The 130,000-nt window shown below is 46.1% G+C and overlaps 6 protein-coding genes across 7 annotated transcripts; 4 read left to right on the top strand and 2 right to left on the bottom strand.

The window, feature by feature from the left end:
- The first annotated feature begins 20,395 nt into the window (after nt 1–20,395).
- Nucleotides 20,396–86,582, top strand: LOC306738490 (nuclear factor 1 X-type-like). The gene is made up of 12 exons (XM_079220348.1): nt 20,396–20,828; nt 68,253–68,315; nt 68,646–68,720; nt 68,813–68,936; nt 69,385–69,420; nt 69,796–69,923; nt 70,919–70,993; nt 75,293–75,421; nt 79,369–79,538; nt 81,126–81,273; nt 83,489–83,577; nt 86,456–86,582. Exons 1-12 carry the CDS (start codon nt 20,411–20,413, stop codon nt 86,468–86,470), a joined length of 1,470 nt encoding a protein of 489 aa, XP_079076474.1. The 5' UTR covers nt 20,396–20,410; the 3' UTR covers nt 86,471–86,582.
- A 7,693-nt stretch (nt 86,583–94,275) lies between these two features.
- rnf11a (ring finger protein 11a) lies at nt 94,276–98,762 on the top strand. Its single transcript, XM_079219062.1, has 3 exons — nt 94,276–94,533; nt 96,684–96,856; nt 97,084–98,762. The coding sequence occupies exons 1-3, from the start codon at nt 94,417–94,419 to the stop codon at nt 97,253–97,255; spliced, it is 462 nt and encodes a 153-aa protein (XP_079075188.1). The 5' UTR covers nt 94,276–94,416; the 3' UTR covers nt 97,256–98,762.
- A 257-nt stretch (nt 98,763–99,019) lies between these two features.
- hmox1b (heme oxygenase 1b) lies at nt 99,020–102,208 on the bottom strand. Its single transcript, XM_079219748.1, has 6 exons — nt 102,092–102,208; nt 101,929–101,985; nt 100,185–100,296; nt 99,872–100,087; nt 99,507–99,779; nt 99,020–99,411 (listed from the first exon to the last, which is right to left on the bottom strand). The coding sequence occupies exons 2-6, from the start codon at nt 101,976–101,978 to the stop codon at nt 99,220–99,222; spliced, it is 843 nt and encodes a 280-aa protein (XP_079075874.1). The 5' UTR covers nt 101,979–101,985; nt 102,092–102,208; the 3' UTR covers nt 99,020–99,219.
- Nucleotides 102,209–105,331: 3,123 nt separating this feature from the next.
- hmgxb4b (HMG box domain containing 4b) lies at nt 105,332–108,393 on the top strand. The gene is made up of 4 exons (XM_079219435.1): nt 105,332–105,425; nt 105,503–105,841; nt 107,744–107,866; nt 107,980–108,393. The coding sequence occupies exons 2-4, from the start codon at nt 105,518–105,520 to the stop codon at nt 108,022–108,024; spliced, it is 492 nt and encodes a 163-aa protein (XP_079075561.1). The 5' UTR covers nt 105,332–105,425; nt 105,503–105,517; the 3' UTR covers nt 108,025–108,393.
- A 2,107-nt stretch (nt 108,394–110,500) lies between these two features.
- Nucleotides 110,501–115,805, top strand: LOC306738203 (uncharacterized protein). 2 transcript variants are annotated; one of them, XM_079220030.1, is made up of 8 exons: nt 110,501–110,625; nt 111,409–111,743; nt 111,954–112,064; nt 112,368–112,490; nt 112,842–113,184; nt 113,284–113,343; nt 113,461–113,783; nt 113,866–115,805. In XM_079220030.1, the coding sequence occupies exons 2-8, from the start codon at nt 111,411–111,413 to the stop codon at nt 115,429–115,431; spliced, it is 2,859 nt and encodes a 952-aa protein (XP_079076156.1). In that variant the 5' UTR covers nt 110,501–110,625; nt 111,409–111,410; the 3' UTR covers nt 115,432–115,805. The 2 variants fall into 2 exon arrangements, with proteins under 2 accessions (XP_079076156.1, XP_079076157.1); XM_079220031.1 differs by lacking the exon at nt 113,284–113,343.
- Nucleotides 115,806–118,307: 2,502 nt separating this feature from the next.
- lyl1 (LYL1 basic helix-loop-helix family member) lies at nt 118,308–122,650 on the bottom strand. Its single transcript, XM_079219142.1, has 3 exons — nt 122,066–122,650; nt 120,423–120,520; nt 118,308–119,754 (listed from the first exon to the last, which is right to left on the bottom strand). Exons 1-3 carry the CDS (start codon nt 122,515–122,517, stop codon nt 119,228–119,230), a joined length of 1,077 nt encoding a protein of 358 aa, XP_079075268.1. The 5' UTR covers nt 122,518–122,650; the 3' UTR covers nt 118,308–119,227.
- Nucleotides 122,651–130,000: the final 7,350 nt, after the last annotated feature.

Genomic DNA, 130,000 nt, shown 5'->3' with positions numbered 1-130,000 from the left:
CTAAAACAGACTCGAGGAGAGGTGTTGTTTCAGGACATCTGACCTCTCTGGTTTTATACAAATACAAGAGCAGCAGTGCTCAAATGCACAATTATATTTCATCACACGTATGCATTTATTTTATTATTATTTTCTTAAATAGACTATACATCAACAACATCATTTACATCACTTAAAAACACGCTCCTCTCTCTCTCTCTCTCTCTCTCTCTCCTTCCCGCTTCTCGCTCTGTGTTTCCTCGTGTGTGTGTGTGTGTGTGTGTGTGTGTGAGCGTGCGTGAGTGTGAGCGTGCGTGAGTGTGTAACAGCGACTTCCTCTAATCAACAGTCTATTTGATTTGCTGCGTGAAATAGGTCCAACAGCCCTGCTGCATATTTAGCACAGATACTTTTCCAAGCCGGGCGGTCTGAGGCAGAGAGAGGTCCGCATCGAGTTTCCTCTTTCTTTCCATTAATTAAAATTAATTGGCAGCAGATCCTCGCACGCGGGATGCGCGCGCTGTCCATATGCGCGATACATATTGATCCGCGCGCTGCTTGTCTGCCTGTTTGCGCGCATCACATGTACTTGTACCCATATTAAAGCCTCCGTCGTCCATTAAGACTCTTCTCGTGTAGCCTAAATAATTCACAAATCACAGAAAACATGCAAAACTGGTGTAAACAATCTGCAATGTATTATTAATGCTGGTAAAAGCTTTGCTGGAAGGTGACGGACCCGATCAGCCAACAACCCAAAAAAAAAAAAAAAAAGTGGTTGCCAAACAGCACCGAGACTTTGTATTTATTCATTTTAAATGTGTATCTGCGTGGCAGCGTTTCAGGTCCCCGCGCTCCGCGTGCGCAGTAAAGTTTTAGCGCGTTGGGGAGGTCGCGGATGCGTCGTCAATCCAAAATTTTATGCGCTGCGTTTTTTACGCAATCAATTATTTCAGCGAGTTCAACTCCAGAGACGCTTTAACTCTGCATGCGCGCGAGACTTGTCCAACTATTTCCCCGCACAGATCATCACACACGCAAGAAATAAGAAATAACAAAAAATAAAAAAAACACTTTTATTCGCCTGCTGGATTCCTGCTCATACGAGCGCTTCATGTCCAATTATTTACAGTTCTGAAGTGTTGGGTTTCTATCTCCAAGATTTGGAGATCACATAAGTCCTTGAAATTCACTCAGCCATGCAGATTGGCAAAGCTCTTGAAAGCACGCAGTGAAATCTATACATACTGTAGCCATGCCATATCGCCATAGCAACAGAACCTCCCCCCCAAAAAACAGATTTTTTCCCGTATAGTCGGTATCTTTGGTGATGGAGATGAAGGCACAAAGCTGTACATACGGAGGATGCATGAAGTCTGTGTGGCAATATGTGTGGAGCCCACGCAAGCACTTTCAGTCTATTCAAGGCCTTCAGCTATCTGTGTGTGTGTGAGTGTGTGTGTGAGTGTGTGTGTGTGTGTGTACAGTAGGTGCGCGTTTCTTGCCGGTGGCTCTCCTGCGTCAGCCCTCGGTTCTGGTTTCACCGGGACCGGACGGCAACGGCCGTGGCGCTGGTGTAAGCCGAGGTGGGCCTGCCCGATCTGGTAACATACAAAAGCCTGGCTGGCATCCCTTTTGCACCACACACACACACACACACACACACACACACATTAATCCTGCTCACACAGAGCTCGTCGGTCGGCGCAGCACAGGCGGCGGAGAAGAGGTCTGCCGTACAGCGGACCGCAGTAGGCAGGGGTTAAAAGTGGCCCCGCCGACGGTGCCAGGACGACAGGCGGGCCGGCAGTGGGTTGCAGGCAGAACCCGAGGGTACATTGTGTTCTTTTGACTTATTCATCCCTCCTGCTGGAGGCGGACCAGGTCCACCTTACTCTGCTCGGCCCGCGAGGGAGAGCTGGTGCAGGGAAGTGGCACGACATGTCTGTCCACGTCAGTTTTGATTACGTGGAGAGAGACAAAAAGAACAACAACTTGTATTTGTGGGAGGTTTTAAATAAGCTATAAATCAAGTTGATCTCTAACTCAAATATTCAAAATCATGTTCGTCAAGAGTGCAAAAACAACAATATTAGTTTAGCTTTTTTAGCATTTTGAAAATGTCTCCATGGCTCCTCTGCCTGTGAGTGTGTGTGTGTGTGTGTGTGTGTGTGTGTGTGTGTGTGTGTGTCTTGGAGGTGTCCAGCACCGTGGTGCTCGGCTCATCCCTTATCAGCGCAGTCTTCCTGACTGCCCAGAGAAAATGGATTTATCATGCTTAACCAAGGCACTTGGCACAATGGGGTAATAGGTGGTTGTCCCCTAGATGGATGGGCGCGTGTCGATGTGTGTGTGTCCGATACGTGTGTGTCCATGTGAATTTGTGTACCCCCCCCCCCTCCAGTGTGGATTAGGTTTAAGCTGATCTGTGGCCGGTGGAGGCAGGCGGCGCCTATAGCGCTCTTATGTTGCTCTGTGATATAGTTTGTGTTACCGAGCCACGCGGCTTACGCATGTCCACACACACACACACACACACACACACACACACACACGCCTGCACGCTTACTGCACTCACGTATGTTATAGCCAGACAGACAGACGTGTGGTGGAGGAGGAGCAGCCGAATCACAACATCTCTCATGAGAAGAGAAAGTTCTCCTGGAAAATAATAATAAAAAAACAAAATCACGCCGCGCTTTTGTTGTTGCAATGCTCTTTGCCGAATATAATTGAACATTTTTGGCAGGGGCTGAGAATCAGGTGCGATTGACTGATAATTGCACATCACACCCGTTTCCTCAGGCCTGAGAGTCAAAGGTGCAGCAGCTATCAGTCGCTCGCAGCAAAGGGACTCCGGTCTGCCAGCGAGCGGCGAGGCGCTGGAAAGGCGTTGGAATCGAAGGGGCGCGAGAACGCCGCGCAGAGCCAAAGCGCCGCGCCGCTCCTCCCGCAGCTGCCGGGCACAGCCCCCCCTTCACCTTCGTCCCGCTCCTCTTCCTCCACCTCCTCAATTAGCTCCCTTTAAAAGAGAAGTAACGGTTAGCGAGGGAGCCGCATTGTTCCAGGATGAGCCGTGGTTGTTGTTGTTGTTGTTGTTGTTTGTCTCCCTCTCTCTCCCTCTCTCTGTGCTTCTCCATCCCCCTCCTCCGTCGCCCGTTGGTGTGTTTTTCACTCTTTTCAGGCTTTTTTTTTATTTGTCTTTTCTGTGGGGGTAACCCCGCTGAATGGGACAATGCAGCCTAGCGTGAAATTAAAGCTCTTAGTTAGTTTGGAGTTGCTCAAAAGAGGATTTTGCACATGCACGCATTCATACACCCTCCCATACGCTATAGATATAGCTAATTAGAGGAAGTACACCCTATGTCGAGCATCAAGGGCCCAATTAAAAGAGTAGAGGGAAACCTCGGCGTGCGAGAGAGATCTAGGCCAAACCGGCTCGGTGAATGCCTCGCCTTCTTAATCTAGGCGGGAGAAATATGGACATGACTGATATGAGAAGCCCAAGTTTCATTAACATATGCGCGTCACGTACTCGGTGAGTAAATCAAGAAGGAAGAAAAAAAGCAGTCGGATTGATCGTCCCCGACAGGCGAGCGTCTGATTGCAAACAGATTGAGCCGCTCCTCGCCGACTCATCCAAGTCTCGTTTTTGGAAGTAGCCTCCGAACGAAATGTCTGTCATGCACGCACATCACAGTTTTTTTTGTTGTTCGCGTCAAAGGCGTTTATTTGTGCAATTTCACAGTGCAACGTCGGACGCTGACGGCGGTTTAGCGTCGTCAAACGTGTTTCCGTGCTGCGTCAGAATATTTACGATTTAAAAAAAGCAGGAACTTCCTGGTGTGGGAGCTTCGCTGATGCGTTCGCTGTGCCTTTAAAGGGACAGTTCACCCCAAAATACAAAGAATACGCGTCGTCCCTCTTACCTGTAGAGCTATTTACCGATCTAGATTGGAGATGATTTCTAGAAAAGGTCATTGATATGGAGTTTTATTCATTTACTTAGCTGAGCGCCATATAGTCCCATGATATTGGAGAGAAGGCCGATTTATTTGAGATTTTAAGGTGAACTGTCCCTTTAAAGTGGAGGTGATGGAAACACAAAGGGGGGACTGTATAGCCGCGACACCCCGCTGTGTTGAACGGACTATAAGGTCATTTATTTTTTGCTTGCCCTGTGTGTGTGTGTGTGTGTGTGTGTGTGTGTGTGTGTGAGAGAGAAAGAGACAGAGGCACACCAATATAGAGCAGCAGCAGTCCACATCGCCTGAGTGGTACGAGTGACAGCTGAAATACCCACCAGACCAAACAGATGTATCTGATACCTGACGTACGAGCACCAACAATCTCTACTCCCACTACGATCGAGTAACACGCGCTCACACACGCTGCTGTTCAGCCCTGTTTCCTCACGGTAAACTACTGGTCATGGAGGCCCGCGGTCGCCAGAGAAGGTAGCCAGAGAATCCAGTTAGTGAGTCAGACTTTGTGGAACAAAGTGTGCTGCTCTCTGATCCCCTCTCTCTCTCTCTCTCCCTCTCTCCCTCTCTCCCACTCCCTCCAGTTGAGAGCGCTGGCAGACCGCCAGGGGTGGAAAAATCTATAAGCCATTGCGTAATATACCATATCTTTACCTTGGTTGAACCCTGTGCAAGATCCACAGCTGTGTGAGAGCACAAACACAGACATGAGTGTGTGTGACAGGGACAGACAGACATAGAGAGAGACACAGAGTGGCTTCTTTGTGGCTAGTTTTCAGTGCGCACCCTCGTATAAACAGTATCACACCACTTTGATCAAACGCTGCCGGCAAAATATTCCCCCGGAGCAGACGGAGCGCGGCGTTCCGATCACTTTTTTGTAAAAAGATTTTTCTCTCGCGCCGAGAGGAAAGAAAGCCGAGGCCGTATAAAATGTGTCTGTTTTTAGAAGCGGCGGAGGTATAAAAATAGGAATCAAATGAACTTCATGTTTTTCTGAATGATATACTGTATAAGCTCCATGGCGACGCCGCAGTGCTTCCACAGCCGGTGGCCCCAGCAACATTGTTTCCTCCGGGCGCGTCCCCGAGAACGGAAGCAAACGTTTTCTATTTCCACCAGAAGTTCGCGCCGGTGTCCGTGCACCTGAAGCTGTTTGAGGTCTCGGGGGAGGGAGTGTAATGTTGTTATTGGAGGCCGACCGTGTCTTCAAACCAGTGTTTTGGATCTCTGTAATGAAACTTATCTCACGCCGAGGAAAGAAAGGGAGTTGTGTGTGGATCTGCGCGTAATAATCCAAAGGACACTTGTGGAATCAGTTCCCATCTCTTTTAATAATACGATCCACTCAGCCGGTCGGACTCGTTTTGGAAGGCGGTGATTATTATTAAATGGTCTGTAATGACGGCTGATAATCCCCACATGCAGTGTTGGATTCGCCGGAAGGCATTTGTTTGGTAATGCATCAGCGCAACCTAAAAATACATTCAGATGTGTGTGGGACAAAACCGAAAACCTCACTGAGATCCCTGCCATTGTTTAAGCTCATGCTCCATCTTCTTTCCTTTTTTCATCGGCTTGCTTGTGGACATTTTCTCAACGAACGCCCCCCACGCCCCACACCACACACACACCCTGTGTGCAGTTCATTTACTTTCCTCCCCCCTGCAGCTACACAGGGTCGAGGGTCAAACTGTGTTAGTGTGGTGCTGGTGGTTTGGAATGGGGGGGATAAGGGGGTGCAGCTGCATGAGGTGAAGCTCCAGTAAAAAGTTGGGTGGCAGAGCGATACAGCATAATTTTTCACCTCATGCACTGCATATGTGTGTGTGTGTGTGTGTGAACGTGTGCGAGGCGGACCGCTGATATGTTTGTGTTTATTGACTCAGAGAGACGGGCCGTGGCTGCGCACACAGCGGTGTACGGGTGGCAGGGGTCCAGGCTTTGGGGGAAACGTGTGTGTTTAAAGTACACACAGGCCTAATTATGCTGATTTAAGCATTCTTGCGGTCCTCCCTCTAGCTTGCGGTGAGTTAACTGGCACAGGGGCGTCCAGCAGAGAGAAGGAGGGTGGGGGTGTAAATACAGAAGACAGACAGTGAGGCTCAATAAAGAGATTTGTTTGTTTATTAAAAGAAGAGTATAGGAAAAGATGTTCGCAGGACGCAACACAGCGAGAGCGACGAGGCAGAGCAGCGAGTCGTCCCAGGACGCCCGGTGGAGCGGAGGAAAAACACACAGTGCCGCCAAAACTTCCCGGCAGGTTTTTTCCCTCCTCACTTCGGGGTCGAGAGAGCGCGCCCGCGCTCCGTATTTATTTTTATATTCAGATGTTATGGATTGCTCCGGGAAAAGGCCGTCCCTTTTCCCAGCAAGAGGAATGAATACTGTTTGAACGCTGCAGACTCTAAAAGGAGGGATTTTCTTCTTCTTTTTTTTTGCAATGGTGTCTGGGAGGTTTATAAGTTTAAAAAAGCCGACCATCGCTAAACAAACAAACTGGGGCATGATTAAAAGCTGACCCTTGTTTGTTGACTCTCGGCTCTCCTGCGGGCCTGTGGGTGCGCACCTGTCTGCCGGCGCTTCACGCGCGTGCACGTAGCGGGCGTGCACGTAGCGGGCGTGCACGTAGCGGGCGGCTGCACTGTGGATTGTGTGCAGAAGGCGGACGACGTTAGAGAAAGAGCTAAATATCATAGAGGCATAACTAAGACGAATGCAACAGGTCTGAGTATACCTTCTCATATGCTACTGACAGCACTGTTAGCGCTGCTAGTACCGTTAGCTTCCAGCCGCGGGCTCAGCCGTCGCCATTTTTAAAAAAGCCGCTGAGAAGCACCTTTTAAAATAAGTTAAATGTAAATAACTTTTTGGACTGAGAATGGAGAAGAAATGAAATAAATAACAGCAGCTTTCCCCGTGTGAGTCTGAGGAGTCCGGCCGCTCTGCACAGGTTCCCCTCTCACGACGAGGCAGCGGAGCAGAGATTGATGAGGCTGGCTGCCGCGCGTTCTTTCAGGCAGGTGATAAAATCCGGCTGCTCGGTGTCTCCGGGTTCATCCGCTAGACCGCAGGAGACGGATCAACCAACACCAGAGCTCACATGTTGCTCCCATCTGACAATATGCTCTCACTTTCCCTCTCTCTTTTATTCTATATATCTTATCCCCGCCTGCTTTTCTTTTCTCTGTCTCTCTCCCCATCCCTCAGCTCTCCTTCAAAACGTCTTTCTACTTTTCAACCGTCTCGTTCTCCGTTTCTACCCCCCCTCCTCCTCTGCTTCTCTCTTTCCGCTCCCTTAGGAAGAGCCACAGTCTTATCTGGGATATGTTGGATTTGGTGAGCTTAAAAGCCACTTTACTAACTCCCTGTCTGCCTCTCCTGAGAACAGCGCACTATCTAAAACAGTTTCACCGCTCGCTCGGCTTTGTCCAGGCGACTTCCCTCTCGGCCTCTTAATGCTAATCCTTCACCTGACTCTCCATCTTCTGGACCGCCACCCTCGCCTCCCTCCTCCCTTTCCTCCCTCCGCTTCTCCTCAGACAAAAATGTGCCTGATACACACGTATCGGGTTGCTTCGGCGATGTGAAGGAATGCTAATGCATCATAACCACGTTACTGTACTTAAAGGAGGCCAATGGTGCCAAGCGCTATCTGGAGAATCCAATCTCTGCAGAGAGAGCTTTTCTCCCCCCTTCAGATTGAGCGTTCCCGTTTAGATTTTTCCTCTTCTGGAAACACAGAAAGCCCGGAACAATGGCGTTGTTGTATTCAATAATGCAATTTCTCCAGGAATTGGAAAGCCAGCCTAAATAAAGACGCGGCCAAATCCAATTTCGCATCTGATTTATTTTAGTTTTCTCTCTCTGGGCAGCCGAAGAGTATTGCTCGCAACATTTCCCCGTATGTGGCTCTTCTTTGTGCGCGTGAATCAATTCACGGCCGTTCGGTTGTCACGGTTTAGAAAAGGATTGTTTGTAAGCGCTCAAACGCTTACAAACAAACACGATATTCAAGAGACAAAATATTTATTCAAATGCTTTCAGAGTGTAACCAAATGATGAGTGTAAATCCAGGAGCAGGCCGGACAGGAAATGATCAGGCCGGGGGGGGCAGAGAGGGATTTGCTGGTTTTATTATTAGGGCTTGTGCGTGTGTGTGTGTGTGTGTGTGTGTGTGTGTGTGTGTGTGTGTGTGTGTGTGTGTTGTTAATGGAGCGGCTCCATCCATGTTGACTCACAGAGAGACAGCGGTGACGGCTACACAGAGCCTGGGTGTCAGGCTTGGCGGATGACTCCTACTCCCTGAACAGCAATGCAACTGCAAACCCTTTTGTGTGTGTGTGTGTGTGCTTGGAGTGGATGGGTGCGTGTGCAGGCCACACTGCACGTGCGTGCGTGAGCGTGTGTGTGTGAGTGAGTGTGTGTGTGTGTGTGCTTCAGTCCTGACAGCCAAGAAGCCTCAGCAGCATCTGACGTGGCAGCTCTCGCTGCTTTCCGTCCCGCTCGCTCTCCTTCTGGCTCACTTTTCCGTGATACTATCTTTTCGTATACAATCACATGTTTATAAATGGAGGCCGACCGGTATTTCGTACCGCGCGCCGAGAGTTGATGAGCGCTGCTGCGAAAATGACACGGCACGAGGAGATTTAGTGGCGTTAGGAAAAACATTTTTGAACCTTCATCCCCGAGACGACAGTGAAGCTGAGCGAAGCCGTTTGCTGCGTCTTTTACAATATATATTTTTTTTATTGTTGCTAGGCAACCACCGAACGACTGCTAGCCGTAGCGTAACACGACATGAACCGTATGCTTCCTAATAGTTAACGGTACAGTTTAAATCAGTGAAAACTAACTTTCCATAGAGATGTTTTCTCTTCAGATCACTGTAACTTGAGGGGAAAAAATGTTTTTTTTCAACTGGGCGCTCCTGCAAAAACACATGTGCATAGAGCGGAAAACCACGAGGCGCTTCACGTAAATATATATATACTTAAAAAAAATATATCCTGCAAGGGCACATTGCACGGACAATATTGCACTTTCATTTTATTCCATTTCTCAGCACAATTTCGAGGGGTTGTAAGGTAACTCCACTCTAAAATACGACTATAAATTCACCAAATAAAAGCTATGAAGTCGTCACTCATAAACATATGTTGTTATTGTTTCAATTGGGTCGTAGCTGTCCTGAATCCAGCACTAATCTGCAGCTTGGACCAGCACACTGGTTCTCTCCCATGCTTTGTTTGTGAGGGGCCTTCTTTCTTTAATGGAGGTGGGCTCCCTCCGTTTGATGCCCCCTCTGAGGACCCGTACTTATGGCTGTCTGCCTGCGGCGCTGCGGCGCTGCTGAGGTCTGTGCGAGGTGGTAGTTTAGGCCGGGGGAAGGCAGAAGAGATAACTGCACAGAGAGAGAGTGTGTGTGTGTCTGTCCTCCCTTTGCTTTGTTTGAGGACACATCTTAAAAAAACAAAAGGGAAAATATGTTTTTTGGAGGATAAAACTTCCAGAAATGATTTAGTGTGTGTGTGTGTGTGTGTGTGTGTGTGTGTGTGTGTGTGTGTGTGTGTGTGTGTGTGTGTGTGGTTGTTAGGGCTCATTGTTTCTCGCCTCGCATGTGTTTTGTTTCTTTCTGCGTGTGGCCTCTGTGTCTTTTCCGGCCTGGCATGCCGCTCGCCCTACAGGGAACGCCACTCAAAACGGGACGCAGCGACCTTTAACCCTCTCAGAGCCGGGGCGTCGCTCGCTGCCACGCTTTAACCCAAACCCTGTCGAGCGTGGCAGAGATTAAGACCCGGCTCCGAGGACGCCATTTGGAACGGAGGACCTTTTAACCCCGCCGGGATCAGAGGGGCAAAGGAAGCCACTCGGAGCCGCCGCCCACTGTTAACCCCCGACGCTACGACTCGCAGAGCCCACAGGCAGAGGCCCAGCTCATATCATGCCACAGGGAGCGGGCACCGCTTAACCCTCGCGGCGCCAAAGGGCCAAACTCCAGCTCACGCGATAAGCAGAATTAAATCCACAAGCTTCAGTGTTCCTGATAGGGCGCTCGTGGTGCGGAAATATGATGCCAATGCAAAAGGGCCGACAAAGTAGCGCAGCCATTTGCAGCGTTGTAATTCTAAAAGATTTTTTTTTTTATCAAGCTGTTCACTTTTCTTCGTTTGAGGTTTTTGTGAGGTCACAGATTAAGCCTCAACGCACTTTGACTTTTCTTTCAAGGAACTGTATGGAGGTTAAATGACTAAAACGTAATTTGGTAAATTAAACTCCCAGCAATATTTCTGTTGTCCCCTTTTTAGGGGAACTAAGAAGACAGCCATGTTTGCATCCTGAAAACCACAGATTTATGAGGTGGAGCGGTAGGTTTTAAAGGGTGTCATAAAGCCATGTGTCACAGAATCTCATCTGGTGGTTAATAATCCTTCAATCGGCAAGATTGCCATCAGAGGCGCTTCGCCTGCAGCCTGTGAATTAGCTCCTGAATTGTGCCCCGAAACAATAGATATCCCGCCATACTCAAAAAAATAAATAACCGTGACCGCAGCTCTGGTATTTTTTACTGTTATAAGCCTGCGTGAAAGAAGAGTGTCGGTGCGCTTCACTGACTCCCTGCTCAACAATAAAGGAAGCAATCAATCACGCAGAAATAGGGAATAAACTTGCAGTGAAGGCAGGGATAAACGTGCCAACTGGCTTCTTTCAAATTATACATTTAACACTAAACATCAACATCACAGATGACATAGTGATTATAAAAACTGCAGCTGATAAATAAAAAGGGTAATTAGACAACTTGCCTCTAAGGGAAGCACCAGGGAATGTGTGTGTGTGTGTGTGTGTGTGTGTGTGTGTGTGTGTGTGTGTGTGTGTGTGTGTGTGTGTGTGTGTGTGAGAGAGAGAGAGAAAAAGACAAGAAAAGGAGAGAGAGGGTGGAGGGAGTTTCTGCACTTGTCTGTCTGGCAAAGGCCGAGGAACGAGTGCACAAGTTTGAGTCTGGGTGAGTCAAGCTGTGTGTGTGTGTGTGTGAGAGAGAGAGAGAGAGCGAGAGAGAGAGGAGGGGAGCTCCTACGTGAAAGGAGTGAGGGGGAGCGGAGTGAGAGATGCCGGGAGATGGATAGAGATAGAGAGAAATGCTACGACAATATGGAGCACGGGAAAAGGGAGGAGAAAAAAAGTGTTTGAGAGAGAGAGAAGGGCTGCAGAGTAAGAGGTAAGGGAAATAAAAGAAGGAATGGAGGAGTAGGTGACGGCGGTAGTGAGGGCGTGGGGGGATGAATTGTGAGTCGGGCAAGTGGTGAAGCATTTGCATAAAGGGTGAGGGCACTCTGCCCGGCTTTTGGGGAGAGAGAGGTTGGCATCTCGCCTCGCCGACTGGCAGAACGAGGACCGGGGAGGAATAAAAGAATGAAGGGTCGGGTGAGGGGGACTCGTAAGGGGGAGGGGGGGAGTGAAGCGAAAGAGTGCGCGAGAGAAAGTCTCTCAATAGTGCATCTCTTGTGCTGCGAGGAGAAGCGGGGCTCTGGCCGCCGCCGGAGCGAGGGCACCGGGAGGGAGGCGAGTATCGGGTTTCACTATCTGCTCGGTTCCTGCTGTATTTGCTCACCGCGACGCTCAAAGCCCTCTCTGCAGCCGGAGGCCGGGCCTTCTGCCGGGAGGTGTGTGTGAGTCTGGGTTTTGGGGTGGGGGGGGTGAGATGGAACGTGCGAGAAGGACGCTCTCTGTGTGTTATCACCCTGAACACACACACACACACACACGCACACACACACACACACACACACACTCCAAGTATCACACTGCCTACTTGACCTTATCAGGAATGGCCGCCCTTGTCGAGGGGAAACGCTGTACTCTCAGTTTTGCTTCGACGTCCAGTCGGAAAATGCCGCACTCCAAGTTATGTGTGTGCGTGTGTGTGTGTGTGTGTTTGCCATGGCGACGCTGCAGAACCCTCGGCAGTGTAAACACACGTGCAGTCGTCTACATGCATTCACTTAGCATCGTGTAATCCTACACGGCCCCATCTAGCTGCAGCCACATGTTGAAGTGGTTGTGTTCGATCATTGTTTGCCAGAATCTCCTAATTTAGTTTGAAATCCATAATCTTGCCCAGTTTTATTTATACCACGATAACATCATCCCCCCCGAAGGGAACATTCTTTCTAATTGACGGCACTGCTATCAAGATGAGCATCCAGTTTAGCATTGAGAGGAGTAAATGCGCAGTGTTTCGCCCCCGCCGTACGTTTTGGCGGACGCTGTGTTTAAAGTTTGGAGTTCCGCTCAACAAATCGAAGCCAAAAAAAAAACGCAAATATTTAACCGTTTAATCATCGCGAAATGTAGTTTGAAGTCGTCCAAAATTGAATTCAGCTCATATATTCTCAGAATATAAAAGTGGGGCTATAACTCAAAGTTATGTTTATTATGAACTGTATAAGGTGAAATTCATGCAGTCGGGCCAGAGTCGTAGAAAAACCACACGAACCTCAAGTAAACCCGGGCTGAATACACTCTGGATACCGAAAAAAAAAGACTCATAAAGAGCCCTTGATTTAATCTTTGATGTGCTCACATTTGAGGCAGAAGCAGAAATCCCTCGCACAAACGTGAAAGCATATTTGAGTATAATATTACCCCGGTCTGCAGTCATGTCAGCAGCCCCAGCTTGCTATCAGTCCTCGTGTCTCTGTTTAAAGCTCGCTCACTCTGTCTTTCCCCTCGCGAGCCTCATGCCACAAATGGCTTCCAGACTTTCACACATAGTAATGCTTCAGTGTGTAAACAGGCGTAATTACAAACGATGCGCAGACACACTTTACACATCAATCTGTGCCGATTGGGAGGAAAGAGAGCAGAGAGGGAAAGTTTGTGTTTTTTTTTTTCCTCTTCCAGGGGGTGTAGATGAATGGATGAAAAGGTTTTTGAGATGGGTGGAAATAGGAAGACTGGCAGTGATGAGGACTTTTTTTTTTTAAGTATAATGTGGCTCTGTGTGTGTGAATGCGTGTGTGTGGGCTCGGGAAAGTGAATGAAAGGGGAAGGAGAAAAAAAAAAGACACTTTTTTTTTGCCATGAGAGTTTCCAAGGAAATGGCAGTTTATGTCAACTTGTCCATAATTATTTCATATCCTTGAGGATTGCGGGGTGACTAACCCGTCACCCTTAATGGCAGGGTGTTTCTCTCAGGCCTGAGCACCTTACTGCACGCCTGTGAGAAATATATGGAAACTTCGCTCAAGCCAAAGCAACTTGGTTTTTCTCTTCTACTTTCTTTTTTGTTTCTTTTAACATAATTAACAGAAATGGCATCATGCCTGTACTGCATAAAATATGGTCCAGTATATTATACAGTTTGGAATGAGGCAAAAAACGTTTAATTAACGTTTTTTTATATAAAAAGTGCAAACTGTTTAATGCTAATTGTTACAGACCACCAAGAGTAGTCAGAGCACACACACACACACACACACACACACACACACACACACACACACACACACACACACACACACACACACACACACACACACATACACACACACACACACACACACACACACACACACACACAAAGGGAAAATAACTTAGATCCCTCACAGTCTTTCCTTTACATCACCACTTGTCAATATGTGATTTCACACAGCAGATGTCAAAGAGAAATTCCAGTCGTGACACGTCGTGACATGCTGTAACCCTCATCAGCTTTCTGTGTGTGTGTGTGTGTGTGTGTGTGTGTGTGTGTGTGTGTGTGTGTGTGTGTGTGTGTGTGTGTGTGTGTGTGTGTATTTCCTCACCTCATTTTACAGGATCATCCTGTAACAAGAGTGTCAGACAAATATAATCTTCTTCTTTCCTTGTCGCCTTTTTTCAAAATTAAAATTAAGTGTACATTTTCTTTTTATAATTAGATTTCACGTACAAATTTTACTTAATTAAAATGTTGAAAAGGCAGACACTGTTTGTGTCCCAGTGTTTCTTATTCTTTCAGTAAATACGTGTTCAAATCAATTGATTACTAGTGTTATTTAATATAGAATATTTGATTATATATGTTTATAAATATATATATGGATAAATGGATATATATATATATATATATATATATATATAAGTTATGAAGATGTATTTATTTACAATGGAACAGCAATTTAAATTGTGTTATTTGCAAAAATGAAACACGTCCATGATTCAACATTTTAATTAAATACCCTCACTTTGTATAAAAACACATTTCAAATATTATATTTTCAGGATATTACAGTGATGTTTATTCACTGTTATAATGAACAATTTGACCAATTATAACAGTTAAGTAACAGTTAAGTTCTGTTTGTCAGACATTTCAGCTATTTTAAATTTCAAACAACAATTTGTATGGAATTTAAATTATTTATATCATGTTTGTAATAAGAATACAATAATATTCTATATTATTAATATTAATAATATTATAATATGAATATAATATAAAATTATTCTGATTCAAATTAGACCTGTTGTGAGGCTCATGACTTAATTTAGTTTGATTTAGTGTTGGTGTTTTACTTACATTCATTTTTTTTCATTTCCATTTTGTCTTTTGTTGCAATGCCACTTGAACACTTGAAAGGAATAAAATAAAAGAGCACGCTCCCATGGTTAGATGCTCAGTGGGAACACTGGTCTGCTGTTGACTCGAGCCTCACCCTGCAGGACGTGGCGTCACGAACATGCATGACCTGCTCTCTTTTTCCTCGTGTCTCGTGCAATGTGAGCCCTGTGGCATTTTTTGCATACCTCCGATTAATACCACACAATCTTCTCAGGTAATTTGCTTACTTAATAGAGCCGTTTACAACAGTGCAGGAAACAGGGCCGGGTCACGGTTATTAAAAATGTTGTATGCAAATATTTCGCGGAGACAGGAACGAATAGTCTTCGCACAAAGGTGTTAACAGCTTCTCCAAAAACAAAAATAATAAGCTGCATTAATGCATCTGCACTGACTTATGGGGGGAAAGCTGCATAATGTAACATATTTGTTTACTCTGGCGAGTGTTTGCCTTCACCGAGGTCATACTTTCACACTGTTTTTATTCATTGGCTCTCCTACGACACATCCGCCTCATTTTAATTCTTTTTCGACTTTTCCTATTTATTTTGACCCTTTTTGTTTATCGTAGGCCGCACGAGCGCGAGGAGGCTGAAGCCGGACGAGCTCAAGTTCAGTTTTCTCTCCGTGGGGGGGTGGAGGGCCGTTAGATGAGGACATATGAGGACATGTCAGGTGTTTAGAGAAGTTTTACTGTCACAACGAGACGTTTTGGCTTTTTTAACGAACGTGAAATACAAGAGTTACTTACAAACAGACGGACGGGGGTTAACAACGAGGTCCGTACAGGTTAACAGACACAAACACACCCGTTATTAGACTAAACTGACGTTGCGCCGGTGTTGGGAAGATTATAATTTCCGTTGAACACGGTGACCGAGGTATGTTTCTCTCTCTTCAAGGTGGGAGCGTTACGTTTATGTAGTTTCTATATGCACGTAGAGACGCGGGGTGCAGGCCGGTTGAAGCTAAAGGCCACGCGGGTAAATTAACTCCTTTGGCCAAACACCTTTATATCATATATGTATCTGTGATGAGATAATTATTAAATTAACAAAACACCCACGTTTCAACGATGTGACCTGCCCTGTGCTTAAAACCAGGATTTTGGTGACATATTCTTTTTTCTTTCCTTTCCTTTTTTTAAACCGTTTTTAGGCCTCATTTAGCCACAGCAGGGTTTTTAGTTGCAGGACATTTAGGATGCTTAACAGGCAGCCCAGCACACATGACTCAATGGTGTGTGTAGTGGGTAAAATTGCACAAAGAACTCCTTTTTTTTTGTCTCTCTGTTTTGTTATTTAATACCCATCAACATCTTGAATACAACACTTAGTTTTTCCTTGTTTTTTCCCTTTTGTCGTTGTGTTTTTGGCAGTTGCTGCTGCTCAAAGCTTGGCCTTGTTAACGAAACCTGAGGGTTTTTTTTTTCGTTCCTCTGCTGCTCTCTGAGTTTTGCCCTGTCGGGGCAGGAGGGGAGATTGTCTTTGCCCAGCCTGGCGAACAAAGGTCGCCGTCTTTCTGAAAAGACAGAGCATGGCACGCAGAGATAAGATGAGCCCTCGCTCAAATTATTGCCGAGCAGATACCCAAAGAGTCCGGCGGCCAAGGCCCCAACGAACCGCCACCCTTCGTTCTGCCCCGAAGAGCTCTGGGCAAACAGGAGACACCCTCTCTAATGAGCTGAAGGAAAAGTGGGTTTGAAAATGTCAAAAAAAAGAAAGAAAAACAAATGCACGCGTTAAATAGTAGGGTGCCACACAGACTCATTTCTCGGCCAAAATCATAAAAGATCTTGCCTTGACTGCAAATTGTGCACAGACCTCAATGCCTGTGTTCTGCTGTTGTGTATCATTTTGTATTTGGTCCGGTTTATGATCATAATAGGCCTGGCTGTGGATTCAACTAAGTGATTTAGAAAAAGGGATTTTATTTAAGGATTACACATTTTACACAGATAGCAATAATATGGATTATTTTGCAGTTTCATGATAGGTTTCTGTCGGTTTTCCATCCTCTGTTATATAAAGAGTCAAGAGTTATGTTACTGAAAATATGTTGCAGGGCAGGAACTACAAAAGCAAATGTGTTGCTAGTTTCAATAGACAAAGGATGGGGCTTGGATTTCCCCGATAGTGATCTTGGTTATTATCATTTTGCCTGTCAGTAATGGCATGATGATATTACAGGAAGTGACTGTAATACTTGGCACATGTCACTCCTTTTCTTTGTCTGCGGCCCATTTATCAAAAAGTCCAGATCCCCTCAGTCTTTTCAAATAAGCGACAATCGCACCTCCGTCATTGTTCTTCAAAAACAAACACGCGCAGCCTCTTTAATTCCATCTCCTCATGTTCCTTTTGCCCATCATTTTTTTCTTCTCCCTTCTAGCCACCGCCATCTTCTCTCTCATTCCCGCATTTTTCACGTGTTCAGTGCGGCTGTGTGAGGCAGGCGTATGTTAGCATGAACAATCGGCACCCGGCCCGGCTTGGCCCGGTCCAGATGGGGCTGCGCGCCCCCCCCCCCCCCCCCCCCTTCCCTCCCCAGTCAGGCAGCCAGCTAACCGGCTAGCTACCCACCCGGTTAGCCAACCAGTCATTCACCCAGCCAGTCACGTAGCCTCCCAGCCAACCGAACAGCCAGCTTGCCAGCCAGTCAGTGGACCAGCCAGTCATCCAGGCTGCGGCTCCTCTGTCAGACACTGACAGAGGGAGCAGGCCAGGCTAAATCTGATGGTCCTGGGAGCCAACCAGAGGACTCTGGTCTTTGTAGGGTGTTCACACAGACAGCCCGTCCCGTTGCACAGCAGGGGGCTTCCACCCACAATCAAATGTCCGGGCCCTCAACTTTGCCACGTGACAAGTTAGCTTTTTGCGGCTGCCCATTGCCGAGATTCCAGTTTTGACAATGTCTCTATAATTCCCATGAGCTCTGTGGACTAATTTGGACAGCACTGATGAGAAATATTTTTCTTTTTTGTGTCGGATGTATGACATTTAAATGCACTTCTAATGATAAGTGCGGTTCATACGTATTTCATACATGCATCAAATTATATTGAATTGATCCCGGGAGCGCCTTTGTCCCTCAGATATTTCTCCCATGGTGCAATGGGCACAGCTTGTCCCTCTGAGGTCATGTGGGTCAGCCAATGAGGATGAGACAATGCGCCTGCCAGGGCAGCTATACAGCCCTTTGCTCCCTCACTTTCCGCTGCTCAATCCCAATCATGTGCCATTGTGTACTTTATAATGCAACGCGACCAAAATATGGGCAATTTACCGCCTGCAGGAGGAAACTATAATTCTTTTTTTCGCTATTACAAAGACCAGTGTATCTGAATTGGAAAGCATTAGGCAAAGCTTTGTGAATTACAGGGAAGCAGTATAGCCTGTTTTAGACGGTTTTAATATCCGCTTGCCTCGCCTTGTTAAACAGCTTAACATGTATAGGCTTCTTACATGAAGCTGTCCACCACAGCATTTTCAGCCGTCATTGTCCACTGAATCACCCACAAATGGGATTGCTCTCTAATTTGGTAACAGAAACTTTTAATGTGTTTCTGTGTCTGTGCTGTCGGGGCTTTTAAAGTGGAGTAACAAAACAAAAACACGAGAGAGAGGGAGAGAAGGGGCCAGTTTGGATGTGAGAGTGCATTTTGAAACAGGAGAGCATGTTTTTGGATGGTATTTTTTTTTGGTGGAGCGGGTGGTGGGGGGGGCATTTTCTTCCCCCTCCTCTCTTTGTTTGTGTGGTAAATCCAGGAGCAGCTGCTGGTCTCAGGGTCTAGTGGGATTTTGGGCCTGTGTTTTCTCATGCCATCCCATGCCAAGGTGGTGTAACGCGAGCAGAGAGAGAGAGAGAGAGAGGGAGGGAGAAGGGGGGTGTTTGTGGGGGGGTGCAGTTGGAGAGTGAGCTGGTTTGTTGGGATGGCTGTGACCACGCTAGTGACGAAGGTGATGATGAAGGGGAGTGTGGGGGCTTTAGGAGGCAGGCGCTGTCTGGATTGGACGCATGTAAAATTAATATCCTCTGGACTTTGCCTTTGCACTAGATTGGAACTTGTCTGTTTGGCTAATGACGTGCCTTCTGCCCGCACCACACACAGCCGCCTCTCCCCCTCCCTCTCTTCTCTTTCTCTCTCGCTCTCCTCTACCAGCCACCAACCAACCCCCCCACCGCTTTGCTTCTCCCTCTGCCATCCCTCTCTTCCCTCCCTTTCAGCGCTGGGAGCGTGCGTATTGGCTGGGCTGTTTGAGCCTCGGTGCCAAATAGGTGGGCCCTCTGCATGTTGGCACCGACTCAGTCAATGGTTAGAGAAGGAAAGTGGAGAGGAAGAGAGAGACAGAGTTGGAGAGAAAGAGGGGGGAAAAAGACGCTGCACTCGGGTTTGCCAGCGGTCGTGCACACTCTTCCAACATTGATTCGGTCCTCTTGTTTTGTTTTGTTTTTTTCTCCTTCTTCTTCTTCTTCTTCTTCTCCTCCTCCGTCCGCACCCCCCTTGTCCAGCTCTCTCTCTTTCCCTCTCTCCGCGAGTCTCATGCAGATCCCACAGAATTGAACCAATAGCACGCGCCACTTTGCCAAGCATTTTTCTGTTGTTGTTGTTTTTTTCGTCAAGATCTTCTTTTGCAAACCAAGAGGCTTGTTTTAAGTTTTCGACAATTTTATCCTTTTTTTTTTTTTGCTGCAATATCTTGTTTTGTTAGTTTTTCCTTCTATTTTTTCTAGCTCTTTTTAGATATAGAGCGATTGCAGAACTTCTCTATACTCTCCTTCTGTTGTGCTTTTGAACAGCAGCTCTCCCGCTACAGTACCTCCTGTGTTCCTGTGCTGCTATTGCACTGCGCCCCCTTGGCCTGCCTCCTCTTTTCCCCCCCGCTGCTTCTATTGGAGCATTTCTCTTTTTGCTTCATTTTTTTTTCACTCTTTTTTAATATACGCAGCATTTGCTTTTGATTCAACAATCCAGTTGATTGTCCTCCCATTTTAAGTTTCTTTGCAATCGGCGGGTGAATTTATGATGCGAGAGCAAAATGGTAACTACCATGTTATTCTTGTTTTATTCACATATGTGTTTTGATAGCGACTGTTATGAAATTATTCTGAGATGCAGTTATGTTTAATTCTAGTGATTAGAATATATTTATTTTTTTATAAATTATATTTTATCTAGTCAGTCAGCATTGTTTTATGAAGGTAGATATTTAGATATATAACATCATTTTTTTAGAAATCATATTTTCTAGATAAATTCAAGTTTGCAAGTATGCAATATTTGATTATACGTATTTATTTAGGCAGGCACATAAATGTTTAAACAAATACTATTCAAAGTAAACAGTAGAAACCTAATTTCCAGTTCTCGTCTTTTACCTCTCAGTCTTTCAGTGTTGCGTTGCTCAGTGTTCTGTAGTAGTGTGTCCTTCAGTGTGATGCGTCTGTTAGGTAGAGAGTGTAAAGCGTCTCTCTCTCTCTCTCTCCCTCTCTCTCTCTCTCTCTCTCTCTCTCGGCACCACTCGCTCATTCTCTCCCTCCGCTCACACAGAGCAGGCGCCGCTCCTCCATGCTGCGTGCCGGTGCTAACTGCCTCTCTTCTCTCTTCCCTTCCTCACCCCCACTCCCTCTCTCCCCATCCTTCTCTCCCCCATTCTCCACCGCCTCCTCCTGCTTCCCCCCCTCCTCCCTCTCCTCCTCCACCCTCCCCCCTTCCTCCTCCCTCATCCAGGATGAATTCCACCCCTTCATCGAGGCCCTGCTGCCCCACGTCCGCGCCTTCGCCTACACCTGGTTCAACCTGCAGGCCCGCAAACGCAAATACTTCAAGAAGCACGAGAAGCGCATGTCCAAGGAGGAAGAGCGCGCGGTGAAGGACGAGCTGTTGGGGGAGAAGCCGGAGATCAAGCAGAAGTGGGCCTCGCGCCTGCTGGCCAAGCTCCGCAAGGACATCCGGCCCGAGTTCCGCGAGGACTTTGTGCTCTCCATCACGGGGAAGAAGGCGCCCTGCTGCGTGCTGTCCAACCCCGACCAGAAGGGCAAGATCCGCCGCATCGACTGCCTGCGCCAGGCCGACAAGGTGTGGCGGCTGGACCTGGTGATGGTCATCCTGTTCAAGGGCAGCCCCCTGGAGAGCACGGACGGGGAGCGGCTGGTCAAGTCGCCACAGTGCACCAACCCCGGCCTGTGCGTGCAGCCGCACCACATCGGAGTGTCCGTCAAGGAGCTGGACCTCTACCTGGCCTACTTCGTCCACACGCCAGGTACGTGGCCAACTGGAGACCAGACAGCGATGCCAACGCATGCCCGTGTGCATATAGATGCACACACACATTTGAATAATCACACACACAGAAACATACTTAACACAGAAACACTGTGACACGTTGTTGAATAGAGAGGGAATGACTTAAATACACATGAATGAGCCTCAGTGGAAAGATGCACGTATTAAGTTTCAGAAACGCACGGAAAAGGTGTTTATAAATTAGGAAATAATTAATATTATAATTAAGTTATCTAATATTATTTTAGGGAATTTTAGAGTTTTTATTTTAAATACATTAATAATAAATACATGTACCTTTTGGGAAACAAAATAAATATCCCTCCTTGCTTCTGTTTTCTTTGGAAATGGCAAGTAGTTTAGCTTTTTGTCTATTACGTATTTTTCCTTCTTTTCTTCTGTTTCTTGGTGTTTGTTTACATGACAACATCGTATCAGCAATAATAAAAAGAATATGCAAGTGTGTGTGAAGGGCGTTCAGCCAGCGTGCTCTGGCAAGTACGAGTTCATTTTTCTGAGCAGGCATTTGCGGCTTCATGTGAGGATGTATTTGGTGTTGTTTTATAGGAAGGAATTTGCATGCCTGTCTGTGTGTGTGTGAGAGACAGAGAGAGAGAGATAGTGTTTTTAATGAGAGGATCACCACTGTCAAATTGTGTGTTTTTTTTGCGATGAGTGAGAGTCGCTGTTTATAAGATTGTACTCAGTCTGTCGAAGTGTATGTGCCACGATAAGGCCATTGTAGCCAGGGATCGTCATTTGGCCACAGCCCAGGGTGTGTGTGTGTGTGTGTGTGTGTGTGTGTGTGTGTGTGTGTGTGTGTGAGAGAGAGAGCAGAGCCGCGAGTCTCCTGCTTTCAGGCCGCAGGCTGCTGCCGCCTTTACCGTCTGCCTGGACGCAAGCACCACGCTGGACCTGGCTGCCAAACACACACACACACACACACACACACACACACAAAACACCAGTGCTCACAGACAGCCAGTACTATTGCAGCCACCTTCACACTCATACACCCATACAAACACAGCTAAATAAAGACACACACATTTGATAAAAAAAAAAAAAAGATGCAAAAAACAACTTCTCTTTGTAGCGCACTTTCACACGTAATGCCAAAACACGGTTTTAGTCACGATTGCGTACACACACCCACGCGGCGCGCTCACCAGGCCAAGGACTACCATAGATCCAGTGTGATACAGCCAAACATTGTTGTATCTCAGCCACCATCGTGGATACACACACTCGCACTCGGCCAAACATCGCTGTAGCCTCCAGTGCGCGTACTCTACACACGGCCAAAACACTGGCTGTGTTATTTTTCCCCCCCACATCGCACAAAAACACTGTCACAGCCGACACACACACACACACACATACGAAACACATTTCACAGCCAAATCCTCCAAATACACACTACTTCACCATTTGCTGGCTACGTATACATACAAACACACGCTCATGACCTAATATTATCTCAGCTGGAATTTTCTGGAAATTTCAAACAGTGACTCAACCAGCCACACACACACACACACACACATATAAATAAAGATATATATATATATGTATACAGCATATCCCAGTCACTGCCCAAATACACACACACTCGCTCTGCCCAGGCACAACTGGTAGCCGCTAATATGAGAGTAGCCAAATGCTATCTCTCTCTCTCTCTCGCTCTCGACACAACCCAAAATCTCGGCTCAGGCCAAACGCCTCCCGCCCGAGTCAAACGCTGGCAGCGGCTCCAGCTCGCCGGTCTGTGGCGGTGATAAACCGGAGTCCTGATGTTGACTGATGAAATCTGTGTCTGTGTTTTAGTTGCATTTTTTATTTTCTTCTGAAAAATATTCTTTCAAATAATATTGTTGGATTTTATTTATTTTTTCACTGGCTTAGTTATTGCACTATGACTGAGAGAGCGCTGCAAAAAAGCTTGTAGACTCTGGGTCAGTGGTGTTTTGAGATTTAGTAACATATCTGCTTTGGATCAGCTATTATGAAATGTGCATCACTCTAAATCATACTCAATAAATTATAGTTTGTTTGATCTTAGCTTGGGAAAAATGTATTAAATGATTGGCATACACCTAATCTTTAAAGTTTGCCTTACCGTTGCACTTTTTGTTTTGGAAGGGAAATTACTATGAAAGTGGTTTTATATATTTTTCATATATAATTAAAACAAATGTAGATTTAAGTTTCTTTCGGTCTACAACATTTTGGAAATGTATTGAGAGCTTAAATGATCTCCCATTACGCTGGACGCAGAAACAAAACACACACGTTTGTGTTATTATACTACATATATTTAGCACTACAATTACTTTTTCTCTTCTGAATAAAAACTAGTGAGTGACGGTGGCTGCAAATGATTAAAGGGAAGATATTAATCATATCATATTTAAATTCTTTACACACACTGAGTGTCTCATGACTCATCTTCTTTCCCTCTTCCGACACCGTCGGCTGTCCAGTCGTCAGTTTTCCGCTGTGCACTCGGCGCTGCTGTACTTTGGTTTACAGCCGTACAGTCAGACACATGGCTGCTGGGAGGGGCCTCCCAGTGCGCTGCCCATTCATAATATGGACTTAATGTGTGCTCTCTCTTATCTTATCTGGCTAACACAGAGTGCCTCTGTCCTTGTATCTGCCTCTAAGAGCTCCTGCTCAGTTTAAGTCCTGGTTGGAGGGAGACTTCTGGGACAAACCACACTTGGCTCTCATTCACTTATTAGTTGTAAAAACGTTATTTGTGAACATACAGGCGTTAAGGCCTTTAAAAAAAATATATATATCCGTTCCATTTATCTGTTACAGTGATGAGCGGTTGCATATTTTTAATTTTCTTTTGCCTCAGCCGCGCAGTGAATGACAAGATGGGCTCTTTGTTTGTTTTTGTTTGGTTTGCGTTTTGTCGGTCTTTAGCATCTCTGTCTTCCGCGCTCCTCTTTGATCCCGTGCACACTTTTGTTTTGTCTCCTTAAACATCGCCCTCATTGTTGCTCTCACAGAGGTAAAGCCTCCGCTGATCTCTTTTGTTTATATTGTAGGAGACACAGGGAGAGGGAGAGAGAGAGGGAGTCGCGTTGGAAAGCAGAAGAGGCTGCGATAGTGATTGTTCTGTTTGGCAGCGCCCGGGCGCCGTTGGTGTGGGAAGAAGAGAAAGACGTCTTGTGTTTTGTTTATGACAGAGTGGCAAAAGCTGCCACAGGGAATCTCTGGGCTTGCCGTCAGGCGTTCTCAGGCTGTTCTGCAGCCAGCCAGCCTTTTGAGATCCTCTCTGTTACGGCGCGTAACGCGCTGCAGCCGTAACGGAGAGAACCACGCCGCCGCGCAGCACACAACCACGTCCCCCTGTGTTTCAGCCACCTCAGATAAAGGGCAACAAACCAGACACAGCAACGTGTCTTTGAACACCGCCAGAGAGGAGGGGAGGGGTTGTGGTGCAGCACAGTGAGCAGTGCATTCTTTTTAGTGCTTTATTCCAGTGATTGACTGGTATCGTAATAGAGATAGTGGTCTGGAAGAGCCAAAGGTCTGGCAAGGGCGCTTTGATTACCCATGAATGGAGTGCGTTGGATAGGCTTAGTTCACAGAACTAGTTTATGTCCGATTGTCCTAATCGGTGGGTCCACTTTGTTCTCATCCGAGGAGAAATCATCCAGCTGCTTCTCATAGTGTTGATTCATAACCTCTGTGCTGTTTTAGCTTCAACTCAGCACAATTTCTGATTTATTCAGGGTTGGAAAAATAGAAGATTAAAATAATAAAAAAGCCTATTGGTGAGGTCCAAAGTTAGCTCAGTGCACTTAGTCATATTTTGGACCTCATTCTTGTTGCGTTCTGTTTTTCCTTTTTTCCCCCCCACTTTTCTTTCTTTTGTAAGCGCTAAGTGTGATCATGAAAAGATGTTTCAAATGTGTTTCCAATCAAAAGTGCAGTACAGGAAATTTGCAGTCACTCCGAGGGAGGTGTGAAATGTGCTCGCCGTGCCATTTCTGCCATGACCGCTCCACACTGTACGCTTAGCGGTGCCAGATCCCGCCTCCCTCGCGCTATAGCAATAGTCATGCCTTGGACGTCTCTGTGAGAAAACCCAGAGAAAGACCTAGTGCTACGGCCGGTCCCTCGATAGCCAACTCCCTGACCACAGGAAGGATTCACTAATAAAAAAAAACACTTTTGTTCATCACGGAGTAAAACTCCTGACGCTTTCTGGAGGGAAAGAACAGACGTGTGGGTGAAAGAAGGAGAAGATGAAGAGAGGCATCCTGACATGATGAATGGCTCGCTGCGTGTTAAAAGTTGACAGGATCCTCTGATGGCTTCCACAGGTTCCCACTGCTCTGTGGCTCAGTGTTTCTTTCTTTTTCCCCCCTGTGAAAATAATCTGTTCTTAATTACTTCCTGGATCTCTTCTCCAGCTCCCATGACATCACAAGGGCTGAGTGGACTGTCGTTGTGCATAAGTGTTTTTGTTTGTGTCTGTATGTGTGTGCGCACATCTTAAGATGACCCTCAGCAGTGAAGTAAGCACCCAGTTTTGATTAAATGAAATCCCAACACCGAGGGAGCCGGTCGGGTCCGAGGCTTTTGTATTGTGTGCGGTGGGAACGGGAGCCGGCTAAGAAAAGCTCTCCACATGCAGAGCGGCTTTGGCATCGGTAGACGTTTCGCCGATGGCTCTCGTTTAGCCAGGGCGCGCATCTTCTTCTTTCTTTTTTTGCCGCGCCTCCGTCTTTCTGTCTGGCGTCAGGGGCCCGTCGATGTGGCGGCACATCAAATCGGAAGAGTTAAGATAGAGGGAGAGCCCCGTCGCATCACAGAGGCAGAGCGAGAGGGAGAGGGAGGCTTCTCACACTATTCTTGGCTTCGGGGGAAAAAGTCTGTGTATTTGGATAGCTAACGGTATCGGGCTAGCCAAAGCCCTGTTGTGTGTGTGCTCACACACACACGCGCACACACACAAAGACGCGAGGCTAACGTCGGGGTGTCACAGACGTACATAGATTGGTCCAAAACCGCAGGGCCTGCATTTATCTCATGAGACCACGATGACACGAGCAGACTCGAGGGAAAATAGAAGAAGAAAAAAGTCAAAGACAATGCTGTTATGTTTGGTCTCCCATTAAATTGACCATTGAAAACTGGCATGCTCCGTGATACGGTGCCTTTGTCCTAGAAACAGCTCCCCGCTTTTCTTTTACATAACGATCATAAGCCTCGGTTTCTTTGGCTGTGTCTGACTCGGGAGAGAGTAAAACCCCAGAACATTTCTGGTCTACTCCGCATCTGTTTCCTTTTGTGTGAGGAGTTTTAGCGCTGGGAGATTGGAGGTAAAGTGATTATTCCAGTGAAATCGGGAGGCCATCACCGTGGTGGAACAGACAAATGAGACAGTTTGTGCTATTTGGCTCTTTTCATCAGTTGTTCTCTGATCCCTTCTTTCCTTTTTTACTCAGCTGTCAGATTCTCTCCCTCTCTGCATCCAGCTAAAAGCAGAGGAGTTGACATGGATGTTCTTCAGCTTTGTATTCTGCGGACCTTCATGATGAAAGGATGAATATTATCTCAGTGTCTTTTTTAATTTTTTACTTTATCTGCCTTTATATTTGCAATTTTTTTTTACATGTATCGGTGTCAGATATAAAGTTCCCAAGGGCTTTGTCTTCATTTATAATTGTGGCCACAGATAATGTGTTCAATTAATTAGTCAAAATGTTAGGGAAATACTTACATCTTTATTATTAATTAATTATTACAATGATAATTCAATACATAATTACATGATCTGCGGAAGTATTTATAAATGTACTTAGCAATTTTTTATTTTGTCTAAAGGAAAAAGGGGTGTTTTCACACGGCCTAATACCTACTGTTGACATTTAATTACACATTAAAACACATTAACGAACATCCCATAAAAATAGGTGTGGGCTACGCTAAACACGCAGTGATAAAAACAACATTCTTTACTCAAGCTGACTGGGCTTTTTTTAAATGTTTTTTTATTTGGAAAAAAAACCCTAGAGAGCAAAAAAAAAAAAAAGGGATGGGGGCTGTGGAGAAAGAAGGGAAGAGAAAGGAGGAGAAGAAAAGAAAGAGGTTATTGAGAAAAGAGAGTCAGAAGCAGCGAGGGGGAGGTATTGTCTGTATTAATTCTGTGTCTTCCCAGTGCCGGGTCTCTTTTCAGGCTTTTGTAGCGGCGCCAACCATGAAATGTGTCTGTCCCCAAAAACCATATACCCACTCAGGAGGGTTTCCCGACCTCAGAGAGACAGAGAGGAGGAGGAGGAGGAGGAGGAGGAGTGCAGTGGCCAGCGCTCCCTGTCAGGCGGGCCAGAGAGCAGGAGAGCCAGGGTCCATGCCTTATTCACCGGGCGGCACTCACAGCGAGGCCCTGGCACCGGCCGCTAAGTCTGGCTAACAACGCTATTCAGAGCCACGCAGCCAGTCATGTTGGAACGAGAGCCACAATACTGCGTTTCAAATCCAAAGCACCATTACGGTTCTTTTTTTTTATGGTGTGTGTGTGTGTGTGGGGGGTTCTCGTTTTTATTCAGTGTCTTTCTTACAAGAGGTGGCTTTTGCTTTGAGTGTTTTTTTTGTCGCTTAATTAAAAAGTTGGGTCAATACCGATTTTTTTTCTTTTTCTTTTTTAAATAAAAGACAACAACCTCCATTTAATTTTTGCACATGTGGGATGGAGAATAAAGAAATGATTATGTGGGCGAGTTTAACGCTGATGTTCAGAAAGTGAGAGGAGTTTGTGTCGTCGGCCGTTTTTTGGCACGATGCTATCTTTCTGTACGGAAGACGCCAAATTTTCATACACAGTCGCTGCCAACCTCCTCCCTCTGATCCTCGCTTTCTTCTCTTTTCTTTTCTTTCCCTCACTTGTTCCCCTTTTTCTTTTATTCCTCTTTAGGGTTCAAATGAATGCCCTCCCCTAGCCTCATTAGCACCCTGGACTCCTGTTTGCTGCTACAGAAAAATGTATAATAACTTGTAAGCACAAACATTTTGCTGCTCAATAGGACCATTATCCCAGTTGTTCATGAAAGCCATCATGGGCTGTGAGCCTTGACTGAGTTTTCTTATTCTTTTTTTAAATCTCTGTTTCTTTCATTTGGTACGCAAAGTGTGTTTCGCCAACAGGCAGTCGGTTGATATGTCTTCACACGGACTGGAATCCCGCCTTTTTTAACGATATCTTTACACTTTACACGTTTGATCACAGGCTACGTTTGAATTCTTTTAAGATTAACATTTTTAAAAGCTGTATTACATGGGCCTTCTTCACTTTATTGGATTTTCAGAGCATTTCATTCGACCACTGATTCAATTTGGTCACTCATCTAAAACATTCCACATTATATTTTACATCCTATTCAATTCTCTTTTTAAATTTGAACTAGATTTTGCGAGGCATTTTCTATTTTCTATTTTTACAGTCAAAACCGTCCGGGCCCCCTCGCTCCCCGTGAGAGACAACCTTCATGAGGGGCATCGTTTGGTGTTCGTTACACCGTGAGAAGGAGAGCCGTCTAGAGGAGGCAGAAAGTGGGGGAGCTCACAGCAGAATGCAGAGAATCACATTTGGCATGCGTCTGCGTAAGCGAGTAAGCTTCAAATCAGTTTGGACACAGATCTAGGACACTAGACGGAAAGAAGAAAGCAGGATGAAACGGGATAGGGAACGACATGGGATTGAGGGGGAGGGAGGGTGTAGTGTGTGCATGTGTGTGTGTGTGTGTGTTTAGGGGATGGGGGGGGTGTAGTTACGCAGAGGATGAGATGGAGGGGGTTGCTGGGTGAGGTTGAGCGCGTGAGGAGGGGTGCTTTTTTTGGTGGAGTGTCCCTCAATGACAACTTGAAAAACAGGCCGGTAAATAAATGGAGTGGCAGTAAACAAGGCTCGGCGCTTCATCAAAAGACTCCATTCATCCGCGAACAGGAGAGTCTCTCTTTTCTCCGAGGAGACAGAGAAAGGGACCCGCCGACGAGAGGACGGCGCTTGTTTTGATAACGGGACGAGTCTGGAGTGGAGTGGCGTTCGTGGGGTTTGCAGGTGGGAGGTGGTGGAGGGGAGCAGATAGCGTGTTGTTGTGCGTTCTCCATTACTAGCGTGGATTCAGGGTAGGACTGGGTTTCTTTTAGGGGAGGGGGAGCTGCAACCTCGGGACGGGCCCACGACAGTGTGCGTTTGTGCGTCGAGTACAAAGCGGCGTGGGGGGTGTGTGTGTGTGTGTGTGTGTGTGTGTGGTGCGCTTTTTGGCAAGGATTTGCGTGCGTGCACCGTGCGCGTCCGCGAGAGTGCATATGTGCATATGTCTCCGTCTGCTCATTATACATGGTTATTTTTTCCAGACCGAGTGCTATGCTCTATTTTGCATGATTTACAGTCTCATGAGCCAAGCAGCAGGTCTTTTTTTATGAGAGAGAGAGAGAGAGAGAGTTTGGAAGGAGCACAGTCCTGGGATCTCAGGGACGCCGCGGTGAACCGGCCACAGCAAGGTGCCGCCGCGCATCGCTCTCTGCTTCAGCCCGTCGGCCAAAAGGGAGCCAGGTGTACACTAAGTGCTACCGAGTCCTTTTGTGCATTTCCGTCATGCAAACTTTTCAATTAAGAGGCGATGAATGAATTTATGAATATAAAAAAAGATCAGGGTCGAGTCACCTCCAACCACTTAGTGGATTCTGAGAAGAAGCCGCTGAAGAAGACGAGGCGACGCGGCGGCGTCTTTCAAAAGCTTTAATTCAGCTCATGTTTGATTGCGCCACACTTTAGTTTGAGTGTTAACACTTCTTCCCTTTTTAACTCGACGATAATCGTTGAAGAGCTCGTCTTGTTTATCGCGGCCGGCCTTGAGCATTAATATACGAGATGTGCATCTGTCATCTCGGCTCGACTGATCTGACGGCTGAGCTTTCTACTTTTCAATTCCAAACTTCAGAGTGGTAGAAGTACATTCATCCTGTCGTTCACGTTGCCAGGGGACTCTTTAAAAAGCCCTTTGTGTAGGTTATCAGCAGCATCCAGCACGGCTCTCAATCTCTACTGCTGCCTGTCTTTTATGGGTCATCAATGATGTTATTTTAATGTCCTTATATTGATGTATCTGTATCTCAACCAGGTTTATTTTTTATTATTCGACTCCTTTAAGAACCACAGGATTGATGTTAAGGTTGCCATAGCACTCAGGACCCCCCCCCTCCTCCTTTCCTTCTCTCTTTCCTCTGTCACCGCCTGTTCCCCTCACGTTTATTGGACCCAAATTTGGCTGGCACCATGGCAACCGAGGCTCCCAGGGAACCTTGGCTGGGTAGAATCCAAGGTGCCTCCAGGGTGGCACTAGGCTTTGGCTTTGCGTGCGTCCACGGGCTGTCGCCACGGCAAAGGCCGGCCCGGCGTTCGTGTTGCGCGCTCAGCTCGCTAACCTCCCTCAAATAACTACCGGCTAACGCGACCTGCCATATCCGGTGACATTAGCCGCCGCTTCCACGGCTGCAGCCCTCGGGAAGCAAGGGGAAGCGTTTCACCAGCGCGCATATTGATGTGGCATGGCTGGGTGCCCAGTGCTGCCTCCCACATGAGAGAACACAGGAGAGGGAGGGAGGGGGAGGGAGAGGGAGAGAAAGATGCATTTTCAATGTATAATATATGAGCGTATATGTTTTTTGAACAATGCCTTTCTCCTGTGGTGTGTAAATATTCATCTGCGCGCGTTCTTGGCTCTGCATGTCTTGCCAAAAACGCGAATGATATTTAAATGCGTGATTATGATGTGTGCAGCTCCGTGCATCTGTTGAGGCAATACGTTTTTTATGGCTGACGCCGAAGAGCGCCAGTAGAGCGGCGATGCGAACGAGAGATGACATTCACTCATGAGCAGTTAGTGTTTTATTGCTTTTACACAATGTCTCCGTTCCAGTCGGCGGTGCTATGTGAACGTGGACGTGTGGTCATCTGATTTCGCCCCCTGCCCTCCGATTGGTTGCAAACAAAACAAGCAGGTGACGCGCAGAGGACTCGTACTTATTCGTGATTATTATGGCAGCGCCATCCAGATTGTCTGCGGAATAGAAAGGACACTTGTGCATGTTTGTATTTATTTGCGCTCTCTCCGGATTCCATAGAAACCCGGCAACATTTTGGGCACATTATCTCATCGCACGGACTGGCACCTGGAGCCCCAGCATCCACACACACACACACACTCACACACACACCAAGCTAAAGCCTGGGTCGTGGGGAACCGCGCGGTGCTCCTCTTCTCCAGCGGTGGCACCGTGGGCTGCAGGGTACTGCCTGCCTTTCGAGCTTCGCCACACTTACGTCTTTCCAATTTTTAACCGAACCCCGGCAATTGACAGTTTGCCAAAATCAGCACTCGGGGCGGAAGCTGTACATAGCGTCTATATATAGGCTTCTGATTCTCCTCAGAGCAGAGGATCTGGAGCCCGGCTCTTTTGCTGGAGGCGCCAGCAGAGAGTAGAGTTCTAGTCATAGCGAGGTAGCAGGCAGTAAGTAAGTAAATCCAGCCCACCGTCACAAGTTAAATGCGATGCTTCATTGTGAATGAAAGTGAAGTCTTTTTCATTTTGTCAGCACGGTTTTGGCAGCGCTCCTTCTCTCAAACCGACAGAGAGTCTGAGTAAAAAGTCTGCTGCTCTCTGTTTGATGCGTTCCAGATCTCGACTGCACAGAGGGCGGGCAGGGCAACACGTTGACTCTGCAGGGAAGGAATGGATATCTCATCACCGCGCTTTCTTAAAGTATGAGTCAGTATCAGTAATTGGTCGCGGGCCCAATCACTGCTGCACTCGCTCTCCACTCCATGACAGTAGCAGTGCACAATTTGCCCGAGCCTTTGTTCAGATTAAGAAAGTTTGCAGAGGGATTCGTGGACAGTTATAGTCGCATCTTTGTATCGCGAGTGTCTCCATTCATTTTTTTATTTATTTTACCACACTCCCCCCCCCCCCCCCCCCCCCAGTCTTTGTGAGGACAAAGTCAGTGTTTCTTCCTCGCTCCTCAGCGAGCTCAGCCTGTGGCGGGGAGACGGTGGATTCGTCATGCGAGGTGTGTAGGGAGATACGGTGTGTGATCCATGACGGCGCTGGCGGCGGTGTGCGCGCTCGGCGCTGCCAGCCAGCGTAAAGAGGCCAGAGGTAGAAAGTTGAGCAGGAGGGAGAAAAGTTTGAGACGACGTAAACGGGAGACGGAGTATTATCCAGTCGCTCCATCTTTGTTTCTCTCTCTCTTGTCTCTCTCTCTCTGTGTTCCTGCTGACCTGAAATTGAGGGTTAGATTGAGGATAGTGACGGACTAATGAGCCCCCTTTCCTGCAATTACCCTCCTCTCTCCTATTCTCTCTGCTCCCCCTCTCAGATTCTCCCTTTTAGCTTTGTCTCTTCATCTTGTCCATGTTCTCTTTCGGTCTAATCCTTCTGCTTCTCTCTCTCTCCCTCTCTCTCCCTCTCTCACTCTCCTGCCTTCTTTTTCTGTCACCTCCTTAGAAAGCAGTGGTAAATCAAGGTGGCACTTCATCTTTAAAAGCAACATGATGGTCAATTAGAGAAATCTGGTCCTAATTTGTGGTAGATGGCTATCAGAGATTTTGGATGGAAGTGCTACTTGTTAATAAAGAAAGAAAAAGCAGAGCTGCGCTTCGTTTCTCTTTGTTCCCTCCTTTTGTTTTCGTTTGATTTTTTTGATTTTGATTTTGGCCTTCTGTCCGCTTGCGTTTAAAATAGTTTTCTTTTCCCTTCATTTCTTCTCTGGTCAATGCAAGATCTCAGTTTCAGAGAAGAATCTTTATTATATGTCATGAGGTTGGGAGAGGGTGTTTCTTCATACTGTTCATGTATGAGTCTTGCTTTCTGGCATATTGGCAGCGGATCCTGGTGTATAGGATAATTCGTTCTCTCCACACACCCATTTTGTGGTCTAAACTGCCTCCTCACCACAGGAGGACTGTTGTATATGTGTTTAACTGGAGGTGTGCGTGAAAAAGAACATGATTTCTTTCCCTTTCGCGGTGCCTGGCTGTGGTTTTTGTTTAGTTTGGTTGCTAGCCTACTGTGTCTTTCTCCCCAGCGCGCGCTGGCCATGAAATGGAGCAGAATTGTCAAGGGTTTGGTTGCCCTCGCCTCGCTTTTTATTTCTTTGGCACGACGTATCCATACAGACTGAACACCCCCACCCTTCACTGGGACGAGCTCCTCGGGACAACAGAAGGCTGTAGATATCTCCGTGTGGTCAAACGGTATAGCAAAGTTAAATGATCATCACCAGTACACGTCAACCTACATTTTTATAGGAAGACTTCACCCTTAAAATGACCACTCGTACATCACATGCTAATCCTTGAAGACTTATCCTTGGAGAAATCTGAAATATTTAGATTTTGGTGAAAATGCATGTGTTTGGGAAGTACTTGTCATACGACTAGATAAACAAGACTTGGAGTATACTGAAGACGTTGTGTGAGAGGTTTTTGCAGTGGCCTCCATTTAATTCATCAATGATTTGCTCCGTTGTTTGATTGGAGTCGTGCAAGAAAAACAAAGTTTTCTTCACGAATTCAAGGCAACACTCACTGAGTAACTGATATACAGATGGTCGCTTTCAGGGTGAAGTATTTAAGCAGCATTGTTTTTCTGTGTGTTTAACTTTCTTTTACATAAAAACTGATTAACTGTCAAGGTTTGCCCCCGGCTTTCTGCTGCATCGGCCCCAGGGATTTGAATAAAAGCAGGCTGGCTCACTGAGCGAGGTCAAAGCCCCGGTGGTCGGCAACCGCCCAACCTGTTTAAGTGGCCTAGAACAAGACACAAGACACCTAATCCCCACCGCCTCCAGAGGTGCTACTCTGTAACCCACCCTGACCTTTGACCCTCCTGAGCATGGCAACTACAGTAAAGTATTTTTACAGGGGATAAATGAGGTATCACATCACGAGTAGCTCCCATGCTCCGCGGATGGTAAATGCCTTGCACAGGTGCTAATGGGATGCTACCTCCTAGCCTAGCGCCAACTGCTTCACATCCTATCTCCTCGCCTCGTGCCAAGTAAAAGTAAATCTGGATGCTAAATCCTTGCCCAGTGCGCCGCGCTAACAAGTCCCAATCTCAGCTGATCCCTATTAATACAGCGGGTCATCATCAGCCTAAAAACTATCATCCAGCTGCCCTCTGCGCGGCGCGGTGTTACCGCGGGGTCAGCGCGACGACGGCCCGAGGGAGAGGGAGGAGGAGGAGGAGGAGGAGGAGGAGGAGGAGGATGAGCGAGTTGCTGTGTTCTAACTGTATGTGACACATGTGTGGCTGTTGTTGATTAAAAGTTGTTGTTGTAATTGCGGGGCTTAAAATGCCAGGTGGCGGATGTGTCCTGCTAATCCCCTATCTAATTTCGAGATCCAGGGGTGAAGCCCTTAATCCGAAACACACACACATACGCTCACTCATAGTCTTGCGAACACATATGCGCATATGTACACACACACACACACACACACACACACACCCCTCCCGCTGAGACGCATAATGCACATACACATGTTCTTATTCCTCTCTGTTTATTGTTCCCATACAAAGTTTTGGAATTCCCTTTTTTTTTTTCACAATGTGTTTAAGTATGGGAACACACGTGCGTCACAAGTTTGACCCTCTGATGCACTTTTATCTGTTTGTTTTTCTTGATGAACTGAGCATCTGCGTGCGTCCTTATGGCCGTGTTTACGTAGGACAGCATTATCTGATGACGACGCACGCTGTCGTCATCAACACACAGACACACACACACACGCCCCATATACTTTCATGAAATTCAGTATCTTTCTCTCCTCTCTGTTCTTGCTTTCTGTTTGTCTTTGTTTATTTTTACGACTGTAGCGTTTTTTTTACGGCGTTGTTGCTGCTCTCGGGCCGTATAAAGGTCCACTTGAGCGAGGCGAAAGTGTGACAGTGACAGGGAGATAAGAGGGTTGACTGGCGGCTCCACCCTTTACCTCGCCTCACCCCGGCTCCGCTCTACTGTATGTGGGTCAACCGCACAGTGCACACAGTGGATAGACGTTACAACACGAGGAGGCCTCACTGGGGGTGTTACTGTCCGATGGTTATCTTCCCTTTCTGCTTCTGGCTCACTCTGCATAATTTTTTTCTCAGTTTCATTGAGCTTTTATGTTACTTGTGTCTCAGTTAATCACTTAATAATAGCATACAAGTTATACTTTTGGGTATTATTGTGTTATACCTTTCTTGTCTGAAGGTCTGTATATATAAATAATGTATTTCCACCGTACAGTAGTAGGTTTAATTGTGCCTCCAAAACCTGTTGAGGTTTTTTTCTTTTTCTGACTTTATTTAGCACATCAGACCGTTCCTCTTTCTCTTTTCTTTGTCTTTTCTCTCAGCCCTTCTGCCTCCCAGCGGCAGGTGTGGCGGCCATGTGTTGAAGTACGTGTAGTGGTTTACAGCCCAAGCTAAGAGGGGGAGGAAAGGGAGGAAAGCAGAGAGGGGAGGGGGGGGAGGGAGGAGGAACCGCCTTGCCCCGGGCGCAGGGTCATCTCAGGTGAAATGCCTCTCTGTGCAAGTGGGCGTGGCCTCAAAGAGAAGAGGGAGGAGCCAGAGGAGGAGTCTGTCGACACAACAAGTAGATTTAACGGAGGAGAGATCAGGAAGCCTGTCAATAATCACACTACATTCTTAGCACACAAGAATTGTGTCCTAACATGTATGTAGTTGTATTGTTTATTTAATGTCTGTTAGGATTACAGTGGGAGTAAAGTAAAGTTGCGAGAAAGAAAGAAAGAAGAAAAGAAAGAGGGTGGAAGACGAGGGAGTAACTCCTCCTGGCCTCTGGCTGGATGCAGAAAGAGTTCCTAATAAAGGAGAAATATGCATGCGAGTGATCCATGGAGTGACCGGGACAGCGTGAAGTGTTATGGAGTCCTGGTGACAGCGAGATGTGTGTTCAGACTTCGAGCGCTGAGAAAGGTGCCTCGTCAGGGGACCTCTGTCAGGGGGGGGGAGGGCGTTGAGGAGAAGGTTTCAGAGAGAAGGGAGGAGGGGAAATAAACCGATGGGGTGGGGGTGTTGTGGTGGTTGACGGATGATTTCCCAAGTTCAGATATGAAAAGAGGGCGGAGTAAATGATCGAGAGAGAGAGAGAGAGAGAGAGAAGTGGGGAGGCGGCAAGAGAGGGAAAGAAAGGGAGGCTGCAGAGAGCGAGAGAGAGGAGGGACGTAAGAGAAAGAGCGAGAGCTTCTTTGCAGGGCGGGTTTCCTGAGGTCACAGAACTGAATATCACAGAGGAATGTGGAATGCTGAATCGCTGCCAAGGCAAACACACCGTCCGCGCCGCCGCCGCCGCCCCCAATGGCTGTCAAGGGCTGCTTTATATACACACAAAGACACACAAACAGTCATATATGTGCATGAGCATAGTGCAATCACACAGAATGGCCAATGCACACTGAGATTGTGCACAAACTTGCATGCTCTCAGCACCTGCAGAAGATGTACTTTCTGTAATTGTAGCTGACGGCACAGAACCATGGTGATCAGAGACCAAGTTTAGGTGTCTCTTCACTGCAGTTCCCCTCAGCCAAGATTACTCGACGGGGATATTCTTGCTCTCAAACGTGCGTTGTACTGAGATGTTTTCATTAGTTTGTGTGTGTGTGTAGAAGGAACATTATAATGGACCGTGACAGCATAGCTGAGATGCAGGGAGCTGTAAGTTATTACAGCTGTGACACATGCGCGTGCACACACACACACACACACACATGCTTATAGACGTGTGCGTGTGCAGTTACACGCAGAGAAAATTAGTCATTTACTGCAGGTTGGACAGACGTGTTAAAACACACTCGCACATGCGCTGATCCAGTGACTCATGCGCCGTGCACGCACATGCTAAACCTGCATTTGATGTTTTGTCAAGGACTTAGGTTATATCCGCCGACGGCTAAAAATACATGCAAGCGAAGATGTGGAGGAGAGATCACCTTTTGAAGAATTCCAAAGTATAAATGATGAAAAGAGAGGGAGAGAAAGCGCTCATCCGAGGGCCAAGAAACGCTTCCCACTTGTCCTCCACGTTCATAGCAAAGTCAAAACGAGAACCATTTTGGACACGTGCGTTCGATTGAACCACGAGACAGTCGGGACAGGTTCAACAGGATGGAGGCTGCAACGCAGAAGAAGATGCACAGCGAGCCGAGAGGGAGGAGACAGGAATGTGCTAAATGTGTCCGAGAGATGTACTTGTGTGCGCCTGCTCACAAAAGCGAACAAGACAAATTGCTACCTCTCTATCCGTGGTTGTTTTTCTAGCTGTTGTAAATTTAGAGACTCCAGCGTGTATCCCACCCTTTTCCGTGTGTGTGTGTGTGTGTGTGTGTGTGTGTGTGTGTCTGTGCAGGGATACGTGTCTCTTTCTCCTCCTCCGCCACCCTCCCTCTGTCTCGGAGCATGCCAGGGTCAGAGGTCAAAACAACTGAGCCACTCCGTCGGTCTTTGATGCGGTTCGCCACACAGATGCACACACACACACACACACACACACACACACAAACCAAGGTCAAGTCAAGACAAACAGCACTCACACTTGAGGCCTTGTGCCTCCGTTTGCTCTCTCTCAAGGCGCTGACAGCCAAGGCGAAAAACAAGGCCGGGGCTTTTTTGGCTGGACGGGTCTCTGCACTTTGATGTCTCTCCTGTTTGCCACGTTGCACGTTAGTGGGCTTTGACAACAGTCCTCAGGCGCAGGGGGGGCATGTGTGTGACATGGGACAATGTGTTGTATCTACATGTAAAGAAGGACACAGCGTGTGGGGGAAAAAACATTGACTTCATTGGCTTCATTGGCAAGAGAGCACACATTGGAACAGCCTAGCGTGGACATTTTTGTATTTTTTTATCTATATGTTTTTTTACTTTATTTAGAATAATAAAGTGTGTTATAATTTCTTGTAAGAATGTTTGTTTTGCATTTAAAAAATACAATGTTGGCCTAATAGAAAAATAAACAAAATCGACAAAGATTATTAGGATTAATATAATGAATTAATGTAATAAATATGCAATGAATTCATACTGTATAGGGTTTATTAAATAAACCCTTAATCCACCACTTTAGGTGTAAAAAGAAAAGAAACCCCCCTTATGCTCATTAAACCTACCAGACTTTTATCTCGCTGCTTGTAAAACACATTTCATTCAAACTTTTAAATCATCTCTTGTATCTAATATGGTGAAGATTCAGCAACTGGATTTGCAAACACCCGCCTCAAATGTGTTTCTGCTGAGATGAAATACCTCAAAGTTGACTCGCATTTTTCCCCCGGTTTGGAAACCATTTGCCACATTATTTAAATATTTCTTTTGATTTATAAATGATACCGGAAATGCGCAATGCACATAGTATCATGGTTGTTTTAGTGAGCGTGAGGAAGCGTGCTCTTGTATCTGAACACGATGTGTCTCACTAAATAGAAACGTCAAAGTGTTTGATCGGTAGAGCGGTTATATAGACTCAGATGTTCGAGCAGACCACATCCCGGGGATCTGTCACTCGAGATCTGCAACCAGACTACTGTACAAAATGTTATCACTATAATTATTCGAAAAATGTAAAATGTCGAAGATTCAATTTGTAAATTGGCAACATTTTGCTCTACAAGCGAACCTTCCTGCCAGAATGAATGCTCAGTCGTTCTCCTGGAAGTCGGCAGGTCCTGTGTGCTTTTGTTCACACCGCAGCCGTTTAAATGAGCTCATTCAGTTTGCCCGAGTGTTTGTATGCACACACATGTATTTGTTTATGCGGTCGCTCGCACATGCACAGTGTGTGTTTTTCATTCGGCCCGCACACTGTCATCTCCCTCCTCCTCCTCCTCTCTCCGTCCCTCTGTTCTCTCCCTTCCTCCCTCGCTCCCTCTCTCCTAGTTGTGCAGTGGGGAGAGGCGGGCCTGGAGTCAAAAGTGCAAGTGTGCCGCTTGGCCGATGAGTCACAGAGAGAGCTCCCCCCACTGTTTGTAAATATGTGGTTGCCCTAATTGAACGCAGCTCCAGTTCCCAACAACTTTAATTTCTTCTTTTCCGTGTGTGTGTGTGTGTGTGTGTGAGCAACGGCCACAGCTGGAGCAGCAGGAGACACATGGCACTGATACACAAGGCTGTGCAAAAGAAAGCAGAGGTCCACTGGCACACGCACACACCTGGGATCCAATGGTTATTGTGGGGAGAAGGATGTCGCATATCTTTCTGCTTCTTTGTTTCTCACACTTTCTCCCACACACACACACACACACACCGTGATTTTAACATCTCTCCATAATTACAGGCTGTTAGATCCCAGTCTAAAGGCTGTGGTTTGGCTGGCCCTCCTTTCCCTCCATTAAGACACTAAGCAGCGTGTGTCACTCGGCACTTGGACGGCTCCTCTCCAGAGGTGGCAGCAGGGGCCCAATAAATGTTGCCTCTCACACACACACACACACACATAGAGGTGTTAGTGAGGGACAAGTACATGTTTCCCCCAGGGCTCTGACTGAAGGGCAATGGCATCGCTACTGCTACTCGCAACTTATCTCCGTCCCATGCATTCAGAAAGCGTCAAAGAAGTTGAGCTCATTTAATGCAGATTTCACTAAAATCTGCATTAAATGCCCTAAGATATGGATTCCATACCATCCTAATTCATTTCCCTCATTAAAAGTGGAAAATCCTCGCTGTTTGTGGAGATAAACCTTTAAAACGTCTGGTGACTTCTAAATGTGACTCTTCCATAAACCCTATTTACAGATAAGCAGCACCACATCTGCAAGCTATTTTGACCTTTTTCACCTCAAACATGCCCTCAATTAATCTGCCTATTTTCTCTCCCCTTACCATCCCAACACAGACTTTTCAATTTCACGTCTAGGTCCTTAAATAGTTGTACTAATTAGATTATGTCCTCCTTCACAAGCCCAGAAGCACCTTCTACAGAATTAGACTTTATTTTAACCTATTTTTACTTTGCTACCTGTTTTTTTTAATGACTTTAATGATCCGTGAGCCTCTCGGTAAACAAGCAAGATTCTCCCCAGATTTAAGCTCATTGACGTCAGCCCGTGGAAATCTAGAAGGTGGATCCTATATAATTTCTACCAAGGCACCCTGATATTTAAACTTTGGCTCCGGTGGCAACCGAGTGCTTATGGAAATGTAGTAGCTTTACCTTTCCCGAGTGAACTGTGAAATCATGGTTGTGCTTTCCCTGTTACCCGCATTTTTAAGCGAGAGGGAATTCAAGTTCCATCCCTCTTGAACGGACTATATCTCGCCGAAACAACCACATGAAACACTCTGGAAGATGTCTTTCAGAACAATGACATGTTCAGCTCATCCACACATACTGCGTACGCACATTCTGACTTCCTGACCCCACATGACCGTCACCTGCGGCTCCATGACACGTTCAGCTCCGGCAGTGGTCTGATCTCCCTTGACCTACCAGCGTCTACGTGGCAGAGCCATATTAGCGTTAGACCCTCTGGCCCGGCCCGGCGCTGGTAATGGCTGATTAATCGAGTGGTGACAGCATCACAGCTCCCCTCGGTCCCAAAGCAGCTTAGCCTCTCCGGGGCACAGCCAGAACACCCTGTGTGTGTGTGTGTGTGTGTGTGTTGCACATGTGTTTGTGTACGGGAGAGAGTGAGCTGTACTTGCTGTACGTCACTGATCGGGGGGCGGGCCTTGTGCTTCAGCCTGCGATATGATTAGCGGCACGTGATGGAAAAGGCAATATGGTCAAAAGTGTTGGTGACTTGGGGAGACAGATGCAGCTGTGCAGACGACAAACACAGTTCAAATCCACTCGGGGATTACAAATCCACTTATGGCGGGTCAACTGGACTGGTCAGCTGCAGATCCACGCTCTGATCCCGCTGCCCTTCCACACGGCTTCACTTTGCACGTTTGAAAGACCTCATCTGAGCGCGATGCATTCCCTGTTGCAGTCGCAGCGCAGGAGGCGTGTGTGTACAGTATATGAAGGGTAACACACACACACACACATGTTGACATGCATGATGGCCGTCCTGGTTTGATGCCAAGGCCTTGCTGTCTGTTGAGTCTCAGAACTGCTTAAAGGGGCAGTTCAGCCCCAAAACTAAAATACTCGTACGTGCCGTGCTATTTATCCGACTTAATCGTGTTGGTGTGGGTTCGCTGGTTTGGGAGAAATCGGCCTTCTCTCCAATGTAATGGGGTTACACTTCACTCGGCTCGTGGCGCTCAAAGCGCCCCAAAACAACAACGTGTTAAATAGTCAACATCAATGTCTCTCTCCAGAAGCCATGACCCATGAAACCAAAAGCTCTGTCAGGAAACTGCTCACGACCAGGTTTTTCGGTTTAAAGTTGTGAGGCTGAACAGTTGTGAGGCTGAATAGAAGCGGCGAGGAGCGAAAGGAGTACGTCGTCTGAATGAGTAATGACACATATGATATTGACTTTAATCACATCTGTTTATGTGATTTCATCTCCCTCCGTTCCCATTGGACCTCCCCTAGTTCTTGGAATGGGCCGCAGCCTGGCCTGCCAAAAATAATCTCTTGTTTGCTGCTATTTACTTAAATCTGTCAAAGAGGCACTGTCGGAGCTCCATGCTGTTATGGCTCTCTGCTTTCCTTTTTTTTGTTGCTCTGTGTGTGTGTGTGTGTGTGTCTGCAAAGCACACAAGGACACACCAATGTGTGTAATGTTCTATACTGTTCTCTCAGTTGTGTGTGAGAGTCAGATGTATCCAGGCATCCCTCGCCAGAGGATACTCTCACTCTCTCTCTCTTTCTCTCTCTCTCTCTCTCTCTCTCTCTCTCTCTAACACACACACACACACAGGCTCAGACACACTTGTTGCCAGAGCCAGCCAGTTAGAGAGTGTGAGACGCCTCAATATCTCTCAGTGAGTAGAAAACCTGGCAGAGGCGCCGGGTTCATCTCAACGTCTCTCTGTGTGAGACCAGAGGCCTGTGAAAAAAAAAAAAAGTGAAGAAGTGTCAGACAGGGGTGTTGGGGGAGGAGGGCGGGGGGGTTTGTGTGGTTTGGATGTTTGCCTTTGTCAGATGAGCGATGTCATTTCCCCTCCTTCTTTATGAAAGACGAGGGAGGGGGAAGAGTGAATGGTCAAAGAGCAAGGGAGGTGAGAGGATGCCAGGCAGACGTCAGCTCACACCTTGCCTCCCTTTTTCCTTGCATCTCGTACACTTTCTTCATTCTCTGTCCCTCTTCATCATTTCTCCTTCTTCTTCTTCTTCTTCTTCTTCTTCTTCTCTCTCTCCGACTCTCAATCGTCTTTTCTCTTCCACTTTGAGGTCTGGAGGCATCACAGACCTCTCCCAGCTGGAGCGGGGTCTGAAAGCATCCAGGGATATATCAGTTATTATTAAACCTGCTCTCCAATTGCCAAATACCTCATCACTCATGTGCACACACACACACACACACACACACACACACACACACACACACAGACGCCACCTGGCAGAGTGAAGCAACCGCTTTTCTCACAGAATAGACATAAAAAAAAAGAGAAGAAGAACCAAAAAAATGAAAATACCCTTCTGATTAGAAGTTGAGAGGATTGTCGTAAATCTTCCCCCCGTGTGAAGGCAAAATGGTAAACACATGTCGGAGCTGTCCGCTCGCAGTGCAAAGCTCGCAGAGCGCCGCTTTGACAGTTGTCTGCGTTACAATAACGATTCCACCGCACCCAGCGGCCCGCAATCCTTATCCAAACTCGTTAAACGCCAATTCTCGCTGCTCTTTGATGATGGTGTTGTACAACACTTGTAGCGCTGTAGTAACTGACATCTCACGCCGCTGTCAGAAACAGCATCGAAATTCACGGAACTGCACGTGGAGCGCTTGATTTACGAGAAAGTGCCCTTTCGAATTGTTATGCCGTTGAGGGAAGATTAATAAAACCACAGATGTTCTTATATGAAACAATAACTCAAATACATCATTTTGAAATGTTTTAATTCAACCCAGATCGGTGTGTCATAACCCTTCTTGGTTACAGACGGCTTCCACCTCGTCCCTCCACCTTCTGTGGTTGTGTCTCTGAACACACGAGACAGGAGCGCTTATTTTCCTCTCCTTAGAAGAACACATCCGCCATGTTTTTTTCCTTCTCTCTCTCTCGGACAGGATGAAAAACAACTTCCACGGAACAAGATAACACGTCCGTCGCACCGGACTTGAAGCCAAAGTGTATTTTCTCGCCGTTATTTCATGGTGTCCGTCACCTGTTTATCACTCGACACCTGCAGGAAGTAACGGAGCGTGTCTTCTTTAACTAATTAGGTCTTTGTGTGTCAGTTTATCACTACATTTGAAGCTCTGTTCCACACCGTAAAAACTTCACTTGAAACACACTCCACAAAATAAAAACGGGCTAAAAGGGCTGAGTTTGAACAAATAAGAACTAACTTGTGAATCCTTCAAGTGTGACCAATGGAGCCTTGGAGTTGCATTTTTAAAACCGTTATCCATGTTTTTTTCTGATCCAAAATGCTTCCACACATCTCTGGTGTTTCGGTATTCGGATTGGGCCACTTGACTACTACCAACGGTTGAACTTGAACTTAAGCCTGAACCTGAACCAGAGCTTGAACTGGTCAAAGCCGGCCGGCAATCTCCCCCTCCCCCCCATTACTTGTCGTCCTCCTTCTTCTCTTTCTCTCACACACCCTGTCCCCCTCTCTCAGTGTTGGGATTAAGGAGCGGTGGTGGCATCAAAGGCCTGTCACCACAAGACTTAATGGAGCATCACACGTGGGCATTCACACACTCACACACACACACTGACAGACAGACATGAGAGCCAGGCCCTGCAACTGGAGATGGGGGCATTTGGAGATTTGGGATGGGGGTCTTAACAGCATAGAAAGCAAAGAGAGAATGTTACAGAACGGGTTAAAGGGCAGGCTAAGGAAAGCATGTGTGAAAACGAAATGTTACAGTGCGATTTTGAATAAATCCATGTGTGTGAGCATGCATTGGGGGGAAAACAATAAGCTGGAGCTGAGAGAGGTTGTGTTCCGAGGTCAAACCCTTCAAGAGGACATGGGGGAAGTGTGTAGCCGTGAGAGAGGCACTTGTTCAACATACAGTAAAGCCTAATGTCATGCTTACTCCTGCTTCAAACAGAAAGCCAGCGTTCTCACTGGAGGGAAAATGTAAACTCTTATCAGACACACACACACACACACACACACACACAGCCGCAGCAGGCAGCCATGCGTTATACACATACAATACACACACAATGACATGCACCTTCCTGAAATACACGCACGCATACCGAGCGCTGGGTTAACAGGGTACAGTTCCTGTTGCTTCCCCGATCAAACAATGGCAGCTCTATTACAGGTCTGACGAGTCAGACTGTGCCAAGAGAGAGAGAGAGAGAGGGAGACGTTAAAAAAGGAGAAGGAAAGCGAGCAGACAGAGAGATAGAAGGGGCAGCAGGCTGAAGAAAAGCAGTCAACAAAACAGGCTTGGCAGTAAAGAGAGAGAGAGAGAGAGAGAGAGGGATCCTCTTACATACAGGACATGCGGTAGAGTCCTCCAGGGTTTTGTCTCCACACAAAACACAAACTGTGTTTCATTACCTGAATCCAAACCGCCACCTGCGAGGAGGACTGAAGATGTGCGTGTCGTTTTTTAATTGCGCGTCTGTTGCGTGCATGAGCACGTGCGGGTTTGTGTGCTCGTCTCACGGACGAGTCCACGAGTCGGTGTGTGTTTCGGTGTTGCTGCTCTACAGCGAGCCGTACATCAGGAAGTGGCCGTGTTTCACACCAGCGTGTACAGAGTCCCCTGTAAGGACGCAACCTCTGCTTCGGGAACAAGCCGCCCCAGTGTTTCTCCTCCTCCTTCTCCTTCTGCACATCCTGTCGAGCACGTCTCTCCAGGAAACGCTTCTCCTCCCTTCCTTCCTCCCTCCCTCCCTCCTTCACTGCTGTCTGGGCCCTTTATCGCTCCTCTGCCTCCTTCCTCTTTCTATCTATCTGCGAGGATGAAAGAGTCTGCGAGGGAGTGTGTGTGTGTGAGGGAGCATTCCCTACTATCTGCATGACTGTCTGTGTGTGTCTGTGTGTGTGCACCTATATATCTCTGGGTGTACATGGGTCTTTGTCTGTGCAAGTGTTGTCTTTGTGTATGTGATTAAAATTCAGTTGACTCTAGCGAGCTCGCTGTGTGAGGGCTCCTATTGAGTCAGAGCAGGTGGGCTCCTGCTACTACAGTCCTGCTAATCACTCCTTCCTCTGGGTGACTGACTGGGTCAGGCAAAGGGCAGCCGGCATACAGACAGCCCACTGTTAATGCTAGATAGAGTGAGGAGAAGTCAATGGATGATGAGGCACCTTGTGTACTTGTTATTGAAAGGCTCGGGCCGGGGACTTTGTTCAGTGGGGCTTTGGCTGATTTAAAAAAGAAGCACAGAGGGGAGTTTTAATTTACAATATACTTTACAATAACTCACATTCACCCATGAAAAGAGACAGATAGCTGCAGAGCTGTCAGGTGAACAGACCAGCGAAGCCTCCATCACTGAATAAGACTAAAAGACCAGAGGACGGAAAGCCAGAGCCGACCGGACACCGCTATGGTAACGTTTATGGTCTGTTTGACTCTAAATGGAGCGTACTTTACGAAATAACATCACGCTGTATTGAAGAAGACTTGAAACCAGAGATTGAGACATAAACTCATGTTTACAATGTTTACTGAGGTAATAAATCAAGTGAGAAGTCGAGTCATGTTCTCATAGTCTTCTATACAACCTGACTTCTTTTTGCAACCAGAGGAGTCGCCATTAGAGAGAATGCAAGTTTAAGGACACTTTTCAGACCCGTCTTGAGGAACAAAAGAGCTCTGACAATCCCATTGGATGAGAAGGGTAGCGGTAGCTTAGCTAGCATGGAGCCCATCATGTCAGGAGGATGCCGTGTGCGTTACTCATCACTACCAAGGAACATTAACAAGGTGTGTTTTCTCATCACAATCTTGTCTTGTGCCAGTCGGTGTCACTTTCAATGCCAGTTTGCCAGCCAAACTGTTTTTCAGACTTAATTAAAGCTCAAGAGCTGCCGGTCTTGATAAAGTCCCGACATTTTCAAGATGGGGATTCAGTGAACAGTATGACTACTGTACTGGCCACAGGTCAGATAAGCGGGTCGGGTCGCTGATAGTCGGCAGACTGACTACATCAGATTGCTGGTCTCTCAGTCGGGAGTTCTGCGGTTTTCTCAGATATCAGGATAGTTTTTTTTAGGCTGCAGTGTTTTATGAAGGCACCGTCACAGTCAGGTATTTATGGTTTATGTCTCTTCTGCTGATCCCAAAGAGGAGAGACATGTACTTTAAACATGCTGTTAAAACATAATCTGGGTTATCACAGCTGGATTTCTGTGAGGGAAACCTGATGTGTTTGGCCATTACGTTGTGAAAGTCTAACTCTAACAGCAGCGTGGAGGAATGAAAGGAGAGAAGATCACTCCTAATGGTGTGTCTACGTATCTAAATGACTAAATTCAAAGACTGAATGCAACTGAAAGGGACACTAAAATAAATCTCAATAAGTGGCCTTCCACAACCAAACAGTTGCCTACGTGGTGAATAAAACACATTTTCACAGGAAGGGAACCCGTACCGTATGTATATTATATTCCATTTCTGCCACTAGATCCCCCTCAAAGCTACACACTGTTCCGCTTAACCTGAGACGAGTCCACCAGACGTGACATCAAGGCGCAGAGCAGACAGAGACGCAGCAGCGGCCCACGAGGCTTTTGATGGGAAGAGGGGGGAGAACGAGTGAGAACGGGAGAGAAGCTGCATTTACTTTTGTCCTTGATCAGTCAGAGGTCTGAATACGTGTGTAGGAGTTCTGAGGCTGCTGAATAGCGCGTGTGGTTGCGAGCACTTATGTGGGTTTTTTTGTGGGCAAGTGCTTCTTTGTGTCTCTTTCTGTCATCTCTCAACCTTTCGTGTGTCTTTCCTCATTCCCTTTTATCGGTGAAGGTAAACGGTGAAAAAGCCTGCGTACTGATGCCCCCAGAACTTGTTTTATTTCCTCTCAAGTCAGTCTACAAGTGCGTGCATGTATTCTAGACAGACCTACTGAAAAAGCACCTAGTGTTTGGAGAAATATTTTAGAATTTGAGTTAAAAACAACTCAAATCACCTCCTGTGTGACTTATAACGCATCTTTAGATAATGGAGTATGAAAACAGTGCTCAAGTGGAGGCTTGAGGTACGATGTTGGTGCATCCAGGACTGAAGTATCCAGCTATATATGTTCATCCTGGACTGCTGCCCATGGCTCATTTCCTGGCCTGTATCCAGTCCAAACTCCAGATACACCAATCAGACTGGTTGGAGCATTAGCAGTGAAAGGAGATCACCTCTAATCTCATGGTTTGAAAAAAAAGTTACATTAAGTATTGAGAGCAGCGGCGTATTATTACAGATTCCTTGGCTAGCAACCAAGACTTTCTTTAATCTGGCAGGGATTGCAGTGCTTTTTCTTTTCTTTTTTTGTGCATGTCCCACTGGTGCAGAAAGTACATAGCGTTCATTGTGTCTTTTTCTGTCTGGGTGAGGAGGGGAGCATTGGTGTGTGCACAAACCAGAGAGCGAGTACCTTTCCTCAAAAAAAAAAAAAAAGCCTGCCTAAGTATGTTGTAAAGCGGAGATGAAAGTCAGTGTGTTAAATAGAAATCCACCTCCTGTTTCTTCCCCCCCCTACTTCCCTCCATCCATCTCCTCCTCCTTTTCTCCAGCAGTGGTATTTTTTATATATTTTTCCCTTTCTCCCCGTCAGGCTTAATGCCTGCTTACAGCTCCATTTAGGCTGCATGCGTGGAAATTGGGTAGGGGATCTTGTGGGTTTTGTGTCCTTGGAGATAACCAGTGTGTGGGAGGTGACAAAGGTAGCGTAAGCCGTTTGAGTGTGTGTGTGTGTGTGTGTGTGTGTGTGTGTGTGTGTGTGTGTGTGAGTGTGAGAGAGTCTGCTTTAAGTGCAGGAATAGATCTCTGACAAACGGGAGTGCGGAGGGGTACGCGTCTGTCAGTGTTGTTTGAAAAGCCAGAGGAGCGTTAATCTGAGCCAGTCACTCCACCTCGTGTTTGATCAGCTCGCCGTCTCCGCTGCGCTCCACTTGGGAGTAGTCGGTCCGCTCCTTAGCGGAGCGTACGAGCGCGGTGGCTTTCACCGTGCTGCACACGAGCAGAATGACAATCAAAGCTGCAGAGTTGAAAAAAAGGATAATCCATGATGCAATAAATTGCACCATGGGCACCAATATTGCAAAATCATTCTGCAGTGATTTTGAGGCAGAAGTGCTTTTCTTGTTACTTGCTTGAGGCATTTGGCAGTTCGGCCTTTAGACAATGTATTGCTGTTTGTAGTAAATCACCTGTTTTGTGTTCCTATCGTTCTCAAAACATCGTCATAGTATTGAACCATGGAGACCAAACGCATGAGACCCAATGTCTCTTCCTTTCCTCCCTCCTCTTCCACACTCTTTCTCTCCTCTGTTTGTCTCCATCCTGCAGCTTAAAGCTCTTACGACTTTGCTCTTTCTATCCCAGCGATGATCAGCTTGGCCCCCGTCATCAGCGCCACCGTTGTCGTCGTCATGGTCCCTATATCCCCACTACTTCAGCCAGTAATCCTCTCTAAACAATCCCTCACAGCCCCGATTCACCATTAGCTCGTCAATAAGCCTAAATAATCACTATTGGTTATTAAGGAGCCAAAGCGGGAGGATCTGCGGCCGCTAACCCAACCCGAGAGCTAATAATAAGGCCTCACTGGGCCTAGCGCCCCAGGCTGAGCGGCATGCTTTCTGGCTGAGCGTTGACCAGCAGCCGGCCAAAGCCAAAACAGTCTGACGCTTATTGATTGCGCACATTGATCGGAGCGCGTCAGGGAGTGAGCCCCATTGTCGGAGTGAACTCTAAACGCAGCATGTCACAAACTTTATGTTTTCACATTGACCCCCCCCCCCCCCTCCCCTCCCTCCCTCCTCCTCCCGGCTCTCTTTCAGCTCACTTTCTCTCAAGAGAGAGACAATCAGCGAGGGCGTCAGTAGTTTCACCGCAAGGCCCCCGAGTGGATTACATCACCGCCTCTGTTAACGACGCTGTCTGTCACGAGTCGTCAGCATGTTGTTGACTTCATACCGTGCTCTGCTAGACTTTATTGTAATATCAGAACCAGTTGTAACCAGTCACAGCGAGCCACAGGCCACCTTGTTATAGCAAGACCTTCCACTCAGTGAGGTACACTGTATTTTCATTATTTCCTTGTTTTTTCTTTCTTGCTCTGCGATATACAAAATGAGCAGTCAGTCCCATACAGGACACATCTGCAGGATTGTGTAACAGGATGTGGAGTTTAGTAACCTATCTATCTATATATATATACCATGGGACACGCATACTGGATTCTCATCCCCTCTGCTGCCAGAATCTCCTCCAAAGGCCAGAGGAGAAAGCGAGCGCTGAGCGTTGATATACACAAAGGGAAGTATACACAAAGAAGAAAGAGCATATCGATACCACAAATTAGGTGTAATCATAATTGTTTGCATATAGTGGAAAGTAAGGATAAATGAGCTTGCATGCGTAGGGAGGCTTGAGAAATGTAAATAGAGAGAATGTGAGTGAGGAGAGGAGCTGACAAAGCTGAGCAGTGATTGAGACGGAAAGAGAAGAATTGAGAGAGAGAGAGAGAGAGAGAGAGAGAGAATGATGGAGAGGAGGGAGGATAATTGCAGGAAAGGACGATTATTAGTTCGTCACCATCCCCATCCTGGAGGCTCTCAGACCAAGGCCGTGGATAAGTGAAATCATATGGTCGTCTCAGCGGAGCAGAGAGAGAGGGAGAAAGAGAAAGAGAGAGAGAGTGTTGATGAGCGCAGGTTTTCAATGTAACTTTCCTTCGTCGGCGCTCATTAAAACAGCCAACTCGTTTATGCTATGGCCCATATGGCTCTGCGGGTGTGTTCACTTCCCTCTGATGCACATCTCTTTATCTGCAGATTTTTTTTACCGCACTCGTTTGTTTTGTTATCGAGCGCAACGGAGTGGCTGCGTGTGTGAAGCAGTAATGTGCCCGTGAAATCATTGGTAATAAAGTTTGCACGGCGGCACGGAGCCAGGGCAAAGCCACAAGCTTACCGGCCTGATCAGGACGGTGAGCTTAAAAACTTCACTTAAAAAAGAAGAAAATAAACGGGGATCACTGCTTTAAACCTGCAACTGACACATGACTTCAGACCACGGGGCACTTTTAAACAGCCAGTCGTGGAGCACTGGTGATGTTTCCGTCAGGATTTGGGTGTGGAGAGAAGAAATGGAGCCATGAGCTTAAAGGACATTCATTCATTCATGTTGGCATGCATTTGTTTTCGGTTCCATTTCATCGGTTCTCTTTCATCAGGTGTCTTTTCTCGTCAAAGAAAGACCAGATGACTGGTTTGTTTTTTTAAAGTTCTTATCATAGGAAATAGTGTGTGGCGAGTGATGAACTGCAGACTTTGTCACGGTATTGACCATAAGATATTGTACTAAAATTAGATACAGTATCAAAACCAACAACATGCAGAAGTGGAAATGACTCGTCCCGCTTTTATTGAGCTTTGTGGTTTGTCACAGTTCTTTGCCGCCATAAAACATTTTGCATGATGGAAAACATACCAAACACAACAAACTACTGTTCGGGGTTAGCTGTTAGCTGTTAGCTGTTTACGAGATGGGCGGTCCATCCTGACTTGGGACAAATCTTCTCCCAGTGGGGATAACATTACATGAACAAAAAGAACAGAATAAATATCTAAGGAAGGGTTTCATCTCGGTCTCGGCGGATGAATGAAAAACGTGAAATACTGTTTGTTTGGTCTCGACCCTCCAGCCGGTTTGAAGTCTTTCCTTTATCGTGGTCTGCTCTTTGCTCACTGGGAAGCTCCTCGGTTATAAATCGCCAAGCGGAGCCCCACAACCAAAGATAACGCTAATGCACACATGTGAGCTCAAAGCAGTCACTTAGCTGGGATATTTACAGCTTTCTAGAGAAAGCCCTGTCCGAGGGAGACCCCTTGGAAAAACAGAAGAGTCGAATGGCGAAGAGTAACGACGTGTTTGTAAGAGATAGCAGGAAGAGTCCCGGTCTGACTGATCATGTGCTTTTTAATTCAAGGCAATGGCCTGGGGGAGCGTGTCACACACCTGAGAGATGTCCAGTCCAGGCGCTGTCTTGTGACCTTCATTCATGTGTGGAGCAGATTGAGCGCCTTCTGACATATTTTTTTTTAAACAAATGTGATTTCATTCCTACTCGCAAGTATTTCCTGTGCAGCCGCAGCTCCAGAATGTTCCTTATTCTGGAGAACATGGACATTGTGGTTCATTTGGACTCAATCCAACATCTGCTGCTGCCAAAAAGCACCAAATGTTTCCCCACTATTTTAGGAAAACAGTGATGGAGCTTTATATTTATAGTATATAAAAGTATATATCATGTATCAGTAGTCTGGTTGCACCAGGATAATTATGGGGGAAACACAAATAAAACAGAACTACATTGTGAAAACATCATTTCGCGATATAGTCAAAGTTTTCTTTGCTGCAACACAGAGAAAGCCCATCAAGTCCTTCTTTATTACAGAGCTCCTTACTAAGTTTACTGTAATGCTCATCTTAATTGTGGGTGAAGAACATGATTAAGTTTTATTTCCACAAATGAACTGCTGGTAAAAGTTTTAACCAGTCGCCCCGCTCGCAGCTAAAGCCTGCCACACTGCTGCTGGCATGAATCTGGCAACTTTTCCACATGAATTTCAGTCACAAGACATTCAAGGCCTGTGGTCATCTCACACCTCCCCACAGCCATCTCTCTGTCTGTCTGCCTGCCTGTCTCTCTGCCTGTCCCTGTCCTGTCCTCAGCCAACCCTAAACAGCTTTATGTGCGGGTTTGGTGGTTTTGGGAGCTGCTTTGCTCGACATCAATCCAAGCCGGACAAGTGAAAATGCCTTAAAGCGACTGAAATCCCCCCAAAAGCTGATAGCGCAGGGATAGTACAGGCTTATGTGATCCAGCGGGATCTAGAGGGAGTTAGAGAGAGAGAGAGAGAGGGGAAGGGAAGGGAGAGAGAGAGAGAGGGAGAGATATGAGTAGAACACTGTAGATGGAAATGTACATTCATATACAACATATAACAAAAAAAAGTTTCCCAGACATATAAAAATGGCGGCAGGAGTGAGGGAAAGACGGGGAACAAAAGGACAAGAAAGAGTAATAAAGGGTTCGAGACAGAGCGGGTGGCTGTAAGATATGAAGAAATGAAAAGCACATTTTCATTATTTCATCCCGTCACATTGAAGCACCACTCTTTCCCTCCCGCCCCCTCGTTTCCTTCCATCTATCTCCATGTTTATTTTCTTCCCTTCCAACTTGCCTCACTGGTCCATCCATCTCCCCTCCTTCCCTCTCCCCCCCTCCCTCCCTCTCCCCTCCCTCCCTCCCTCCCTCTGTCAGTTAGCTCATGTAAACTTTGCTTTCCCTCATTGTTTTTCCCGGGGAAAGTGCCTCTGCTTTTGATTAAGCCCAGAGCCCTGCTTCAATGCATAACGTCTCCTCCTCCTCAACACACACACACACACACACACACACACACACACACACACACACACACACACACACACACTGTACCAACATCATACATCATTTCTTGCTTTGCTGTTGAGTAGCCGAGTGGCTTAGCTTCTGCAACCAGAGACTGATTGACTGCCTGTTTGTCTCTTTAAAAAAGAAGCCCCCTTGTTTGTTTGTGCCTGTCCATACTGTGTATATACACACACACACACACACACACACACACACACACACACACATGTTGAGAGATGGAGGTATACCCAGTTATCAATGTACAATTATGCATCTAAACGCACACACACAGGTGCTGGTTTGGGCGGTGGACAGCGGCGGCACCTGTCTGCCAGCTGTTTGCCGTCCCTCGGGGTGTTTGAGACGTCTGACTGACGGGTGAGGAGCCCGGGGCCGAGAGCCACAGCGCAGCTGGCCGGGCCCAGATGTAGAGGAGGGACGGGGATCCTGGGAGAGTGTGTGTGTATTTATTATTTTTTTTGGGGTAATAAGTATTGTGAACAGGTGAAATTGACAGGCAACAGCGTGGTTCTCGTTTCCTCTGTGCTTTTGTTTCTGTCATTTCTCTTATTTCTCACTTTTTTTTTGTCATTTTCTCACTACCTCATGCACTTCTGTCCTTCCTCTTCTTCCTCCTCTCTCCCTCTTTCCTCTCACTCCTGCTGTCCTTCCTTCCCTTGTTGCACTCTCTTTCCCCGGTTCCCTCCATCTCCCCTTTTCCACATAAAGCTGTTTTTCATAGAAGCCCATGCAGCCTGGAATAGCATTCCCCCGGGCGCTGCAGGGTGAAACACTAGACTTTTCTGAGCCCCAGCCAAACAGATGCTGGCTCTTGGAGTCCCACCAGAAACAAGCCTTCATGCTCTCTCTCTCTCTCTCTTTTTCTCTCTCTCTCCCTCTCTCTCTCTCTTTTTCTCTCTCTCTCCCTCTCTCTCTCATGCTTTTTGTCTCTCCTCTTCCCTTTTCTGTCCCTGGTTCCTGGTCTTTCTTCCTGGTCTCTCATTCTCCCCACACTTTCTCACACTCTGTCCGACTCTCTGTCAAGGGCAACATCTTTTATCCACCCTACAGTCTACACTACATTTTCCTTCTTGCTGTCTTTCCTTACAATTCTCGACCCACTTCGTCTCTACTCCTTTCTTTTTTTTTATTTTGGCAGAACTTGCTAGCCTGCACCCCCCTCTTCCACCCTCCCCGTATAGCTCCTTCCTCTCCTTTTTTTTTTCTTCTTCTTTCCCCTCTTCTTTCCCCTGTGCCTTTCTTGCTTGCTCAGTCTTTAAATTCGCTTGAACCCAGGGACCCCGTCAGTTACGTAAATGGGTTAAACACAGACACACATGTGCTCACATACTGTATGTACACACACACTCATGCCTTCGCACACAAACCCCTCTTTTCACCACACACACACACACACACACACACTTTGCTATATGGCCAAACTTGGCTTTGCAGCTTTTGGCAGGCGCTCAACTCTCCCCCGGTCTCTACTATCGCTCACTAGCTGATGCAGTGTTTACACGAGCTGCCAGTCACAACCAAATCAAAAGCCTTTCCCTGTGAGCTGAGAACAGTTGGGGGCCGAGGAGGTATGCTGTGAGCGGGTATGTTAATACTGGTTCGACTGTAGCCATTTCGGGGGCTGAATGTGGGCATTTGTGTGAGTGCTGCTGCTCTGCGGCCACTCGACCTCCGTCAAGCTCGCTTTTTGATACGCGTCCTCCTCAGGCTGGAGCTGCGCGATGACTCTTCTCGCTTAAAAAAACAACTATATATACATACATGGCTATATAAGTGGATTCAGCCATGTAATTACTGATGGCTTGATGGATTTCATTATTTATTTCTCGATCATTATTCACCTGGTCCCCACAGCCTTTCATACTCAGCATGAACCCTACGAACCCCGGGGTACGTAAGCCTGTTATAAGGTTATGTAACATATTGTGGTGGCTGCACCAGGCATTACATCACTGGTTAGATTACAACAAGATCAGGTCCACTCACACACCACCCCAGCACACACACACACACACACACACACACACACACACACACACACACACACACAAACACACACGGCTTCCCATTTTATAGCTCTATATACAGTGATCATAATAAACAGTGTTTAGTAATGTTTTGTTTCTTGACTATCAGGTGTGTGTGTGTGTGTGTGTGTGTGTGTGTGTGTGTGTGTGTGTGTGTGTGTGTGTGTGTGTGTGTGTGTGTGTGTGTGTGTGTTTGGAGGCTCTACCTGTATGTGTTGGCAGGCTTTGTGTGTGTGTTTCTTTTCACTGATTTTACTTGATTAGGGTCATAGACTGAAGCTAAGCAAAGCACTATGAATAGGGATTAAAAACCATTCAAAAACCATGGTCCAGTTGTCGTGTGGCCAGTCAGATATTGTGTGTGTGTGTGTGTGTGTCAGCTGGGGTCGAGTACGGGGATGATGTGCGAGGGTGATTGTGGTAAGGAGGTGAATTAGATTTAGAATTAGTGAGGAGACGACGTTAAGCGGGATGGGCTTACAGGCTAAACGCTACGAGGTGGTGGGGGGTGATCCTTATATAAACATGCACACAAACACACACAAACACACACACACACACAGCAGGATCAATCAATAGATAAATGCTTGCTGCTGGTCTCCGCATGGAAAGACTGAGGACTAGAGAAAAAGGATGGGAAGGGGAAAAAGAAATAGGGCAGACAAACAAGGACACACACACACACATATTCAGTGTGTTGTGTGTTAGCGACTTGTGCTCTGTTGGTACACACATGCTTTGTCTGGGATCCAAACTCCAAAAAGACTGTAGGCCTCTGTTGTCTGGCAGAAGCCTCGGAGTCGCCCGCAGGTCGTCTGCCCAGACTGAGTGCTCTTTTTCTGGGGACAGAGAGCGGCGAGGCTGGCAAAAGTTTGTGAGGAGAAGATGTGTGTGTGAATACATTTACCGATCATGAACACAAACCCCGGGGATACTTAGTTTCCCTGTCTTTCTCCCAAGCACTAATTCTCTCTCTCTCACACACACACACACACACACATTGACCCTGTGTGACAGCGCTGCGGCTCCCCCAGTGAGTGCCTATACAACCAGACAGATGGCGGTCCGCTTTGCTGTACATCTACATCCTGATTGGTTTATCTGCTTGTCTGTGTCGGTGCCATCACTTGTTTGTCCGGACTCCAAGCTGTTGGGAGTTCTCCTCGCTCTGAGGGTTACCACTATCGCCATTCGCTGGATTAGCTTGTTGACGTTGTGTGTGCATTGTTATTTTCGTCTTTCCTGTAGAGTGACTCTTTCTCGCGTATGCTAGATTTTTTTTCTGGGGCCATCTGTCCCGTCCTCAAACGGTATATCTTCTCTCTTATTCTAATTACGCATGTGTCGATATGCACGTGTGTGTGTGTGTGTGTGTCATGTTTGAGCATTAGATGCATGCAAAGGCTGTATGGAAGACGTGTAGGAAGCCAGCCATTGGTTTGTGGACTGACGTTGTGAAGCCTCATTCGGCATTTTAGCCATCGCCATATTGTTTTTTGCAAACAGAAGGGTGAACGAAGTACAACCGACGCTGAATAAGACATTTTAAAAGACCAAAAATGTAACGATGAACTTTTATGAACTGAAAAGCCACTGAAAGGATTTAAGGGAGATAACATTTTTTTGTGTGGTGGGACCATCATTTAATAAATGTACATCATGCTGCATTGAAGAAGACTTGAAACCATAAACTCATGTTTACTGAGGAGTAGAATCATTTTCTCATACTTCTATACAACCTGACTTCTATACAACTAGAGGCGTCGCCCCCTGATGACCAATAGAAAGAAAGCACGTTTGAGGCACTTTTCAGACCCGGATGTTGCTGCCTGTATGATCTTGTTCATCCATGTGCGTGAAAGCCTTTTCCAGATCAAGATACTTTGTTTCTTTCTGTATTCATGAGCTCACGTGTTTTTGGGTGATGCATTTAGGAGGAATTTCCTGGTTGAATGTTTTGCTGAGAATCCTCCAGCCAGCTGTTCATGCACAGCCCTGTTTCATGAACTGAATCTCCACACACACACACAGCATTCACCTGTGCTTGTGACAGCTGAATCACAGATCACATCCACACACACGGGCGCGTCCTCGCGGGCGCGTCCGTCGGCGACTGCTGGGTTGACTTGGGGCTCGCCGCGGCGCCTGGCTCCAACTCCCTCACATGACCTCACCCGTCGCCCCTCGCCCCTCTCCCCATCTACCCTCACCCGGCCGTACAATGGACAAAGAGGGCCTCAAGAGTGTGTGTGTGTGTGTAACGATAACCAGCTCTCTTTCATCTCCTACATATATTGTGCGGTCGGAGAGTGCGCACCATGAGCCAGGCTGGTTAAGATGGCAGCTCGGCTCACGCAGGGGCACAAGTTCATCGTCTCCTCTGCCATTTCCCTGCCAACTCCTCTCCTCTCCCTCGCTTCCTCTCTTCCGCCGCCCTCCCACATTCTTCCTGCGTGGCCTTTAATCCTCAGTCTGCGTAGCAACACTCCGACACACCAGCATGCACGCCAACGCGCCGGCTTTCGAACGCACGCGGCCGCCAACACGGACGCACATTGACGAGGCACAAAACGAGCGAACGTCAAACGCTCGTCAACGCTCTGCTTTCATTGGCTCGTACGATCTGACTCCGTGGCTGTGATTGGCCAGTGTGTGTCCACACCCCTGTGTGCACACACAGACACACACATAAGCACATTCAAACACACTGTTTGCTCTACTTCCTGTGTTGAGCTGTCTGGCTGGCATCATCTCCAGTTACAGTGCCAAAGGGTCAAAGGTGACCACCGCTTGGCAGCACTAGCTCCATGTCCTTCCGCTCTTCTGTGTGTGTGTGTGTGTGTGTTGTCAACGTGACAGCGTGACCTCTTTGATCATGTTTGCTCCCCTGGAGTTTTCCTCCATGTATATATTCAATATCATATACACCGCCTTTATATCCTTCACTGTTTTCACTCTGGTTGCCAACAGCTCCTTTCCTCCTCTCCTGCTAGCATCCGTGCTCCTCCTCTTCTTTTGATTCCCCAACACACACCCGCCCACCCGCCTCCCACGGCCCTCTTACTTTCTGCCTCCCACCCTCCCTCTGTCCTCTTGGCACAAACTGACAGGATTGAGTCACTTGGATTGTTCTTACTTCCCAGTGAGACGCATATTGTGTGAGTGTCCGGCCCTGAAGGGAGCAACAGCTTACAACACCTACTGTATGTAACAGCGTGTGTGTAAATGTGTATTGGAATTACTCGTTCGCATTTTTATGTATGAATTCATTCTTATTATATTGAAAAAGTTATATTCCCAACAGAGAATAATTTAGATTATGACTTTTTATGCATTCCCAACAGAACAATTATTTTGCGATGCAGTCAAACGGAAGGATTCTGTCTCTGCTTTCATCGTTGCATTTCTCCCGAGCAAAGAACTTAAGAGATGCTCCGTAATTGGGTCTCTTGCTTTCCAGTGCAGCGCATTCACCCAGCTGACTCACTGACGTATTGTTATGTTCATAAAGGGGCACATTTGCACTGAGTTTTTCATTGAAGTGTTCCTCGGGAGAAAAAGACTTGGCTGCAGGAACAATGTTTGTTATCACTGTTATCTCAGTTGTGCTTTTGGAGGAGTTGGCAACCTTGCTCAGTATCACTTTGTGTGTGTGTGTGTGTGTGTGTGTGTGTGTGTGTGTGTGTGTGTGTGTGTGTTGAGGATGTTTTCTCACTCTTATCGACGTGTCCTTGGCTGTGCATGTGCACCAGCCTTCTATTAGTGTAATTCACTTTCTTTTATGTGACTTGAAAAGAAGTGCAAGGAGATAAATGTGAGGATAAGAGAATAGCACTCTCCACAAATACAATGTAAAGATAGGGAAGGGTGTGTGCAGAAAGCAGGGGGTCAACACGTAATTTGTTTTTTTAACTGAAATGAATAATGTGTCGTAAAGCAGGTAGATGAAAACGGATAAAGAGACACGTGAAGTGGGATACAGAAAGAAAGAGGAATAGAGACAAAGACGGTTCCAGCGTTAGAACATGGGAGAGGCTTACCTTAAAGCACCCCTCTGCTGGCCAGACAGGAAGTGTGTGTAACAGCCTCAGCACAAAGACCCACAGTGTGTATCTGGGCCAGCAGGAAGAGGGAACCCAGGGAGGAGAAATCCAAGTCTCAACACAGGCCTTCCCTCGCCTCTATATTCAGCTCTGCCCTGCACTTTCTCTGCGACATGTCCAGCTGTCTCTGTCTTAACGGGGCGCTCGGCTCCGGTTGGAAAGCGCCGGGCTTTTTGATTGGAGGCACTTTCATTTGAAGGCGACGGTGTGCACCCTCTGTGCTGGATCTGTGCTATCTAAGCAAAATGCAGCAGGGATAAGCTCCTACTCACATCTCAATAATATTCACGGCTCCATATTTCACTTTGATTTTATTCATGTCGCATCTCTCTCTCTCTCTCACTCCCTCTCCCTCTCTCTTTTCATCTCTTTGTCTCCCTTTTCTCTCCGTTTCTGGCCTGCTTCTCTCGCACAGTCTAGAGAGTGAAGTCTGAGCTAGCTGAGAAGCCTGGCCCAGGGCCTTGTTGCTTTATTTGCATTTCACCATGCTCCCAATGTGCCAGGAAAATGCCACCTGGTGGCGATAACCTCCTACTGCAGCCACGCATTCGACGTGTGCATCATGTGAGAGGCAGTGGCGAGAGCGTGCACGCCGCCTCCCCCCTTTTCCTCCTGTTCCCCTTCTCTTTCCCTTTCCGGCCTTTGTGCAGCTGTATTTATTTGGGCTACGCAGAGACACCGGTCCTTAACGCACTCGGGCCCCCACTCCGGTTGACGCCTTTAAGCTGAGTGGAGATGGAGGTTGACAGGGTAATAATGCTGGTGTCAACACCGCTTACAGGACAGTTATATCAGTATCAGCTCAGCGGGGGGGGACGTTCACACTCTGTTAGGCTGGGTCGTGAACCGTGCTGGGGGCGCCCAGCCTCACACACACACACACACACACATGCAGTGAGCTCCAGCCTCCGCTAATGAAGCAGCTTAACGCACATGAACGCAAAGTGCTCCAACTCACATGCAGCAAATGGAAATTTAGCACAAAATTCAGCGCGTGCACACGTATTCCTGACATGTTCTCTTTAATGCGTCCTCGTGATTCCATGTAAGTGTTACTTTTTAAGTCAAATTCTCCACGCGTTAAAGAGATTTATATATTCAAATGTAATCAACTAAGTCGGGCACACTTCATATCAGAGCCTTGTGTGCTTTCTCTCCCTGACACGTGTCAGCTAGAGGAGTACATTTGTACAAGCGTGTGTTTGCGTGTGTGTGTGTGTGTGTATGTGTGTGTGTGTGTGTGTGAGAGAGGCTGTGTGTCTTCTTGTGTCTGTTTAAGTAGGATTTTGTGCTCCTTGAGCCCTAGCGGTCCTTCAGGACTTTGAGCGGCTGTCCAAAAGCAAGTCTTCTCAGCACGACTCCAAAGCACAGAATCCCATTTACACTCGACTATCCATATTAATTATGAATCAGAGTTCTGTTGCAGGGCCTCCGTCACCGCATTGAATAGCAATGATCACAGCAACCAAATGGGATGCTAACAGGATTGCCTGTCTACACAAATCCTCCTATTTCACCACGAAGTGTCAAAAGGAAATTACAACATGTCAAATATATTTTGGGCTCTTGTTTAGTTTTGCAATGAGTTCCAGGCTTGCTTTTATTTGCCTCTGTGTCTTAGGGTTGACTTCAGCTCACAACATGATTAATGATCTGCTCAGGTAGACGTTACTACACTATATCTTTACATAGCAAGTAGTTCTTTGCTGCTATGCTGGCGCTCCGAACCGTAAATTGCACCTTTAAAAAACTGTATTATAAATGACATGGATATGCTTCAACCAAGAGTGTTAATCAGGTCTGACCCGGTTCATCAATATTCATCACATTACGACACTCTAGTTATTCCATACGTCCAACTTTCCCCTCTTCTGTCACGACAAAAATAATTTTTAATCTTCACTGCTTCATCTTTCAACACGCGTATCCTAAACACGCTGACGAGCTCTTAAATACTGGCAGTGCATTGTTTCACATGCTTTGATTTCAGGAAGCAAGCCATGGCACGAGTGTGGATACTAAGTCCATGACTCATGCTCGGCTCAATGCAGTAAAGTGGCAGAGGAGGGCAACATGAATGAAAATATGTTAAGCCTTGATAAACTGTGTTTTGGGGAGCACCCTTTGAATGAAAAGTAATACAATTAACTCGATCTAATGGCGGGAGTTGACGGTCAAATCTTTCCCCACGTTGCCGTCATTGGGACACACAAGCCGGAGTTAGAACCCAGTGACGAATCCAACATACAGCAGCGAGGGTTTTACACAGGCTTGTGAAACCAGGCCTGATTCACACACACACACACACACACACACACACAGTGGATTCACACATCCTGTACTTAAGTTCATAACTCTCATGGGAAGTCATTTTACACCCTCTGTGTAAGCGTTTGGCTTACTTTAAATGCCACAAGTGAATGAGTTCACCCATGATTATGCGGAATATATGTTTACTTTTAAGCCTTTTCACGAAATTCTGAATTACTTTTATTGCCCTTTTTTTTTTTACCACATACTACATAGTAACGAAGCTCTTAAAGTCGTTGTAATTGCTATACCTTGGGTTTTCATGCGCTCACTCTTGGAATTTCCCAAAATTGATTTTCATAGGCCATTGGGTCGGCTAATTTAATATAATCTGCCTCGTTTTGGGGATTCTACCTCTGGGCCTACAACCTCATAATTAGCCTAGCTTGTATTGTAGCGGCTTGGGAATACCCTGGTGACTTCACCAAGCCAATAACTTTGGAGGAAACGTGTCTGGAGAAACCGTTAAAGGAACCTTAGTTTTCGGAGGCCCCGTGTAACCCACTGTTGGGTCTCGACCCGGTGACGGAGACGCAATGTGCCGTGTGGCGGTGTCACACAGGTCCACAGTAATCTGCACTGAAGGAGCCAAGAGGTGATGGTGGGGTGAGGATAAGAGGATGAATGGAGAGAGGGAAGAACAACGGGAAGGAGTGAACAGGATAAATAAGGAGGGGGGGTGTATGGGCATCCAGCCAGCCATATGCCCTCCACTCTGCACCCCACCCTCCACTCTCACCCCCTCCGCCCATTCCCTGCGAGTTCATGCTATCTCGACCCATAACCCCCCTCCTTTTCCCTCTCTCCCACTTTCTTTTGCTCCCGTTCCCATCCTCCATGCTCCCAGTCTTGTAATCCCCTTCTGCCTCCTCCCTCCATCCTTTCCCATCCTCTCCTCCTCCTCCTCCTCCTTCCTCCCCTCCATCCATCTCTCGCTTTTCTTCCCATCCCTCCCCTCCGTCTCTCAGCATCCCTCTCTCCTGGGTCTCTCTCGCCGTGGTGTGGTGCTGTTGGCAGAGCGTGGGCGCAGGCGGCACACAGACGGGAGCACAGATGGGCAGCAAGCTGCGCAGGGCGGCCAGGCACACCTGCTCCACACACACAAACACACACACACACACACACACACACACACACACAGCCCTACTCTGCCACCTCGCCACACAGCCTGCCTGGCACAGTGGTACAGTGATGCAGGGACACAAACACAAATACACACGAGCATACATACATACTGACATACATTCATTCGTACATCTATACATACATACAAACGTTTGTGCATACAGATAGATTATAGATTATATACTATGCAAACAAGATTTTCTGTACACGCGTAATACCAAATTTCACTTTGGATTTTGTTGACAAGTTTCACTACCAAGTTTATGCTTTCATTTTAAAAAGGTCACAATTTACAGCATTACACACACACACACGCACACACACAACGATAAAGAGTTGCTAACACTGAAACAGAAATATACCCTCAAATGACACAGACTTAAATAATTAAAGTATAAAACGGGAAAAAAAAAACATATATATATATATAAATAAAAAAAATAAAAATAATGAAATAACGTCCAATAAAAGAGCTGAGTGAACATCTGTGTGGGATAGCCGGGGGGATTAGGAGGGTTTGGAACATTTTAAGCGCATTAAGGATTAAAAAAAGGTCAGAATGTTTAGCAACATACCGATAAACCTCTTAAGCGAAACCCAATTGGGAGGCTGTACCGCGTTATCCTGTGTTTTGGGGAGGAGAAGAGCAGAGGAGGAGGAGGGGGGGAGTCGAGTTGACATTTGTTCCAACAAGGAGGGAAATCTCTGTGAACCGGCAGTCTGTGCACATGCGTGTGGCTGCACACATTGCACATATGGACACACGCTGGTTTTGATGGGGCCACAGAGTACATCAGCTCACGGGGTGTGTGTTTTTGTGCATTGATGTCAGGAGTGTGCGTGCTCATACTGCACAGTCGCTCACAAATGACCAGCACTGTTTATGCATCTGTCAAACAGTGGTGTGCCACTGCAAGAACCACTCTTTCAATTCTTTTGACCTTGACTTTTGCTTTGGTGTTCGTCCCATGTTTGTGATCAGCCTTCAGCTCGTATGTTTCCACACTTGGAGAAATGCAATTTTTGGTTTTGTCTGTTACCGTATGGTGCATGTTTGAATGTGTGTTTGTTTTTTTGACAGCTGAGCTTAAGTTCAATGCTTCGCTCCGTCTGCTCGCCACGAGGAGTGACAGACAGGGAAACTCTTGTCTGACCCCTGTCACCGGTCGGTCAACAGCACCATCTTAACAGGTCTCTGAGCCAAAACCTAATCCGCAACTGGTGGATGGATGGTGGCAGGATGGTAACAGTTTGTATTTTTCTGACCCTGGAGATCAACAACAGTACAGCAGGTAATTAGAGGAAAAGAGTAGAGTAGTAAAGAGAATGAATAGAAGATATGGTTGGGCTTGAGAATGAGTAGTTGTGTTGGTTGAGACCAGGGATGGAGGTGCTTATAGAAGTCAGAATGTCACATGAAACCGCCCAAAAAATAAAACGATGAGGAGGAGAATGTGGTGCAGATTGAATTGATGCAGAGGAAAGCCACAGAAATGTGCGCCGGATGTCAGCGGGATGGTATGGGATCGTGAGAGGAAGAGAGCACCCACAGTAGGGGTGGGGGTGTACAGCCCTGTATGTCAAGGCCATGATGACTGGGGTTATGTTGATTGCGGTGAGGGTCGTGAGATTTGCCCCGGAGCCTGCAGGGAAACTCTGTAATCAGCAACCAATGACAGCATCCGTCGCGAAGCTGCAGCCACAAAGAGCCACCACAGTTAAAAGCAGACTCCCAACACAAACCCGCCACCCAGCAAGCCCGGACGTATCAACTTGCCATGTGCTGAGGGGATAACACGTGAGCAAACATTTGCTCGTATTTCTCGCTATACTTGTTAAATTTTGGTTGAGTATCAGCGCTGGTTTGGTCGGCCAACTGCCAACAAAGCGATCCCAGCCTCTTCATCTTACTGGAACTGGATCTCGCTGTCTTCACCAGCCCCTCGTTTACTTTGGCTCGGCAATACAGAGCTAGATTTAGTTGCGCAGAAGCATGACTTTTCAGATTTTCTTTATTCATATCAATAGCTGGAAATGTGCACCTCACTTACTCTTGACCTCAGAATCCTCTCCCTCACTGGAAAGGTGTTTCACGCCAATTTCCCACTGGGGAAAACGAGCGAGAAATTGAGCATGAAGCAAAAATCATAGTTATTGGTATTGTGTTTCCATCTAAACATCTGACTTGAATAATATTTGTACCCACGTTGGCTGGGGAAAGCCAAGTTTCTGCTGTGGACTGTGGCAATATCATTGCCCCAAATCGTTTCATCGAGATTGACTCTACACTGAACCACGTGGAGTCAATCTTGCCAACCCAGTGCCAGGTGGGACCCAAAGTACAAAACCCTCAGATGTGATGGTTCCAGTGGTTAATCACCATTGCCAAACAGTTGGTTATCAAAAATGAAGCACAGCCTTACATGTGCTTCTTGTTTGTATTCGTACATCATTGGGTCAAACAGTGAGCGCTGTTAATCTGTGTGTGTTTCTGTTTTAATACACTGGTGTGAGGGGGCTGCTGGGTAGGCTGAAAGGTTTGAGGTTCGAGATGGGGTGGCTGGCGGTGGAGGTGGAGGGGCATCCAGAGGGGACTGCAGGACTATGATTGGGGTTGCTGAAGGGAGGGCTTTGGGGGTCTGCGGTGGGAAGATAAGGGGTTGGATGTGTGGTTAGGAGGCTGGGGAGGGGGGAGGCTGCTGTTGGAGGCAGCAGCTGGCAAAGCGGTGATAACCAGCAACCAGACCTCCTCTGTCTTGCCACCTTCTCCCTGTCCTCTCCACTTGTCTACACAGCTATACGATGCTCTGTTGGAGTCAACGGTGACACTGATTTCCAATGAATGATGTAGTGCTGCATTGTAAGTGCAGTGTTAGTTGACTAAGCAGCCTGAGCTCAAAAAACTAGAGCCAGATCGGTTGAAAGCTCTGGTTTCTAGCAATGTCATCTTATTGTAGAGTCTTGACGACAGCGAACTCTCTTTCTCTCTCTCTCGGAGAAGATATAATCAACACCTCAAAAGAGTTTAAAATGAAGAAGAAGCCGCCGTGCTGTAAACCAACTTGTGTCCTCCCGTCGTCCGTCCTCTGAGAGCTGATGCGGTTTGGCCGGTTGAGGCCTCGGGGTGATGTTGAGGACAGCTATCCTCTATCAGTGTCACTGCCACTGCGCATGTTCTCCCTGACAGTCTCTTATCTACCGCGAGCCTCGGTTTTCACCCCTTGGTCTATCACACCTCTGCAAACGCAGAGCGTGTTGGGGTCATGGGAGGCCAACAGTACACCATTTAAGAAAACGGTAAGGGCAGGATTTCCAAGTTCAGGGTTTTTCCTAAATGTGATATGTTCACATTGAAAAAAACAATTGTTCTTTGTTATTTAGTAAGATATTAAGTATATGATTCCAAAGTAAGGGACCTCATGGAATTGTAGTCCCCAAATAGAGATAGCAATTCCATGGTGTCAATTACATGGTTCTTCATGGTGTCAATCTGCTATTGTAAGGTCTGAACTTGTTCTTTTAGTTATTGAGATCAACTTTATAGGATGTTGTAACATTTAGCTTGGCACTTAAAACGTCAACTTTTCAACCATCTTCACATAAAACATGAAACATAACTGAGCACCATGCGCCCCTAACTTAGACTGTTTCATCCTAGTGCCGTTGGTATGTTAAAAACTGATTGCGTAACAGCATTGGTAATCCTGAGAAACTAACAAGAGTACCTTAGATTTTTTTTATTATCCAACGGAGAGAAAAAAAACAGCCCAGTGTTGCCAACTTTTTTCCAATGACGGTAGCTAGCAGCAGCAGCTCCAAACGTGAGATCAATCTAGCAAGAAAGTCACACAGTCGGCAACACTGGCAGCCCGTCCCTTCGGGCTTCCCTACAAAGCCGCTGCCCCCGAAATGTCATTATGAACGTAAACAACAAAACATGGCTATTGTTAGTACTCACAGCTGTTGAGCTAGCAGCGTGTGGGAGGCTACATAATGCAGGCAGGTAGACAGACCGGCAGCCTGCCCAATCATTGCATTCGGGTTGGATATTATGTGATATTTGTACCTGGAACCTCCATCTGTGAGCGGACGCTCCCTTGAAGTCTTGTGGAGGTTTGTGGCAGCGAAACGTTCCCTGCAAGTTAGGCATTGGACTCAGATGTCTCTCCAGCATACTGCACGTACAGTATGGGCGCTGTGTGTCTACCCAGTGCATGTAAGGTGTGAGAAATGGGGTGTTTACAATATTGTAGAGCCCTGTGGTGAAATACTACATGATGGCAAAAGGTCCAGTGAAGTCAGGTTGTTTTTCTCAACAGCTTTCATTGGCCATCATATATGTTTACTCTTGAGTGTGTACCTCAGTGTTTGTCCACGTAGGAGTGTGTGTGTGAGAGAGAGAGAGAGAGAGAGAGAGAGAGAGTGTATGTGTGTGTGTGAGTGTTTGAATGTGTCTGGGTGCGTGCGCGTCGGGTGCGCAGCCTCGTATGTTTGGAGTGAGTGCCGTCAGTTAGCTGGAATGTGGCGCTACCGCCAATGCTAAGATGGCTGCCAAGCTCTAAGATGGCTGCCAGGATTACACCCAGCCAGTGAGAGAGACGGGAGAGGAGCGGGAGATTCTGCATGAAAAGAGAGGGGGAAAAAAGAAGCCCTCTTTCATTTTCTGCGCTTTCTTTCTGTCTTTCTTTCTTCCATTCTCGCTCTCGTCCGTCTCGCCCCTCTCTCTCTCTCTCTCTGTGGATAAGCAGTGCCTCGTAGGCAGCGAGACAGGTCTGTTATTGTTTCTGCTCAGTAATCTGTGGCTTAGTGTGGCTGCAAGGCAAGTGCTGCTGGCAGGAGTCTGTGTGCTCTGTTATCACCTACAGCCTGCAGATAAACACCTCCTTTCGCTAGCTTGCTAGCTAGCCGCAGCCTAGCTAGGCCTGAATGGCTGGCGAGTAGCACAACCCCCCCGCCGCCACACCGGGCCCGGAAAGGGAGCGCGCTCTTTCTCACCGACCCGTGTCACGTGGTCACAAATACAGAGGAAGCACAAACCAACCGCCCGGCCTGTGTTGCATATCCATAAACATACATGCGTACACACGTTGTGACATCTTCTTTTTCCACATCCCGGACAAGAATGCACCGTCTTCAGACCGACTTTTCTCAGCACTCGTGTTACAAAAGCCTCCTCTCGCACCCTCCTACTTCAGCCTGCAGCTCCTCCAGGTCTAATTGTGGCCCTTTGTTGCCAAGACTTGGCGTGTTTGTGTCTGCACATGTGAGTGCTTTCGTCGACCAGTCATAACAGGTGTGTGTGTGTATATGTGTGTGTGTGTGTGTGTTTGTGCAGATGCATCTGTGTGTGTGCGTGCATGTGTTTGTGTTACTCTGCTGTCATTTGATCCCAAGAGTAAGAGTTTCGCCTCAGCTCAAACAGACTCCCAGCCAGGACTGGCGTGGTCAGCCTTCACACAGGGTGTGTGTGTCTGTGTGTGTGTGTGTGTGTGTGTGTGCGGGTGCATGTGTCCTCCCCATGCAAGGATTACAACATGTATTAAAGGAAGAAACAAAAATTAAAGAAACAGCTTGAAAGAGACGGTTGTGTGGGTGTGTGTTCATGTATGTGTGCAAGGTGCTCTGTTTGCGCAGACAAAATCCCTACCAGAAAGAAGGTATTAAATAGGATTAGGGCGAGGATATGATTGCGTAGTTCGATACTAAATAGCAGCACACTGTAAAATCATTGCACCTTAAGTCAGAGGCGGCAAAGGGAGACGGGAGAGAACGCTCTTAGATACAAGACTGTCACACAAAAATGCGTGAATTCACACACAGGCACGCTCACAAGATGTATATCATACTCCAGCACATACTGCGAGTCCCTCTTATTTCCTCTCACACCTCAAATATCAGTCTTGGCAGCATGGATACATATACACAGCTATGATTCACAGAGACATTGTACACTTACCAGTATGTTTTTCATACTTTTTTTATATTTTCTTTTCGTTGCACACAAACCGGATCCTAACCATGTGGCTCTTTCTCTTCTCTCCTCTCCCCGTTTCTGTGCAGAATCCGGACAATCAGACAGCTCCAGCCAACAGGGGGACACAGACATCAAACCACCGCCCAATGGTAGGCACACACACACACACACACACACACACAGATCTATGTCCAAACATTGTCAAATCAGCATACCAGAATTGATTCCATCATGCTTATCAGTCTTAACATATTCCAATTATGGATCCAATTAGCACACACACTCTCACAGATGTTGATCCACAAACATAGTTGCAGATGGTCGCCCTCTCAAAGGGATGTGATTCTCCGGGTTTCTTCCCATTTTTATTTATTTTTTGTCTTTATTTGAAACACAATTCCATTGAATTTCTGATATTGTGTTTTTCTCCAAAGCTTTTTGTCTGTCTGTAAGTCCTGATCGCCTACTCTTCTGCACAGGGCACCTGAGTTTCCAGGACTGCTTCGTCACCTCAGGGGTGTGGAACGTGGCAGAGCTTGTCAGAGTGTCGCAGAGTAAGTGAAAAAAGAGCGGCAGCAGCAAAACAACCACAACACCCACAGTGTATACACGTCTTAACTCTTTCTTTTCTTTCTCTCCCTCTCAGCACCCGTGGCCACGGCGTCAGGCCCTAACTTCTCATTGGCTGACCTGGACAGCAGTCCCAGCTACTACAACATCAACCAGGTGGCTCTGGGCCGACGCTCCCTCACCTCCCCTCCTTCCACCAGGTACACAGCCCCGACTCAGGCAGCAGAGGCACAATGTCCGCCATTAGCCCAGTCTAGAGACCATGTGGCAGTAGCGGTGCTACCTTGGTATGTGATTCGCTGTGAAGCCAAGGGCAGGCTGGAGGGAAGTGTGAAATCACAGTAATATCTGCCAACCGTATATCGCTTCGTACCGCAAGGACGACTTTACTGGCAAGGAAAGTGCCCCGTTTCATTGAGCTTCCTCGCTATAAATGGCATCTAGTGCCACAGTCCACTCCCAGTCTTGGAATCTGTCCTGAACCTCTTCATATATATGTGTGTGTGTGTGTGTGTGTGTGTGTCTCCCTGTTAGCCGCACTCCTCGTTATGAATGTGCGATGGCTCTTTCTGCTATTTCCTCATTTGTGTCTCTTTCTTAACTTGTCTCTTTCTCTCTTCTTACCTCTGTCGTCTGCCGTCACTTTAGGTCTGAGGTGGAGTTGTACGCAAACCTTCCACGGAGGTAGTTATAAACACTTACAAACTAATGAGCCACGCACAGAAAACACACACACAGATAAAGAGATAGAGTCTTCCTGTGTGGCTGTCTCTGCTTCCTAACTTTTCTTTTAATTTCCTCCTCCTTCATTCGGAGTTTCTCATTCTGTATCTGTTCTTTACGAGAGTTGCATCATTTCCGCTAAGACGCAAAGCCTCTTGAAACGCTAAAGTGCTTGTTTGTCTGATTGCTTTTAAGTTAGCAGTTCTGCAAGGTATTTTATCCTTGATCCATACATTCCCTGCCGTGACACATTGAAAAGAAAGTCATGCCTCCTCTCCCCCCTCTCTTTCTTCCTCCCACCTCTCCTCCCCGCTCCAAACATCCTCCCTGCCTCAGCTCCAACAAGAGGAAGTCGTTAGACGACAGTGAGCTGGAGAGCCCCACGGATGATGTCTTCTACCCTGGACGCTCGCCTGCTGCCAGCTCCTCCCAGTCCAGTGCATGGCCCAACGACATGGATGCAGGTACCCCACCCACCCCCCTTTATTCCAGCCCCACAGCTACTAAGCAAGCATCATGAAACATTTTCACACTAACCACCACCAATGTCCAAACTGATGCCTCCATCTGACTTGGTCTCTTCTCCACACTCTCTACCTCATCACCTGATTAACACCCCTCTACCTCAGTCCGACTCTTCTACACCTTAAAGACGCAGCGACACCTGAGACTGCAGCTCCTAGACACCAAAGAGAGACTCACTAACTTTGTTGAGGAACACAAACATGAGGAGTGTTTTATATATTTAATATTAAAAAGGGGTGACATTGGTTGACTATTGGTCACAGCGTCTAGCACTATGAAGAACAAGCAAATTGAAGTAGTTTAAACATAGAGACTTGAACTATAATATATTTGTATTTATATTATACTCTAATATATTTCTCAGATTTGTTTCCCACTGATTGGTATAGTCTTTCTCTCCACCAACATGTTTTTAAATGATAGTGTTTTTTGGTTCCATTTTTTAACACTCTTACTATAACCTCAGAAAATGTAATTCATCATGGAAGAATAGTGCTAAACGCTTGCTGCCAACTAGCTGCAGACATCGGGGCGATGAATGCCAAGATGCATCAAGGATGAAGCAGCAGCTTACAGCAGCCTGTATTAAGGCTTTGTGTCGTGTCTCCTTTGTTTTAGCCGTAACCACTATACCTCTGTGATTCAGCTTGTTGGACATTACCATCTTTATTCTACTTCCTCAGTAATCCTACCTCACCCCAAACAACCCAATAACTCCAAGAGAAATAAAAACCCTCTATTGTTCACTTCCTTATTCCCAATTTCACATTTACTCATCCTCAAAGCCATAATCCCACATCCAGTTTACCTGATATTGTGTCAATCATCAGTCATCCACTCATCACACACAAATGCTCTTTACTCTCATTTCCTCTCAGGCTCTCTCTGTCTGTCTTTCCCCCTCATTGTTAACAATACCCTTCTCCACTTTCAGTGCAGCACCATTTGGCGAGTGTGCAGGAGAGGAAGATAAAACATGAAAACGATGGCGTGCAGTTTCCTTACCATGGTTAGAACAACATTGATTACATTCACTTGACATATTTGCTATTTATCAGCCTTTTTGTTGCTCTGTCATTCCTCTGTGTGTGTGTGTATGTATATATATATACATATATATATATATATATATATATATATATATATATATATATATATATATATATATATATGTATATATATATATATGTATATATATATATATATATATATATATATATATATATATATGTATATGTATATATATATATATATATATATATATGTATATGTATATATATATATATATATATATATATATGTTTATGTGTGAGTTGTATGATGTCTGTGGTAAGGACAATGGTTCCATCCCACAAAATGGGACTACAGTATATTTGTGTCATCATATCAGTGTGTTTCCTTGTTATCAGATGGATTTCATTGCTGCTGATCTAAAATGTCATTTCCTGTGACGTGCAGTCAAGGATTATCCCGTTCCGGCTTTACGTTCTGTGTTTCACACAAGGCTACACCTTAGGCTTCATCCCCTCCCAGCGGCGTTTGATTGACAGATGTCACCAGACCAACACCAACAGGCATATTCACACGCTGTGCCCATTCTGCACTTGCGTACCAACAGACCCCCGCCCTCACACACACACACACACTGCTACTCACACACTTCTAACCTCCCACGTGTGCAGACGTTCGCACATAGAAGCACATGCTTATCGTGCTGCCCACCCCTGCAGGTGTTCAGGTGCCTGCCTTGCCTCCTCCATCCCTCTGTCGTTCCATCCCTCCCATGCTTCAAATCCCTCATTAAGACGCTTACCGTCTGTGGATCAGAGGTGTAAAACCCTTCCTCCTGTTCCCCAGCTCTCCCTTCAACCCTCCATCCCCGTCTCCCTGCTGTCTAATTGAAAACGTGTAGAGCAGGAGGGACCCTGGGGGTGAGGAGGGGGGTAGGAAACATGTCGGGAGAGAGAAGGAGGAGAGAGAAGCAGAAAGCAGGCGAGTGGGAGGTGAGAGAAGGAAGAGAGGACGACTTTAGCGTACTCGAATAGTGATAGCTAATGAGAGAGAAGGGTTATCAGGATGTGAACTAGAGGAGCCAAAAGCCATGGTTAGGTTTTGCCCCAGTCTACTCTCACTCGAGCCTCAGCGGCTGCTCTCCTGCTCCCGCTCCACTTAGCTGTAAATGTAATTAAGAGGCTGCTCATCAGAGCCACAACAGAGGCTGCTGCACGCCTTAGCGCACCAGAGCCTCATCTTTTTTTCTCCCACTCTCTCTCTCTTCCTCGCTGTGCGTGTGCACCACCCCCTTACTCTCCAAAGTGCACCGCACACAGACGCGTGCACCTCCTAATGAGTTTGGCAAATAGAGGTGTGCAATAGCGTGCAGATCTGGACCCTTTACCCAATTAATTTACAAAAATCCAAGCGAAAAATTAGGAAGCGAAAAGCTTTTGTAATTATCAGCCGTTTCTCTTTTTTCATTTCGTGAGGGGTTGGATACATTGTTTTTTTTTTTTACAGTAGCTAGCGCAAAACACGGTCCACGCCCGAGAGAAACCAAAGAGAAAGGGGGAGATGGAGGAATGGAGCGAGTAGAGAGTGTGTGATTTTGAAACGGTGTGTATCCGATTTTTTCTCCCCAAATTATCCCACCTGCCACAGGCAACGCTCATGTGGGAATTCCCCTCCAAGTGGGGGGTATGTAAACAAGCAAGCACAAACATACACACAAGCGCACATACAAACAAACCAAGGGGCTTCGGAAAAAATAAATAATCAGACAACACACTCACACAGGTGTGCCTCGCCGTCTGTCCACAGCACTCCTCCCCTTACTCCCTCCATAAGCAACAACACACACACACACACACGCTGATGTATGAAGACGCGTCTATACGTAGGAATCACACAAAAGCAGAAATACACGTGACACATTTTTGCACACATATCTCACGGCGCACACAGCTGAAGCCCGGTCCCAGATGGTGTTTCCGTGTGTGTGTAGCCTTGGGATCCGTGAGGATGCTGGAGACATCTGCTCCACAGGGGCTGGAAGAGGGGTGGGGGAGGTTAGCCGAGGCAAAACGAAACAACCAGGATTTCATATTAGTTCCAAATGATTGTGAAATTTCCCTGAGACACCAGAGACACGCGGTGGTGGTGGGGGGGGCTTTTCTTGGTGCTTTGAGTTAAATGGTACAGGCCCGTAGAGGGATACGGCTGGACGTGCATATGTGCTTTAAATCACCGGGGAGAGGAGAATTCCCTGACTTTCCCCTACTTGTCCACTATCTCCTGTCTTTTCCAACTGTGTGTGTGTGTGTGTGTGTGTGTGTGTGTGTGTGTGTGTGTGTGTGTGTCTGCATCTGCGTCTGTGTGTGCTTCAGAGGCGCATCTGGTGGCAGGCCTGTTAGTGCAAAGAGACAGAAGGGTCATCCTGGGAGCGCTTGATTGGTTGCCAGTGAAATACTAAGGCTTGCCAGGAGAGGAAACAGTGCAGTTGTGGCACACACACACACACACACACACACACACACACACACACCAGATCAGACCATTGCAGAGTCTCTGAAGCGTCGAAATACTGTCTTCCACATTCCCCTCGGTGTTAGTGACTACAACGTCCTATATATACAGATGTCAATCTCCATCTGATCTCCTCTGTTTCTCCTGCCTCTGATTTCTATACTTCAGATCCATTTTATACTTCCAAATTAAAAGCGCATAACTGCCTCTCTGAAACCATGACTGTTTTAATCTGTACGGTTCTGGTTTCTTACACTCTCCCAGCTCGCTCCCCTCCAGTGCCTCTCGCTGCTTAAGTCTCTGCAGACTGCTCTTATTTCCAGCCTTGCTCCCACCACTGTGACAGTGTCATAGCAATCACCGCTAACTGTTGGTGTCAGAAGTGGGATCGGGGTTGTCTTCATGCTTGGAATCTGACTGACAGTACAATACGCCCCCAGACTCCCGCTACAGTGGGGAGAGAGAAAAAAAGAGAGAAATATATGTCTGCAAAAGACATAAATGGTTCACACATATTCACTCCCACCTGCTTGAGACTTAACTCTTTCACACAGGGAGGGAAGGTTTTACACGCCCCCACACTCCCATAGACTTTCACACGTCTCCAGCTGGAGAACTGAGGAGGAATCATATTTAATGCCTTGTTTGATGCGGAGGGGTCCACGGAAATAGACTACAAAACAACAGTCTAAAATAAAAATGAAAAAAAAAAAGTTCAAAAAGAGAACATTATCACATCACTCACTTAGAAGATTAGAGGACAAGTTAATGGGAAAGATGTTTTATTTTTGTTTCATCAGTGAAATGTAGTTGTGTTGTAAGGGTTTTTGTGATGGGACACGTGCTTGTGCTTTCCAGCGTGTTCAGACGTCGAGTGTGTGAGCGAGTGTGTGTGTGTGTGTGTGTGTGAGCAAGAGATAATAACCATATTTAACATCTTATGACATTCCAATTTCATACATGTCGTCAGAGCAACGCATTGAAAAACAAGACTGCTGCTGCATTTTTCACAGGTTCTGCTTTGCTCCCTCGCTCCCTCGCATATTTTCATGTCTCCCACGTCCTTCTCGCCTCTCTCTCCCTCTCCCTCTGTCTCCTCTCTCCGTCCGTCTGCTTGTCTTTCGCACTCAGCAGCTGCCGTGTCCATACTGTACAGTGTGTGCTATTTCTGAATGAAGCCTTCTTCTCGTGCAGCCAGCCCCGTGAGCTGCACTGAAGCCAGACCACAACTCGCTGACTGTGGCTGTACGGTGGCCACGCTCACACACAGGCAGCCTGCAGTTGGCACCTGACAGAGAGAAAGAGATGAGACAGAAAAAAACATACAGTGGCACAGAGAGGTTTTTATAGCGACAGATGTGCTTTGGACCAGATTCAGATTGGCTTTTGATATTTCTTCCCCCCTTTTTCTTTTGAAGACATGCAAGCTAGGATTTGATATATTGCGTATTGAGTCTAATGCTGGGAGTTGGGAGTCCTACAGTTTATCTCTGAATGACTTACGACAGCCTCGAGTCCTCTGATTGACTCATTGAAACTAATGAGAGTGAACGGCCAACAGCCGAAAGCACAGGGATTAATGCACTGCCATCAACCGATAGACAATCAGAAAATCATGATTGTTCAAGTCCCCTTCAACAAAAAAATCAAAAAGATATATATATATATATTTTAGGGAAGCCAATAAAAGAAGCAACAATTTGTTGATTAAAACCACCTCTCTCTTTTCCCTCCCTCTCCCCCCCCACCCACTTTTTTTGTTGATCCCATTTTTTTTTTTCGCCAGGACTGTCCTCGCCTGGTTCACTTAAGAAGCCGGGGAAGTTTGATTTCAACGCCCTGACTTCCCAGACGAGGTCCCCCCGCATGGCGTTCACACACCACCCGCTGCCTGTGCTGGCAGGAGTGAGACCAGGTGAGAGCCCTGCCATGAACCCAACAGCCTCGACCCCCCTTTTGTGATCTGAGAAAGAGAGAGAAGGAAAGGGAGTGTCAAACGTGATACCAGATGCCATATTTACACCCCCCAAACTCCTCTGGAAAAGCAAAGAAATTGGACAACCGCTTGCCTGAAAATAAAAGCCCTAAACATAATTGCTGAGAAAGCAAAAATACAACTTTTAAAATCCGCCATTTGCAACTGCTGAGAAGCAGTTTGCCCGCAGAGTTCCACCTGTCCAGTGTTACTGCTATCATCATGGCTTGGCATACAATTTCTCTCTCTCTCTTTCAGCCTCTCTCAATCCATCCATTTTTGTTTTACCATTATCTTTGTGCCTTTGTGTTTAATATTGTCATTGCATGGTACCATCGCTGCATCCATGCCTTTGTGACTGATTTGCCTCACGTCTTACTGCTTCATGCATCCATTGTAATGTTCTTGTTCAGTTCTTGCATTTAAACTGACAATGCTGTTTATTCTCATGTAATGCACTTGACTGGTTGTGCTCATTTACCAAATGGAGCTGTAGGCACACTATATAGCTACAATTATTCAGTAAGAAGACAAAACCTGTGTCTGTGTGTGTGTCTGTGTGTGTGTCCTTCGCATATCTCCAGAACCGTTCATCAGATCTGCTTGACACTTTGGTGTTTTGCTTGGGACCCCGTTGAGGGCCTTGTCGAGTTTGGTGCAATTTGGACTCGACATGAACACACTTTGGATGAGTGATGAGCAGCGCTGTGTGTAGCAGCATTTGGTTTGCAGCGGGGTTCACAGGTCAAGCTCCTCGCCACGTCCAGGACCGGGAGCCAAGCAATCGGTTGACCCCTCTCACCGTGACGTCGATCATTGTTTGGTTGACTTCGATTTGAAGCCTGAAGTTTGGCATCTTCACCGTCGCCATTTTGTTTTTTTTGCCGTCGCCATCTTGCAAGAAGCAGAAGTGACACAAGAGGGTGGAGCTGAGTGTAAGCAAATGCTGACTAGGCGACCAAAAATGCTCTACTTAACTTTCACAATGTGAAAGGGTTAAAGGTTGCCCCGCCCTAAAGCAAACCCTGCCTTATGGTCTATTTTACTTTAAATTCGACCATAATCTACGAAATGAACATCATGCTGTATTGAAGAAGACTTGAAACTAGAGATTGAGACATGAACTCATGTTTACTGGGGAAATGTTCAATACAATCGGACCTCTTTTTGCAACCAGAGGAGTCGCCCCCTGCTGGCTATTATAAAGCATTAGTTTAGGGCACTTCAACTTTGATATGTTGCTGCCTGGCTATAAGCAGCAATGCCGGGAGCCAAGCAGTAGATCTGCTCTGAACGGGCAATGCACCAGTGAGATCAAAAACCTTGGAGATAGCTACCCCTACTCTGTATTATATACGTAAGAAGAAGACATCAGACAACCAGTAGATCTTAATTAGGGTTCTTCGCAGTGCCTCTGTTTGTGTGTGTGTGTGTCGGTCGGATGCATCCCTTGCCGTCTTTCTTTTGTTCTTCAAAAGATGTCTTTGGTCGGTTTTCTCCAGAGACTATTTAGCAAATACAGATTTGAGAAATGAGTATGAAGAAGTGACAGAGATTGAACCCACAGTGCAGCGGTGGGTAGACGTATTTAAGTATCCTGCAGCGTTTCCAAGGTCTTGTTTCATGAGAGCCATTAAGGGCAAGTTGTCCTCATAAGAGCTTTTGGGTCCTACAGGATAACCGACATGGTTTCTCCATCTCCAGTCAGAGAATTCCCAAAGTCTCCAAGATCTCAAGTTTGCCAACAAGTCCCTGCAGGCTGGTCTCACTTTTCAAAGGAATGACGATGTCCTCCCCTCTCTATCTCTCGCTCTCATTCCATGTGTGATGGTTTGGTCCAGAGCCAAACCAGACCTACCATGTAAAGGTCATTTGGACTCATTGCCCTCCGCGTTGAAACATATTGAATTTAACTTGCGGAGCTCCCCACAGTATATTTATATAATGTAGTCCGGGCCGGATCTCGCGGCGTTAAGCTTTGTTGTTCATCTGCACGGAGCGGTCCTTTCGCCCTCTGGAGAATCCCAAAACACCAGATTGAATTTTGCACTTAAATAAATTTCTAAAATTTGAAGAAGGAAAAAAAAAAGGTGTGAGGGACCGGCTCGGGTTTCTTTGTTCCCCCGACTAACTTCTCACACTCTCCAAACTGTGCGTGTGGACTGTTGGCTGAGGGGTTTTCATGTAACAGAGAGGCTGTAATGAGACAGTGTTTAGAGAGCACGTATGGGTGCATTTGTGCACACGCACCCACAGAGATACGCGCGTACACTTACACTCTGCTGGAGGACTCTCTGTGCTAAAATGGCTGCCGTCCAAATGGAATGTCCCTCGGAGGCCTTGGTTCTATAAAGAGACTGGAGGATGATGGGAGGGAGGGAAGCGGAGAGCGATGAAAAGAGAAATGGGGGTAGACAGAGCGGGTGCGGGGGGGGTGGAAGAAGCAGTTAGCAATCACGGCGTGCCTCGGATGGAGCCGAGCTGCTTGCTGTTGTGCTGTGGGTCTGGTGAGTGTGGGTGTTCAGGAGTAAGGACTGGATGGTTTATGTCCTGTTTTTGGCTCCGGACGGACGTGGAGAGCTGCCAGATTGACTGTTGTCTGATTATACTAGTCTGGAGAGTCCGCCATTGTGACAGTGATTACACACACTCTCTCACACACACACACACTTATTTACGTGCATAGACACAGACATAGCAGCGAGTTCAGACGGACAGGCTCCCAAAAAAAATAATAAAACAAACTCAGACACAGACAGAGATGCAGAAGATTTGCACACAACAAGACGGGAACGCCAAAACAGCGAAAGTTTGAACAAACCGGCGCTCAGACACTTAGTGAGTGCAGCGGACACAAGAGATGGAAGGTGACAGACATAATCACAGATGCTTGTTCGCCAGGCTCCCCTCACCTAGCAGCTTGCCTCTTTTGGTTTGGTGTGCCAAATTGCCAAAGCCATAGAATCTCAGCAGACAAGACAGACAGTGGAGCCTAGTGTGTGTGTGTGTGTGTGTGTGTGTGTGTGTGTGTGGTTGGCTGGCTGACTAATGTCTCTGAGAGGCGTTTTGTGGTCGGTTGGGAGCAGAGGGGAGATTCTCTCTCAAGCTTCAAACTACTGGGCAGAACCGCACAGCAAGGATATGCTGCTGATTGATTACACGTCACCGACAAGCAATAAAACAAAAGTGGAAAAACCCAGTGTGTGTGTGTGTGTGTGTGTGTGTGTGTGTGTGTGTGTGTGTGTGTGTGTGTGTGTGTGTGTGTGTGTAGCTCTGTTGTACCCCAGTGGTTTGTGTGTGTGCGTTTGAGAGAGAAATGGAGAGGGAGCAGAAGGCAGAAAATACTGTAACACACTCTAGCGTGTGTGTGTGTGTGTGTGTGTGTGTGTGTGTGTGTGTGTGTGTGTGTGTGTGTGTGTGTGCCAGGCTTACCAGAGGTACAGAGAAATCTAGTGGGCTGATTTATAAAATGAATGGGACCAGATGTTGCCCAATAGCCAGGGATAATGCCTGTCATTTGTAAGCAGGAACAGCTTCAGTCAGTCAGCCACAAGAGAATGTCACAGCGATTTCCGATGTTGTGACAACAATAGGCCGAAGCGGCAACCTGGTCTTTGATGCCAGCTGCGTCGGCGCTTGGTTAAAACATATGCATGTCTTATATTCCGTCATAGGTGTGCATGTTAATCTGAGATCATAGTGTGCAGAGTGTTATGTATTCAACATCTGTTCTGTGTTTTTAGTATAGGAAAAAACAATAGGATGACCTGAGCCTCATTGTGTGTTTTTTTTTTCTTCCTCTCCTGGTTTCTTGTCTCCTCGCTCTTCCTCCTCTCTTTTACCATCACTGTTTCCTATCCCCTTTTTTTCCCACCCTTCCTCCTCAGGGAGTCCCCGGGCCTCAGCCTCAGCCCTGCACTTCCCCTCCTCCTCCATCATCCAGCAGTCCAGCCCGTACTTCACCCACCCCACCATACGCTACCACCACCACCAGGACCCGCTTAAGGAGTTTGTGCAGTTCGTGTGCACCGACGGCTCAGGGCAGCCCAGCGCACAGGTGAGTGCTCTGTGGGGTCAGCACAGGAGGGAGGGGGAGGGGAGAGCGGTGCAAAGTTAACTCTGATAAGTTAGTTTATCTGGGAGAACACGAGAAAACATCCCGACTGCTCACAGACGGAGCGCTGCGTCCTTGTTTGTAAGACATCCGTGTGCAACAAGGTCATGTGACCCTTGACCTCGGAATCGAGATATCTTTATGAAGTGAAGCAACTTCGCCAAGGAAGAGGAAAATGTTTTTTAGGGCAAATCCATCAAAAGGAGGAGGCAGCCAAATGTGCTTCAAGAAAATAAAAAAAACTCCTCTGCAGAAAACTAAGGGAGCCAAACCACATTTGACTTGGCTCCATATCACGCAGCACCGACTCCCACAGCGAGGCAGGAGAAGATGCAGTTATGTTCAGGTTGAAAATATCAAGGGGAAAGCTCTTTTTGGGCTCTGGGCAGACAGGTCATGTATGGCCTGGTGAGACTGGTGTGTAGACGGACAGCTTAAGCACTGTTTGGAGAGTTGAGTATCCGTGGAGGGAAACTCAAGCAGACATTTAAGACTCCTGGAGGGTTCCGGTAGCCGTTTAACAAGCCCTCACTGACCCGCCGCCATCGTGAGTGATGTCCCTTCACTCTAAAGACGCTCTTCTCTCCAGGGGCAGGTCTTTGCCCGGGCTCCATTGCGATCTGTAACAGTTTCCTCTGCACGACGCATGGTGGAAGTATCAGTAACAGAATCACATTTATCTGAAAGTGGCATACCATGACAGACATCCGAGTGCCGAGGGGAGTTTAATAGTGATCAAACATCCACGAGTCAAGCAGCAGACGCTTGTGATTGGCTGAGGAGGAAACTAACTGCGGAAGCGGTTCCTGGGCCTCTTTGAGGTGTTGTGAGACATCAGTGAAGGGAGGTGCCCCCATTGATGGTGACATGCCAGTGTCATCCGCTTAATGAAAGTCCAGCATTATTTCCACGCACATGCGCTCAGGTGGCAGTACTGTAAACCTCTACTGTGAACGTGGCCTTCTGAGCAACTATGAAACCACACGTCAGGCCCTTTTCATGTCCGATGATCCTCTGTTCTCATTACTTCACACACTAAAGACACCTTAGGATTTGTGAAATTGCACACTGACACTCTCTCTCACACACAGACACACACACACACACACGTTTGTCATTGCTGATGTCCCCTTCTTTTTTTTAATTCTTACATTACACTGTAATAACATTCCTTGTGGACAACTCCATTTTTCTTTCCCTTTCGTGTGTTGACAAAGTTCATAACTTTTCCGCATCTTATTTAACTCACTATTTCCAAGCAGATTGCTATATTATTTTTTAATATGCGAGTTTGCTGACCTCTCTTGTCCCCGTGTGCGAGCAGCCGCGTGTGTTTCGGCCTGTCTGAGCGTGCTTAAGAAGACTTGTGTGGACACTGTGGACATCTGTCTATATATGAGTGTACATTGAGACTGTGTGTGTGTGTGTGTGTGTGTGTGGGTGTGTGTGTGTGTGGGTGTGTGTGGCTCCCTGTGCACTGTATATTCTTGGGCTGTGTCATGCTCACCTGTCTGTATGGTCCGTCTGCAGCCTAATGGAGGTGGCCAGAGCAAAATGCCGGGCTCCTTCCTGCTGCCCCCGCCGCCCCCGGTGGCGCGCCCTGTGCCCCTCCCCATGCCCGACTCTAAAATCATCAGCACGCCTACTGACGGCGGACTCAGCTCGCCCGCATCTCCGTGTAAGTCACCCCCTCCCCACTCCTACTACCTTCCACAAAACCCCCCATTACTGCCCCGGTCTCCCCACGGACTTCAGTCCGAGCCGATTTTAGCCTCCACTAGATTGGTCAGCTCTTGGCTGGCAGCTAATTTGTCCTCCGTTCCAAGCAATAGCACATCGAGCTTGTTAGACTGGAACCAACGTACGCCATCCTAGAAGTCCCAGTATTGATGTGCAGTGCGGCTACATTTGGCCTTTTCTCTGTAATCGTGTCACTCCGGTCTGGGACTTCTAGGATGACCGCTGTAGTTTTTCATAGTCTAGCTGGCAGTCTGCGTGCAGTAAGGCTGCAGGCTGCTCGGTCAGACCCTCAGCAGCCCCAGGAGCTTCACTCCGATATCCTCCATCACCTTATGGACTTACTGTACTGTACTGTACTGTACTGTACGAGGCAGAAGCCACGCCTCTGCCAAACCAGAGATCCTCTTTCAAGCTCTTCTGCATCTCTCGCTCTGAAGTTCAGTCTTCTTTTCTCTCTTTGCAAAACCTCCTGAGCTACTTTCCTCCATCCCCCCTTCTCTCTCCTAAAAAAGTATTTTTTATTCTCTCTCTCTCTCTCTCTCTCTCTCTCTCTCTGGTGTTCGGTTTCCTGTAAGCACCACAAGAGGCAGTGTAGTCTCTCTCCCTTCTTTCTGATGTGTTGTGTAGTTTGTGTGAGCAGAGCAGGGCCCTGTAGCCGCGAGCCTTTGATCAGCGCAGACTTTGCATGTCTGTCCGTGTCAGCGGCAACACAATCTACCCCCTTCTCTCATTTCTTTTTTCTTTTTTTTTGCTTTCTTTATTTGATATATTCTCCTATCCTCCTTTCTATGTTTCTTTTTTCCCCCCTTTATTTCTCTCTTTTTTCTTTTTTTAAGGGAACAAAATTAGGGCAGTTGGCGTGGACTCCAAAAAAAAACAAAAAACCCCATCATGCCCCACTTTACCCACCCAATCCCCTCGCCACTTTCACACAAATCTCACAACAATTAAAAAATTGAGAACAACAAAAAACATGGAAATCACAGAACGACCCAATCTCTCTCAAACATGAATGATCAAATCAAACGTGTCTAATTAGCGCGATGCTGGGGGAGCGGGAGAGAGGAGTGTCACCGGGGAGCGGCGAGGCGTTGGCGGGTCCCAGACAGGTGCGGTGCGAGAGTCGGGCCGCGGGAGAGGCACACCGAGAGGGGCACTGGACGGAGCGACCGGGGGCACGTCCTCCTCCTTTTGTTTTGACTTTCTTCTCCTCTTCCTGTCCTATCAACCTTTCCTCCCCCTCCCCACACCCCCTCCTCCCCTCCCTTCCAACTCTCTCAAGATTATTATTTATTTATATGAACTTCAATATAAATAAATATCGCTCTCTCTCTCCGTCCTCTCTTCTCATTCCAGTGACTGTTATCACTGTGTTTTTTTTATTATTTCTTTTTTTTTACCCCCCCCACCCCCCACACTCTAATTTTTGTCTCTTGATTCTCAAGATAATCGTTAATTACGCTCATAAAAGGACACACATGCATTATGGCACACTCACCCTCACTCATGCATCAGCTTCCAGCCCTGTCACCCCCACACATCCCCATGCCCTCGACCTCAAGTTGAGTCACGCACAGCAAAAGTTCCACTCAGCCGCCACGTTGGAGTCCAAGTGATTACAACTGCCCTAAATTTGATCCTGCGGCATCCCTGAATGGTGTCACTTTGTAGGCACGGTGCTCCTCTCAACCCATTAAACCCAAATGGAGCATTGGTTACCACTGGTGATGAATACGGTTCCTCCATCGGACACCCTATTATTAAGCCCACTGTGAATGATTACGGAGACTTACTACTGAGGCTGCTGAGGAGCTGTGACGCGCAGCGCAGCCAGATTCTTCATGTTAGCGCTAATCATAACAGACTGAACATCCCCTTGTTGACAACAGATTAAACGGTTAAGTGAAGGATAATAACAATAAACCTGCCCACAAAATGAAACTAAACCTCCCATGTGAATAACGGGGCCTCAGTATCCCTGACCCTTTCCCAGTAGTAATCCTTTGACAGTGATTTGTAGTCCTAGTCTGAGCAGATTGATTATATTAAATACATATAGATAACGAGGATGAGAGCATCAAATTCTACTTTGAGCTCGGTGTGTATGTGTGTGGGTAAAAAGCATGTACACACTTGTCTCTCTCTGTTTATAGCATACTCCACGCCAGGCTCCACAGCTCCCAACCGGTTTGTCGGCATCGGAACACGGGACAACTTTCTGAATATCCCCCAGCAGACTCAGGTACCCCGCCAACCTCCCTCATTTAATTAACATTCTCACATCCTCCTCCTCTTGTTTTTGTGTCCTTTTTTTCTTCCCTTTTTTGTTTTCGCTCATCACCCTCTCCATTGCTGTCGGCATCTCCGGGTTCGCAGAGACAAGCATGTGATTCAGAGGCAGTACTCAGACAGCGGCTCTGCATCGGCAACCTTCTGCCCATGGTGGCGCTGTCGTTCATAACTGCATCGTTAAGCTAAATTATTATTAGTATTTTGGCAAGCAAATCCTAACTCAAAAGTCCATTTTCCAGAGCTTTCAAACCCATTACACGGTCTTCGTCGGTGGATTGAATGAACTAAGTTTTGAATGGAGATTGACGTTGACGTGCTATGAGGAGGAGATGTTGCGCTTGCAGGTCAAATGATTCATGAGATGCATGAACTGAGCAGACGCTGTGTGTCGTGGTAGAAAGCCAAAGAAAAAGCACGTGGACCTTGAGATGGGATTGTTTTGTCAAACTAATCCAAGGTGAAGAATAAACCTTGATAGCTTATAGCTTTTCATGCAAAATATCCTTTGTGAAAATGTTGTGCTTGTTTGAGTTGACATTGCACTGTACTCCACACCACCATATTTAAATATATATATAATTATACATCTTAATAATATAACGATTACAGAGGAATATGATAATAGCTCAGAGGAAACAAATATATCTCCTTGCCCATCAACTGTTTGCAAGCCTCCGCCTGCATTGACACAACGTAAAGGCCTTTAGTTTCAGTATTGGTTTACAGTGTCTGCACCACAGTGGTTTCCCCACAGTGAATGCAAGCAGTGCCAGTTAGTTTCAGCTCCAGCAGCGTTGATTTATCTCTGCTCGGCCCCACAGTGTGTATTCGTGCAGTGTGTGAGGCCGGTAGTGAACTACATTGTGGTTTGGGGCTTTGGCTGCGCTCTGCCACTGGGCTGCAGTGTCTTGGGCCTCCTCCATCACCAACACAACTTTTCTCATTAGGGGCTAACCGCACCTGCCTGCAGCCAACTCGGCTCTCCTGTCCTCCCCACACATGGAAACAATCTGCATTCCTCCTCGGAGCAGCTCCCTCCCTCCCGCTCCCCTCGTGCATCAGCAGCCCACCCGCCCTCCCTCTCGCTCTCTCCTGCTGCTCCCTCTAGTATTTTCGAGATCCCCACCTGCACCACTCTCCCACAGATGTAGACCTGGCACCAAGGGGACATCTAAACACCATCCAAATGTGCGCGAGCGCGTATGCTCACACGCACGCTCCCAACTCTGTGCCAAAGCTCTTGCCCCTCGTTTTCCCCCCTAACAGGGCTTTTTACAACGGCTTACATCTGCTCCGAACGCGCCTTATACCCTGCTATTGCTCATCAAATGTCCACTTTGAGCATTTCTGCCGGGTGTGTGGCACGCACAGCGAGAACCTGGGCGCTGGTATCGACTCGCCTTCAGTTAGCTGAGCCTAGTAGGTCAGTAACAGCACCAGCCAGAGTGAGTAACAGAGGTCTGTGCCTCTCCTGCTGCTCTCTGGCATATGGAGAGGTTCAGACGGCGGCCCTGCCAGCCCGCCTTCGCCGCCTGCTAGCCAACTAGCCAAGACGGAGGGAGAGTCTTCCCACTGCTGTCAGGAAGGACGAGACGCAGAGGAAAAGCTGGTCTGAGGAGCTCTCTGGTGGCGAGACCTCAGCCATGCAGGAAGAGAACACAAAGTAGGAGGGAAAAAAGAGTTAGTTGAAGCTCGCTGCACTCCACAGTCACGTCCCGGCTGTCTGGTTGCCCGCAGCAACCAGACATGATGTCATAGGCAGTTGAACTTGGACTTGAGGGTGGGGGGTGGAGAGGGGGGGGGGGCACTTTCCGCTGCCAAGGATTACACTGGGAGAGCCGGAGTAAGAGAGGGAGAGGAAAAGAGAAGGGGGTTAAGGGAAGTCTGAGCCAGGAGGAGGAGGACTTATCCACCAACACCAAAGAATCATGGGTAGGAAGGAGGGAGGCAGAGGTGGCGGAGGATAGACCGGAGGTCGAGGGGGGTGAGAACTCTCCCCGGCTTTGCTAGAATGGGGGACAACAGAGAGTTTGCTGTTAAAGGTGGGCTGATCCGGGGCCGAGGCCCTGTGGAATGTCAGCGGCAGCCAGAAGCACTCGGCCTGTGCCAAAGCCTCCACTCGGCCCTCTTATCAAACCGGGAAACCGGATCCCCGGAGGAGCTGCCCTCAATAGCTTTACAGTGTAGCCCGAGACCACTCGGGGCCCACGGAGCAGAGACATATTAGCGGGATCGCCTTACATGTAAACCGGCAGCGCATGACAGCAGCTCTAGTCCCCGTGTTCGCTCACTGGAAAGCCTTTCAGTCACACACACACAAAACGCTGCCCTAATGCTATTTGTAGCTCACAAACAACACAAGTGTTCTTAAAGAGTGAAACGCCAGAGTCAGCCCTCTTGAAAAACAGCACGCGGTGGAGTCCAGGTAACTTTTTTCGACACTGTTCGGGACAGCTGAGCTCAGCCAGCGCTGTAAGTGTGGGAGAGAGGAGGCGAAGATGGCCACCTAGTGGAGGAAGGACCAATTAGCAGCCTCGACTTTGCTAAACCTCGGCGCATTGCTCCTGGTTGTGAGCTGTTCAACCTGGACGGTTTTTAATGTTTTGTTTTTAGAGGTCTGAAGAGGTAAAATCACCCAGGAACGTATCAGAGATGATGGTTGTTCTGTGTAGAAGTATGACTGGAGTTCACTGTGTAAGATGCTGTTCATACCTCACACCTTTTCACGCTCTGTCTCCCTGCTTTATTCACATCAATAGCTCACATCTAAAAGACATCTGCTGATGCCGTTTGAAGTCTAATCTCTTCTTTTCTCTTCTCCTCCACAGTCCTGGTTCCTCTGACAAGGCCTCTCTGAATCAAGAGCTAAAATTGCGTCATGAAAATTGGAAATTTGAAACACAAACACGTCACCTCTGATTAAGAACTGACTGCTGACACTAAAAGGTCTTTCTCTCTAGCCAACACTATTCAAAGTACTACTACAGACCCAAGAGGACTCCCAACCCAACACGATTTGGACAGGAACGTTCGCCCTTTGTGCAGAAGGCTTCAATGAGATTGAGTGGACAGACTCAGAATGCAAGGAAGAGGAGGAACTGTCTCTCACACACACACACACACACACACACACACCACCACCAAACGTCAGAAAGGAAACACAATACGGCAACCTGACAAATGACCAATCATTCATTTGTTGTTTCTTTTTTTTTTTTATAATTTCTTTTTTTTTTCTTCATTTTGTTGTCTCCACATTGAAACTCCATGCATTGGCTGGGAGATCCAAAACAAACAAACAAACAAAAAAGTAGTGGTAAGCGGTGAAGTCGGATGTGCGCGTTGATCAAGACCATGTAAATTTGCACGCCTCCATCTCTGTGCTTTTCCCATCTGACCCACCGCCGCCCAAACCCGGAGCTCAGCGCCGCCCGGGGTTCGGACCGCCGGCCGCCAGCCGCCACGCTCTCGCCGCTTCCTCCGCTCGGCCCTGAGCCTCTTCTAATTTCCGATTGGCCAATCACGGTGACACCATCCGATGGTGTGACGTATATGCACTAAGTGGCTGGTCTTTGTTTACCTGTCAAAAGTATCAGGGCGTCCTGCTGCGGGAGAAGCGGCGGCCGCGAGGCGAGCGCCAGCGATCATAACACTAACGCCACGTGTGCTCGGTCGTCCCCCTCACCTATGCACTATTAATTTTCGATAAGGGACGAACGGTATTGCACATCGATGGTCAGACGAGCGATTAGAGAAGCGAGAAGGCCCTGAGACACACACACACACACACACACACACACATGCACGCTTGCAGACAGCACATCGACATTATCATCTTATTACTCATTAACATGGAATTTACTTTACAGTTATGCACACGCAGCATCGGCTTCATATTATCGGCTTTCATTTAGTTTGTAGGTGTTTTCTTACGAATTCGCCTTTTTTTTGCTTCTTTTTTTTGGTGGATTTGGTTTTGGTTTTCGTCTCACTTGGATTGTTTTAAGCTTCTCTTGCATGTCATAACACTTTTTGTTTTCTTCTGTAGTTTGCAGTAATACGTTAAGTATTCGGGTTTTCAGCGAATCAGTAACAGCAGTTTCTCAAATCTCTCGCGTATGGACAGCACAGTAACAACAGCTCATCACATGCAGCCCTTGCATTGCTTCACCTTGTATCCCAGAGAACTACACACACACACACACACACACACACACGCACACGCACACAGTGACAACCTGACATAAAACAATAAAGGGAAGCCTTTATATTTGGTTCTCCAGACTGCCTTTGTTAATGGTTTTTCATTCATTAAGATTTGTCTTTTTTTTCCTTTCAATTTGAGATATATGTTGTTGTTTTTCTACGTCAATGTTCACATTTGAAATTTGCGATCGGTATCATTCTCACCACGAAACAATCCACCAAAAGCCGACGTCACAAAATAACTGGACTGCCGAGCTGTTGGTTCTATTTTGCAGGGATAGCGAACAGGGCTGCTTCTCAGCCGCTCTAGTAACATTAGCTCTATGTACTAAAACCATATATCAAGACTATAACAATATATGAAAGTGCCTCTGTATTCCCTTCATGCAATTAGTAATAAACTTCAGGTTCTCTTCCCACGTATAAGCTGAAGCTACGGGGATGGTAGCGGTGCTGCTTGTGGAAACCATCGGCCGAGGACAGATCTTTATAGAGGACTGCAAACCTTTTCTTTTTTTTGTAAAGACAGAGAGAGAGAGAGAGATCTTATACATATATATTTATGATATATGCTCCTTTTTATCTTTTACTACATGAGCTGGTTGGCAGTCTAGTTATTTTCTGAACTCTCACCGCCCCCTCCTCACACACACACACACACACACATACACACACACACATCCCGATTCAGTAACATCAGCTTACTGTCGCCCGTACGAATCAAACGACACACGCCATCGCCACCTGCAGCGGAGCATCATAACGACTAGATGAACATGTCAAAAAAAATCGACAGTAGGTTTGAAGAAAAAAAAAAAGTGTTTGTTTTTTGATGGAAAGTATTATTATTGAAAAATATGTGTCGATTGAGCCACGTGCAATGCATTGGGTAGATCATTGTGTTTGTCTGTTAGAGATTTTTAAGAAAGCTAAGAGAAAAGAGAAAAAAAATGTATTTGTTTCAAAGTCCGTAAGCTCCGGGACTCTAAACCAGGGAGCCATGGAAAATCCTAGTCTTTGTAAGTTTGGGGGTATTTGTTTTTATTTCCTTTGTCTCTTTTTTATGTTTTGTGTGTAATCAATTGTTTATAAAAATGTGGGAGGGCTGAAGAAAAAAAAAATTCTACACAACTTGGGGGAAAAAAAATTCTCTATCAGATAAAATCTGGTACATTCAGAGCTATTGTACATGAATGGTAATGAACAAAAATAACAGACCATTTAGGAAACAGCATTACTCCTCTCTATTTTTATTCTTCTTCTATTTGTATAGAGTTGGGGGAGAGGTTCCTATTCCTTCAGGTTGTGACACAAAAGGCATTTTGGTTCAACCTTTAGAGAGAGAGAAAAACCAGAAACACTTCAGATGACTTTCCCGTGCACTGCCTGAAACTCACCAGCAAAAAAAACCTCCCAATTTAACTCATTTCTATCTCATGCTTTGGCATGAATAAGTCCTGACCAGACCTCTTTTATTCCCATGATCATGCTTCTGAATCTAGAGCTGGGTAGAAACCCAGCAGGTTGCATTGAGACCCACATGCCATGGAAAGAGTGATAACAAAAACATATAAAAGTAGCTTAAAAATCCGGAAGAATGCGACTGAAAGCATTTCTGAAACAAGGTGAGCCTCTCCCCTGATCCACCCCTCCTCTGTAAATGACTCTTATAGTGCTTGTGCTGTAGTGTATAGTTTCCCAGCAGTTAAAGGTTGTCCCTTAAAAGTGCCTTTTGTTCACAGACTCCATTTTGTAATCCAGATCGCTCCCCCTCCTTTTTTCTTTTTCTTTTTCGACCGGCTCCGAGGTAACCGGTCGCCCCTGAGTGCCGGAGGAGGCGAGAGGTCAGCGCTCAGGGACGACTCTTTATTTCCTCCGGCCTTCGAAATGAATCCCCTCCATTGTACCGCCCCTATATCCTCTCTTCCTTTTCAACGCCGCATACACACACACACACACACACACACATGTGTATGTGTGTATACATCTAGTACAAAAGGAAACTGGTGTGAATTAGTTCTTTACTTTTTATTGATAAATGACAAAAAAAAAACTTTTTGAAAAGGCAAAAAAACTTGTTCTTGTTCAGCTCTTGCTTTTTTCTTCCCCTCTGTCTCCGCTCTCTGTTTTCTCTTAGACACTGGAGTAGTCTGTAACTGTGTGTCCGTCACTCTCCGTCTCTCTCTCTCTCCCTCTCTCTTTCTGTCTCTCTCTCTCTCTCTCTCTCCCGCCCTCTCCGCTGTCGTGGGAGGGCCGGAGAAAAAAAAAATTATTGCCGAAAAAACTTTTGTCTGAGCAGAATGCAGTTAGCTCACATGTTATTCTTGTCTGTATGCTTCACATTGTATTACCATACCCATCTTCTTCAGCTTCTCCATTCAACAGCTAATGTAAGTGAACAAATTACGCTGACGGGCTTTTGGGGGTGTCCTTGGGTGGGTTATGAAAAAGGACGACCGGGGTTTTGGGTTGAGGAGGTTTAGACGGACTGCTTCAGGATGTTGGAAAGGGGGCTGCTTCGACTAGGATAAGAGTTCTGTTTTAGCTATTTATTTTTTGGCTTTGTTTTATCCCCCCCTCTTTTTTTTGTTTGGTTTCCTTTTAATTTGGATTTCTTTTTCATATTTGCTATCAGGGTATGCTGTCGTTTAGGCCCTCCTCGAGGACGCCTTTGGACTGTAATTGAAAGCTACAAGCACCTTATAACCGGACTTGTCCTGCAGGAGGCTGAGCGAGGGGGAGGGAGGGAGGGAGGGAGGGAGGGTGCATTTCCAGGACATATCCACATCCATTTAAACCAATCTTATAAAGTGAAGTATTATTGTTCTCGGCCCAGCAGTATTATCCACTTACAACACACCAACCAGATCGATAAAAAGGCCAGCGTGAACCTGATCCCTCGGATATTTGAGGAATCAGGGAAGTCCCTCCATTAGCCTCCTCTGACCCCCTCATGCCGGACTGCTCCGTGTCTGTTCTGTTGTTCATTTTGTTCCTTTGGTCTTCTTAAGCGTGTATGGTTATCGGTGTAATAGGCAGCACCCTAGGCCCCCTGACCCCCAGCTCTTCTACGCCTGTCTAACGCCCTCAGTGCAGCACCACTTCTTTGTGAGAACACCCCCAGAGCTCTAGGTGAAATGCATGTGTTAATTACAGTTTCTTTTCCATAAGAAGAAAAACACAGTTTGAGAAGAGCAGCACCTGATTGAATAAAAAAGGATGTTCTTGACTGTACCATCTCGCTGTGTGCCGCGTCTTCATTCACCGACCGAATAAGGAAATGTGCTCGTTGGCTGCAGATGTGACGACAAAATGCAGCTTTATTGTAAACTATTACATCATGTGGAATTGTTGACTGATAATAAGCAAATGTGCACTAAAGCGAGATAAACTGAGATGGTGAACGTTATACCACGGCGTGTCGTTGTGAGCATGTTAGCATGCATTTAGCTGAGCTAGCATAGCTGTCAGCTTATTGGGATCATAAAGCCTTCACTGCAAAGTATTCTCAAGCTTTATTAGATGAAGACATTGTGAGAGTGCAAAGCAGGCTTGAGTTTATTTCATGAAACACTTTGGAAACGGACCAGCAAACTTTGCTTCAAATGAGCATTTAAATAAACATCAAAATTATCAAAAGCAATGTAATTACAGTATACATTAAATGAAAGTACTGTTTGATAATATACTGTGAATAAAAGGGTATTCCTACAGATTAGTATTGCACATAATTCCATAGTGGGGAACTGAGGCAACATATTAAAATAGAGTTTGAAATTGAAGCCTCAGAGGTCGAGATATCCCGACTTTAGTTTGATTCTCCAGCTCCGTCAAGGTGCAACGTACGGGATCAGCCTCGCTCACGAGAACAAAGGAAGGAACATGTATAACTTTTAAAACCTAAAAGGATAAATGTTCTAAAATAAGTGTTTACCTCAACATAAAACAAATGATATGCTGAATTACAGTGCAAGTATTTTTGGGCCCCATGACGGTTGTATTTCCAGCGTTTGGTCACTTTGTAAAAGCAGCTTCAAAGCCGAGTCCTGGTGGCTTGGGTTCGAACTGTTAGCTGGGAGCCGTCGCCATGTGGAGAGGCAATAGAAATACTCCAATATTGCACCTTTAATTGAACCAAAACATATCCGTTCTGGGTTTGTAGCTCAGGCTGTAAAAAGTCTCCAACCACAGAACGAGGATATAGAAATGTTTTCCCCGCACTCCTAATGACGAGGAATCTGACCAGTTTACCTTTAGGTAAAAAATAATAGACGCAGAGTGCTTTTACCGATTCCTTATGATTTACATAGTGAGAGGGATTCTTTGCAAAAAGCTCATTTTAGATTTTTATGGTTACACAAAAATAATCTATTTTTCGGTTTTAGAGTTCCTCAAAGGCACGATGACGTACATGACTACAATGTGCATAAAAATAAAAAGCAAAGCACTGAATTATGTATTCTGCTGAAGCAACATATTCAAAAAATCTTTGGCCTGTGTGCCTGTGTGCTCACTCAGGTGCAGCACGTAGCAGCGCTTCAGTGCATGTGCATCTTTGTTTTTAAGTAGCTGAAGAGCTTCAGGTCCACCGGTCCTCCCGGCGCGTCAGATTGGCTTCATTTTGCTGCTCTGTCATCTTGAAACAGAAAGAGAATTAAAAAAAAACACATCGCTTATTTAATTCTGTGACATGGAAAGTGCCAAAGATAAATGTACTTGAAGATAATCCACCTACTGTGCGGGGTCGGTTTCCTGCACCGGGTGTTTCTTCTCCTCGCCACCAGACAGACCGTCTTCCTGCCCTTCTGAAGGCGGAGACGGGGGGCCGTGTTGGAGTGGGAGCAGTGGTGCATCCTGGACGTTGGCAGATTTCACAGTGGGATCTTTTGAAGGGGTCTCACACACACATCAGACCAGAGACAGACTGTGGAGGGAGACACTCACCTGTGCAGCACGTGTAGCCTCCGGTGGAGGACGCGTCTCCTGGACCGGAGGGCTGCAATCAGAGGAGAACGGTATTGCAGCAAACGCAGGGGTCGGTGGAGGAGGAATACTACGAGGCGGCTTCCCACGGGATTTAGGAGGAGGAGGAGGTGGTGGAGGAGCTGTGGCCTAAATGTGTGAAGAGGCTGATATTAGAGAAAGCCAAAGCCACAACGACCTCATCCTCTGTCCGCGTTTACCCTCTACAGATGTTTTGTTTTGAGGCAAAACAAACTAACCACCCGAGCATCCACCTGCAGGATGTGACCAGTCAGGAGACGCACTCCTCCCCCTCCTCTGTGCAGGACGGGGTCAGAGCCAAGATGCCAAACCAACAGGACTGGAGTGTATTTGTGTTCATGACAGGCTGGTCTGAGTGTTTGAGCAGCTCGTGTTGTCGCCCTCACAGAGGAGTACGAACCTCAGAACCATTTATTTGCTTTGTAATGTTTTCACATACAAGGAATTTGTCCTGGTGGGAGACGCATCACATTGAACATTTAACAAGAAAAAAACATGGAACAATAAACACAGTGCAATACATGGGAGCATGAACATTTACAATTGAGTCTACAGTAGAATTTAAAGTTAAAATAAAGTGCATGGAATGTAAGTGTTCTGTGAAAGAGGCAGTTTTACGAAGACCACCACGCCCACATGACACACACACCAAAACACAAGTGGGATATATCTATATGCGTTGTTATGTCGATAATCAAAGCTATGTATTGCAGTGAAATGTTACTTTTGGCCATTGTTGAGCATGTTGAGTTTTCCTCTTACCATTTTCGGTCCTTAAATCTCAACAACAGCACTGGACCGGAGTGCAGCGGGACGGACACCAAGAGGTCAGCAGAGGTCAGCGAGCTTCTCTCCACCAGCTGTGTCAGGAACTTCGTCTCGTGCACAACAGCCTCTATGCTGCGTAGCCTGCTGCCATGTATGTGTGTGTGTGTGTGTGTGTGTGTGTCGCATCATCGGTACATCCGGAAATACCCAACTTCAGAGTAAAAGCATCTGCAAGCCTGTTAACATACACAAGGAAATGTGTTCTCACCTATATGTTATATATATATATATATATATTTGTATTGTCATGTGCAGGCTTTATGGGGTTAATTCAGTTACTGTTTGATGGACAAATAGTATATTTGACATGTGACAATAAAGTTTGACTTTTGGATAACAGAGTTCCACTGAAACTGAAGTGATGCCCCACGTTGTCTTATTCCTCCGTTATTATATTACACAATCCACATCTGATAACAAAGCCCATTGCCTCATAATTCGTCCATTGGTGTGGCGATTATTTACCAAATGATAGCGTTTAATCCTCTTTTATTCTGAATGGCCCGAGGAGCACGGAGCTGAAGGCGGAAGTGCTGTAAGGTTCCCGATGACGTCATTCCGGTTTGTGTTGTGTTTTTTTTGTCAACACACAAGAAGGTGAAAACGCAAACCGGACCCGCCGAAGAAGCCCCTCTCCGTGACGTGCTTAGACTCCCCGTGACCCGCCGTCTCTCCGCGCGCAGCTCCACGCGGAGAGTGTGTTCCACGCGCAGGGTGACGTCACTGCTCCCGTGGCCGTGTGAGCCGCTTCATGGTTGCTCTCGGCCCGATGGGGAACTGCCTGTTTTCACAAGGAGCGGACGACCTGTCGCTGCTGAACGAGTCCGAGGGGGGCAGCCTGCCCGGGGAGCCGGCGCACACCTGCCAGGTGAGGCCACGGGGCGCGTGGCGGGGGCTCGCGGGCACGAGCACCTGGAGACGGCATGGCGTTTTAAAATGCTTATTTACAGGCCTGGAAAAGTCCTTGGAAAAAATAAAAATCCACAAAGTTTTGGAAAAGTTATGTTCAGTTATATTCATGTGTTCATGTCGTTCATTTACGCTGAGTTTGAATTAATGAATATGCTTTTAAAAGAAAGACGCTCAAAATATAAGCAGGCATACATACAGGCATCTATATACATGTTTATTATTTTAATCAAACTATTGTCTCATTCATTTGTGTCATTTAAGGTTTACTGTATGCTTTGTATTCTCATTGTTAGTTTAAATACTACATTTACTCACTTTTTTTCACAAGATTTCACAACATGTTTTGGTCATGGAAGTTTGGTTTAAAGCAGGGGTGTCAAACTCATTTTCACCCCGGGCCTCATCAGCATCATGGTCGTCCTCAAAGGGCCGGTTGTAACTGTAACACTGTATACATTTAACTCCTCCCGAACATAATGTTAAATGTCTTTGTATTAGATTATTGTTTATTCAAGTGTAAAAATAGTGTACATGCATTTATATAAATGTAAAAATATATGGAAGCAAATGTCTCTGTTACTATGACAGAAGTCCATTTAATTTAGGGTTAAGAAACCCACATTGCTAAATTATAATAAATATACAATTATAAAGATCAAACTTAAAACAGAAGAAAATAACAAAGACAAAGATCAAACGCATGTTATTATATTAACTTTCTTCAAAGCTTTTTTTTCACAGTTGAGAAGGACATAACTGGTCCAACAAATAATTGTGAGTAAATAAAGACATGCATGTTGTCTGGGGCAGTGGTTCAACTGGTCTGGGGCAGTGGTTCAACTGGTCTGGGGCAGTGGTTCAACTGGTCTGGGGCAGTGGTTCAACTGGTCTGGGGCAGTGGTTCAACTGGTCTGGCTGCAGGACCCACCTTGACCCCTTAATGACAAGCTGAGATCCAATGCGAGGAACATTTTTAACTTCTCAAATTAATTTAATGATATGGTGCAGTTTGAACCTGAGAAAGTACACAATAGCACAGTTTGCCAACACAAAAAAAATGTTTGAAATATTCCCTCTTACACTCAATTAAAAACCCAAAAGTGCATCTTAAGGACATGAGGTAATACAACACACATAATATTTTTATAACTTCAGCCTTTTTTAACAGACTCAGTGTTTTCATGCACAAACATGGAATAAAAAAGTCGGTAATGAAGCTTAACTATCACAGATAGTCCAACGTGTAAACTCACGCAAGTAAAGCTTGACGCAGCATTGAGGAGGGTGAATAGATGGCGCTCCGCTGCATAAAAAAATCCCCTTCAAAATAAAAGCACATTAAAAATCCCCTTCAAAATAAAAGCCCATGCAAAGGTTCGCGATTCAAAACGGGTCCGTGAAGCCGTCGCGGGCCACATAAAATGACGCGGCGGGCCGGATTCGGCCCGCGGGCCTTGAGTTTGACATATGTGGTTTAAAGTCATGGAAAAGTGATAGAAAAGTCATGGAAGTCCACTGGTCACAATGTGTATGAACCTGACTTCGGTTTGTTAAAACCTGAGCGCCTGTAGTTCGTGTGTCTCAGAGGATAATTCTGCATGTGTGATAGATACGATAATAAACTTTGATTTAAGTCAGGGTTTGGATGCTGGACTTTAACCTGCAGCTCCACCGTGAGTTCTGGCTCCTGTTGCTTCCGTAGAGTCGAGTCTGGACTTCTTCTTCCTCCACAGAGTGGCATGCTGTTCAGTGTTGTCAAAAAGCCATGTGAGGATATGAACATTTCATGTCACGATTATCCTGTCGAAATAATTCTGGAAAGCACTATAGTTTATTTATTTAGTTTGTTAAGAAATACATATTTGTATTGCATCACAGATTGGACATGAATCTGTTTATTCTGTAGTGAACATCCTTTTTAGTGAAAGGAGGTTGTCATAAATCATGAGGCCCTCTGCATAAAACATACAGCCTACATTATTAAACAAGCTATATTGTGAGTCTGTTCCTGTATCTTTTTTAAAGTCTGGCGCTATTTTTCCTCTTTCATATTAGACAAACATATTACGAGAAAAATTAATGATTTTTTTTTAAAATCCCCTGCAGGAGCGCTCCCAGGCGGTGCAGGTGTACCATCCCACCCCGGGGGAGAGTCGCCTGGCTCACCAGCTGACCGAGGAGGAGCAGGTCCGCATCGCCCAGCGCATCGGTCTCATCCACCACCTGCCCAAAGGCGCCTTCGACCTGGGCTGCGACCCCTCTGACAAGAAAGTTAAAGAGTGGGTCACAAATATATACATCTGTCTTTTAATGTATTCTTCTTTTGTTGTTGTAGTTGTTGTTCTGATCAGACACAATAAACTGGGTTAACTCTCCGGCTTTATTTGAATGTGAGATCCCAGAGACTTACACTGGTTAACATGAGGAGAAAGGAGCTTAACCTGAGCTGATTTCCCAAACGTTCTCCTCACGCATGACGGTGACCTCTGTTCCTCTCCCCCGCCAGGTGTGTGATCTGCATGATGGATTTTGAGTACGGCGCCCCCATCCGGTTCCTGCCCTGTCTGCACGTCTACCACGTGGACTGCATCGACCCCTGGCTGATGCGCTCCTTCACCTGCCCGTCCTGCATGGAGCCGGTGGACGCGGCGCTGCTGTCCTCCTACGAAACCAACTGAGCGCCCCGCCACGGCCGCTCCCGCCTAAAAGTAACCGCACCTTTTTTTTTGTAGCCGAAAACTGTCCTCGCTGTTCAAACCGGTAGCCGAGGTGATGTGGCATTATGCAGATGTTTGGAAGGGTGTTTTAGGATATCTGACGTTGCTTAAAGTTAGATATGCACCTATTTGGGCTTTGGGGACTCTTTGCCTTTAACAGTAGGACGACGTGCCAAATCAAGCTAGATGAAGAATATGTGACGCTGTACACGTAGCAAAACATGGCTGCAAAGTAATGTCACTTTTGTACCGACAGTCTATTTTAATTTGTGACTTCTTCTTTTTTTATTTTGGGTAATTAGATGCATGTCAGCATTGTGATTCACTTCCCCTTTCTAGACGTAATGTGCAATATGTAATATCAATGGAGAAAATGCAGGAAATTTGTCTCAATCCAGTGACGTTTTAGTGTTTTTTTTTTTAAAGAACATGTGGCCTTGACTGTCACAAAACAACACCGGCCTCTCTACTGATATGCAATCATCAGAACACAGAAGAAAAAACATGTTTTCCCATAAACGCTCACATCTACAGCGCCATGAGACAGAATGGTGTCCGCTAGGTGCAATCCATTTCATTTGACTAAGGTTGTCGGTACTGTTTTTCCTGTTGAAGCTGCTTTTATAAATAGGATATTTTGTTTGTTTTTTTGCCTTCCCACAATATGGATCATCTCCTTTGCTTTGCCTTGAGTTTAGTTTTAATAATCAGTCTTTAGCGAGTCCTTCTCATTGTTAACTGCCAGTGACATTAACCAAGATAAGATATGCTGTGCACCTCATCTGTAGCCTGAAGACTTGTAGATGATTGTGTGTTTTGATATGAGAGTGTGTGTGTGTGTGTGTGTGTGTGTGTTGTTTGATAAGACGGCAGGTAGAGATTGGCATGCCAGTTGTAAACCGTGTTGTAGTTCTCTCTCTTTTTCTAGTTCCAAGCTGTCGGGTTTGTTTTGTGGTGACGGCCTTCTTACAGCAAATGATGCATCTCCTGAGCTCCTGGGTCTGGGCAAACAAAAACACTTTCATCTTTTGGTATTAGACCTGAACTCTGACACTGACTGCGTAATGTATATGACAAACAAGTACAACTCTGAATGAGAAGCTACGGCAGTAGAAAGGAATGTAAAGCATCCTTTCAGCGTTTAAAGATCTGGACAGTACACGTGGCGACAAGCGGACATTTCTGATTCTCTCGGGCTGCTGTGCCTTTTTTAAGGTTGAGGAAAGCCGATTCCTGTGAAGTACAATCATTTCTGACATGACTTTTCATTGTAATGTTAGCTGTCTTCTCGGGGGAAACGGATACCAGCACTGTTCTGATTTGTGTCACTATGGATTAGGCCAGAAATGAAGCCAGAGGTTTACTCTGGCTGCTGTTAACAGTTTGTTTTAATTTATAATGTGTGCCAACGGTGCGCAGATTTGAATGAAAAAATCATGAAACCACAATAAAAGTGGCCACCAGATTATAAACATCACATGTGCGTTGTCTTTTTGTTATCGTGTCTTAAAGCCGACGGGCGTGGAAGGTGGTTTACCAGTGTTTATTAAATGTGCAATTCTGTGATGAGACAAAGGGCCAAATGAGCAGAGGCTCAACACATTAGTGCAAATGTCCCGCAGCGGCTTCCTGAACATCGCCGCCTCATTCCCACTACGAGAACACAGCATGCCTGAGCCCAGACAGACACACAACGCTGCACGGAGAAGGAGAAGGAAAGAGGTTTTTCAACAAAATATTTTTATTAAAAAAAGCAACATATTTACATTATTGAAATCACACTTTCACATGGGCAGAAAATTAACTTCAATGCAAACCTTGATAATAAAGTTTAAACATATTTTACAGTTTATATTAATTTCAAACCCTCCAAGAGTTTACAGGTAACAAACAAACGCAGAGTATTCCTTGCTGTGTATCGTCTCTTAAAAAGCATAGATTCCTAAACTGACTGTGGCCAACGCCACAAAGAGTCCCAGCAGCGTGCTGAGCAGCAGAGACGATTGGATGATGGCTCTGGGGATCTGGAGCATCTTCCCCGGTGTGGAGTGTGTTGAACGAGTCTGCAGCTTGCTGTCCGGGATACTCAGCAGCAAGTTATGCACATCATCAAAGACCTGTAAACCAAATAAAGACTTAAAAAGTGCGTAAACAGCTTTAAGAGCATCGTTTGGTCTTTCCGAGCCGACGGTGGCTCTCCGTCGCTGCGTACCTGGATGTTGAACTCGAAGGCTCTGACGGCCTCCTCCAGCACGCCGGCCCGCTCCTCCTCCGTGAGCTCCACGCTGTTCATGCGGCTGCGATACAGCTGTTTGAACCGGTTGGGGCTGGACACACCGGGGAAGGCGAAGAAGGACAGACCCTCGCTGCCGCTCAGCCCCATGGACTTCTGGGCGATTCGACCCAGGACCTGCCCTCCAGACAGGTCGCCGAGGTAACGAGTGTAAGCGTGGGCAACCAGAAACTCTGGGTTTTCTTTACCGATCTGCAGAAGAAGAGAAGCAGGGAGGGAGAGTGTTATCTCAGTGTCAAACAGAAGAGAAACGAATGTTATAAATATGCTATAATGAAACATACTTGTCTGAGTCTGTGGCAGTATCTTTTAGTGGCAGCCGGGACGACAACCTTCTGCCTCCAGTCCGGGCCGTAGAAGTATTCCAGGTCTTTCTTGAGGGTGTCCAGTCGGGCCAGTTCAGTCGGGAAGTAAATGGGAGCGACGCTGGGGTGGTGGGCGTTCCTGTCCATCTCTTCCTCCAAGGCCTTGTAGACTTCATACAGCGAGCACAGGAGGAGCTGGAGAACCGGAGGGGGAGGTGTTGTCAGGAAAAAGATCACAGTAGCCAAAACAAAAGGTGAAATCCTCCACACAAAGAGTGGAGTGTTGCGTTACCTTGTGCTGCGGCATGGTGACTTGGCCCCTCTGGAAGCTCAGCATGAGCTCTGTGTTTTCTGCCCTGACGTGACTCTCCTTTGTCACCGCTTTGATTTGTTCTGACAGATCACTGCAACAAAAGAACAAAGCGGGCGAGAGGTAAGAGAGGAAGGATGTGTGAAGAACCACGATGCACATTCATTACTCAAGTACAAGTATAGATACTAGGGTTTAAAAATACTTCTGTAAAAGTTGAAGTATCAACTCAAGCTTTTTACTTAAGTAAAAGTGTAAAAGTACTGGTTTAAAAACTACTTAAAAGTATAAAAGTAATGTAAGGGGATTTTTTTTCTTCCATTAAGGACAAACTCTTAAGCCGCGTCTCAGGGGCCTATAGTGCACTACCCCACCTCCCCCAAAACAATCATTTTTATAAAGGCCATAATGACTATAATGTTTTAAAATGTTATGTTGAAAAATGTGGGATGCACTAGGCTACCCGTTTCAGCTGCATATACTGTATGCTCATTTAAAATGATCACATTTTATTACAATGCAAATACATTACAGTACCATATATGTACTGAGCATTAACATGCGTTTCATGGAGCGAAAGACATGATAACTAGTTGCCTATAAGTATTGTAATAGTGCAAAATAGGCGGCGGCGGCGACTTCGACAAACACCTAAAGCTGTGGTTCTCAAACTTTTTCTGTAAATAACGTAATTGTGTGACTCATCTGTGCTTTTATAAATAACAGAATAAAGACAATTGCAATCACTTTCAAGTAAATCAGATTGCCCCATCAGACAATGGTTTGTGTAAGTTCTATCTGTGCAAAAAATAACTCATATTTAGTTACTACTAAATAGATCATTGTGGAAAACAATAAGCTTTTAATTTGTTTTGCCAAACAAAACAATGAGTGCAGATATGTGAACCATCAGGTTGTATCAGTATTAGTGGCTGCAGTGACCTGCTTTCCTCGACACACATGTTATAAACGGGGTTGTAGATTTGATACGGCCTCTCTCAATTCATGCTCAATATTGAGCTTAGATCTGTTTTTTTATTTTGAGAAACGCAACAGCAGGCGTCGCGTCAAATCGTGCATGCGTAAGCGTAACCTGTTAACGGCGTACCTTAACCATTTACCCAAAAGTACAGGCATTTGTCCATGTATTTATTAATGACGTAGTTGTATATCCGTGTACTTTATACTTGTGTAATATGTGAAGCCAGCAGCTCATTGTTGGTAGAAGACACGAGCACTTTGGCTCGTTTCACCTCCTGCTCCGGGTCCAGAGAGCTGCTGTTGCATCTTCACCAAAAAAAAAACTCCAGTAAAGTATAGATACCCAAAATGTCTACTTAAGTAAGGTAACAAAGTATTTGTACTTTACTTGACACCTCTGCGTACGGCTGATAAGACTTCAGTGCAAGCGCAGATAGGTTAAGTTGCTGCACTTGAACTTGAACTTAAACCACAGCTCTTTTTATCAATATATTTGCAATCATCAGTCAAGTGCAGGACTATATGATATATGTATGTATTAATATACTGAATTGTATTAATAAGAAGTCCTTATGTCAAAGTGTTGGAATAAATGTTAAATATTTAACTGCAAAGTAGTAATGCGTGATGCCTTTTTTTGCATAGCCCTACCAAAACAAATTGCCAGCAGAAGAACATGGCATTGCCCGGGGGTGAAATGTGAGACGTAAAAATAACATAATAAATGCCAGCAGCTGATGCTCACCTGCCCGTCATCTGCTCTTCCGCTGTCTGTGTTTTCTTCTCGGTCTCCATTGTGGTCCTGGACAAAAAAAGTTGAGATGTCATATTCAAGAGCTATAAACTGTCAGCAGGAGGTTGTGGAATAAAGCTAAAAAAACAGCAGCGTAGATATTGTGTTTACTCACCAGTGAGGGACAAGTTGTGCAGCTGTGGTAGTGATTCACTGTTTCTCTCTGGATGTGCAGGACAGCTCGTGCTCTGCGTGCCTTCAGTCGTCTCCCTCTTTTATACCATCCTCCTCTGTCTCCTCCCTTCAGCAGCTGAATGAAAACAGGAACTCTGCGTCACTAAACCTCAGTTCAACAAACAGCAACTTCCACGAAAACAATGGGAGGGACTGGGAGTTAACATGATGCAGCAACTTCCACGAAAATAGTGGGAGGGACTAGGAGTTAACATGAAGCAGCAACTTCCACGAAAATCGTGGGAGGGACTGGGAGTTAACGTGAAGCAGCAACTTCCACGAAAATCGTGGGAGGGACTGGGAGTTAACGTGATGCAGCAACTTTGAGAAGACTTTGGAAAAGTTCCAAGGGAGGGACTATGAGATTTAACATGTGAGGATGTTTTCATCTCTTCAGGTCGAGCGCTTAAACATGATGGTGCAGGTTTGCAGTTCTCAGTTGCTTCAGTAGAGGAGGAGCCGACTCTAAAGTACAACTGAGAGTTCAGAGAGCCAGAGAGGGGAAGTGTTGCAACAGTGACTAATGTTAGAGGGGAAAACAAACACGTGACTGTGTCAAAGACAATGCACCAACCGTTTTCAGTTCATCAGAAGCATGAACAGGTTTAACCACGTTATTAATAGGTCACTGCAGAGTTTATTACATGAAAAAAGACCAACGTCCTGTAGTGTCGAATGACCAAAATCCTTTCATACTTTCATACTATAAGCTCCTCCTTGTTGTACTACAGATGTTATGTTGATGAAATGTGCTTTTGATTCATTGTGGTGAATTTATATTGGAAAAAAAATATTCAACAACTTCACATTTATAAAGTGTAGAATGATACAAAATAAAATCCTTTCATAGATCAATGGGCTCTTCTTGGTTGATATAAATCATTTATATCAACTGAATGACAGAGTTATTATATTTATAGAGCAGTCCTAGATTTAAGTTAGTGTAGCAGTTTGGAAGAAAGTAATCTTCAGCAATACTTACATATTGCATTTTTTTGGTAATTTTTGTTAATTTTGACCAAAATATGTCGCTGGGTGCTGCAACCTAATTTGAAATAAGACTTACAGACATACTTTTGGCCATGAAGTTTACTTCAAAATGTTCAAAAAATGTTTTCTTTTAAATGAATGGATGTAAATATGTATAAAAATGTCTTATTGAGAAAATAAATTCCTGAACACAACCTACAAATATGAAATACACAGTTTAAAGCGGATAATTGCATGTAAAAGATAAATAGTAATAAAGATAAAGAACTGCAGAGGAAGGCGCTTCTGCGCATGACGCACTAATCAGTCATCTATTAAATCACGTTGCCTCCGCTCGCTCCGGCTTAACGTGAGTCAGCGCGGCGACGGACACACACTAACCGTGAGTCAGCGCTCCGCCGCCTGCGCGTTCTCTTTGTGGGTCAGACCGACACGGAGTGGACCGACTTCAAAGACGCCGACTCGTTTTGGAACTCGCGTGTTGTTCAGTCGACAGAACCCGGATGTGTCGTTCGGAAAAGTCTCTTTAGATTAACGGATACTTCTGGAAACGTCGACGACGGACTTCTACTTTGCAATATGACACGTGACTTGTTAAATGAAAGGCTGTCCTCAACTCGCAGACTTAGTTTGTCTTCATTTGTTGTCGCGTTAACGAGATAGAAACGGACTCAACCAGCTGCCTTCAATAAAGAGGCGACATTTAATGACGTTAGTTACGTGACCGGTAGCTAAACTAAAGCAGCGGCCTCTGTGCTGCTGACTAAGCACTACCTTAGTCAGGTCGGGTCGCTTTAAAATAAAGGTTCACGTTAATGATTCCTTCCCTTTGCCAAGTGCACTTCGCTGACTCCTTAGTGGTCTGGCGTTCACATTGACAACAGATTAAAATGTGCACATAACACACTTAAGGTAAACCGAGTTATTTCTGTTCAATAAACTTTATTCTTTCATGCAATCACAAACTGGGCTCATACTGCTTTTAAATGTAGAATGAAAGAAGTAGAGGTTCCCAAAAATGTAAATGTTTCAGAATCAGAATCAGCTTTAATGGCCAAGTGAGTTTACACATATAATTTAACTTTGGTTTCACTTAGCTCTAAGTACTTGTATACAATAAACAAGATAAATATATAAAAAAGACATTAAAGACAGCAGTAGTCCAAAAAAAGTGCAGGCGCAGGTGTCTGAGTAATTGTTCATCAGAGAGACGGCCTTAAGTGAACTCTGTTACGTCACTGTCTCTCAGCTTAGTTTCTTTTAACTTGTCTTGTTCTGTGTTTTGTCTGTATGTGTCTTCATGCTGCTGCCTGTCTTGCTCAGGTCTCCCTCGAAAAAGAGATTTTTTATCTCAATGGGACTCTCCTGGTTAAATATAAAATACTGTAATGTGGCTGTTGTTGCTGGAGTGTGCAGAAGCAGCCCCAGTGAGAGGAGACAGAGAGGAGGAGGCCCCAGAAGATGGATGTGGAGCAGCCGGAGCCGGGGTTTGAGGAACGTAGCACCAAGAGGTGGAACCTGGGCCCTGCACTTGGTATCGGGTGGTGGTTTAGAAAAAATATATTTTTAAAATAATCTTTACATCTGCAGCAGAGTATCGGTTGTGACACATAATGCGTGTTATTTATTCTGATCTATCTCTTGTTCGAGGTGTATCCCGAAGCTCCAGATATTTGAACTCTGAACCGAACTTCGTTGTGGCTCTGCTTCTCAAAACTGTGATTCATTCTAACTCCACGTGTGTGATGGCTTATATTCACCTTTTTTCTTCAGGAACCGGAAGGCCTGACCCACAGGGAAAGGAGCCCCTCTGGTAAGGTGCTTCTCATTCGTTCACCATGCGTCAGCTGTGTAGATATAATGCAGTCTGTCTGTGCTGAGTGTTGAGCACGTTTCAGCTTGACCGGCCATGACCGACCATATGGACACACTAAAGATGCAGGAGGGGCCCTCCGTAAGAGGAAGATATGGTAAACGGCATCTGTTATCTATGAATACATGGCATATTGCAGATAATGGTGAGGCTGAGTCCTCTGGCCTCGTCCCTGCTTACCCAGTCTGTGTGCCACGATGCCAATGGGAGGGAGGAGGAAGAGGAGGAGGAGGAGGAGGAGGAGGAGGAGGGGGGGTGAGAGAACCGACGAGATTAAATATATTTGACCCTGTCGGGTTGAATTTGTCAGTGTGTGTGTTATGATTGTAAGAATTAATTCAAACTGTCTCTGCAGGACATCCAAGACCAGTTGTTGCGTTCATGTTGCACAGCAGAGGGCAGCATTGAGCCGGTAGTTATCCTCCATGTTGTTGAGTTTATTTTTCACTTCCGCTCTTCATCATGTTCATACCTCTCTGTCTCTCTCAGGCAAGTCCGAGCTCCATGTTGGAGTACTGGGTGGACTCGGATAACCGGCCCGGCGTGGCCGGCTGTCCTGCAGCCGTCGCCCCTCCTGTAGCCCTCAGGCCGTGTCCCTTCATACCCGCTCTGAGCTCTGTGGGTCAATCCTTGGTGTGCGGCCCCGGGGCCGACCCCTGCGGCCCCATTAGTTCTATGTGCGGCCCCACCAGTTCAGCCTGGGACGCGCTGGGATCCACATGCAGGAGTCCTGGCTGCTCTGAGCGGGATCCTGTCGGCGCTGCAGCTCACCTCCACCTGTTGGGAGAATCCTTGTCCCTGATTGGACACCATCTCCAGGAGACAACTGTGAGTAGGTTTAGTGTAGGAAAAACAATGTTTTCTAATACATATTGGTCTGGGAAACTTTATTTTTATTGTGAGCATATTACATGCATCTCTTTTCATTTAAGCGTCCCTTTTGAAAAACACATTTCTGCCCAAGTACCCCCTGACCAGCGCAAAATATTATATTATATTTGTACTGCAGTTAACGATTGCTTTGAAAACATGAATACTAAATATTAACTGTGGTTTGTTGAACTTACAGTTACGTTTTTTCATTATGCCTCTGAGACAGCGACAGCCGTGACATAACGTTTTCCTCGTAAACACAATATCTCAGGCCTGAGGGACTTTCTTCATATTTAGCACAAACGTTCACCTAAACCAGTGGTTCTCAAACTTTTTCTGTCAGTCCCCACTTTGGAAGAAGAAAAATGTTCGGGCCCCAACAAAAGTGGAACAAAATGGTCCAACTTTTTGTGACTCCTCCATCCGTGCTTTTTCAAATAATAGACTAAAGAAAATTGAAATCCCTTTCATGTAAACCAGATTGTTCCATCAGACAAAAACTAATAACATGTGAAATCATTTTGTTAGAACATTGCAAATAAAGTTCTGTCTGTGCAAAAAATAACTAATATTTGGCAAAAGAAAATACTTATTGTGGCTGCAAATAACCTGTTTTGCACTGAATATATTTTCAAGATAATAACAATAACGTTCAACCTGTATATACATTTTTAAAACGCTCCACCTGTAATACCTCCGCGCCCCACTAGAGGGTCGTGCCCCACAGTTTGAGAACCACTCACCTGAACTCGAGGTTGAACTGATTCGATTTTGGTGGTCAAAGGTCACTGTGACTTCAAAACGCAAAAAATCATATGCTAATTATGACAATTTCACCCAAACTTCTGAGAGGATAAGGTGAAGGAATTTTGGACAGACGTGGATGTAAACTGCAACCGGGCGTGTTGGTGGAGGCAGGTCCTTCTAGTTGAAGTTATTACGGCATAATTGTAATCATGCCTTACTGATATTTATTTAAATGAAATCTCCCATACCTGCTGCAGTACTCCAACGTACCACTGGAGGTACTCGTACCCCCATTTCTTTAATCACTGACAAAAATAATAACAGGGCAGCACCTTCATAATTACATATCCATATTTTTAATCTAATTGGTCTCCAAACAGATCATCATGGCTCAAATAAAAATAGCTACAACCTGACACATAAATAAACGGGGCAGGTTTGACTATTACCAGACGGCTCTTCCCACCAGATCAATGTATGTATGCCTCTGATTATAACTGGTTGCTGTCGGGTTCTTTTACCCGTCTTCACAGGATTATTTCTGACCAACGTTAACGGTTTCAAAAGGTGTAATGATATAAAGTTGGCGTCTGGCGCCACCTCCTGACAATAACGGAGCGCAGGCTAGTGTTGGCCCTCCTGGCTATTGTTAAACATCATCACAGTGGCTACTGGTTCGTTATCGATAACTAAGAGGATCTGATCCAATCAGATGCATGTAGAAAACCACCAGCTTGTATGACCGTCCTCCTTTTTAAATATCCGTTGGAGATGTGAGCATTAAACTGTCCACCCACGAACGCACTGCTTCTCAAATGTGGGTATACGTGAGATTAAAAAATATATATTTAAAATGAGCATCAATTAAAAAATAACTTTGAATATAGTTATTTCATAAATATTCAATGAAATACAAGTGTAAGTTAATAAACAGATACTCTATAACACAGCGCTGTGTATTACATTTGAATCTAATCCTAAACTAAAATACATGTTTTGATATTTGGGTTGAGTACATTGAACACCTCGCCCTGCACTAGGCGCTGATGATGGCTCCTCGTCCTCCTCCTCCTCCTCCTCCTCCTCCTCCTCCTCCTCCTCTCTCTGCAGAAAGCGGTGAGCGTGCCGAGCAGCGTGTCTCTGCTCTTGGACTCCCTGCTGTGCGCTCTGACTCCGCTCATCGGCCTCACCGCTCACATCCCAGAGCTGAGGAGCTGCACCCGGCACACACTGGTGAGGCACGCAGCCGCTGCCTGAGCACACACACCGTTTACCACACACACCGTTTACCACACACTCTACACATGTAAGGTAATATGATCTTTGTTTTTTTGTTTTTTTTCAAGCCCTCCACTCTGGAAAACATTTCCTTTCTGATGCCCGGGTTGTGAGTGAGGATGAAATCACTGACGGCACACAAGTTCTGATAGACTTTATAGTTTACACTTGGAAATACATCTCAAATCTGTTTTGTTTTACAATAATATTTGTTTGCACTATATATATGATTTGAGTGGTACCACACTCATGCAAGTTGACTTTGATCTGTCAGGATACTTGCTTGTATTAGTTGTTTAATTAAAAGAGGTGTGTAAATATTTAACAAATGAAAAGTGCCAATTTTTGTTCTTTTGCTTTACAGTGAAGTTGATCAGCGTCTCTATAGATTTACTGCATAGTCTCCTAAATGTTCTTGGATTTACACTTGAATATAAACGTTGACGAAACTACAAGTTGCACAAGTTCATTTTAAGTAACATAACTACATTTGTAATCCCTGATAAATTTGACTGCATACAAACAAAGAAGCCTCAACGTCTCATCTGTGTAATTATAGTAAATTTTAAAAAAATAAGCAGGGAAGGATATTGTGGTAAAACTAATATAAAATAACTGTAAAGTCATTTGTTTTTAAGCTGTGACATCTCCACCAATAGAAACGACACCGCTTGAGTTTCTGTGGCTCTCGTGACGTCGAGCCACAGAACTGAGTTGAGTTTGACGCTGCGCTTCACAAATATTCCTTATTGTTTTTCACACGCAGTCTAGAATTAAGAACATGCTTAAATATTGTAGTGGATGAAATGCCGTTTCATGTTCAACCTCTGGGGTCGAGAGGAAACTTTTGGTAGTGAAAGAAGTAAAGTTGAATCCCAAATCAAAAGATTTAAACATAAAACACAGTTTTCCAAGCATTTGTTTTGTATGTGTCAGTAGCCCCAATTAATACAAACTTAAAAAACACACACAAAAAACTAAACCTTTCTGAAACTAAACACAATCTTGCAAACGCACTAAAAGTGTCAAAACTGAACAATAAAACTGAAAATACCAAACTATTTTAAAGTAAGCTTATTGCTTATTTAATGTTTTCAAATGTTGCTCACAGTTTATGGGATATGTTCCTTCAAACCTTCAATGTGACTAATGAACTCAAGTTAAGCTAAACGGATGCTTGGAGAGTCATTTCAATTTAGCCTTTACTAATTATTATTGACCAGAGGTTAGCATTGTAAAACAATTTGATTATGAGGTCATCAGACTTTAATCGCTGTAATATTTCAACACCTGAAATACCTGATGTGATTCATGAATCCATTCGCATCAGCCGTGTCCGGAGGCTTCATGTCTCCAGGTCGTCCGTCCGGTCCATTCTCATGAAGACGATGTCGCACGCCGGGGTGGAATTTCTTAAAATTTGCCGCAAACGTCCACCTGGACTCGAGGTTGAACTGGTTAGAGTTTGGTGGTGAAAGGTCTCTGTGACCTGAAGTCAACTAAAAACCATTCATAAGCTAATTATGTCACACTAACGTCTCATCGGATAAAACGATGTAGACTGCAATTTGAGTGGCTGGTGGAGGCTGATGACTGCAGTACAATACGATCCAAAAGTCTCAGTTTAAGGCAGGGGTGTCAAACTAATTTTAGTTAAGGGGGCCAGACCAGTAAAAGTGGGCCGGACCAGTAAAATCATAGCATAATAACACATACATAATGACAATATTTCTCTATGTTGAAATCATTGGTGAAGGTTTTTGGATGATAAACCCTATTTTAAGGTCTTTCTACAATAAACTCTAAACATAGTTAATAGCAGTTAGCACGAGAGCGCTAACAATGTGATTGGCTGTAGTGATGTCTGTCAGGGGATCAACTCAAGAAACTCCTCCAACATCTCATCAACACCACGAACGTATACGGCCAGTTGAGCAACATCTTTAGTGATGTCAGCGCTCATCGAGTGAAACTGAAAATGCTACAGTAGACTTTACTTTATGCTTCTTTTGGCGGCAAATCTGCTGAAAGATCGGAAATCCTATCCGTCACAGTATTCCTCGTTAGGCTAATGTTGGCAAAAGCATGACATTTTATAATTATTTTTTTTACATTTGACCAGTTACCCGGCGGGCCGAGCTGGACCCCCTGGCGGGCCGCATGTTCGACACCCTGCTTTAAGGCATTCACCCACTAAGCAGAATGAAACCGCTAATCCCTGCTTCATGATGCACAGCAGAGTTTAACCCGACTTGACATCAACATCTCGCCCTGACAGCTGCTGCCTCTCTGGATCTCTACAGGCATATTTCACCTGATGACTCAAACCCTGCAGCTCATGCTTTATTTGACAGTCATGTGAGTCTTGACGCCTCGTGGGAGTGGTGGATGAAGTAAGTGATTCACACCTCTTGGGCCCTGGGATGTATCGCCTCCGCCCCGCGATGGAATGCTTAGCAGCCCGCGGACAAAAGAAACCTGTTGTGCACGGGGGGAAAAGATATTTACTTCTGAGTGCCTTCATGTGGGCATGCGTTCAGAATTGGGAGTGGTGAGACAGGTACCTCCCTACGACGGCAGGGCTCACCTGCGTAGGCAGCTGTTGGTCGTGCACTGCGCTGGTTGACTTGTTCAGAAAGAGATCAGAGAATCCAGAACGAACCGAGCCGAGAAGACGACGCATGAACACAACCTAAACCTCCTAACACGCTTGAGTAAGTATGTCTGTTTGTTTGAGTGATGCAGCTGTTGACTAAACTACGACTAGTACCCAGAGTAGTAGTTTAGCTGACGCGGCAAATTGTAGATTAGTCACCGTACCAATGGTTGTTCTGTGAGCTTTAAATAGACGAAACAAGTGTCTGTCTCTCTTTACTTTCAGTATAAAGTTTGAATTTCACTTTAGTGCTAAATGTGTACAGTTGGTACGTGGCCTTGCGATGCCCTATGTTCAATCCTTTTTTTCTTTTCATGTTTGTGGATATTTTGTAAGAGGATGTGTTTTGCATTTGAGTCCCATGCAGCAAATGCCCTGGTAGAATGTAGTCGGACAGGACTGGCAAGGTGTGGCGCATCATGCAAGCTCGGAGAGAAGCAATGCAGCTGGGCAAAGGAAAGAAAGGCTCCAGTGAGAGTCTCAGTTCTTGTTAACTCGGGTGAGAGGATGGAGAGAAAGGATCAGAGATCGCAGATGAGAACGCATCAAAAGTCTCCACGTGTTTGTTTAGACGTCACTTATCCTGTTTGCGTTTCAGATGAGACGAGTAAACTCCTACCCAACCCGTCCAATTCTGTTTTTCCAGTTTTATTTGCATGCGGCTTCATCTTCAAAAAGTCAAACATTTGTATGATCACGCAACCTCAAAACACACCTTTTTTTTTGTTTTTTTTGGTGTTGCTTCCCATCAAAGAGAACCAGTAATCTTCGGTCCTGAAATACATCCAGCACATTTGACCCCCTCCTCCTCCTCCTCCTCCTCCTCCTCCTCTCTCTCCAGCAATGAGTGACCTCTTGAGAGGGAGCCACGGCGGGTCCTCTGCCCCGGACCTGAACCTTGTTCTCCTGGGAAACATCGGGTGTGGAAAGACGTCCTCGGCCGACACCATCCTGGGCCAGCTGTCCCTCATCTCCTCCAACGCCTCCAGGAGCTGCCAGCTGCGACAGGGCCCCGCCGAGGGCCGCGGCGTGGCGGTGGTGGAGGCGCCGAGGTGGTACTGGAGCGGCGGCAAGATGGAGGACAGCGTGAGGAAGGAGACGCAGCGAGCGACGACGCTGGTCGCACCGGGCCTACATGCCATCCTGCTGCTGGTGCCTGTGAACCAATTCACAGAGGTGGGTCCTGGACGCAGTCGGGACTCGCACTTGTCACGGCATTGTGTCATTTACTCATGCGGTCATCTGTGGTATAATGTTGGTAGTTTATAGAAAGTAAAAGACATTTAGATTTCTGTGTCTTTTCTTTAGTCTTGACTAAAGTGTACAAGGTGCATATGGGAATTTAGCACTTCAAGGCCTAATATTAGTTGAATTTCTCTTTCTCAGATGGAGGGTCTTGTGCCTGCAGAGCTGGAGGAGACGTTTGGGGAGGAGGCGCTGGATCACACCATAGTGCTGCTGACCTGTGGGGACTACCTGATGGGAAGAACAGCGCAGGTATTAGAGTTTCACTTCAAGCGCTCTCATTCCTACTATAACAAGTCTTTAAAGTCGAGTGTACACTTTGGTATCCTGGGATTCATCTTGAGCTTTGCCTTTGAGTTTTAACTGAGTCTTGTGACACACTGACGCAGGAAGAAGAGCCATCCGTCTGAACTCGTGTTGTGTCTACTTTGCGAGATATCGGCTGCTTCTCCTTCAGGCATCTTTCCACCGTTTCCGCCGTTCACCGAGTCCAATGTGAGCTAAAGAGCTGGTGTTATGAGAGCAGGAAAACAATCTAAAATGTTTTTCCCGCAGGAATACCTGCAGAAAGAACACCCAGGCCTGAGGCAGGTGATCGAGCGCTGCGGAGGCAGGTACCATGTCATCAACAATCGGCAGCGGCAGAACAGGGAGCAGGTCCAAGAGCTGCTGGAGAAGGTGAGACGTGGAGCCATGAACAGACCGGCCTCAGGAGTCCAGTTTGTATCTGTTCTCACGCTGATGTTACCGCACAGTTTAGTCCTTTTGGTGAACTTTTTAAAATCCTCAGCAGGAAATTGTGTTTTCATAACATGCAGCATGTGGAGGAGCTCTTTGAGTGTTCATGTCTCAGCAAGTTTCACCCTGAACGATCACACCCAGACCCAGTCTGGACTAGTTTTAATAATTAAGCTGTTTGCATTGCGTCTTTGACTGACATTGATTATTGCAGGCGTTCTAAAACATGGCACTGTAATTGTTATTGTGAGGATTATTTCTAAATGCATTGTTTGTTTGTTTATATAACAGGTGGACAACATGGTGGCGAACAATGGTGTTTTCTATATGAAAACGGCCAAGGAGAGAGAGCTGGCGCAGAGAGTGAAGGAAAGAAAGCGAGAACTTCTGGAAAGTTTCAGAGCTCAAAAGGACGGGAGAAGAGAGACCGTCGCTTCAACGCACATCCCGGACACGGACACACGGAGGAGCGTGGAGCACGGCGCCGCCTCGGAGAGGAGGAGAGAAGCGAGGGACGAGACGGAGGGAAGCGTGGCCGTGAGCCAGAGAGCCAACGGGCTCCACTCAGCGGCACAACAACAGTCCTCTTCAGAGCCGCACAGCGACCGGACGCCCAGTTTCAGGCTGAACGCAGGTCAATATTTGCATTTTTGTCCCCGAAGTTGTTCCAAATCACAATGAAAATGTATGCGAGCGCAAAACAGGACTCATATTTACTGTTTTTCCTCTGTAGAAGGAGCTATACTCTCACAAATGTCTGAAGCTAAATCGACTCCAAAAGTGGTCACAACTTGTGAGTCACAGAGTATATAATATACACACTGTCTCGTATGATGTCACCAAAAAGTGCACTCTTATTATGTCAGATATGTTGTGCTGTTCCATATTTAACTCCACATTTCCCCCTCAGTTCACCACAGAATGAACAGCTTCGAAGAGAGATCCCCCGAGGCGTCTCCTACCTCCTCTCCTCATTCGCCCGTCTTTCCCTCCTCGTCGACCTTCACCTCCTCTCCCGCCTCGCTCCCCTCACCCGTCTCTCCTTCCTCATTCGCCGCATCGCCTTCCTCCTCTGCGGAGCTGCGCCTGGTGCTGCTCGGGCGCTCCGGAGCGGGGAAGAGTGCAGCCGGCAACACCCTCCTGGGGGGGAAGGAGTTTGAGTCCCGGCCGGACAGCTTCAGATCCATCACTCAGGAGTGTGAGAAAAAGAAAGCGCTGGTTGAGGGAAGACAGGTATGTGGGTTGCTTTCACATCTTCATTTCCCCTTCACAGTTTTGTGTCATAAAACAATCAACCCTCCTCTCCCCCCTGCAGGTGGCGGTGGTGGATACCCCCGACTGGTTCAACTCAGAGCGAACTCCAGATGAGGTGCGAGCTCAGATCTCCTCCTGCGTGGCGTTGTCCAGTCCTGGTCCACACGCCTTCCTCCTGTGCGTCCCCTTGGACCAGCCGGCAAAGACCGAGCTGCAGGCCCTGAAGGCCCTGGAGACCGTCTTCGGCCCCGAGGCGGTCCAGAGGCGCACTCTGCTGCTCTTCACTTACGCAGATAAACTGAGGGAGAGCAAGAAGGCAGGGAAAGACAGCGTGGAGGCGTACATCGCCGCTCAGCGGGAGGATTTGTTGAAGCTCGTGGAGAAATGCGGGGACAGGTTTCACGTGCTGGAGCAAGGAGGAGCTGGGGGGGACGGCGACAGCGTGGCCGAGCTGCTGGAGAAGGTGGATCAGATGGTGAAGGAAGGGGGAGGACAGTGCTACTGCCATCCTGCGTTCCAGGAGGCGGAGGACAAAGTGAGGCAGAGGCAGGTAGAGATAGCGAGGGAGAGGCGGAGGGGGAATCAAGAGCAAGGCGGACGGCTCGGCTCTGAGAGGCCGGTGCTTTATCCCTACATGCAGCCTCTGGCTGAGGCCGAAGAGGAAGTGAGAGAGGAAGAGATTGAGCAAACAAGGAACGAGGCGGAGATGAGCGTGAGCACGATGAATATCGAGAGCCTTCCGGCCATCACGTGCGCCACCATGTCCCCTTCACTTCTCCACTCCGTCATGGAGAAAGTGAAGTTGAGCGCAAAGATGGTGCCCAAGCTGTTGGCGGATAGCTCCGTGTGGGTCGGCGAGGGAGCAAAGAAGGTGAAGGGTAGTCCGGTTTGGGGGACGGTCGGCAGCGGAGCACAAAACGTCCACAAGAAGCTCGTTGATAGTTCTGTCTGGGGGAAGGTGGGAGCTAGTGCCGGACACGTGTCCAAACTGGTGGGAGATCGAGTTCCCAAGGTAATGGTGGACGGTTCTGCGTGGATGGGCTCTGGGGCAAAGTCAGTAGCGGCTAGTCCAATGTGGGGGAAAGTCGGGTCGGGGGCCACAGTGGTGGCGGACCGGTCCATGCGTGTCGGCGCTGGACTGGGAGCCGGGGCGAAGAATTTGGCGCAGAGTCCCATGTGGGGGAAAGTGGGATCCGGGGCCAAAAGCGGAGCTAAACTGATGGCCGAAAGCTCCGTGCGAGTCGGAGCTGGCATCGGCGCCGGTGCAAAGAAGGTGGCGCAGAGTCCCGTGTGGGGGAAAGTGGGCTCCGGGGCCAGAGCAGGGGCCAAAATGGTGGCAGACAGCTCCGTGTGGGAGAAAATTGGGAAAACTGCAAAAAAGGTGCCCATGGAAGTCATCGGCGGCGCACTGCTGGGTCTGGTGCTCGGCGTGGTTTTGGGGGGGCTGATCGGCGGCGCTATCGGGGCGGCCGCTGGGTCGGTGGCGACCGAGGTGGGCAGGCGGAAATTCGGCAACAAAAGCACGTTAGAGAAGACGGACGAAGCGGCGAAAAACTTGGAGGGAACGGTGAACGACGGCGTCGACTCTCTGGTGAAACACGGAGAGAAAGTATTGAAAACTGAATGAACGGATCGCGTATTTAAAATGTATGACGGATGTACAAATCTTTTTAGTTGTTAATTAGTGTCATCAGAGAGTATAGTATCTGTGCCAAGTATGGTTTTCATTTATTTTGACAGTTGATTTCAAACCTCAATATTATAAGTTTCATTCCAGCAGCTCATGAATGAGGATGAGGTGAATGTCGCTCACACTAAATGATTTGTTTCATCGATATTTTGCTGAACTTTGTTCAATCAAATGTGTTAAATGATCCTCTTGTATTCTCAATGTGTCAAATCCTTTAAAAAAATAAACATGTTTTTTTCTTTCAACTAGTTTATTGTTATTATGTAAGTGGTACATTCACTTTGATTTATGCAAGTCATTAAAAAAGTCGTATTAAACATCAGTCACTTGTACTTAATTTGCACACACAACAAAATGCAGTGTCTTTGCCTGTTTAGAGTGTCACGATGCAAATATAACACACTGTTTCATCATGACTTTCACCCAAAAATATGTAATTATTTTACACTGACTTTGTTTTTGCATTTACTTACTAAACCCGACAGCTTGTTCAACCTCATTATCGCACACTAAAGCTGCTTGAGGAGACCATGAGTCCATCGAGACGTTATCTCTCCGCCCCAGGCCGGCCGCCATCACCCTGCTCGGCCTCCTGTATCAAAAGAGGGCGAGAAGGTTGACGCGCACACACACACACACACACACACACACACACAGTCCCCAGCCGACATGACGTGATTTCAGTTTCCTTGCAAAAGCCGTGATGTTTAGTTGATTCCTATACATTTTTTAAAAACTATATTGGCGAAAGTGTTTGCAATTGCAGAATCCTGCAGCACCCCATGCGTGACCCCGGCCTCCGACCTCTGTGTGGTTTCATAACGAAGCGGCAGCCGCATGGCAGCGTTGTGAAAGCAGCTCTTCCTGTCCTGTGGTCCTGGAACCGGGTGTGTCGGGGTTCCTCCTGGTGGCTGCATTCTTCTTTTTGGTTTTCCCCCTCTCCCTTTCTTCCATGCAGTGGTTGACACACACACACACGCACACACACACACACACACACACCCCTCCACCACCAGGAAACTCGTTGGCCGTCAATGAGACAGCACTAACTGAAGGCGTTTCCTGGCCTCTCACACGCAGGCAGAGACACCAGCTCCACGCACAGCTGCAGCTGACCCCAAACCTCTCACTTATGCAACACACACACACACACACACACCACCAAGCTGAACCCCTTCTCCCACCACATCCAACCTGACCTTCTTCACACAACCACACTCTTGCAATAGTTGCTGTTACATAAATCATTTGAGACACACACACACACACACACACACACAGATACACACATACAGACGGACACGTTACAGACATGTCGTGGTGGAGTCGACCTCCACTGACTCGAGTCCTGTGTTTCTGTTTCTTAGAGGCTTCTACTCACTAGCCTCAGTGGCAAATATTGTACATTTCACTCCACTGTTTATTCAACAACATACAGATTCAGGTAGTAGTAATACAACATATCAGCTAATAAAGAATGTATTGCTTTCGTCTGACTAAAACTGACAAAATGAATAACACACACACACACACACACACACACACACACACACACACACAATGAGCACAGGGATATTTGTTGCATTAATATACGGAGATCGTCATGTTTATGTGCAATCAGAAACATACACGGAACCTTAATACTGTGGAAATGTGAGTACAGTTTTCTACACACACACACACACACACACACACACACACACACACACACACACACACACACACACACCCTGTGCAAAATGCAACCTCTTTAATGTTTTCTTAGATATTGCTGTTTCTTCTTTTTTATATTTATTGTTATATATTGCATATTTTACGTATTCTTTTTAAATGTACCATTTCTTTTCTTTCTTTTATGGAGCCTTGTGTTACCGGAGTGACAAACATCTTGAATCTAATTTGAATTAACTGTCAAATGCAGCATGAGTGATGCAATTTATCATCATCAGAGGTGGAACTAAAGTACGTTTACCCTTGTTACTGGAACAAAGTAGTTTATTGTGTACTTGTACGTAAGTAGTTTAGAAAGTATTGTACTTCAGCTGTGTGTAGACTGGCTATACTGGGACAGAGCTGTGTGTAGACTGGCTATACTGGGACAGAGCTGTGTGTAGACTGGCTATACTGGGACGGAGCTGTGTGTAGACTGGCTAAACTGGGACAGAGCTGTGTGTAGACTGGCTAAACTGGGACAGAGCTGTGTGTAGACTGGCTATACTGGGATAGAGCTGTGTGTAGACTGGCTATACTGGGTCAGAGCTGTGTGTGGACTGGCTATACTGGGTCAGAGCTGTGTGTGGACTGTACTTCCCGCTTTGTGTTAACCAACTGTTAGATTCAAATGAAGGTTTCAAGCCTCATTTCCTCGTGTCTCCTTTCTGGTTAATTCTTGTGAAGCTAATCTGAGGAAGGCAGTTGTATGTTTACATAACTGATAAGAAGTTGCATGCACAGACATGAGGAGTGCCATCTGGCTGGTTTGGGGCAGAAGGTCTTGATGCTGATATTCCACATTTAATGCAATCTATTTTGAATTGTTTAGTACATTTGGACCTACTTTTACTTTAGTGTGCTTTTTACTCTTTCCACCTCTGATAATCCAGTGATATCTTTCTGAAATGGATTACTTTTACCTTTAGTACTAAATATATGCCTATGTTTTGATGCTGATTTACATAACGGATGTTTTGAATGCAGGACGTGTAACTCTGATGTACTCTTACTTGAGTAAAAGAGTACTTCTCCAACACTGAACACATGAACACTGCAGCTGCCCTGGAAGACTCCAACACTTTTTATTTGGAATGTCACAGTATTGCCATCAAACATTATATTTACCCTCAGGAAACACAGCACTCACTATTTGTTTTTTTAAGATGTAGTCTAACTCCTTTGGCTTTGAATCTCCAGCTCCTGATGTGTAGTGACACGTTGATGTGTCAATCTATTGACGCATGACCTGTTATTCTAGCCTTCACAGTAAAGTTGGTTCTTTCTTAACTCTTACGCAGTAACATGGCTTTTATACATCTAACGTCTGATGCTTTTGGAGATCTTCTCACACTTTGAGGATACACAAAATGTTCCCTAAACATTTTGGACGTGTTGAGAAATCGTGCTGACGCAGTGCAGTCCTTGGAGCGCAATAAGAGGATGTCAAATAAGGAACAGCAAACTAAAACGCACTTTATTTCTGTCTGGTACAAGTGTGTCACAACGTGAGGGCGGTACCATCTGCCTCGCCTCTCTGACAACGACATTAAAAACTGGAAACTTTGCAGACTATTCTACAGTCGTCCCCATATGGTTGTAACGGAGAAATGCAAATTATTGACATGTATGAGGCTGCATTCACTCACAAAGACATCTGGTGTTTCACCCTCGTGTGAGAGAGTTGACGCTGTACGGGTCGACAGAGGAGAATTCAAGAACCTGTATGTCTTCTGTTCTGTTCCTGTGCCGGGTGCATTCACATGGTTAGACATGTCCTGTTTAACCAAGGAGCACGGCGACCTTATTTGGAGGTCAAACGTGTTTCGAGTCTGTTTGAATGTTCTGTGCCTCTCAACTCGCCCCACAGCTCAGACACGCTTAAAAAAGACATCGAGACAGTTAAAACTACAGAGATGTCTCCAAACATCCACCCTTCCTATTTCACTTGACTTGGATGCTGAAGAGAGAATCACAAATGTTCCTCAAACACATTTGGAGCGTCCTGTCCGTCACGGTGACTTTAACACGTCTCTAGTGTCACCTCATCATTTGTGACCGCCACCATCCTCATCTGACCCTTGACCTTTCCCAGAATGCCGTGGGTCACCAAAGACGCCTTAGCCACGAAGCTCTCCTCACTGTCCGTGTCGCCGTAGCAACTGGATGTGGCCGGGGAGCTAGCCAGAGCGACGACCGAGTCCGTGGAGTCTCTGTCTCTGTGGGCGGTCGCGGGACGGGGCGGCGGCGGCGGCGGAGGAGTGCTGCGCCGGAAAAGACGGTTCTGTTTACCGCCGCCCGTCCCGGCCCTCTCGTCCTCGTCCTCGGCCGAGTCCCCGCCCTCGTCCTGCGCCTGGTCGTTGAGCAGCGTGACCAGGAAGTTGATGTATTTGACGGCCAGGCGGAGGATCTCGTTCTTGCTGAGCTTCTTGTCGGGCGGGTGCGTGGGGATGAGCTTCCTCAGCTCGGAGAAGGCCCCGTTCACGTTCTGCTGCCGCCAGCGCTCGCGGCTGTTGGTGAAGACGCGGCGAGCGATTTTCTGAGGAGGGCCTGTTAGACACACATAATCACTGTCTGAGTGTGCAGGGCCTTAAAGGACATAAGCAGAGGTTAATACATATCAGTATTGTTAACAAATCACATAAAAACAACAAAGAAATCCCACTAACAAGTCTTGTGTGGCCAAAGCCGGATCTATCGTGTTCCCCATGTTGTCCAGAAACCCGTAAAAGGCGTCAATAAGCCACACTGTTGCTCTGGGACATTACACCAACATGACTTATTCATCACACAGAGTAAGTCCCACATATACCTTCTGCTGATGTGAATAATCACAGAGCACCAATCGTGTATTAATCCACCGCTGAAAATAGTCCCCCAACAAATGCACTTTTTACTCCTGTTAAGTTACATTTTCAAAACATACAGTGCCCTGCTGTTTTAGGAAACTAACTACATTTATATATCTTTAATTATGTATCTATGTCACAGAGAGGAAGTAGGAAAGTACTGTGATGTACTGACACGTCAGTGCTGTCAGTTTTTTTCATAAGATCGTCAACAATAAGGCGAACACAGACTATCGGCGTCCTTATCTTTTAAACACATTGGATATTAATCTTCTCTGTGACGTGAGCAGCAATCACATCAATATCATTTAAAACATTCACACATTGACGCTGATGGCTCTTTCTGTATCTGGTCACACAGGAACTCACATTCATTGATCTCCACCTCAAAGTGTGACGAGGGTCTCCTCTTGATGCGGCTGCTGCTGATGACGCCATAGTTTCCTCCCGAGGGACTCAGGTAAGAACTGGAGACAAGAACACAGCAAAAAGTGTGAAAATGCAGCATTTTTGTAACTGCATTCACAATCAAGTGGAGCTAAATATATCTTAAAAATGAAACAGTTTACAATGTTAAGCTGCTCCAGCATCTCTGTCCTTTAAAAAAGAAAGACATCTCTGGGCGTGGATGGAGGAGAAGATGGTGGAAGCCATTATCTGCGGTGTGAGTGTGTGTGTGGCATTGATTGAGTGTGCATGCAGAGCTTCAGCCCGGTCTCATTAAGTCTGATTCCTCTTCAGGAGGAGGGAAGAGATCAATGCTTCCTGCTACAAACAGTGAAGAGGGAATCTTATTCCCAGACCTGCATGACAGATGGTGAAACCTTAGATGTAGGAAGAAGAGAAAAAAAAGCCACATTTTGACATAGCTGACACTTCTCTGTCACTGAAAGAAACTGTGAGGAAAATCCTTTTTTTGGAGTGGAGAATAGATGAACAGTAGGAGGGCTCTGATAGAGTCTGCTAATGGATGCCTTTCTTCATGAGAGCGAGCAAAGCGTTGCCAACTCCCCAAAAAGCTTTAAGAGTTCTGTTTAGTCTTTTGTCGGATCAACAACTAGAGCGTCCATGGTTGCATGAAAACTGCATAAATCACATCTTCATTTACTCATAACCAGTAACAATTATTCAAATAGCCCTAGTGGATAAAGAGATACAACTTTTTTAGTTTGGGAATGCAATTTTCGAGCAGAGGCCTAAAAATAGGTTGGTTTTTAAAAGGTTAAAAGATTTTTGGGGGTTTCAAAAGTGCCATTTTTCTTTTTCTTGTTTGCTACAAAATGCACGCAGAAAACATCCCATGATGCAACTTGTGCTTAAACGTCCCGATGAGTAGATTTAGCGTGAGAAATGTGAGGTCCCTTCATAACTGCACACATCCTGCTGTCAGTTTTGCATAACTGCTTCGCCACAATTAATCACCATATGAAGTCGTGAAATCCAAGCAGTTGAGGTTTCATATGAAACGGGAAATTGTTGCCAATCAGCTCGTGTCTCAGGAACGCTCCACATCTGTTTGCACCGCCGGGTGAAGGAGGATGTGATTGGGCATGTGGCTCAATGTCTCCTATTTAAGATGCTGTTTATACTGTTTATTTAATATACTGTTTGATGTTCCATAAGTTACATTATAATATTATTCCATCATTCAGAAATCCTTACAGGATAAAATGCAACTCCCAGAAGTATGAAACTGAAGTTTATTTAAGTTTATTTAACACAATCTGCTCATAACATTTAAATATAGGTGCTGTCTAATGCTGTGGTTCCAAACCTTGGGGTCGGGACCCCTCGAAGGGGTCGCAAGATACAAATGAGGATTAGCAAAATGATAAATAGGAACACATTTACATTTCGATTGTTTTCTGACTTTACTTCTTTATGCCCCAACAATTATTCAAACTAAACATTCTGAGAGCATGAATTCACTTCTGCTTCTTTGCTCAGCTTTCATCTGAGGAGCTTGTAAAGCAAAACGGTTGTTATGGATGAATGCATCTTCCGTATCTCACCTGGTGAAGAAGGGGTGTGCAGACAGGAACTGCTGAGGCAGCGGGGGCCCCGGCGGCCCCGGGGAGGGAGCTGAGGGCCCCCCAAAAGATCCAGAAGCTCCGAGGCCGGCCGCTGGCAAACAGGTGCGCTGGCCGCGCCGAAGGTCCTCGTGGAGGAGGCTGGGTATCGGGTGGAGGGCCGTCAAAGGGGTGTTGGGGAGCGGGAGAGGGGGTTTGCTGTGACCGAGGCTGATGACTGGAATGTGTGGAGGAAGAGGAGAGGACGAAGAGCACGAAGCGAAGGACGCGGTGGAGGTCGGGGGCGGGACGCGGCACGTGGAGGTCTTGGCCGGCGCCGGGAGGAGCGGAGGCGGAGAGGAAAGAGTCGGGGACCCGTTGGCGGAGGCAGCCGGGGCGCTGCTGCTCTTTGGTCCTCCTCGCTTCTCCTCCTGCTCCTCCTTCCTGGTCTCCATGACGATGGGCTCAGGTGCAGCAGCCCCGTGCGTCGCCGTGGCAATGGGGGACTGAACGGAGCCGGAGGAGGGGACGTCCGCGTGCCCCGTCTCGTTAGCGGGACGCGGGCTGCTGGCGGCGTCCGAGGATGCCACGGTCCTGTTGTGGAGCGGACTGTCATGCTCTGGGGAGGCGGAGGACGGGGAGGAGGACGAGGAGGAGGAGGAAGAGGAAGAGGAGGAGGAGGGGCGAGGTCGGCCGGGGGGTGAGGCAGGTGGGCCGGTGGGGTTCAGCTTCTCCATCATGGTCCCGTTAGCGCCAGGGGTCAGAGAGTCTTTGGTACCAGCAGCTCGTCCTACAGAACTCTTGACACCTTCTCTAAACTAGTTAATGTGTCCTATCCTTGAATCTCTTTCATTTCCTTCTCCCTTGATCCACTTTCCTGCAGATTACGCAATATCTTGCAGCTCTACCTCAATAGATTTGATTTCTCCTCCAGCCTTATGACCCGTCTGCCGTCTGAGAGTAAACGTGAGCCGGTATTCATTCCCTCTTCAGTGTCTCAGAGGAAGCCGATGACCCACGTGTTGCAGTCCTCGCCGTGTTTAAAGGAGGGCGCCTGTGGGTGCAGCTCCTGTGGGTGCAGAGCCTGTGGGTGCAGCTCCTGTGGGTGCAGAGCCTGTGGGTGCAGCGCGGGGCCGCTGTGGTCGACGAGGTCGGATTTGGAGAGGATTTTTCTCCCAGAGCATCCTGAGCAGCAGAGTCCAGGCTGTGGAGGTGAAGTCTCTCGTGGCTCGTCCGCCTGTCTGTGTGTGTTTTAGAGGAAGTGAGTCAAAATCCTCTTCAGCATTAAAAACGTCCCAGACCCCCGAAGACCGGATTGATATCAAAGAGTCTGTTGAACAAAGGAAAAGACACACTCAGGATATATGTTTGTTAAATATATGGATATGAAAATGTGCTAAAAGGTCATCATTTGCAGATAAGCGCCACTCGAGTTCGTACTAAAAGGTTTTCATGGCCTGATGTTAAGATGCTGGATCTCAAGTGAATTCCCGGTTGGAAGTCCACTTCTCCACAGAGGAAGACGTTGGTTATGACGCTCTTATGATTTGTCAGGTTTTGCAAGTGTTCCTGTTTTGTCTTTTTAGGGTGGTCATGACTTTATTTTGGACAGTTCCCTCTTTCACAACGATGCTCTCAGAGTTAGTTTTTTGTCATTTCATTTTGCAGCAGCGTTCTATTCACTGCCGTAAAAACATCTTGGTGGGAAGAACCTTTAGAGACGCAGAAACCACCAGATTCATATTTAATAGGTTTCGCTGTAAAATACTTTAGCTGACAACATAATTGGCTGAATGTAAGATGATTCATGTTGCCGTGGTAAAGCCGTTCTCATATAGTTAGTTTGAAGCATATCTTAATTCATAATATTTAATACAGCCTTTGATTAGTAGTGAAGTCTGTATGTATGTTTCCCTCTAGTCTGTATCAAATCTTAAAATATAATATCTTTGATAATTGTAATAAACCTCCATGCTATTTCAATTCATTAAAATAATCTGTACTAAATTTGTTATTTTTCTACACTAAATTTAAATGTGATTTGAATTACTGGTTTTCAACAATTTTACTAAAAGTACACAACTCATATGACAGAAACTTAAATTACATGCTATTTTATTATTATTATTATTGTAACAAATATAAAAAAAAGACATATATAAATATACATACACACATCTATCTATCTATAAATATATATATATATATATATTTGTCAGAGGCTGTGAAACAGTCATGCACTACAGTGCATACAACATGCCACGTATAAAATAAGAAAGAACACATTAAAGTACTCACAGATACATTATGACGACCAGTCTGTCTGTCAAAATCCATCAGAGTTTAAGAGATCTGAGAACACACATGTTCTCCTCAGTGTTTTAGGCCCTCCTCCTCCTCCTCTTCTTCCTCCTCCTCCTCTTCCTCCTCCTCTTCTTCTTCTTCTTCTTCTTCTTCTTCTTCTTCTTCTCCCAAATATTCACAAATAAATTAAGTTTGATTAGATATATTTATTTATCGTTGAGAAGTTGCTCCTTAGAAGGAAGACACACTCAAAGTGTGGATGTTCTCCACCTCCCCCCTCTTCATTCTCACCCCCCTCTCTCTCTCTCTCTCTCTCTCTCTCTCTCTCTCTCTTTCCTTGCCCTGTCTGTCTCTTCTTCTCTCACTCTCCTCGCCAACGAGACACAATGCTTTCGCTGGTTGCCAGTCGGAGAGCTGTGGAGCTGGCGAGTGTGAGGTGGGAGAGAGGAGGGTGAGGGGTGGGGGAGCGGGGAGAGAGAGAGAGAGAGAGAGAGAGAGAGAGAGAGAGAGAGAGAGAGAGAGAGAGAGAGAGAGAGATGTTGCAAAGAGAGTTTTCCGCTCCCTGCTGGACAAGAGGATGTGCTCGTAGAATATGGTGGCTGCTGATAAGAGCCTCAAACGCTGCCTGTGGCCTGTAGATAAGGAACCTCCACCACCAATACCAACACACACACACACACACACACATTCATGCGTGTGCGCTCACACTTCGCAGCAGACTGGTCAGTCCCAGACTTTGAAGGGATCTGGACGGATTCCAAGAATAAATCTGCCGCTGCCTTTATATCACAATATAATAAATAGACAAAGTGCACACATTCTTCTTCACGTAGGCTGGATGTTCATAGACGATGACAAAAGAAGCCCCTGGGGGAATCCCCTAATATGTCTGCTATTAATACACATTTTTACATCTTTATTATTTGGCATAACAATAATGTGTATTTGTAGCAGCATTAAAAAAACACATATTGTTCTTCTACTCTGGATTTGAGACAAACTGATGTTTGAAAGGAGGAGGTGAGTATCTCATCTATTGGTTGATCAACACATAACTCATCTCTCAGAAATAAGAAATACCTTCAGCTTTCAAATATGAGGCCTATGATCGTGAACTAAATGTGTGAAGTTTGGGATCGTATAAAACATGCAGTATATGAACATGAGATTTAATGGATATTGTGATTTTTTTTCAGGATATTTTCGGGGGAATTATTGTATATACTGTATGGAGACAAAGGATCTCTTTTCATTGTGAAACAGATGTCGAGACGCTTCTCTGTGATGACATCAGAGCACACCTGTGTCACTGATGACCACGTCGTCGCCGTGGTAACTTTCCTCTCCATGAGCTCCCAAACTTCCTTCCTAAAACTTTCTGTCTCCCGCTCTCTTTCTCTCTCTCTCTCTCTCTCTCTCTCTCTCTCTCAACCTCAGGGTCAGCACTTTTTTTTTTTACATTCCCTCATTTCCTTCTGAGACGGAGTGAAGCACAAACATTTAAAGGCTTTACAGTTACGTGACCTCGGAGGTCCTGGGAAAGAAAGAGAGCAGTGCTGAGCAACCGCTCCACAAACCTGTCATCACCTTCGTCGTCATCATTGTGGATTTTATTTGTGTTTCTTTCATTGTATTCATCATCATCATCATCATCATCATCATTATAAACAATTACTACCCTCCGTATACATGCTGTGATAACAGTCGTCGGCTCAGAGACAGTCATCATCTCTCGGGCGTCACACTCTTCTGCCCCGGCAGCTGTGGTTCCAGTCCATCGCTCGTGAGCCAGAATAACGTTGCAGTGGCACCGCTGCGCCTGCACGAATTTGCCTGAAACATATAAAAAAACACACAAGAGACAGAGAGAAATCCGTTGGGATTAACTTCCCCTGTGCTTCACAGCTTCAGCACGCTGTTGCTTCTTTAAAAGCTGTGACTTTAGGGCTTCATTCATAATATCATGTTCTTAATGATTGGTGATCATTATTTCTGCCACTATGAAATATTATATATTCTCAAAGTCAAGACGGAGGGATTGAAACGGGCCCTCGACTGTGTTGGTCCAAATATTTGATTTAGATTAATTTATAAAAGTAAAAATGGATAAAAACAAGATGGGATAAAATGTATGTATGTGCAAATAGATTGTGTTCTAGTTTTATTTCATGCCTTTTGTCTGTTTTCAATAGTTTAAATAGTTTGGTAGTGGTGAGGCTGTGATGCTTGCATGATTTCCAATGGCATAGGATGACTTTGAAAGAATCTGAAAGTAAAACTGATTTGGAGGAAATTGATTTACAAGTTAATGGAAAAAAGAAAAAAGGTTTATCAGGAGCTTAACAAAGACATAAATAAATGCCAGGACTCCAAACACATTCTGGCTGCAAAGAGCTGAACTCTAAACCCAAACCAGTACATTTTGTGTTTCCCCTCTCTTTCTGTAAAAGCCAGATTTCTCATACAGTTTTATGGGCAGCTTCCTCACAAGAGAAATGACAAATCGTCAACTCTCTCATTTACGGCTCAGCGTGAACACCCAAACTGTAAACAGGGAATAATAATAGAAACAAACTATAACAGACAGCTTCCGCTTCTCCCTTGAGTGAGGAAGAAATCAAGAGAGGATTGTTTTAATCTCAGAGCCCCGCCCGCCTCGAAATACCAGGCTTGAAAAAAGGAGTATCGATGTGGGAGCCATTGAGCATGAGTGACGTGTGTGTGTGTGTGTGTGTGTGTGTGTGTGTGTGTGTGTGTGTGTGTGTGTGTGTGTGTGTGTGTGTGTGCATACATGCATGCTTAAAAGCCAGGGTCACGCTATTTGTTAAAATGCCCCAGAGACTTCAGTAAAGACAAAAATAAATGTAAAGGTTCTCTCTCTTTGTCTCTCTCTCTCTCTCTGTGTGTGTGTGTGTGTGTGTGTGTGTGTGTGTGTGTGTGTGTGTGTGTGTGTGTGTGTGTGTGTGTGTGTGTGCACCTGCAGAAACAACATTGATCTTCTTACTGGGCCAGTAAGCATGTGTTGGTGAGGAGTGGAAAATTAAAAGCTTGTGGCTACTGGAGCCCTAAAGGAAGTACCAGCTGCTAAAAAGTCATCATTCACTGAAGTTTAATAACTGTGTCCTCTCTGAGATCCGGGTGGGTTGTGAGGGGTGTCGAATGGTTGAGGTTAGTTAGTTAGTTAGTAATATGGGACACATTTCAATCAAAAAAGAAGACGAAATGTGTGAAAGATTTCGCAGCGTATTTTGACTTTTGAAACGTGCACGATTGCGCAACAGACATGACAGAGCAGATTGTTGTTCAACTAATGCTGGACAGAGGTGTGAAAAGGCGCTCACTCACTTTTCACTCACCCATGTTCCTCAACACTGATAGTGTTGTCTGTCTGCCTAATTATTAATGTCAGTCCAATCTTTCAGGTCATTTGAGGGTTTTTAAACTGTTGTTTCATAAGATTATGATCTGTAGAAAGAAGTTCTCCCTATCGACCTTTTTCACACAGACATTGTGACAAAAGAGCTCATGTGTATTAAGTAGCATTACTGATGGCTGCGTTCCAGCTCTGGTATTGTCCACGCTGGCTCTGTGAAATATTTGACTTGGACACTTAGCAGGGCCATCGTCAGCGTTATGAATTTCATCAGCTTCGTCAAAAAGAAGATTGGGAAAATAGTTCTGCAGTAAATTAAATGATGTTACTATGACATACTGTACTTGTCGTTTACCATATTTATCTGTTATTGCATGTTGTGTTTATACATTTATTATATATGTTTATTGTTATGCACCTCTCACTGAGCCACATTCCTTGTATGTGCAATGTACTTGGCCAATAAAAGAGTCTGATTCATATTCTGATGTTGTGTTATATATTCAGTTGGTTTTAGTTTGGCGAGGCTGGAATGTAAATGACCTGCAGTGGAGCAGGTTGTTGTGAGGCTGCAGCTTTCATTGTGTTTACCTTCTTTTTGTGTTTCAGTTCAATTTAGTTTTGTTGAATTTATCGATATGATTTTTGCCATTTCTTTCAGTAAACATTTTGGTAATAAATGTCGTCCTTTGCATTAGTCCTGCTGATCAATCTGGTTGTTCAACAAACATTTTTAAGGTCTTTTGCCGAGCAGCTGCTCTTTATTTGCAACGGTGGCGCTACAAGGAGTCAACAAGAGAACGGCTCTTTGAATAATCACTTCTTTTTCTAAAAATCAATGATATTTTAAAACTTAATATTCCATTAGCCAACATTAGCCTCCTTGAGCCTCTGGTCAATCACACCAAGTAAAGCAGACCCTGCAGTGAGAAAGGCTGCATTGTGTTCCTTATGAATTCAGCTTTTTATTTCCGATAGGAACATTGTGTTCTACATTACTCAAAAGTTACAGAGTCTCACTTTGAAAATTAAGAAAACTGGAGAATTATGACACGATAGTCCTCTCACCCTCACTGAATACAGTCTGAACTCAGTCATGAAAGTCACACACACACACACACACACACACACACACACACACACACACACACACACACACACACACACACACACTCCCCAAAGTGGGCTCCATGGCCACATTTCCTCCAGGCCATGTAAACACTATTGTGTGCCGGCCGATAGGATCACTGGACCTAATTGTTTGAGGCAATACTCACAGAGCATTTCTTAGAGAAAGTGACAAACAATGCTGCGAGCGCCGGCCGGGACAGACGCTCTCTCTCTCTCTCTCTCTCTCTCTCTCTCTCTCTCTCTCTCTCTCTCTCTCTCTCTCCTCCTCGGCTGCAACAGATGTCGACTCTATTTACTTTTCCCGATCGTGCAGGAGGCCAACTACAGAAAACGATAAGAAGAAGAATTTGAGTTTGTGTCGTAGATTTAGGACCAAGCGTGAGGATGTGTCACATGACCTGCCACTGACATCCTCTCATGCAGGTGTTTGATTAAACTGCTGCCTCAATATTATTGACACTATACACATGAGAAAACAACATTATTTCTGAAATGTTTTGTAAAACATTTTGTAGATAAATGAGATTGTAAACAAAATTAGCTAATTAATTAAGAAAAGGTACAATCTGTCACTGAATAAGGAAAGTAGAAAGAGAGATTATTAATGAATGTAAAAAAGCATTGGACGAGCATGACCGCAGTTATACTATCACATCATAAACATGAGAAAATAGATTTGTTTTTTAAATGTTTAATCAGTGAAAAAACACGGACAATATTTGGACAAAAACATTGTTTCTAGCCTTTAAAAGGACGATGAAGGAACCATCTGCGTACCTATCGTTCAAATTAATAATAAACACAAATGTAAATAGTAATACTCGTATTTAATAAACATGGTGGAAAGTTTAAAAATAATATCAAAATGAATGCAAAAGAACCTGCATGCATCATCTCTTTTATTTCACAAATTCTTCTTGCTTGTCAAAACCTGGCACCTACATTACCCACAATGCAACTGGTTGGGAGATGCAGGTGTGTTATACTAGCAGCCTCAATGAGGTCTTTTAAACTCACTTCTTTTGAACAGATTATTTTCATTTTCAGGCTCGCAGTCTTCAGCCCCAGCCGACGTTGACTCGAGTGACATCACTGTTTGCATCAGACCTCAGGCAGCGCCCTTTGAGGCC

Source organism: Taurulus bubalis, assembly GCF_910589615.1.
Source record: "Taurulus bubalis genome assembly, chromosome: 6".
NCBI classification, from domain to species: domain Eukaryota; kingdom Metazoa; phylum Chordata; class Actinopteri; order Perciformes; family Cottidae; genus Taurulus; species Taurulus bubalis.
This window is presented reverse-complemented; position numbering and strand designations above follow the sequence as displayed.

What these genes read in the sequence shown, in the direction of transcription:
- LOC306738490 (XM_079220348.1), top strand. Translation starts at nt 20,411, where the DNA reads ATGTCCAAGGAGGAAGAGCGCGCGGTGAAGGACGAGCTGTTGGGGGAG. An exon ending in CTACTTCGTCCACACGCCAG is followed by an intron (nt 20,829 to 68,252) that starts GTACGTGGCCAA and finishes GTTTCTGTGCAG; the next exon opens with AATCCGGACAATCAGACAGC. An exon ending in CAGCTCGCCCGCATCTCCGT is followed by an intron (nt 81,274 to 83,488) that starts GTAAGTCACCCC and finishes CTCTGTTTATAG; the next exon opens with CATACTCCACGCCAGGCTCC.
- lyl1 (XM_079219142.1), bottom strand. Translation starts at nt 122,517, where the DNA reads ATGGAGACCAGGAAGGAGGAGCAGGAGGAGAAGCGAGGAGGACCAAAG. An exon ending in GCACACCCCTTCTTCACCAG is followed by an intron (nt 120,521 to 122,065) that starts GTGAGATACGGA and finishes TCTTGTCTCCAG; the next exon opens with TTCTTACCTGAGTCCCTCGG. An exon ending in TGAGGTGGAGATCAATGAAT is followed by an intron (nt 119,755 to 120,422) that starts GTGAGTTCCTGT and finishes TGTGTCTAACAG; the next exon opens with GCCCTCCTCAGAAAATCGCT.
- hmox1b (XM_079219748.1), bottom strand. Translation starts at nt 101,978, where the DNA reads ATGGAGACCGAGAAGAAAACACAGACAGCGGAAGAGCAGATGACGGGC. An exon ending in TCACCATGCCGCAGCACAAG is followed by an intron (nt 100,088 to 100,184) that starts GTAACGCAACAC and finishes CCGGTTCTCCAG; the next exon opens with CTCCTCCTGTGCTCGCTGTA. An exon ending in CCTTCGAGTTCAACATCCAG is followed by an intron (nt 99,412 to 99,506) that starts GTACGCAGCGAC and finishes TTTGGTTTACAG; the next exon opens with GTCTTTGATGATGTGCATAA.
- rnf11a (XM_079219062.1), top strand. Translation starts at nt 94,417, where the DNA reads ATGGTTGCTCTCGGCCCGATGGGGAACTGCCTGTTTTCACAAGGAGCG. An exon ending in AGCCGGCGCACACCTGCCAG is followed by an intron (nt 94,534 to 96,683) that starts GTGAGGCCACGG and finishes AATCCCCTGCAG; the next exon opens with GAGCGCTCCCAGGCGGTGCA. An exon ending in TCTGACAAGAAAGTTAAAGA is followed by an intron (nt 96,857 to 97,083) that starts GTGGGTCACAAA and finishes CTCCCCCGCCAG; the next exon opens with GTGTGTGATCTGCATGATGG.
- LOC306738203 (XM_079220030.1), top strand. Translation starts at nt 111,411, where the DNA reads ATGAGTGACCTCTTGAGAGGGAGCCACGGCGGGTCCTCTGCCCCGGAC. An exon ending in CAGTTTCAGGCTGAACGCAG is followed by an intron (nt 113,185 to 113,283) that starts GTCAATATTTGC and finishes TTTCCTCTGTAG; the next exon opens with AAGGAGCTATACTCTCACAA. An exon ending in TCCAAAAGTGGTCACAACTT is followed by an intron (nt 113,344 to 113,460) that starts GTGAGTCACAGA and finishes TTTCCCCCTCAG; the next exon opens with TTCACCACAGAATGAACAGC.
- hmgxb4b (XM_079219435.1), top strand. Translation starts at nt 105,518, where the DNA reads ATGTTGGAGTACTGGGTGGACTCGGATAACCGGCCCGGCGTGGCCGGC. An exon ending in ACCATCTCCAGGAGACAACT is followed by an intron (nt 105,842 to 107,743) that starts GTGAGTAGGTTT and finishes CTCTCTCTGCAG; the next exon opens with AAAGCGGTGAGCGTGCCGAG. An exon ending in GCTGCACCCGGCACACACTG is followed by an intron (nt 107,867 to 107,979) that starts GTGAGGCACGCA and finishes TTTTTTTTCAAG; the next exon opens with CCCTCCACTCTGGAAAACAT.